Raw genomic sequence first — 136,954 nt, 5'->3', positions numbered from 1 at the left:
GACTCTTCCTTGGCCCTTGGGAAGCAGGAAGTGACTCTGGAGAAGAACCCTTTGGGGCCCTGCCCCCAGAGCAGGCCACGCCCCCAGACCCAGGCCACGCCTCCCCAGGTCGCGCCCCGCCTCCCCCCAGCCCCAGACTGCATACGAGGTTTTCAGGCCTTGGGGTGTGGGTTTGGGAGTTAGTTCCCAGGGACTCTTGGAGGTCGGGCGCCCCTGTCCCGGGACTGGACACCTCCGGGCCCGGGTAGAGGCCTGAGTGGGCGGTTCAGAAGGCAGGTGAAGCCCAGCGGCCACTTGTCCGAAGTGCATCCCCTGAGCTTCCCGTATCAGACAAAACATGGCACTGGTTTGTTGGTAAACTGCAAACTGTGATGTTTATACAAACCGTTTATTTGGGGGGGGGTAGTTTTAGATACACAGGATATTGCAAAGGTGTTTTAGAGGGTTCCCTGGATCCCCCTACACCCCACACCTGCGAAGGTTGCATGTAAAGATAAATGTATTTGTTCACACTCTGGAAGTTTGGCTTCCCTGCAGGGAGGAGATGGGTCAAGATGGGAGGTGACCCTGAGGGGTCCCGCTGCCCTGAGGCCTCAGGGAGCAAGGGTCCTGCTTGTCACAGGAGCCGGCTGGTGGCTCAAGGTAGGGGAGGGGTGGGAACTGCCTTCGGCAGAGATGGCTGCAGGCCTGGTCTGGTTGTCCCTGGAGGCACCCAGGTGTGGGGCAGGACTTCACGGGTGTGGCTGTGAGAAGAGGATGGTAGAGTTGGCTGCTCAGGCTCAGGCCTCAGCCTAGTGAGGTCCCATCCTCACCCGCCATCTTGCTCCCCTTCCCCTGGGCAGGGCGACCACAGACAGGCACAGGGGACGCTGTCCTTGCTGGCCAGGTCCCTCGCCCAGGAGCACATCCAGGCTGTGTGGCCCTGCACGGGGCGGCCCCCGGGACCAGCTGTGCAGGCAGTACTGGGTGGGGTCCGGGCCCCAGACCTAGAGCCCACCAGAATTCCGCAGGGAGGACCTCTGCTCCCGGCCCAGGAGATGGCCGCCTGTTGTCAGCTCAGAGAACGAGGGCGCCCCCAGGCCAGCCGGAATCCCTGCCTGCCCTGCCCCTGCCCACTTTCCTGCTCTCCTCCCTGCAGCCTCTGAACCCCGGGCCAAGCTACCCCTGCTCCTTCTCTCCCTGAGCTGGGCAGGGGGCGGGGGGCTTCTGAGGTGCCCTGCAGAGCGGAACCCTCTCCCCGGGCCTGGTGCCTGCCATGGTGTCCACACACAAGCCTCGGTCCCCTCCTGCAGGAGCGTCGTCTCCCACCTCCTGTCCTCCCCGGGCCTTGCTACTTCCTCTCCCTCTGCTTCAGCCGAGCGTCACAAGACACCGTTTCAGGTCACTGGGAGGCCTCTTGGGCATGGTTTCCCCTCCACACACACCACGCAGCCTCGTGCGCACAGAGACCTACACCACAGATACACTCAGAGCCTCCCGCACACCTGCAGCTCCCAGAGCCCGAGGACCCTGCAGTGCAGGGTAGGAGCTCTCAGCCTGATGGCCTCCATACAGGACTCCCAGGAGGTGCCTCTCAGAATGTGGCCCTCGGGTCGGTGGCAGCCTCTACCTTGTGAGGGGTCCCAGGCACCGGACCAGGAGGGGCTTCTAAATCTGGGACCATGAATGCAGAGGCATTACCTGGCCACGGGCCTCCGTGGGTGAACCTCAGGCTGACCAGATGAAGGCGCGGGACTGCCGTGGCCAGGCCGAGTGCTGACCGTCACCCTTGCCCCCCACGGGGGCTTGCCCCCCTCAGCTGGGACTGTGGTTCTCAGGTTCCCGGCTCCCCCACCTCCGTGGCAGCACCCCTGGGAAGCAGGACCACCCCTGCCTCACATGCCAGGCCCACACCCAGAACCAGGGGCTCCCCTTTCCCCTACAGCCCTCACAGTACCTCCTGGGCCCTGTCATGGGCACAGCCTGCCCCATGTCCCCTTCCCAGCGAGGTCTCCCCGGACCACCAGCCCTGGTGGCCACACCCGTCCTTCCCAGCCCTTAAGACCACTAGTACAATGATGCCTCTCCTTTTCCCCACCTCCCTACCACAGGGGCCATTCCTGTGCTCGGCGGGAGTCCTATCAATGGATCTGGAAAGTGCTCCGTGAACATCTGTTGGTGAACGAATTTGTTGAATTTGTTGTAGGCCGAGGGCACCCAGAGCAGGCTGGGCTTGGGGTGCGGGCTCCCTGTCCAGACCCTGGGAAGCCACGGGGTAGAGGATGCAGGTGCCTGTCCCCAGGGACACCCCCACCCCAGCCTCTCTTGGAGGTGGTGTGATGGGGAGCTGCCCGGGCACTGCCTCCTGTTGGGGGAGAGAAACGTTCCTCTACCCTTCTAGGTTCTTCTGGCTGGTCTAATAATCAAATAGGCATAAGGCAGATAAACAGGAGAAAAACAAACAAATTAGATTTTGTACATGCGAGGTTCCATGTGGACCTAAGTCTGTGATCAAAACAGACTGTTTATATGTCGTTTTAGACAAAGAATCAATTCTTTGTGAAGATTTGACAAAACAAAGGGATTTTTGCTTGGGGTGGCAAATGAATGAAGAAATAACAAAGTTTGATTATACAGCAACTTGGCCTTGAGTTCCCTGTCTCCAGCCCAGAGGATGCCCTCCATCCCCCTGCCTGTGGGGATGCTTCTCCTGGGAGTTTGTTTCCTGCTTTCAGGGAGACAAAGGAGGGTCAGAATGTCCTTTGCGTACTGACTGTTTCTCAAGTAACTTTAACTCAAAATAGTCAATATGCCACCTTGGCGTATTTTGGGGTGGCCTGCTCCGAGCCCCTTCACACCCCGTGCCCCTCCCAGCCCGCTGTGGTGGTCACTGGGCTGGTGGGCGGTTGGCAGCTGTCTCCGTGGTGCTCATGGGCACGGTGGGGGCCACCCCTCTTCTGCCTTCCCTCGGGGGCCACATGGCAGCTGCCTGGCCACCCCTGGCTGCTTCTCACTGCGCTGCTGCTGCCTGACCCGCCCCATGAGGCCCTTCCTTCCACGAAGTCTCCCTTCCCCCAGGTTAGGGCCGGGCAGCAGTGGGGGGGCTGCTTTGTGACCAGGCCTGGCCTGCTCCCACCAGGCCCAGGGTCTGGAGTGCAGCAGACCATCACTGAGGCCTCCTGACCTCAGACGAGGAGGGCTCAGGGGCTCCTGGGGTCCTGGGTCAGGGCCCTCCCCCGCTGGGGCCTCTGCTGGCAGTGGCCCCTGGAAGGGCTGGGCTGGGGGCTCTGTGGTGCCTTGCCCAGGCCCTGAGACCTTCCCTGCTCAGAGACTGGACGTGCCGTTTTAGGGGAGCCTCCCAGGCTCCAGAGCCTTCTGGGAGGGGCTGTAGGTGCAGTGATGCCTGTCTAGCAGAGCCTGCCTGGGGGTGGGGGCATCACCCAACGCCTGGTGGTCACTCCAGTGCTACCAGATGTCCCCGTAGACGCAGCCTCAACTGGCCCACGTGGACAGCCCTGTAATGTCCACGTTCGCTCAAGTGAGAGTCAATGTACTGCACGTCTATTTAAAATGTCTGTGGCAATAGCCTGTTACATGAATAATGTTACAAAGGCCGCGAGGCTTGCAATGCTGAGTGCCTACAGCACAGCGTGGCTGGACTCTCGGAGTCCACCCCAGGCTTGGGGTCAGCCCTGTCTGTGCACAGACACGCGCCCCTGCAAATCCTGCTCCCATCGGAAGGCCACACACCCTGCTGCCGGGGGCTGCAGCCTGTATCACGCTGGTCCTCCGGCTCTGGGCTGCCCAGGGGCCATCGCGCTCAGTCCCTTTCTCGCCGGGACGGCGGGCACACGGCTGGGGAGTCTCAGTCTTGCTGCAGGTCAGGAGTCGGGGGTCTCGCCCTCTTCTGGGGACACTGAGCTGTGGGGACACGGCCGGCCAGCCGAACCAGAGGGGGGATAGGGCCCAGCTTCCCCAGACTTCAGAGTCGCCCCAACCTTAAGAGTGAGGTACATGATGGGGGTCAGACCAGACATGGGCTGAGGTGCAAGGCAGTGGCCTGGTGTGGTGGAACTCTGCAGGGTGGTTGAGAAGTTGAGGAGGCTGTCCCTGGGAGGGTTTTCCCTGGGGGTGCTGTCCCTGAGGGGGGCGGGCTGTACCTGGTGGGGGCTGTCCCTGGGGAGTGCTGTCCCTGAGGGGGGCGGGCTGTACCTGGTGGGGGCTGTCCCTGGGTAGTGTTGACCCTGGGGGGGGCTGTCCCTGGAGGGGCTGTCCCTGGGGTGTGCTGTCCGTGGAGTGTGCTGTCCCTGGGGTGTGCTGTCCCTGAGGGGGGGCTGTCCCTGGGTAGTGTTGACCCTGGGGGGTGCTGTCACTGGGGGGGGCTGTCCCTGAGGGGGGCTGTCCCTAGGGGTGCTGTCCCTGGGGGGGGCTGTCCCTGGGGGGGGCTGTCCCTGGGGGTGGCTGTCTCGGGGAAGGGGGTGCTGCCCCAGGCTGAGTTCAGCTGCGTAGGAAGTGGATGTGTCCCCTGTGGGTGGCGTTGGGGAAGGGCAGGACCACCACAGGGCAGTGGACACTGGGCCTCACAGAGGGCACTGACCGGCTGGGCTCTCAGTCTGTCTGCAGTGGACACCTCCGTGTAACTGCTCTGCCCTAGAGGAGCTGCGGCCCCCAGCAGCTCGGTCCAGACAGGGCTACCGAGGCCTTAGCCCTTTGTCTTTGTCTTTTCTAAAATCGCATTCAGACTCCACCTTGACCTGTGGTGTTCCTGCCCTGTCACCCGCCTGAGGTGCCAAAGGACCTCAGCACACTGACTTGGTAGAAAGCTGACACCGTGAGGACTGGCCACTGGCTGCCCGACAGGAAATGCCAGATGGGTGAGGGGTTAGGCCAGCGTCCTGCTGTGGCCTTGAAAACAGAGAGGAAGTGAGTGCCTGGCTGCCCACCTGCCCGCAGAGAGGGCTCTCAGGGTCTGGAACGTGGGAGGTAGATCTCCTCCTGAGGGGGCAGCCTGCTGTGCAGAGTTGGGGGCCTTCCCTGCCTCTGAGGTCTGGGAGGGGCCCGGCCTGCGCTCCAGGCACAGCTCAGCAGGGAGCCGGGCCCCCAGCACCATCTCCGACCCTGGTCAGGGGCCCCTCTCCACCTGCCCTCACCTGGCGTGGGCTTCGCAGGGCCCAGGGCTCTCCTGCCGTCCCACCTCGAGGCCTTTGAAGCCCAGAACCCCTTCTGGGGTCGTGGGGCAGGCCCTGGCCGGGGGAGATCCCTAAGCCAGGAGCCCACCTGGGGGTGGGCGTGGTCCCGGTGTGGACACAGCTGACCCACGGCAGAGGGGCCCGTCATGTGTGGAGTGACATGTGTGGAGCTCGGTTCTCCCTCCCTCCCTCCCTTCCCAAATATGTCTGCTGCCTGGCAGCCCGGACACAGAGATGCCCGCCGTGTCCACCTCATGGAGCCCTGCCAGGCGGGGCCAGTGAGCCCAGACACAGCGCCTGTGATGGGGGCTGCTGGGGAGGGGTGCGACTCCGTGGGCACCTGACTCAGAGGCGCCACCTGAGGTCTGGAAGGAAAGAGGGAAAGCGTGACTGGCAGAGGGGCTGGAGGCTTGGTGTGGCCGGACCGCTGGGACTGAGGGGCTTGGAGGGAGCTCGGGGAGAGCAGATCTGGGGACCCCGCAGGACTCCCCCCAGGCAGCACCCGTGGCTGTCCAGACACCGTTCAGAGGCTCAGACAGCAGCGGACCGAGGTCATCCAGTCCAGCCTTCATGCAAGGGAAGATGGGGGCAGCCCTCCTGCGTCCCAGGAGAGCAAAGACCAGCCTCAGGGGGTGTGGTCAAGCAGGGCGCGAGGACAGGATAGAGCAGGAGCGGGGAGGGGGGTGTCGGCTCACTCCCTGTTTGTCCACATCGAGGGGTTGGGGTAAGAGCAGAAAACGACCCCAGCCCGGTTGAGGCGGGAGCCCTCTGGGCTCTGCTGTAAGGAAACACGCCAAGCCCCACAGGCACCAGCGCGCTGGGCTCCGGCAGGAAGCAGTCCCTCCCTGCAAGGTCAGCATCTTGTTGTCACAGCCGTGGTCACGTGAAACTGCCACTGGGGCCGTCCAAGCGAGTCCAGAGCTTGCAGGCCCCGTTCCTGTGTTCTGAGGGCTCTGGTTACTGGTGAGCTTCCTTTAACTCTATCTTGCCCATACGCCATCTTGGTTTTTTAAATGGAGATATAATACACATACCACAAAATCTTCCATTTTAAAGTATACACTTTAGTGGTTTTCATTGTATTCACAGAGTTATGCAGCCATTACAATGATCTAATTCTGGAACAGTGGTTAAGAATCCATCTGCCAATGCAGGGGACACGGGTTCGAGCCCTGGTCTGGGAAAATCCCACATGCCGCAGAGCAACTAAGTCTGTGTGCCACAACTACTGAGCCTGCGCTCTACAGCCTGCGAGCCACAACTACTGAGCCCGTGTGCCACAACTACTGAAGCCCGCGCACCCAGAGCCCGTGCTCTGCGACAAGAGAAACCACAGCAATGAGAAGCCCATGCACCACAACAGAGTAACCCCTGCTCGCCACAACTAGAGAAAGCCTGAGCACAGCAATGAAGACTCAATGCACCCAAAAATAAATAAATTAAATAAATCAATTTAAAAAAATAGAAATAATTTAAAAAAAAAAGAAATCCAGGCAAGGCTGTATTGGGGCCCCTGCTGCAGCAGGGGGGAGTGAGAACAAACAACAGGCTCCCTTGCTTGCTTGCTTGCTCCCTGGAGGGGGCGGGGAAGAGAGGTGGGGGGGCGAGCTGGTTCCTTATATGGGGTGAGGGTAGGGGCGTGTCCAGGGGTGGGGCCGGAGGTGTGGCTTAGGTGGTTTGCCCACCCCTAGGTGGTGGTGTGTGCAGGGGGCATGTGCAGTACTCAGCTTTTGCTCCTGGCCCCCTGCTTTTGCTCCAGGCTCTTCAAAAATGGCAGTTGTGTTTTTGTGGTCTCTGTATCTTTTGTCCAGAATTTGTCCCAACTGCCATGCACGCAGTTCTTTTTAGTCCCACACAGTTTCTTTGTATTTTGTTGCTCCAGGAGATGTGTGTCCAGGTGCAAGCACTGCAGCACTGCTGCAAACGGTCCCAGGTCCCAGCTTGTCTCACCTGCAGCCCTGGGCCTTGCTGAGAAGCAGTCCACAGCTGGGCACTGGGCCTGTCCACCTGCCCGGCTGGGAGAGGCTGTGGCCCCAAAGGGATGGCACAGGGGTCAGGGTGCACAAAGCTGGTGGCCCTGGGAGTCCTCTTGGGAGGCCCAGAGCCAGGCCTGGCTGGGAGGGCAAGAGGCCCTGAACTGCCTGCCCCTGTGCCGCCTGGGAAGAGAGGGGCCTTCCAGGGAGCAGTGCTTGCTAATGCCCTGCAGTGGGAGTGGGCTGGCAGGCAGATGCAGCTGTCAGGAGGGGGGCTGACTTGGACAGGGCTGGCGCATGTCCCCCCCCTTCCCCGTGTCCCACCAGCCCCCACCCAGCCCTGGACCCTCGCCTTCATTCAGAGCAGATGGGCCCCCTGGGCCACTTCCTTTCTCTTCCTCTGAAGCGTCTTTCTGCTCTTCTCAGGGAAAAAGAGCCTGAGGCGGCCGTCCAGACCTAAGTCCAGCCAGCAAGTAAGCTCAGTGGGCAGCTCTGGGTCCTGGAGGCCTTTTCTCCTGTGACCAAGCCTGGTGCTGGTTTTGGCTGTGAGTACACGATGAATTTTGCCTTACTTCCACTCCAGGCACCTCCCAGGCCTGTGGGTTTCCGCCCTCCCTGGAACCTTCCACTGCACTGTTGGGGAGGGGGTCTTCTCTCCAAGGCCATTAGCAGTTGGACGTGTCTCCGGTGGGACATGGGCCCTGAGACCCACATGCAGCTGTTTTTTAAAAGAAAACAAAATTTTTATTCATGGCACTGAAGCTATTGAGAGGCAGGTTTTCAACAAACACAGTTAAAGATGAGCCATGGGGGTGGGGGCACCTGAGCTGAGGAGAGCCTGGGGGCCCCGGGAACTCCAGCCCCACCCCCTGCATCATGGGGCCCAGAGGTGATGCCCCTCCTGGGCCCCTGAGGGAACCCACCAAAGGCCAGAGGCAAAGCAGGCGCTGGGGGAGCACAGTCCCCACTAGAAAGCTGCTAAGGACCACCGGACACTTCCTGGGTGGCCGCGGGAGGCCTGTCGGGCTGGGGGCCGCTGTGAGTGGGCTGAGGGCACTGGGCTTAGGATGCTGCTCCGAGTTCCAGGCGAGCCCCCAGGAATCCAGAGCCAGTCCCAGGTGGACAAGGACGACAGGCACAAGTGGCCTGGCTCCCAAGCTCCCAAACCCTGGGGCCGCCCACAGAGTGACCTCGTTGTTACAGGCCTTAACTGTTGCGTGGATGTTTCTTTTCAGGTTACACCGTACTCTGACCATGCCCCCCACCCAGCCCCAAACTGGAAGTCAGAGGTCAGTGACCTGCCAAGCAGAGTTAAGACGAGGGGGGGGCAGCGGTCAGCTTCCGGACTCGCTCTGCTCACCCCATCCCCACTCCCCATCCCTCACTCCATCCTTCACCCCTCCCCCCACCCCCGTGGACCTGGTGAGTGTGAAAGCCGGACAGAGGCGTGGGAGGTTTGGGGAGGTGGGGAGGTATACGGGGGTGGGGGGATGGAGGAAGCTGGGGTTCCCACGTGCTTCAGCCCAGAGCCTGGTGGGGCTGTGCAGCCAGGAGGGCTCTGGTTGGCAGATTGACCCACCCAGACCCCGGGGCTTGGGTGCCCCCAAAGCTGTGGGTGTTGGGGCATCAGGGGGCTCCCACACAACCTTTCCTGGAGGACTGCCCCGGCCAATAACATTGCCCCTGCCCCGGCGCCTGGGAGTTCTGCCCCGGGGACCCCACCCTCTGCACAGGTAATGGAGCAGCTCAGTACCCACCCCTGCCCTCTCCTTCTGGCCTGCTAGCCAGCTGACGAGGAAACTGACCCCTCCCTGCCGTGGGCGCAGGCGCCTCAGGTGGCCCGTCCCCCTGGCTTTGGAAGAGTCCACCTGAGTCAGGGGACGGAGCAGGACCCCCAGGGAGGGACGAGTAGTGAAAGTCGTTTTCATCCTTCCAAAGGTGGCGACGCTGGAAACGCAGGTCCCTCGAGATCCCATAGTCCAGGCACAGCCAAGTCAGCCACAGTTACAGCTCCTGCGGGATTTGGTCCTCAAAGGGCAGAGCCCTCTTTCCAGGCCTCCTGCAACACAGTACCAGTTTGGTTCCAAATCAGAGGGGACAAGTCTGGCCACCGCAGCCGACCGGCACTGGGTTACTTCCTCAGTTCTGGGTTTGGTGCTTTTATGGGAATAAAAGAGTAAGCACCACACTGATTTAACGTGTGTTTCTTCGTCAGGTATGAGGTTGAATAGCTAGTTTTTAAGTGATCACCTGGGCCTGATGGGACCCTTTGAGGGCCACCTTCCCCAGGTGGGAGGGAGTCATCGAGGGGCAGGGCCCCGAGGGACAGCAATGGCCACTCCCCGGGTTACTTAGCAGAACTGCTGAAGGGGCCAGGTGGGCTTCCGGAAGCCACAGGAGGGTGCGGCTGCCCCCTGCCCTGGGGCCCAGGGGCCGGGGAAGTTACTGGAGGAGAGTGTGGCTGTTTGGGGAGGGTCACCCAGCAGCTGGGATCTTCCCTTGGAGGGGCAGTCAGCCCCAGGGCACCGAGGGTGCACTCCCACTCCTGAACCCCACCAGGCCTGCCCCCCTGAAACCGGTCACCCCAGCCCTTCATGTCACTGCTTCCAGCCGGAGGGCCTGGCCCAGCCCCGGGAAAGCACGGGGCTCTGCCAGGGCGCCCTGATCACCTGACACCACCATCAGACGGATTTCGAGAGCACCCTGGCCATCCTGCCTCCCAGACGTCCGGGGTCCAGCCTGTGCCTTTTCCCAGCACCACAACCCCTCCTTCCTCAATCTGCTTCCTTCTTTCATTTTCTTGCTGTTTGTTAGTTTTAGCAGAGATGCCTTCAGAAAGTGTTGGCTGAAGACTTCCTTCTGTCTGGGGGAGCATCCCCGGCTGCCCCCACGCCTCCTCGGAGGACTGGGGTGAGGAAGTGGGCAGCATGAGTGCAATATTCAGACCGCTGGTGCCCAGGACAGCACAGCGGTGGCCTCCGCCTCCTGGACGCCTGGACGCTGTGGAGGGAGCTCCCTTCCCCACTTGGAAGTACAAGTGAGAGGACCCGGGGGGCGGGCGGGGGACACGACCCTGAGTGCCAGGCTCTCCCACCGTGTCCCTCAGAGCCTCCTGCCCTGACGCTCAGCTGCCACCTCCAGGAGCGGACGGCCGTGGCACAAGCGCTTGCTAGCCAGGAAGGTGTGGTGCCTTCCTGCCGCAGGGCAGGCGGTGTCAGGGGTCCCTGTAGAAGGGGAGAGTGGGGAGACAGTTTCCCGGAGCTGCTGGCTAGACCGCACGGGCCTTGCAGGGCTGGCCCAGCCCTCATGACCCCACCCTGCCCACCCAAGTTGGGAGGGGTCTCAGCTGGGGGCCCCCGGCTGCAGGGAGGTCACAACTCACCTCGCGCCTGTGGGTTTGCAAGGCTCCAGCGGGAGGGCCGCTTGCTCGGGCCACCACGGCTGGCCGTGGGCACGTGAGAAAGCTCCCACGATTGAGTCCTGAGGAGGTGGCGCTCTTAGAGACAAGCAGACAGACCCAAGTAAAGGCAGTTCCAGCTCAGCCCTCCGCTCACTGAACTGGAGCAGCGGCATCTCGATGGGAGAGTGTGTGCAGAGCAGAGAAGGTCCCGTGCCCTGGACAGCGTGGCTGCCTGTCCTGGGCACGCTGTGGGGTGGGACCCGGCCCTGCGCTCGGACCCCACCCTCTGCAGCAGGGAGACCCTGCTGACCCTGGACTGCGTCAACAGGGGCAACCTGCCCTCGTGGAAGGTGGGCACCTTCAGCACCCTGGGTGTCCCGGACCCCTTGAAGGAGGTGCTGGAGGACCCCAAGGTGTACAAGCATGCCATGGGCATCATGAACGGCACTCGGTCGCCCGGGCCCTGCCTGCGGTACCGGGGCTGCAGGATCACACTTGGCATCATCCTGACTCTTCTCTCCCTGGCATCACTGTTCCTCCCCTTGCTTTTAGGGCTTGGGGAACACGCCATCCAGCTCAGCGGTTCCTCTGATCACCGCCAATGCATTTTCCTGCCCCTTCCTTATGGTCTTAAGTGCTAACACCCTGTGCTGGTTCCGAAGGTTTTCTAAGAGGAAGATGCGGGAGCTGGTCCGCAGAGCTGGGGAGGCCAAACTGCTGCTGGCGCCGCTCTCGGCGCCGATGGGCTGTGAGACCAGGAACAGACTCTGCTTCGTGTATGTGCTGCTGGGGGACTGCAGGCGGGCCCTCCTGGGCGCCCCCGAGGGCGAGGCCCTGTTCCAGGATGCCCTACTGCAGTTCTCGTCCAGCTACACCTGCTGCCTGGCCCATGCGCACCGCCCCACTGCGAGGACGTTGCGGGGGCCCCGGGCAACGTGGAGCTGGGCCTGTGCTTCTGCCGGTTCGTCTCTCTGCAGCTGAAGAGACTTGGGGGGCTCGGGGTTAAACCCGTGTGACGGCTGGAGGGCAGGGGCCGGGCCTCTTGCTGCATGTCTGGTCGCCCCTGGGTGGGCCCTGAGGACTGGGCTGCACTGAGCCCTGGCTGGTGCGCACAGGCCGCTCCCCTTGGTCCCCTGTGCTGAGCATGGAGGCCCTCAGGCCCCTGCATCCTGCCAGGCCAGAGCAGGACCGACTGCAGACCGGGTGCCCTTTCTGCTCGTGGCCTCCCCTCCAACTCCGCCCCAGCTCCTGAACTGCAGACCTGGTGGTTTCTCCTTCCCCTTCGGGCAGAGGGCGTGCCTGGGGCTGCAGCGACTCCCCCTGGAGTAGGTGGGGTCCATCCACCGGCGCTGCCCCTGAAGGCTGGCTCCGCTTCTGCTGACACCATTCATCCCCGAGAGAGCAGCCTTGGAGCGTGAACTGGTTCTGGGTGTGGGGATAGCCGGGCAACCTGAGAGTCCTGGCTGAGCGGCGTGGCTCCCATCGCTCTGTGCCCCCAGGGGAGCAGGACTCTGGCCGGGGTCCCCAGAGGTCCCTAAGCACCAGGGCAGGACGTCGGAGGTGCATAGTGGCCCTGGGGCTCTGTCCTGGGCCTCAGTTTACCGATCTGTAGATGAGCACCTGGCAGAAGTTCCTGGCCCTCCTCGGCCCGCGGCCAGGTGCTGTGCTGGCGAGAGCTTAGCTAAGCCCCTGCATGGTATTGTGGCCCCGCAGCAACTTCGTTTGGCCGGCAGCCTTGCAGTCAGCAAGTGTAGGCCGCGGACAGCAGCCCCAGAGTCACAGGCCAGTGCAGACTCCCGAGGGGCCTTCCCAGCAGCCCTGGGAGCCACAGCGCCCTCTCTCCCTGGCCTGCCTTCCCCTGCCTTCCCCTTAGATGAGACCCCCAGGGTGGACCAAAACCCCACTCTTTGGGTTTGAATTGATCAATCCGGCCCAGCCCAGGAACCCCAAAGCACTGCCCCCGTGGACCCTGATGCAAGCCCGTGCTGCCTGCCTGCCTGACCTCCCCTGCGAGTAATAAACTCACCTGTTTCATTGTCTCTTGTGGTCTGTTGTTGAACCTGGCTCACCATCCAGCACCCTGTGCTCCACTTAACAAGGGTTAATTGAACGAAATCATAACACGAGTGTCTTGCTGGAGGCTGGCACAGAGGCTGTACTGGTCACCTCCACCCTGGGGCCAGGATCGCACAGAGAGGCTCCCCCTCCAGAGGAGACTGACCAGCAGAGTGAGAGACAGAGAAAAGGAGGCTCTGGGTAAGGGGGCAGCGTGAGCAAAGGCACCAGGCAGGAACTGGACCTCGGGGGCCTCAGAGATGGGCCCTGACACAGCCTCTCCGTGGCCCGTGGGGCCTGGCCCCCCTGCAAATTTAAGGGTTGGGGGCTGATGGGGAAGCAGCATGGCCAGGACGTGGTGACGGGCACAGCCAAAGCGGGGAGTGTCCTGTGAGCCCCAGAGCCTGCTGGGTGGCTTGGGTGCCGGAACGTTCTAGGTGACAGTGCTTAGCAGCAAGACCCACCCCGAGGGTCCCAGCACCTGGCATCTGAGATGCCCAAGGAAGGGCACCATTTGGGCCTCACATGGAGAAGGAGCCCCGGAACGGTGAGGGCTCCCGCTGCCTTCCAGCAACCCCCCTCCCAGACCCCACTGGGTCCTCCATCCCCAGCAGAGTCTCAGCATGGGTCCATCCACCGCTGCTCCAGGCCAAAACTGCCTCTCGGACCACACAGGTGGCACCCACAGTTACAGAGAGGCTGGCCATGCCTGTTCAGGTCGAGGGTCCACTCAGTGCCCAGAATGCATCTGTGCCAGAGAGTACAGGAGCCCTGGGCACAGAGCTGGGCAGCTGGTCAGCCTTTAGGGATCAGACTCCTGGGGGCAGCACAGGGAGCCCTGGGAGGCAGTGCCTGGGTCCGGGGGTGGAGGCCTACCTCTGCGCACGCACCCACATGTATCCGCACACGCCCACATGTATACCCACACACCCACAGGTATGCCCACACACCCACACGTATGCACACACCCACATGTATCCACAGGCGCCCACATGTATACCCACACACCCACATGTATACCCACACACCCACAGGTATGCCCACACACCCACATGTATGCACACACACCCACATGTATCCGAACACACCCACATGTATACCCACACACCCACAGGTATGCCCACACACCCACATGTATCCGAACACGCCCACATGTATGCACACACACCCACATGTATCCGAACACGCCCACATGTATGCACACACACCCACATGTATGCACACGCGCCCACACATACGCACACGCACGGCTCCTTGGCTCCTCGGGCACACCGCTGACAACACTGGCATTCCTGCCCAGCAGCACTGAGCTGTGCAGCCGAGACATGGGGAGACGGACAAAAAGAAGGGCAGTCTGTCACTTCAAAAGGCCGGACTTTTTTCATGAAATAGCACATTTGTGCAGCAAGAAAGAGGAAACGTTTGAACGAGCCTTTCTATGGGCCCGTTATCTGTGACGCAGGCTGTGGGACATCCAAGGCTCTTTTGGATTGTGCCCGCGGCAGGCAGGCCCTGCCTCAGCCAGCCCTGCTCCAGTTCTCGGGGCCTGGCCACCCCGCAGTACGGCAGATACCCCCACTGGGGCCGGGTGGCTCCAGGCAGTGGCGGTGCTAGACCTGGAGAAGTGGTCCCCCCAGAGTGCCCACCGGGGACCAGGGTCTGGGGGGCCCCAGGCTGGCCAGCCCCCAGCACCCACTCCAGGGCCGTGGGACCCAGGCCTGCCACTCCAGAATGCCAGGACGCCTGCCCACCTCCCCGCAGCCTGGACTCAGGGCTGCCCAGGGTCATACTGCTTGCTCTGACCCCTCGGCCTTGCCACCTGCTCCAGTGGTCGGTGGTTGGGGGACACCCAGGAGCAGGGTTTTCACGGTGGAGGAAGAAGGAGAGGGCCCTGAGTGCCCAACCTCCGCTGTCTGCCCCAGGACAGAACCCCCAACTCACCACCCTGGGCAGGTGAGGATGCAGGTGCAGGCTCCGTGGACCTGGGAGCTCCACGCCCTGCAGACGCCCCAGGAAGCTCCTCTGCTGGGTCCTGGACTGGTTCTCAGTGGGGTGACCTCAAGCGGGCTGGGGCCTGTGAACCCCAGGGAGGGGCTGAGGCTCTAACCAGTGCTGGGAGCCCCCTCACGAGGCTGCTGGTCACCAGGTGCTCCGGCAGCTGTCCGAGGCCGGCCCTGTGTCCTGGCACGCCACCCGCTGGTAGCCACCCCACGGGGCCTCTGCAGCAGCCTCCACTTCAGCCCCGCAGTTTCCCATGAGACAGGAGAGGAAGGCCTCCAGGATGAGGCTGTCACACCCTGGTGACCTCCGTCCCAGCTCAGGCCTGGATTCAGCAGGGGTGACCTGAAGCTCTGAATGGACTGTCCCCAGGGCCCCATACGATCCTCCAGGGCCTTTTAGGACCCCCTGACATCCCCAAGACTTCCTAGGTCCCTCCACTGACCCTCCACCTGGCTGGGCTCTGCCCTGTGGGTCAGGTGAGCCTTACCATGGACGGTGGGGGTGGGCCATAGCTGCCCTCGCCAGGACCTCCCCCAAGGGGACAGGGTGGGGGTGCAGGGCCCAGGTCAGCAGAGGGCTGTCCTGTACCTGCGCTGGGCGTCCTGAGCCCTGGGTCGAGGCCATGAGCCAGGCGCTCTCCCCAGAGGTCCTCCCTAGAGGGGAGACCTGGGCGGGGCCGGGGGGCACCAGGCCCAGCTGGGATGGAGTGTGAGGGCAGGTCCCAACCGCCTTGCTGAGAAGCGTCTCCAGAGGTCTTGGGGTCCAGGGTAGTTGAGAGGCTCTTTGGCCAAGGAGACGGCGGAGCTGCGTGTTGCTGCAAGGGGTCCACGCAGGTGACAGGGTTGGCCATGAGGGTGGCAGCAGTGGGGGGAGGGGTCCCTCAGCAGGATGCCCTTGGTGGGGCGGTTGCAGAAGATACCCTGGTTGCGGGTTGATGTGCGGCGAGGTGGGCCGCGGGGCCCCGCAGACGGCGCGGGGAGGGTGGAGCCCTGTTCTTGGCTTAGGTTCGCCCAGAAGTTGTGCGAGCAGCATCAGTTCCTGCTGTTCGCTACTGAAAACCCGGGAAAGTCTTAAGAGGATGTAGCACAGGCAACTCATTTTAATTTGAAATGGCTTAAATTTCATCTCAGCAATCCTGGGTTTTAGTTCCAGGAGGTGAGAAAACTTCAGTTTAAGATCCGACTCCGGCCTCGCGGTGTCAAGCGGGTGGGGTCCGCGCTGTTAGATGCTCAGAGGGCTCCCGGGGTGTGAGAGCCATAGGGAATCTAATTAATGAAGTTTGTCACTTCTGGGAAATGTCTTTAAAAGTTTAAAGAGATTAAATGTATTAAATGTATAAATTAATGGCGTATTAATGAAAGAATAAGTGAAGACATATACAAAGGTTACTAGGTTAATAAATGCTTTTAAATTGAGCTTTAAAGCTTGAGAAAAGCTGGGCAACGGGGGACAGAATTCGGGCCCTCGCCCGAATGGGGTTGGGGGGTCAGGAAAAAGGCCAGAGAACCGAGGATGCTCAGGAGAAGCGCGAGATCCAGGTGGAGGTGAATCTTTACTCAGAGAAAAGCGACAGAGCTAGAGGCTCACGGGGCGGGGGGCGTCAGCGAGGGGGCCTGGGAACAGAGGCACGACCACGGCGACAACAGCGACCACAGAGCGGGGAGCGTCGGGCGAGTTCGGTCACAGGTGCCGGCGTGGGACGCTGCGAAGACAGAGGGGAGGACAGGTGAGGCCGGGCAAGTTGGGGCGGGCGCACGACCACACCGCCCACCTGCGTGAGAAGAACGGAGGCTGAACTCCGCCCTCCCGCCTCCAGTTCACCTGACCCCGCCCCCCACTGACCCCGCCGCGCCCACACTCCGGTCCCCGACCCCCGCGCCTTGCCCACGCCCCCCATCCCCCATCCTGCCCTGCCCACGCCCTCGTGCCTGCTCCCTGCCCGAGACCCTCACGCGGTCACAGGGGTCGCCAGGGCGGACAGCACCCCTGAGTAAGCTTCCGGCAGACCGGGCCGCCGCCCCGCCCCTCCCCGGGGTGGTGGGGCGGATAGGGAGGAGAGTCCCACCTACCCGGACGGGCTGCGACCCCGGAGGCCAGAGGCCATCACTGGGGGGCTGGGGGTGGCGCGCTCCCCTCCACCTTCTGCGCTGCCTCCTTCTCTCCCGGCGCCGAGGCCTCCCCGGAGGGCTTCCCCGAGGGCTTCCCCAAGGGCTTCCTCGAGGGCTCGGTGACCGCCGCCATGGCCGCGCGGGCAGGCGCCTTGTGCGCCTTGGGCGCCTCCTTGAAGGCGTGGTAGCTCGCGGACAACCACGGGGTCTCCGTGCCATGCTTGCGGCCCACTGGGTAGGCCCCGATGGCCGCCAGGAGGCTGCGGTGGTGCTCGGGGTCCAGCTCGGTGTAGTACATCTCCAGGGTCAGCGGGGTGCAGATCTTGTGCTGTGGAAGGGGGCCGGTCAGGGGCGTGGGGGGGGGTGTGGCGGCCGCGCCCCTGGGCTCGGGTGTGCAAAGCGGGGTGCGTTTTTTCTCAGTGGCATCAGCCGCGATGCGGGAGCCGCATCCGTGGGCCACCCGCGGGTGGGCGGTCACCTCTGGGCCTTTCCGTCCCTTCTGCTTTTGAGCAGTTCGGTCATACTGTAGACAGTGCCCCTAAATACACTGATTTCTACCGTAATTTCAAGCCATCAGGGGTCGGCCTCTAATTCAGAACTGGAGGCTCCCCAGAGAGCCAGCCCTTCTCGGAACGCACCGGTGGCCAGTGGCCGTGGCCTCCTCCTGAGTGAAGGGGAGGGGGCTCGGCGATTGCCCCGCGGCCCACCCCCACCCCGCGGGCCCCCGAGGGAATCCCAGTGAGTGAGGGGCGTTAGCAGCCCGGTGCACCCCTGGAAGTACAGTGAGGGCTTGTGGCCTCTGTGGGGGGAGCGCTTCCCTCTGGGAAGTAACGGGGAAGGGGGAGGACTTATCTACTGAAAACTTAGAGTCTTGAAAAAATACACTGAAAATGGTAAAAGTCACCATAAGCAAAGCTGAGAGAAAAGAAACAAGGATGGGGAAACCCTTTCCAAGCATACAGAAAACGTCAACATCCTGTGACATAGAAACACGCCACATGCAAGTGAGGGAGGCTTCCCTCCACCTGGACCTCCTTCCTTACACTTTACTTTTTAAATTACAGGAAGAGAAAACCTCTCGCTAAAACACATTTTCTTTTAATTTTTCTAAAGATAGGACTTGAATATACCTGGGAGGTGACGGGGCTTGAGGGCCTTTGCAGGTCACGTTCCCATAGAGCTGGGAACACGCCAGACCAACCCTCCTGGGGGTAGCTTGGGGGAGAGGAGGGGAGGCATAGGACACCCCCCTGGGACCCTCCCTGGACTCTGCCTGCAGGGCGCGACAGCCCTTCCCAGCCCCGGTGCCCAGTCCACCGGCCTTACCCGAAGCAGGAAGCCGTCGGGGCAGCTGAATTGGTCGTACCAGATGGCCTTGTACATGATCAGGAGGCAGCCCATGAGCGCCATGGTGAAGGCGATCATCCGCCCTGTGGGCATCTGGGGGGTGGGCAAGTTTGGAGAGGAGAGGTGGGGTGGTGAGGCTGCGCAGGGCCCGGGCCGCGAACCTCAGCGCCGGCTCCCGTCGCACACACAGCCCAGGGCTCACCGGCCTCTCAGAAAGGATGGGGAAAGGGGGAAGGAGCAGAGTTACTACTGAGAACTGAAAGGCTTTAGAGATGGTACACTAAGAGTTAAAAAAAAAAAGCCACCATCAGTAAGCTGAAGAGCTAGAGAAGGAAGGGAAAACACATTTGCCAGAGACACAGCAGGAAACGTGAGTCTCCACCGTATAGGGGGAACCCGCGAGTCACCGAGGAAGAGACAAACGACCCACTTGGGAAAGGGGGCAGGGCACGAGCAGGCACTGCGTCTCCTGCCAGGAGCTCCTCTGAGGGCGGCGGCTGCTCTCACCCCATGTTACAGCAGCGGCGGGGAGGCTGGCAGGAGCCTGGTGCTGCCCAGGCCCGACCCCTACCTCTGATGGGGTGATTCCCTGTCCAGCTCTACTGAGAGCAGGACCCTGACCAAGGGCCCCCAGCCCACCCAGCCCAGAGCCTGGCTTCCCATAGCTTGCAGCTGCCTCTCCACCTCCCCTGCCCTGACTCCCCATGGAATAGGCGGGGAGGGTTGGGTTACCCTGCTACGTGCATCCTCCGGGTGGCCGCCGCCCAGCTTCTGGGCCTCCAGGTCGGAGAACTTTGTCAGCTGGTCCCCGGAGGACAGCTGGTATTCCGTCTGTGTCTTAATGACAACCTGTGGGAAGAAATGATGCAGGAGGACCCTGAACTAGGAGGGCTGGAGGGAAAGGGGGCAGGGGTCAGCTGCCCGCAGTGGTGTGGGTGCTAGGGGCAGGGCTCTAATGACTACAAGCTGACACCAAGGGAAGGGGACACTGGAAGTCGGCCAGGGCCGTGGCAGCCCAGGGCCGTCTGCTGGCCGCCTGTGGCTCTCAGGACGCTAGCTGTCCCTGCCAGAAGCTTCCTCTTCGATGGCACCACAGCTTGGCCCCCTCCTCCAGGAAGCCCACCACTGAGCCTTCCCTTTGGGAACCAGGTCCAGAATGGTAGCAGGCATGGTCGAAGCCCCCACAGATCACTGGAGAACTGCCCTTGACTCATGGGAGCAATGCTGGGAAGTGTCCCCTGCCCTCGTCAATGGCTGACTGACAGGGGCCTCAGGCTGGGACAACTCTGTGTGCCATTCACTCTCCAGAGCTCCGGTGGGGTCAGGCAGGGCTGTGCCTGAGCTGAGCTCTGCTTCTTACAGGTTTCTTCTGAGAGCTCCCCCTCCACCCACCCCTTGCCCAAGGACCTCATCTCAGGCCGCAATCCAAGAAAGAGCACGCCCAGCAGAGGAAGGGGGGTAGTTTTTGCTGCTGAGCCCCTGCTGGACAGCAGGCAAGCTGGGCACTGTGAGAGCATATGAATCCTCACCACCACCCGTGGCCAGTTTACCCTGGTTTTCGGATGAGGAAAGGGCAGTTCTGGGTGGCGGGGGGAGCCAACCGGGGCACACAGCAGGCTCAGCCTGACCCTTCCTCCGCTTGCTCAGCTGCCCCTTAGAGGAGGCCACACCTAAAGCCGCCTTGCTAATGCCCATGTGTTTCCAGGGCAGGATGAGACAGGCCTCCACGCTGGCCCAGGCCCCTCACCTGGTCGGAGAACGCAGGCTGTAGCTGGCTGACATCCAGGGGGCTGATCAGAGGGACGCTGTCCATGGTAGCCCCGTCCCCGGAGCCTGTCTTCCCCGAGAAGCTGCAGTTCAGCTTCACCATGGTGGATGGCAGTCCTTGTCCTGTCCAGAGGCAGACACAGGGTCACTGGCCACCTAACAGATGTCCATACCAGCTGGCCCTGGAGTGAGAGGGCCCCAGGCAGACCCTGATGTTCCTCACGCCAGAGGTGGGTCGGGCCGTTGGCGGCCAGGCCAACCTCCCCAGGACAAATCGGGTGAGTCCAGCCACAGGATTCTAGTCCCTTCCTGCCCACCTGACTCCCTTTGGCCCCCACAGCCGTGCAGGTGATAGTGCCTCTGACTGGTGACTGCCTGGCAGAGTCTTCCACTGGCCCACCTGCTCCAGGAGATATTCTGAGGGCAGCAGCCAACAGAAAACAATCCCAGATAGAAGCCTGGAGAGTAGGGTGGCTAGACTTAGCAAATAAAAGTACAGTACGCCAGGTTAAATCTGAATTTCAGATAAGCAATGGATGCTTTTGCTTTTTATGATATATCCATGTAATATGCAGTACAGGGACATACTTATACTAAAAAGTATTGTCTATCTGAAATTCAAATTTAACTGGGTGTCCTGTGTCTTATCTGGCAACCCTACTGGAGATGCAGGAAGTAACAGAGCTACAGAAAGGATGCTGGTGAATGAATCCAAGAGCTAACTGCACAGAGCATGGCAGTAATGGTGTACCTGGACTGGACCATCTGGGGAGCTGGAACGCCCTGACAAGAACAGGAGTGGGGGGCAGGGAGGAAGGGGAAGGGACCTGCATGGCTTGGAGGAACACAAAGTTTCCTGGGGGAGGTCAAGATGGTTTCACTTCTACGCTGACCGATAAGAGAAAAGGAACACAGCAAATGACTTGAAACTGAAAAAACAGAAACACAAAATATACTCAGTCGATCAAAAGGAGAAAGAAATGGTTCCATGTCCACTAAGAAATTAAATCTGTTGTTAAAATCTTCCAACAAAGAACTCCAGGCCTAGGCAGCATCACCCCTAGATTCTACCAATCACTTAAGGATGAAATAATGCAAATTTCATACAAAACTCATCCAGAGGAAAGAACAAGGGAGAACAGCCCAGCTTGTGAAGCCAGCACGACCTCCATCTCAGAACTCGGCAAGGACAACGAGACAGAAGACCTCGCAGGCCATGCTACCCACCAGCACCAGTGCCAAGGTCCCAGATAAAATGCAAGCATGTGGAATCCAGCAAGATATTAAAAGGCTGGGTGTATTCTGGAAATTTCACATCTGAAAAGCAATCATTATTTTCACCATATGAACAGAATAAAGAAGAAAAATGATCTGATCAATTTTAATAGTAGCTGAAAAAGTATCTGGTAAGATTCAACATTTGTTTACTATTTTAAAAAATCTATTGGAATTCCCTGGTGGTCCAGTGGTTAGGACTTCACGCTTTCACTGTCGAGGGCCCAGTTCAATCCCTGGTCTGGGAACTAAGATCCCACAAGCTGCGCGGCGCAGCAAAAAAAAAAAAAAAAAAAAAAAAAATTTGAGAGGGAGATAAAAGGCCCTTTATTATCAGTTCTATAAATGATGGTGATTTATAGAGGTCCTAGCCAAGCCATATGGCAGGAAAAAGAAATAAGAGGTACAAAGCCTGGATGAGATTAGATAAGACTCTCATTATTCACAGAGAAAGCATCTTTTGTGTGTAGAAAATCTAAAAGAATCTGCATATAAACTATATGGATTGGAAAGTGAGTTCAGCAGAGTTGATGGGTTTAAGGTATTCAGAAATCAATTCTGTTTCTATGTATCAGTGACAAAAGATTAAAACATAATTTGTTGAAAGATTCCACTTAAACAGTATCAGAAATATCGAATGCTCAGGAGCAGGTCTTAACAAGAGATTAGAAGGACCTCCCTGTGGAAAAACAGAAGAAACCTCTGTCAAGACATTATTGACTAGGACTTCCCTGGTGGTCCCGTGGATAAGACTTCACGCTCCCAATGCAGGGGGCCCAGTTTCGATCCCTGGTTAGGGAACTAGATCCTGCATGCCTGCCACAACAAAGAAGCCTGCATGCCACAACTAAGATCCTGTGCAGCCTAAATAAATAAATATTTTGTTAAAAAAGACATTATTGACTGAGACCAAATAACTCCTAAATTCCTTAAATAAATGGGGAAAGATATGGTCATGGATTTTGTAAGTTTCCATGTTTAAAAACGTCATTTCCCCTCAAAGTGTAGCTATAGAATCAATAAATCCCAATCAAAATTCCAAGGTGAATTTTTTGTGTGAATTTAAAAAAAATGTATCAATAGTTATGTATTTTTAAAATAAATATATTTATTTTATTTTATTTATTTTTGGCTGCGTTGGGTCTTTGTTGCTGCACGCAGGCTTTCTCTAGTTGCGGCGAGTGGGGGCTACTCTCATTGCAGTGCATGGGCTTCCCGTTGCGGTGGCTCCTCTTGTTGTGGAATACAGGCTCTAGGCACGTGGGCTCCAGTAGTTGTGGCACATGGGCTCAGTAGTTGCGGCACATGGGCTTAGTTGCTCCACGGCATGTGCGATCTTCCCGGACCAGGGCTCGAACCCATGTCCCCTGAATTGGCAGGCGGATTCCCAACCACTGCGCCACCAGGGAAGTCCCTTTTGTGTGAATTTGACAAGCTTTGTAATTTTATACGGAAGGCAGAGGGACAAGGACACTCATAACATCTTGGAAGAGACCGAGGGGGGGACTTGTCTGCCAGGCGTCTAGCTTGTCACATAGCCGTGTGGTATCACTGCATGGTGTACAAAGACCCATGTGACACACCCTACACACACGGACCATGGAGATGTCACTGCAAAGCCTGGGCGTGGCCACCCAATGTCCACGTGGCAAACAGTGGACCCAATCCCCACCTCACACCCCACACAAAAATCTACTCCAGGTGGATAAGCCAAGATGGAAAAGCGTCGTAGAGATAATACAGGAGAGTATTTTCCTGGTCTCAGGGAGGGAAAGAGTTTTTCAGTATCACAAATAAGCGCTAACCACAAAAGAAAATATTGATAAAAGAACTACATTAAAATTAACAGCTTCTTATAACAAACGTATGGTTACCAAAGGGGATAGCAGGGGTAGGGGGAGATAATTAGGAGTTTGGGATTAACATATACACACTACTATATATAAAATAGGTAAACAACAAGAACCTACTGTGTACCACAGGGAACTATAATCAATATCTTGTAATAACCTATAATGGAAAAGAATCCAAAAAAGAATAGCTATATATGTATAACTGAATCACTTTGCTGTACACCTGAAACTAACACAACACTGTAAATTAACTACAGTTCAATTTAAAAAATTAAGAGCTTCTGCCCATCAAAACATAGCCTCCAAAGAATGGAAACAAAAACCAAGACTGGGAGAAAATATTTGCAGCCTGCAAATGAGAAAGGACTTGCTGTGGGTTCAACAACAAGAAGAGCCCAAGCCCTAACCCGGGCACCTGTGAACGTGATCTTATGTGGAAATAGGGTCTCTTCAGATCTAATCAAGTTAAGATGAGCTCATATGGATTAGGGTGGACCCTGATCCAATGACTGGTGTCCTTATAAGAAGGGAGAAATTTGGACACAGACACACACAGGAAGGAAGCCATGTTGAAGATGGAGGTGGATACTAGAGGGAGGTGGCCACAAGCCAAGGGACTCCTGGGGCCACTGAAGCTGGAAGAGGCAGGAAGGAGCCTCCCCTGGGGCCTCAGAAGGAGCTCGGCCCTTGCAGCACCTTGATGCCCCACTTCTTGCCTCCAGAGCTGTGAAAGAATCAACGTCTGTTGTTTGGAGCCACCCAGTATGGTGGAAGCCAATATGGGTCAGGCATCTACCATATAAACAAGTTGGTCAAGAAAGACAGACAGATAACCAAAGAGAAAAATGGACAGAAGAGGATTTCAAATGGCCATGAATACTGAAGTGGTGCTCACTCCATTATCCTTGAAGACACAAATTGAGGGGGCGGGGGGGGGGAGCGGGGCGGGGGGGGAACCTGCCACCAGAACCCAGGAGAGCAGGAACAGACGCCGCCACAGGGTGGGGTGGAGCCGCTTTATCTAGGGTGTTGAACCTGTGACGGGCCTCACTCACTCCTGGGCAGACACCCCGCAGGAAGGCGGGTGTGCACCCACGTGCACAGCAGCACTGCCCACAGACGGGCGCACCACGGGGCATCTCCACAGTGGAACAAGCACATGAATAGAGGCGTTTCTGAGAGTTCGTCAGAGCAGGGAAGGGAAGGGACCACGCTACCTGCAAGAACAGCCCTGAATCACAAAACCAGCGTTGGCCAAAAGAAGCCAGGCACAGATGAAGGTTCGAGAATAAAGAAACACAACAGCCTTGTTTAGGTACCCATCCCGCGCTCAGGAGCTCGGAGGTGCGGCCAATGCTCCTGCGTCGGCAGGGTCCCGGGTGGTGCCCTTGGGGGAGGGGAGCGGCTTCGGGGCGGGGCGGGCGTTTCCGGTCTTCACTTGGATGCTGGAAGCCTGGGGTTCACTTATGACGAATCATTAGGCTGCACGTTTGCTTCGTGTCCTCTTCTGAGTTCGTTATATTTCACAACAAAAAAGGTTAAAAACAAACAAAACCGAACGACAGCGGGCAGGTAGCAGAGGCACAGCCAGGCCACGCCCTCTCCCAGGACTGAGCAGCCTTTTGACAACTGTGCCCTGGCTGTCCCCTTCCTCACGAGGACCTCGGGCTGAGCTTCCGCCCTGGCCTCCGAATGTGGCCCCTCCCTCGCCACTGCCTGCACCCACCCTGCAACCCCCAAACTTCTGTCCTGAGCGACACTTCTGGGCATCAGCTCCACCACCGCCGGTGCCTGCCAGGCCCTCACTCAAACCCCGGCAGCCAGGCCCTGCTGTGGGTGCCGGTGCGGGCAGGCCAGGTGGGAACGCAGAGGGGGAGCCCCTGCCAGCGGCAGAGTCAGACAGACCTGCAGGACGTGTGGGAGGCGCTGGGCAGGGAGGCTCGGGGCGGCCACTGTGGGGAGGGCAGGAAGCCCCCGGCCCAGGCTGGGAGAGGGGCCGCCCCATCGTGGACTCGCTCCCCAGGCGCCCGCGGAGGAGGGTTCTCTTAGCATCTTGAGCCGGCCCCCTTCCCTGGTTGTGCGCGCCATGCCCGGCCGTACAGACCGGCAAAGCGTCCCCACTCCCCACACACCCCAGGCTGGGGCGGTGTGCTCTTCCTGAGGTGGGTCGAGGCCTGGCCGGGGCTCGGGCCTGTGGATGACGTCCGGGCACCTGGGCACCTGCCCCAGGAGGGCGGGACATCTGTCATTCTTCGCTCGTACAGCGCTTATATGACGTCCACGCTCCACGAGGCAGAGATGGACAAGGAGCCATCAACATATAAATAAAAAAAGGTCGGGCGATCCAGTGCGAAGAAGAAAATAGAGATGAAAACCGCCGAAAGGGGGCCGCGGAAGGGGACGGGGGGGAACGACCGGGGACTGCATGGGAGGGCTGTGCGAGGTGGCGACAGCAAGCGCCCCGGCCTTGAGGGGAGCTTGGCGAGGGGCTGGGGGCCTTCACGCAGCAGACGCCCCGCGAGTCTCAAACCCAACCTGCGGTTTACAGACAGAAGCCGGGAGGGGCAGAGGGGGCGCAGCCCCCACCCCCGCAAACCTGTCAATCTCAGCTTGGTGGCCACGCCCCCTGCAAGGCGGAAGGCCGAGGTCTCCCCCTCCTCTCCCGCAGGAGGCGCCTACCCATACGAGCTCCGCCTCTGGGTTCCCTTTAAGCCAAACGTAAGCTCCAACTCCTCTGCCTCTGCATGACGTCCACGTTACATCATCTTGGGTTTCCATGGCAACAGAGACAGGCAGGCAATGACACGTCTTCTTGAAGAAAAGAAGACTTGGGGGCCCGACGGACCCTCTGCGTCTGGCTCCAGGCGCCTTGTTCCAGGCAGAATGCTGGGGTAGGGGCTGGGCTGCATCTGGGAAGCCCCCCGCGCAAAATTCCTTTCTCTGCCTGAGTCAAGCAGACCCTCTCGGCAGGCTGGCTGGGCTCATTCACACGACAGACACATAGCTCCGTGGAATGGGAGGGGTCTTCCCTACTCCGCCCACCGGCCCCCTCCCTCCACCCTGCGCTGTAATTGTGCCTTCGACAGCGGATCAGCTGCTCCCCGCTCGCCGTAGGCTGCTGGGCTGGGATGTGGGGCGGTGTACGTCTCCTCTACGAGGCTTGGGGAGGGGGCACAGGTTGAGCAGTGAGGCTGTGCTGAGGCTGCGATGGGTGGCTGGACGGGAGGGCATGGACCCTCAGCTGAAAGCCCTCAGGAAGCTCGGCTGCAGGTCACGTCAGACTCGCTTTCACACATACGCCACCCTGTGATGCTGCGTCACTCGGAGGTATGCACCGGCGCCTGCATGTGCGGGCGGGCACGAGCATCCTGTGCGCATTGGGCGTGCGTGTGACAACGGAGCGCTGGGGGCCTGCGCGCTTTGCCTAAACCGGCAAGGCCCCCGACCCCGCGCCGCCCCTTCCAGGCCCAGCCGCAACGCCCACCCAGGTGCGCTCCCACACGTTGCCCTGCAGGCCGATGGTGGGTTTGACTGCCGGTTCAAGGGCAGGTGGACTGCAGGCGCCAGCCCAGCCCTGAGAGGCCCAGGCGAGCGGGGCAGGTGGGGGGAGGTGCAGGTCTGCCCCCGGCTTCAGCGTCTCAAGTACCAGCCACCTGTGGCTCCGCACCGAGAGCCCGCGGCAGGCGGTTCTGGACAAATGCCCTCTCTCCGCTTCTTGGCCACGTCCCGTCTGCCACGCAGCCTCCCTCACCTCCGCCACCACCGTGCCGTTGCCGGCAGCGCTTCGTGATCTGGTCCGTCGGAAGCCCCTTCTGCCTCCCCCACCCCCTCAGGTAGAGCTGAACTAGTCCTGGACCTGGCACCCCTTCCCCACCTCGGGACGCCCATCTCCCACTGGCTCTCTCAGACCTGCAGAGGTGGAGCTGGCTCGCGGGGAGGGGGCTGCAGTCACCACGGGACGGGGGAGCTGATGTCCAGCAGTCCTACCCCCACCCGAGCTGCCCCGCTCTACCGCGGACGGGAATCCGGGCGGCACGTCGGGTCTGCACAAGGCTGGACACCCACGGCCCTTCTGGAACATCCAGGCAGGGACTCGTCCCGCGGAGGCCCCGGATCCTCGGGGGGGGGGGGGCCTGAGGACAACCTCCTGCGCTCGGGTCAGCAAAGACCCCAGGGGAGGACCCCTGCCCGGCCGGCTGCCAATGGGTCAGCTGCAGTTCCCCACCACCGCCACTCTCCCAGCCCTGCACACGCCCCTCGCAATCCGTGCACACACACCAGTATACCTGCGACCCCTGCACACCCACCATGCACACCCGCTCAACGCACACTCACACTCCTGCGGACACTCGGCCCCCCACCCACCCCCCAGCTCCGCTCCACAAGGACAAATGTGCAAATGGCTCACAGGCGTCTCCAACGGGCAGCTGCAGCAGGATGCGGTCGCAGGACAAGGATGCGGAGGAAGGATGCGGTTCCAGACGCTTCTCAGCTGGGGCGCGGCGGGGGAGGGGCCGAGCCCCAGACCGAGGCTGCCCTTGTTGCCAGGGAGATGCAGGCTGGGGGAGGGGAGCACTGCGTCTGCCGCTGCTGCCCCCCTCCCACGCATGCCCGTAGGAGCTGCGCTGCCCCCCCAACCTGTCACTGGCTTAGACACGCACACCACATCCAACCACGGCACAGGTCTCACACACACACACACACACCATTCACACGCTGCACACACATATACAAACACCTCACACACTCACACCACCGCACTGCAGGCGGGGCGGGGGGGTGGGAGGGAAGCAGGGAGGGGACAGACACCCTGGCCAGCATCCTCCCCTGGGGATGTCCAGGCTCACAGGCACCACCTTGTCGGGCGCGCAGACTTGCCCTCTTGCCCCCTCTGGGCCGCTTGGTTCAGGCACAGCTGGGTTGGGCCCCCACCCGCCCAGAGGGCCTCCTCCTCACGTCTCGGCGTCCAAAGCCCCGACTGTCGGCTTTTGGAGGGCAAACCTGTGGCTCCTGGTAGCCGCTGTGGCCCAGAGCCTGCACAGCGCCGGGCATAGAGCAGCCGCCGCGCAGTCGCGTTGTCCGAGTAAGCAGGTGAGCGGGGTCCGTGGTCTCAGGACCCTGGGGCTCAGCCCAGCAGGGTCGGGGCTCCACACCTGGGCTCACAGCTGGCCGAGGAGCGATGGCGCGGCTGTCACACCTTTTTGCTGTTGACTAGTGCCCCGGAGTGTGGATGTGTCCCGTTTTATCTATCCAGTCGCCAGGCTCTGGACTGTTTGTCCCACGTGTGTCTGCTGTTGACAGCGTTGCTGCCAGCGTTCTTGGACTAGTGTTTGTGGGGACACAGGGCTTTCATTTCTCTTGGACAGGTATCTAGGAGTGGAATTGCTGGGTCGTATGGTAGTTTACATGTAGTTTTTAAAGAAAATGTTTTAACTTTTTTCCAAAGTGGCTGCAGCATTTCATATTCCCATCAGCGGTGCAGAGAGGCTTGGCTTCACCCCCGCCCCGGACGCGTGTTATTATCTCTCCTTTTTGCTGCAGCCGTCTGTATTCGCTCGCAAGGGCTGCCATAACTAAGTACCACAGATCGGGTGGCTTAAACAACAGGAATTATTTCCTTATGATTCTGGAGATTGGAAGTCAGACATCAAGGTGTTGGCAGGGTTGGTTTCCTCTGGGCCTCTCTCCTTGCCTTATAGAGGCCGGCTTCTCCCTGTGTCTTCAGATGGCCTTTCCTCTGTGTGTATCTGTGTCCTACTCTCCTTTTCCTTTTTTTTTAAGCCTTTAAAAATTAATTAATTAATTAATTATTGGTGCATTGGGTCTTTGTTCCTGCGCACCGGCTTTCTCTAGTTGCAGCGAGCGGGGGCTACTCTTCGCTGCGGAGCACGGGCTCTAGGCACGTGGGCTTCAGTAGTTGTGGCTCGCGGGCTCTAGAGCACAGGCTCAGTAGTTGTGGAGCACAGGGTTAGCTGCTCTGCAGCATGTGAGATCTTCCCGGACCAGGGCTCGAACCCGGGTCCCCTGCATTGGCAGGCGGATTCTTAACCACTGCTCCACCAGGGAAGTCCCTAAACCTCCTTTTCTTATAAGGACACTAGTCAGAATGGATTAAGGCCACCCATATGACTTCATTTTAACTTAATTATCTCTTTAAAGACCATATTTCCACATACTGTCACATGCTGAGGTCCTGAGGGTTAGGGCTTCTATGTATGAATTTTGGGAGGAAACAATTCTGCTCATGACGCTGACCTCATACCCACTAGTAGGATGAGTGATATCTCACTGTGGTTTGCATCTGCATCCCTAATAACTTATGATGCTAATGTCAACAAAAATTAATCAGTAGCCCATCTAAAGAAGAAATAGAGAATTTTATTCAAGGCAACCTGAGAATTATAACTCAGAAAACTGAGGACTGTTCAGCTTGCTAGAAGTTGAAGGCACAGCTCTATACATTTTCAAGACAAAGGATTGTTCATCAAAATGACCCTGACATTTTATGTAAAGTTCACCAAAAATACACACTCCAGCTCTACACGTATGAATCGAGTGCAGGTTACCACGACCCTAACAGAACTAGGAAAAGAAGGAAGGAGGAAAAAAAAAAAGATCTTTTTGGTGAGGCAGACATTCTTGCTCTTGAGGAGGGCCCAGGGCAGGGAGTAGGTCTGCTTAAATTTTCTCGTCTTGTCTTAAAAACATACAGTTTATTCCATCATTAACTATACATCTCTTCGTGGGTTTCTTAGCTACCTGTATATCTTTGGTGAAATGTTTGTTTAAACGTTCTGAACATTTTTCAATTGGGTTGTTTGTCTTGTTGTTACTGAGTTGTTAAAACTCTTCATATATTCTGGATACAAGTCCTTCAGCAGGTAGAAGATTTGCAGTCTCCCCCAGTCTGTGACTTGTCTTTTTTTTTTTTTTTTTTTTTGCGGTACGCGGGCCTCTCACTGTTGTGGCCTCTCCCATTGCGGAGCACAGGCTCCAGACGTGCAGGCTCAGTGGCCATGGCTCATGGGCCCAGCCGCTCCGCGGCATGTGGGATCTTCCTGGACCAGGGCACGAACCCATGTCCCCTGCATCGGCAGGCGGACTCTCAACCACTGTGCCACCAGGGAAGCCCCTGATAGTCTGTTTTGGAGTGCAAAAGTTTGTAGTTTTGATAAAGTCCAAGGAATCAATTTTCTCTTTTATGTGTCGTGATTTTGGTGTCGTGTTAAGAACTGACCCAAGGCCTTGAATATTTTCTCATTTTTTCTTCCAGTGGTTTTATAATTTTAACTTTTACATTTAAGCCTATGATGCGTTTTGAGGTAGCTTGTGTGTATGATGTAAGTTATAGGTCTAAGTTATTATTAGTTTTTGCATATGGATATCAAGTTGTCTCAGCACCTTTTGTTAAAATCACTAATCTTTTCATGTTAAGTTGTCTTGACATCTTTGTCAAAAATCAGTTGTCCATACCTATGTGGGTTTATTTCTGGACACTTAATTCTGTTTCACTGATGTGTGTCTCAATCCTTATGCCTACAGTATGTCTTTTGCCACTGGGGCTTTGTAGCAAGTTTCGAAGTGGCCTAGTGTCTCTGTTCTAATTTGTTCTTTTAGACATTCTTTTGGCTCTTCTGAGTCCTTCGCATTTTCATATAAACTTTAGGATCAACTTGTCTATTTCTACAGAGTTCTGCTAGAAATTTGATAGGAATTGCATCAAATCTATAGATTAATTCTGGGAGAATAACCATCTTGACGAAGACTTGAGTCTTCTAATCCATGAAGAAAGAATATCTCTCCATTTATTTAGATCTGTGATTTTCCTCAGCTCAAGTCTTGTGCTTCTTTTGTTAAATTTATTCCTAAGTATTTTATTACTTTCAATGCTATTATGAATGAAAAATTCTCCCTAATTTCATTTCAAATTGTTCATTTCTAGTATATAAAAACAATTAATTTTTGTATATTGATCTTATATACTGAGATCTTACTAAACTCTTTCTAAGTATGGGATCATATCATCTGTAAATAAAGACAGCTATTTTTCCATTCCAATTCAAGCATGATTTTCTTTGTCCTGCCTTGTTGTGCAGGCTGGACTCTCTAGCACAATGTTGAACAGCAGGGTGAGCGTGGACGGTGAAGTCTCCTCCCCATATGAGGGTGAGAGGTACTGGTCTTTCACTACCGAATATGATCACCACTGTAAATTTTTCTGTGCATGCCCTTTTACCAGGTTTAGAAAGTTCCCTTCTACTTCTACTTTTTTTAAAGTTTTTAAAAAAATCATTAATGGGTATTGGCTTCCTGAAAAAGAATTTCAGATTCTTTTTGTGTCTATTAAAATGAACATTTCTTTGTCTTTCATGTTATCTATATAGTATAGTACATTAGCTAACTTTTTGAATATTAAAACAACATTGCATTCCTGGGATAAATTCTTTATTATGTTTTGCTGGATTTCACTGGTATTTTTTAAAATCTCATTAATAGCTTTTTAATATGATTTTTTAAAATTAATTAATTAATTTTATTTATTTATTTTTGGCCGCGCTGGGTCTTCCTTGCTGCGTGCGTGCTTTCTCTAGTTGCAGCGAGCGGGGGCTACTCTTCGTTGCAGTGCGTGGGCTTCTCATTGCAGTGGCTTTTCTTGTTGTGGAACACGGGCTCCAGGCACACAGGCCTCCGTAACTGTGGCCCGCGGGCTCCAGAGCTCAGGCTCAGTAGTTGTGGCACAAGGGCTTAGTTGCTCAGCGGCATGCGGGAACCTCCCGAACCAGGGCTTGAACCCTTGTCCCCTGCATTGGCAGGCGGACTCCCAACCACTGTGCCACCAGGGAAGCCCTCGCTGGTATTTTTTTTTTTTTTTTTTTTTTTTGCTGTACGCGGGCCTCTCACTGCTGTGGCCTCTCCCGTTGCGGAGCACAGGCTCCGGACGCACAGGCTCCGCGGCCATGGCTCGCGGGCCCAGCCGCTCCGCGGCATGTGGGATCTTCCGGGATCGGGGCACGAACCCGTGTCCCCTGCATCGGCAGGCGGACTCTCAACCACTGCGCCACCAGGGAAGCCCTGGTATTTTTTATTAAGGATTTTTGTGTCAATGTTCAGGAGGAATGTTGGTCTGTGTATAGCTTTCTTTCCCCTGTAATGTCTTTGTCTACCTTTGGAGTCAGGAGGTGCTCTCACCTCCTCTACAGGTTGTGAAAGGTTATTTTTGCTGTTATTCCTTCTCAAGCATTGTCTGCAGGTCTCCGGTGTTTCTGATAAGAAGTCAGCTTTAATCCTGTTGCTGGTTCTCTGCGCAGAAGTAGTAGTTTTTCTCTTGCTACTTTCAAGATTTCCTCTTTGTCTTTGGGTTTTAAAGTTTAACTGTGGGCTTCCCTGGTGGCACAGTGGTTAAGAATCCGCCTGCCAATACAGGGGACGCGGTTTCGAGCCCTGGTCTGGGAAGATCCCACATGCCACGGAGCAGCTAAGCCCACGCGCCACAACTACTGAGCCAGTGCTCTAGAGCCCTCGAGCCACAACTACTGAGCCCACGTGCCACAACTACTGAAGTCCACGCGCCTAGAGCCTGTGCTCAGCAGCAAAGAGAAGCCACCGCAATGAGAAGCTCGTGCACAGCATCGAAGAGTAGCCCCCGCTGGCCGCAACTAGAGAAAGCTGGCACGCAACAACGAAGACCCAACGCAGCCAAAAGTAAATAAATTAATTTAAAAAAATAAAGTTTAACTGTGATACATCTTTGTTTTTATCCTATTTGGGGCTCATTGAGCTTATTGGGGTCTGTAGATAAATGCTTTTCATCAAATTTAGAATGTTTTTTGCCATTAGTTATTGAAATATTTTTTCTGTCCCTCTCTTTCCTCTACTTCTGGGACTCCATGTATGTGTGTATATGATGTGTGCCTGTGTGTGTGCACGTGTGTGGTGTGTGTGTGTGTGGTGTGCATGCATGTGTGTGTTGTTGTCTCACAGGCCTCTGGGCCACCAGGGAAGTCCTTGGGATGCTTTTCATTTTTCTTTTTTTTCTCCTCCTTCAGGTTGGATAATTTCTATTTATGTCTTTATGTGTTGATCTAACTTAAAGGTATATACTTAAATATGTCTTTTATTAAGCCCTCTAGTAAATTTTTTATTTTAGTTATTGTTTTTCAATTCCAGAATTTCCATTTGGTTCTTTTTAAAATGTCGTTTATTGAGATTTATTTATTTAAATCACTTTCATCATATTTTCCTTTAACTCTACACATGGCTTCCATTAATTTTTTGTTCTCTAAGTCCAATACCTAGGTCCACTAAGAACAGTTTCTATTACCTGTTTTTCTCCTGAATATTGGTCACACTTTTCCTGTTTCTTTGCCTGTCTTGTAATTTTTGGTTGAAAAATACATGTTTTAATTGGCTCATCATTTGTAACAAATATACTAGCCAATGTCAGCTAATAGGAAGGGAAATGGGAATGGGGAGAAGGTATTATGGGAACTCTGATTTTCTGCTTAATTTTTCTCTAACCCTGAAATTTCTTAAAAATAAAGTCTATCACGGGACTTCCCTGGTGGCCCAGTGGTTAAGAATCTGCCTTCCAAGGCAGGTGACATGGGCTCGATCCCTGATTGGAGAACTAAGATCCCACATGCCGTGGGGCAACTAAGTCCTGGTGCTCTAGAGCCCACGCGCCACAACGGCAGATCCCACGTGCTGCAACAAATATCCCACGTGCCGCAACTAAGACCCGACACAGCCAAATAGATAAATAAATATTTTTTTAAAAAAGTCTATTAACCAAAAAAAACTAGATGTCTTAGATTATATTTTGAAATATCTATGGATTATGATATTCTCCCCTGAGGGTAGTGGTTAGCTGTTTAGCAATTTCCTGGACTAAATCTGTGGACTGTCTCCTTGTGATGTGTGGCACTGATCTCTCTCTGCCAGGGTAATAGATAAACGACAAAGACCCTTCCTCTTAGGACGTTATTTTCAATGATACGTGTTAGCGGTACAAGGACCAGAATTAGAAAAAAATACAGACTAGATCCTATGTGTCCAGTGACAATAAATGGGTGATCAAAGGGTTGTCCTCTGTTTGATATTAGTGTCAGTAGGTCCCCTACAAGTACTCAGAATAAACATTGGTTAAGGGGTCGGAATGTTATACATTGTTGTTTTGTTGTATGAAGTATTGGGACAATTGATAAAATTAGGATTGAGAAGATTCAGGAGAGTATGCTCCCTGTTTGTTGTGAATGGATCATACAATTGTGTTTGCAAATAAGAAGTATCATTATGGCTTGATGTGGGGGGCTGTGTTGAGGGGGTTAGGAGGAGTATAATGGTCTGGGACCCCTAGAAGTTCAGATGAGACTAGTACCAGTATTAGTGAGATTAGAAATAGGAACAGGCATACCAGATATCTTTAATTGTGCAGTGTGGATGAAACGGGATTTTGTTCATATCGGATTAGATCCTTGTTGGACTATTAGAGCCTGTTTCATGAGGAGTAATGGGTGAAGAACTACTAAAGCTGCAGTAATCAATGAATGGGAGGATAAAGTGGAAGGTGAAGAACAGGGGAAAGGGTGGCTTTATCCACTGAGAATCCTCCTCAGCTGCATTTGACTAGGTTAATGCCAATGTAAGGAATTGCTGGAAGGAGATTTGTAATGTAATGTAACTCGCCGCAACTAGAGAAAGCCCGTGACAGCAACGAAGACCCAACACAACCAAAAATAAATAAATTAATTAATTAATTTAAAAAAAAGCTATTTAGCCTCATGATAAGATGTAACCTGTAAATGCTGTGGCTATTAAATAGGAGGATGATTCCAATGTTTCATGTTTCTAGGAAGGTGTAAGATCCATAATACAGACCTCTCCCAACATGGGTAAATAAGCAAACAAAGAATATGGAAGCTCCATTTCCATTAAGTATCGGATAATTCATCCATAGTCTCCATCTTGGTAGATATGGGTTAGGGACAAGAAGGCAGTTATTGATACATGATACGTGATAATGTATTGCTAGGAATAACCCTGGAAAGATATGTAAAATTAAACAAATACCAAGCAGGGAACCAAATTTCATCATGATGAGATATTTGATGGAGCTGGTAGATCAATAAATGAATCGTTAACAGTTTTGATTAATGGGTAGGTTTTTCTAATGTTGGTCATTAGTGGGGTTTTAAAAATAAATAAATTTATTTATTTATTTTTGGCTTCATTGGGTCTTTGTTGCTGTGTGTGGGCTTTAGCTGCAGCGAGCGGGGGCTACTCTTCATTGCGGTGTGCAGGCTTCTCATTGCGGTGGCTTCTCTTGCTGCGGAGTGCAGGCTCTAGGCACACGGGCTTCCGTAGTTGTAGCACGCAGGCTCAGTAGTTGTGGCTCACTGGCTGTAGAGTGCAGGCTCAGTAGTTGTGGTGCGCAGGCTTAGTTGCTCCACGGCATGTGGGATCTTCCTGGAGCAGGGCTCGAACCCATGTCCCCTGCACTGGCAGGCAGATTCTTACCCACTGTGCCACCAGAGAAACCCTGGTCATTAGTGTTTATATAGTTGAAAGACGATGATTTTCAACTGGCCATTAACCACTGACCATGGTTACATTCCACATAAGAATAATCATGACATACGTTGTATTTATTTTAAGGACATTTTGGTAGTTAGTTTTGAAGGTTTTCCTTCAAAAGCTTCTCTTACTTATGGTGGCTTGGGTTGATTGTGAATGGTTGAATTGGTTGTGGTATTGTAATAAGTTTTGGTGGGTCATCTTTGAGCTTAATGGTTTTTAGTGTATTTAGGGGGACTGTTGTTAGTTTTTGGTTATACAACAGCTATGCCTACGGAGCAGTAGCCTGAGGTTTGTGTTTCTAACAAAATTGTCTTAGGGCTATTTCTTTTGGGGTTGATAATGGGGCTTGCAGTGATCCTTTTGCTTAAAAAGATGAGGAGCAGGGATTGTGTTTAAGTTTATTGGGATGGGAATTGAATAATTTATGCTACAGGAGATTCCGACTTTTTAGTGAGGAAGCTACAGGAACGGCTGTGTGGTATAGTTACGGTACTTGACTGGTGATTGTTACGGGTTGGTCACTGCTTATTGGTGTTCTGGTTATGATGGAGATTACCCGTGTACATTAGATAGGGTTGTACTGAGGTGTAACGAGGAAGGAGAGCAAACGTAACTTAACTGGGCTGATACGTGTTTGCTGTAGGCTGTGAATAAGAGCTTTGGAGCATATACAGAGCATGGCTTTGAAGAACGCACGTGTGAAGGCATGGAGGCGTGCTAGGCAGGGGTTTGCTGTCGGCAGTTACTACTACGAGGCCCAGTTGACCTGAGAGGAGTATGTACGCTGAGGCAGTGATGAATGTACTGAGCCCTATTAGGATGATGGTGATGCTGGATCCTGAGAAAGATGACGTTACTGCACCCAAGCAAGGGCGCTTGTCCCCTCGGAGCAGAAAGCACCTCCTGACAGCAGGTGTTTGCAGCAAAGGAAGTGTTTATTTGCAGGCTTTAAACAAGGACATGAGAGACAAGCCTCAGATCCACTCAGACCAACTCAGATAAGCTTCTGACCAACTTGGTCTTTGAGTTAGAGGATTTTTTAAAAAGGGGAACAAAGAAAGAGGCTGGGATTCATCATCGTTTTGTGACATTTCTGAATCTAGTTTCAGGAGTCAGGCTGTCTCTGGTTTACATTCTCAGGCCAGGCGGTCCATGGCTGGGGGGTCTGTGAGATCATCTTGCCCTGGAGAAACAATCTGAGTGTGTACGATAACGATGATGTCTACCAGGCAATTTTAGTACATTAGCCATGTTATCAACAGCAGCCATCTTAGTCACCTGACTCTGGTTGATTAGTGCTCAGTTAGCACAGGACTGAGGTCAGAGGGGACAAGAAAGGGAATAAAGTTTTGGGTGGAGAGATGAATCATGAACTCAGTAAGGGAACTCGGTTTTACGGGGACTTGGTGTCACTACTACAAATAATTCTCTAATTAAGCTGATTGTTGGGGGCAGGGCTACGTTTGTAAGCCTTGCTAATAGTCATCATTGCCATTAGTGGAAGAAATGTTTAGGCCACGGGCTAAAATTATGGTACGGCCGTGAATATGTTCGTGACTTGAATGTGCCAAGCAAAATAGTATAGATGACGTGAGGCCATGAGCAGTTCTAAGCCCCTGCAACATCAAGATGTCGGGTAAGAACAGCCACGCTGCCAGTGTGGCCCGTGGAGGAGCAGTGGTGAGTGACTTTCCGTCTGTTTGGTGCACGCAGGTTGAGCTGTTATAATTATTCCTCACTAGGATGATGTAAGGGTTGGATCTGCTCTGTGGCTTTAAGGGCTTTGGGAGTTTGAGTGCTGCGGCTGCAGGAACCGTAGATCCTGCCGTCGGGGCTCCTACACCAGCCGTGCAGTCAGAGGTGTAACGCGTAGAGGGGTGTTTTTACTGTAAAAGCTATTATGTATGTTAATTGTATGAAAATATTGAATCAAGAGTCAGATGTTGCTTGGGTTCGGTACTGGATCATTAAAAAGTTTGGGGAGGGCTTCCCTGGTGGCGCAGTGGTTAAGAATTCGCCTGCCAATGCAAGGGACATGGGTTCGAGCCCTGGCCCGGGAAGATCCCACATTCCGCGGAGCAACTAAGCCTGTGTGCCACAACTCCTGAGCCTGAGCTCTAGAGCCCACGAGCCACAACTACTGAGCCCGCATGCCACAACTACTGAAGCCCGCGTGCCTAGAGCCCATGCTCTGCAACAAGAGAAGCCACGACAATGAGAAGCGCACGCACCGCAACGAAGAGTAGCCCCCGCTCACCACAACTAGAGAAAGCCCTCACGCAGCAACGAAGACCCAGTGCAGCCAAAAAAAAAAAAAAAAAAAAAAAAATTGGGGGAACCTGTGATATTTCTGAGGAGTCCAGCAGCTGCGGCTGAAGACCCAGCAGGCAGGGTAGCAAAGGAAGTGTTTATTTGCAGGCTTTAAACAAGGACATGAGAGACAAGCCTCCGGCTTCCATCCAAGCAGTCAGCCCCACTTGGGGTCCCATGCCCCTGGGTGACAGAGCCCAGGGCCTGGGTGGGGCGGAGGCTGTGCGAGTTCCAGCGTGTGGAGAGGTGGGGGGAGGTAGGGCTGTGTCAGGTGGCTGGAGCGGGCAGGAGGTGGGTGCTGGGGAGGGTCATGCGTGTGACACACAGGTGGACTCAGTCACCTCGGCAGCCCAGTCAGGATCCCCGCCCCGACCTCTGTCCAGACACGCCCACACGGGGGCCATAAGACCTCGAGAGGTGAGGGCGGGGAGGAAGAGGACCAGACATCTGGATCCCTGGGCTGCTGGCTAGCTGGGTCTGCAGCTGCAGGTCCCCCAGAGCGCCGTCTACACTGAGGAGGGGACCCCAGCATGAGGAGGTAATGCCCAGCGCCTGCAAACCCGGGTCCCCACCCAAACACCCTACCCACAGCTTTGCTGTGTGGTCACTTGGGTCCGGGAGCCCTGGACTCAGGGAACAGCCCCTGGGGCACCTGGGTCCCCAGCCCAGCCCGGTTTCAGATGGGGGTCGGGGCTCTGTCTGCAAACCAGGGTCTGGCTGCTCCCCAGGACGCCAGCTCCTCCCGGGTGTCAAGGGCTTGGGGACAGGGCTTTCCCTCCCGAGTCCTCCAGAATGATTGTAGCCCCTGGGCTCCAGCTCCAAAGGCTACCCCTGTGGCTTCTGAGAGAGACCACTGTCCCTTGGGGTCCCTTGACCCTGTGGAGAGTCACCCGGGAGCCCTTGGCAGCGGGTGGGAAGCACCAGGGCCAAAGAAGGCAGGTCTGTGACTGATGAAATGAAAGTGGGGGTCAAGACGCTGAGACGGGGCTGGAGGCTGGGGGCGATGCGGGTGGGGCAGCTGGAGCCCAAGGGGTCGTCACCCTGGGAGCTGGGGTGTGAGGCAGGGGAAGCACTGGGGCTCCTCCAGGACCCTGATGTCAGAGGCCATTTCCCCTGAGGGGGTCTCCCTCCGCCTCCTCCACCTGTGGCAGGGGTGGGGGGGCCCCTCCCCCTCTAAGCCAGAGCTCTCCCCGGCCCTCCTGTCCTGGGGGGTTCTCCTAGGGACCCCAGCGTGGACCAGAGGCGGGCTGATCAGTGACATGGGGACCTCTTGGTGTCCAGAGCCTCTGTCTAGGGTCGGTGCCCAGGAGAGGCAGGGTAGCTGACCAGACTGGGCCAGCGCCCTGCAGTTCAGGGCAGGCCCCTGCCCTTTGCCCCCTGGGAGTGCAGGGGAACCTCCACCCCAAAGTGCTGAGTCACCCAGAGGAGCGAAGGTCTTTGTGGGGCTGGAATAGGGGCATCAGGCAGGAAGCCTGATGGGCCGCCCCTGCCCCCTTCCCCCAGCCACGTGCTCCCAGCCTGGCCCAGCTGCGGAGCAGAAACCTTCCTGCCCACGGACTGCCACTGCCGAGAGATAGATGCCCTGAGGCGTGTCAAACATTCTGAGTTTATTTAAGCAAAACTCGATTCAAATAGGGGCGGCATCCAATCTAGCAGATAGAAAGGAGCTCCAGTGAGCTGTACAGAGTGAAAGACTTCTACAGGCCGGGGGTGGGGAGGTGGGGTGAACAAGGAAGTTCCTGTAAGCGAAGGGCGCTGGCTGTGGTCGGGTCACCTTCTTTCAGGGAAAGGCAGGGCCGCGAGTGCCGCCTGGCAGTTCCGGATTGTCTGGCTCAGGATTCCATCCCGGGGAGGGCCCGGCCCACCCCACCCCACCCACCCCACCCACCCCACCCTGTACTGAGGTCTCAGTTTGGTGCCTCGAGGCACCAAAGGCGCTGAAGGCTCAGCTCAGCAACTCCACTGGGGGCCTGTGGTCTTGTATTTTAATAACGCAAAAGACACGGGGCACATGCACACCACACACGCGCACGCTACGCACACCCACACCACGCACGCGGCCATGCGCACGCACAGGCACGCGTGGGCACCCTAACCCCACGCCACGCGTCCCCGCCGCAGTCAGCCCCGGCCGTCCCCTGCTCTCCCGACCCGGCCTGTCTTGGGTGAGGCCTCCTCGCTGCTGAGTCCCTTGGTCGCCTTCTGTCCTGTGCGTCCCTCCACACCTCCTGCCTTCGGCCATCGCTCCTCGGAGCCCCTGCTTGGGCTGGGTCCTCGAGCTCCTTGAGGTCAGGCTAGACGTGTCCCGGCGGAGCACCCCATCTTCCCCGCCCCTCCTGGGCTTCCCGCCCAGGTAACGGCCCCGGCGTCCACCCACGGCTCTGGGACAGAGCGGAGTGCCACCTGCCTCTGAGGAGCCGCGGGCACAGCCTCAGGGGTGCTGCGGGCTTGAGCGCCTGCCAGCTGAGCCCCAAGCCCGTGCCCAATCGGTGCCACAGCCCGACTGCGCCAGGCCCCAACGGTGCGGCTGGCACACGCTGCGGAGCCAGAGGCAAAGCTGGGACCACCAGATCCACGCGGTAGCCCGGGCCTGCAGGGTGGGGTCCGAGGGTCCGGGAGCAGGTGTGGGCCTGTGGAGGCCCCATCTCTGTGCCTGCGTGGCCTGCTCTGTGACGTGGGGGACAGTAAACCACCTGTGGACCTGATCAGGACCCGGCCCTTGGCCCCCCTGGCTGGACCATCGCCGGCCATGCCAGGCGTCGTGTCTGGAGGTCGCGGGGCAGAGGTAGAGCCTTGCCCGTCTCTCACGCTCCTCCCTTGTCCCCCAGGCTTCTCCTGATCACCAGCCTGGGGGCTGTGTTTCTGCTGGAGGCGAGCTCAGCATGGACCCCCCAGGTATGTGCGGGCTCCTCACCCGGCCGCCCCGTGGCTTCCACCCTCAGCCCCATCAGCAGGGGGTGGAGAAAGGCACAAGCCGGCCTAGGGCAGGGAAGGCGTGACACCCACGGGACTGCAGGTCCTCTGCACCGGGCGGGCCCGTGGGCACTGGGGGGACCCTCGGGATGAGGGGCGCGGCCCCTCTGCGGGGGTCTGATGGACAAGGCTCGACGACCCCAGGTGAGCCAGGTGGAGGAGGGGGCCTGATGACGCTCACCTGTGCTGTGAAGCCCAGGGCACCTCCACATGCAGGGCTGCCCAGGGGCCAGGACTGTGCGGGGGCCGTGTTCTTCACCAGCCCTGGGTCCGGGCCACTCAGCCCTATACCCTGGGAGTGCCAGGTGAAGAGGGAGACACAGGAGGACCGGCACAGCTGTCCCACAGCTGCCGGGCACTGGTCACTGGGCTGAGTCACCCGTTTCATTTGCTCCCCTGCCCCACTGGCCCCGCAAGGAAGTACGGACAGAGGAACTGGCCCCCCTTCCTCAGGCCACCAGGGGACAGGTGGTGCAAGTATAGACGCCATGCTGTCCCCAAGTCTCCCCAGAAACCACACGGCCTCCAGCCAGTCCCCAGAGGAGGACCCTTGGAGGACCGCACTGAGCCTCACCTGTGACCTCTCTCTCCCAGGTCCTCGTCCAGAACAAAGGCAAAGTCGGGGCTGAGCAGGACACAGAGGAGTGAGTGTCCCTGGCAGCCTCTCGCGCCTTCCCCTGCTGTGCCCCCTTGGGGCCTTCCCTGAGCTGGGGGTCTTCATGGATGGAGGGGGGATCCTGTCCAGCAGCTTTGGGGAGGGGAGGCACAGGAGCCCCTGAGATCTGAGAAGAGCGCAGGGCCTGGAGGATCCAGTCCCCCACTCCTGCACTGCCCGGGTCCGCTGCTCCCCTGTAGCCTCCAGGGTGGCTCCCGCCTGGGGTGGCCAAGGCAGCAGACTGGGCCAGCCGTGCCCCCTTCCCGTACCCACGTGAGACGGCCGGCCAGGCGGGAGGACGCAGCACCGCCTGTAGACTGGGCTCCGCTGACCTCGGCACAGGAGGGAGCCCCGGCCAAGCACATGGAGCCTTCTCAAGGCCTCACCCTCAGGGACCTTCCCGGGCCCCACACACATGAGGGACGTTGTGGGGATGCCTGGCGCGAGGGTCTGGGTTGGGGGCGGGGCAGGGGTGCTGTCCTGGGGTCTCCCGCTGCGCACGGTGACCTGACCCAGACGCTCTTGCTCACAGGGCCTGGGGCGCCCGAGCGGTGGAGCCTCCGGAGAAGGACAGCCAGCTCATGTGGCTGTTCATGGCACCAAAGCTCTTGGCCGCCACCGGGGAGAAGCGGCAAGGTCAGGGCAGGCGCTGCCCCCTGGGGAGGGGGGAGCAAGGTCATGGCAGGGGGCTCGCAAGGGGCCGACTTGGACGAATGAAGCCTCAGGAGGGAAACTGAGGCCACACTTCCCTCTGTCTGTCCCTAGGTGCCAAGGCCCTGGCAGAGACTGAGGACACCCTGGGCCGTGTCCCAAGCCCCAGGCGGGGCCCTGAGCCTGACCAGGACAGCCTGTACCACAACTGGCCTGAGGAGGCCAAGGAGGAGGCAAGGCCCTGGGCTCAGGTGCTGCCACCTCAGCAGGTGCTTCAAGGGCCAGAGGAGGACCGAGACCACATCTACCACCCCAAGGAGGACCCCTGGGAGCCTTGACCCCCCACCCCCAGCTGCAAAAATAAACTCTGCAGAGGCAGCAGCCACACGTGTCCTCAAGAACAGTGATGTGGGCCCCACCTGCTCTGTCTGGGAGAAGGGGGGCCCCAGGCTTGCCCCTGGGCAGCCCCCGGCTGATGCTCGGCTCCTGCATCCAGCGCCCATGCTCTGGGAGCCATCTGCTTCCCCCAGGCCTCCTCATGTGCTGGGGTGCGGACGGAGCTTCTCTGGGCTCCCCACGGACAGGACCGGAGAATGGAAAGGACTTGGGAGCAGGGAGCCCAGTCACTGACTGCTCAGGGGGATGGGGGCAAGTGGACAGGTGCTTGGGGGGACGGGGGGGCAAGTGGACAGGTGCTCAGCGGGACACAGGGGGACAAGTGGACAGGTGCTCAGGGGGACAGGGGCAAGTGGACAGGTGCTCAGGGGGATGGGGGCAAGTGGACAGGTGCTCAGCAGGACACTGGGGGACAAGTGGACAGGTGCTCAGGGTGATGGGGGACAAGTGGACAGGTGCTCAGGGGGACTGGGGGCAAGTGGACAGGTGCTCAGGGGGATGAGGGGGCTAGTGGACAGGTGCTCAGGGGGACGGGGGGCAAGTGGACAGGTGCTCAGGAGGATGGGGGGGCAAGTGGACAGGCGCTCAGGGGGATGGCAGGCGGGTGCACAGGTGAGTGGGGGTAGACTTGGCCCCAGCCTTTCTGTCCTCATTTTCTGGGCAGTTGCCGGCGCTCTCTGAGGTGACCAGTCCTCTGACATGGCCTGGCTCAGCAGGCCTGATGTCGCAGATGCAGGTATAGGGTCACTGGAATTTTCCACAAGTTGTACATGTGCTGGGGTGTGTGCAAGTGCAGGCGGGGTTTCTGTGTGGCAATCGCGATCCAGCATCGAGAGGGAAGCACTTGGTGCCTGAAACTTCCCCACCGCCCAGACTGAGGCTGCTGGGGGCTAAGACAGAAAGAGGCGCCCGGCTGCTCCAGAGACCGTGGGTCTGTCCTGGGGACCCCATGTGCCCTAAAGCTCCTGTGTCACCCCACGAGTCCCAAGCCCCTGGAGGCCTCAAATGGCAGCCTCACCCCAAGATGCGCTGCTCAGAGGCATACATGCCTCCCGGCTTCGAGGCCCCACAGACAGAAGCTCTGTTGCCCCCAGTACCAACGAGGAGACCGAGGCCCCGGCGGTGACCTGCTCAGACCCGAGGTCGATGGTGGCCACGGCCCTGGGCAGCCCAGGGTGGTGTTTGTGGCCAAGTCTCTCTCCAGCCCTGCTGGAGCCAGGTCCCCAGTGGGCACTGTCTGCCCCGAGGGCACAGCCAGAGACCCACAGGAGCTGGGGACTTGGGGGTGAGCAGGAGACACTGGCAGAGGCCACAGGCCGGCTCAGCCCCCTGTGACCCCCGCCCCCAAACTCCCAGGTGCACTGCCACTGCTCACCCCTTCTACAGAGGGTGCTGAGCTTGGATCCCCTGCCTCTGCTCCCTGGTGTCACTAGGCAGTACTGCTTCTGCAGAGTGACTGCTGGTGGGTGAGGCATCCCGGCAGGGAATGAGACAACTGAGGTCCTTCCTGGGAGCCGCAGCCCTGGCTTCCCTGATGCAGTGGTCCTGCCGGGGACCCTGGACGCTGCACCTGTGTCTGGGGGCACAGGCTCTTGGCCAGGCGGTGCGCAGCGACCCTCATCCCCACACGCCTGAGCTGCCCTGAGCCACAGGGCAGCTGTGATCCACTGCACCTGTGGGACGTTCTTCCTCAGTGGACGGCTGGCAAGGGTGGTCTGTGCTCTTCTCTGAGTCTGAGCATTTGGTTGAACCCAAGACCCTTCTGGTGGGCACTGGGGCTCCCCAGCAAGAGCCTGGACTAAGTGAAAAGTACTGTCATACTGTGACTTATAATCAGAAATGTGCGTGCTCTTCATCCCTGATGCTGGCACAGAGCCCCTAAAGCCCTTAGAATTTCCTGAGTGATGGGCGTGTTAAAGTTGTCCTTTGCTGTGTGACTGAGGTGACTCTGGGAAGGTCCCTAAGGATGGGGCCGGTTGCAGGAAAGTGACCAGGAATAGAGATTTGGAACCTCCAGCCCCACGCCCAGACCTCAGGGAGGGGAGAGGGGCTGGGGGTCGGATCAATCGCCAGTGGCCAGTGACTGAATTAAATAGCCTGTGTATTAAAGGCTCCACAGAAACCCAGAAGGATGGGTCTGGAGAGCTTTGGGTTGGTGAGCACGTGTAGGTGCGGGGAGAGGGGTGCTGGAGAGGGCACGGAAGCCCCTCCCCATACCTCATCCGCCTGCTGGTCCTGAGTCCTATCCTTTTAGGATAAGCAGTTATCTAGGGAGTGAATGTTTCCCTGAGTTCTGTGAGCCGCCCTAGAAAACTGAGTCTGAGGAGGGGTCAAGGGAACCCTCCATCTACAGCCGGTCTGTCAGAAGCCTGGGTGCCCCCCTGGACTTGGGACTGGCATCTGGAGTGGGGGCATCATGGGGGGCAGTCCTGTGGGACTGAGCCCTGAAACTGCGGGATCTGACGTGTCCCCAGGCAGGGGGTGTCAGAACCAAGCGGACTGCAGGACGCCGGCTGGTGCCGAGGGGCTGCCTGGCGGTGGGGGAAGCCCCCTGCCCCTCCCCCCCCACACACAGTGGAATTGGTGACCAGAATCATTAAACGCCCTAGTGCCAAAATGGGCAAGAGATTGACCATTCATGTCACCGAAGAAAACAGAAGGCACATACACCCATGAGAAGATGTTCAATGCCATTAATGATCAGAGAACTCACCGCTACAGTCCCCTTAGAGCGGCTCACAGGAAAGACCGGCAGCCAGGATGAGGGCCAGGGGCTGGAATGCACATTCCCAGGGCTGGGGATGTAAACCAGCTCAGCTGCTTTGGAAACGGTTTGGGAGTTCCTTACAAAGTCACACATACACACGCCCTACGGCCGAGCCTTGACCAGAGGGTGTTTACTCCAGAAATGAAGGCTCGTGTCCACGCAGACTTGTGCGGCACGTTCACAGCAAGCTTATCTGCAATAGCCAAGAGCTGAAAGCAACCCGGTGCCCCCCAAGAGCTGCCTGGATGGAACACAGCAGCGCGTGCACAGCAGAATCCCGCTCTGCAGCAAAGTGGAATCATCGACACACACAGCACAGGCAAACACACACACCCCACCCCACCGTGAGCACGCAGAGGGCATGCACAGCCTTCCACTTACACAGAGTTCTGCAAAGTGCACACTGACCAGCAGGGAGGGGGGCAGACCAGCAGGGCAGAAGCGGGGGATGGAGGTGCTGGTCCAACACCCAAACGAATTTAACTGAATGCTTTAAACGTGAACAGCTTACTTACTGCGTGTCAATTCAACCTCAATAAAGCTGTTTCAAGAGAGGCCCGTGTGTGGCTGGAAGCGGCTGGCCGTGGGGTCAGGGGTCTGAGATTAGCCCCGGCAGTGGCGGGCCCAGAATGTGGTCCCTTCCCCAGGCTGAGCCCCAGACCTCCGCCCAGTGGACCTGTCTGCCTTCCAGGCCCACCAGCCTCTGGTCGTAACCATGGGAGCCTCCCCCGAGCCCTGGGGATCCCTGGTCATCCCAGCTCCCACGCCCACGTGCTGTGAGAAGGTCTGGAAGAGCAGGGAGAGCGCCCTCAGGGAGGGACAATGGCCGGTGGGAACCCCGCCCACCCAGGGAGACCCAGTTTGAGAATGTGCCGGGAAGCCGTCGCAACTTTGCAGGCCCCCTTTGCCTGGGCGCCTCGCGTCCTCCTGTCCTCTACCTGCCGCCCCGGCCCTCCCCAGACCCACTCGCGCTCATGTGTATTCAGCAGGTGCTCAACCACCAGAGCGAGGGAACACAGGCACGGGGCCCAGCGCCCCCCACCCCAGCTGACGGTGTGGTCAGCTCCAGACCAACCTCTGCCACCTGCCCTCCTGCCTCTGGGGCTGAAGGAACAGCCCCGGCCCCCTCTTCAAGGGCCACCTTAGTGACTGCAGCCAACTCAGAGCTGCCTGGGTATCTGATGTATCCACCTCCAGGCCCCCTGCCGTGTGCTGCATCACCCAGGCCCCCCACCCAGGCCCCCAGGCCCCTGCCCAGGCCCTCTGTGCGATCTCCCCACGCGAGGGTCTCGACCTGTGTGAACTCTCGTCCCAAACCCAAGGACTTGCCAAGTCAGGTGACCCAAACCCATCGGGAGGAGGGAGGCCTTACTTCCCACCTGAGGGTTCACGGAGAGTGGGTGGGGCCTGCCCTCCGGGGAGCCCACAGCCGCTGTTGTACTCAGCACCAAACAGGCCTTTGTGAGTGAAGATGGAGCTCCTGTTTAAACCTTTGGACTATTTGCTGGCAAGTCACTGCACTTTTCCATCATTTTCCTGAACTGGGATAACGCCAGCCCTGGTCAGCAGAGGCCCACCCAGGACACGCTGGGCCCCCGGAGCCCCTGGCTGGGTGAGCTTTGAGCGCTGCCGAGCAGGGCCAGGCCAGTTCATCTGCCGCTGGACACGCCTGCTGGTGGCGGCGTCGGGCTCAGGGTTCCAGATCCCTCTCTGGGCGGGTGGTCTTCAACAGGCCTGGAACAGGGCGTCGGGGGCCAGCACCCCTTCTCGAGGATGAGGCTTCCGTAGAGGGCCGCCCCCCTGCATAAGGAGCAGGCTGAGTGCCGAGCTGGGATGGAGAGGACTGGGGTGCCCAGAGCCCTGCGCTGCCACCCACCCTGTGCACTTGCAGCAAAGCCCTCGGCTCTGCCATTCCCCGTGGGGCATCTAGTACCCCCCAGGGGCAGGGGCTGAGCAGAGGGTGGGGAGGGCTCTGCAGCGGGAAGGGGTAGGGCCCCAGGCTTGGCCCAGACCCAGCAGGACCCAGTGGACCCAGTGGACCCAGCGGGTCCAGCCAGAGCTCACCCAGTTGTCACAACAGCAAAAGCCTTTCTGGGGCTTCCCTGGTGGCGCAGTGGTTGAGAGTCCGCCTGCCGATGCAGGGGACACGGGTTCGTGCCCCAGTCCGGGAAGATCCCACATGCCGCAGAGCAGCTGGGCCCGTGAGCCATGGCCGCTGAGCCTGCGCGTCCGGAGCCTGTGCTCCACAACGGGAGAGGCCACAACAGTGAGAGGCCCGTGTACCGCAAACAAAACAAAACAAAACAAAACAAAAGCTTTTCTGGTCCGCTCATAAAACTCAAATCTCTCTATTGTGGCCAGGGGCCTCTGGAAGGCAAGGGGGGACGGTTGAGGGCCCCAGGCCCAGTGGGGCATCAGCAGATTCTCCAGGCTGGGGTCCCCAGGACGCTGGGCTCCTGACCTGCGAGGGCTGGGCGGACAGGTGCACAGGGGGCTGTGGTGGCCACCTGCCTGGGGCCCTTGAATCGTCTGAGCTGCCCTGGGGGTTGGGGTGGGGCTGCTGTCCAGGACAAGAGCCCCAGGTCCTCTCTTCAGGAAGGTCCTGCCCAAGACCTGCTGGTGGGTGGTCCTGGGAGGACAGGCCCGGCCCCTTGAAGGGTGGGGGGGTGGTGACAGGCAGCATCAGGCCAGGCCTCTGACCACAGACAGGGGCCAGGGGGTCCCCGCTTTCCCCTGGCTCTGCTCAGACAGGCTGGGGTGGGTGAGGACCCCCAGGGAGAGATAGGTCAGGGTCCTGGAAGGGAGCGGGGAGGCCGGGGCAAGGGGTGGCCATACCCCCGGGTAGAAGCTCGCACAACCATGGTGCAGGGTTCGGGGGGGGCCTGTCTTTCACTTCTCTCGGGACTCCAAGGAGGCACAGAGGATCCCTGACCCCTTTCCTGGTGGGGATCTCAGGCTCACCGCACAGCCGGCCCTGGAGAGGATGGACTGGTAGCTTGTCTACACTGGGGTCTGCAGGCCCCTCTCCCTATTGCTGGGCACCAGCTCCATGACCACAGCCTGGAGACAGAGGGGGTCAGCTCTGTGGCCCACTGCTCCTGCCCTGGGTGCCTCCAGGACCCTTTGTTGGGTGACAGTTCAGGGCTCCTCTGATCAGGCTCAGGGGTCTTTGGGGACACGGGTCCTCCCCCCTACCCAAGGCAAGTGGCCCCCCGAGTTCTGGCAAAGGGTAAACTGAGGCGCAGAGCAGCCTTACCGGGCTCTCCACGTAGCTGTCCAGTGGTAGTAGCTGCAGCACAGCCTCCAGGTGCTGAGGGATGCCCAGGCCTGAGGGCAGAGTGCCGGCCTCAGACGCAGCCCTCTCCTGCCTGGCCACCTGCTGCCCGTGGGGTGACACTTATTGAGGTCACATTGGTGTCTCCCCGCCCTGGCCACGGTACCTGCCACTGTCTTGGCCCTGCCCATCCCCCTTCACTCTACCACACGGGTTGTTGGTGGTGACCCCCAAACACTCGTCCACCAGGAGGGGCACCTGGGCCACCTCCTTGAACCCAGAAGGCCCTGGAGATGACCTCCTTGTGACGAGGACAGTGGGGTCTGGAAGAAGGCCCCTCTGGCCCCAGGCTGCCCCCAGACCTGCCCCACTTGGCTCCAAGGGCCCCTGCTCTCCCGAAAGTTGGTTTCTGATTGTTAAACTAATGCGTGCTCATTGTACAAAACCAGGAAATGCAGAAGCCCACGAAGAAAAAGAACCGGCTGTAATCTTACCACGTAAAGGAAACCCTGCTACTGTGGGAGTGCATTTCCTTCTGCCTTTTTTCCCTCGTTTCAACAAGGTTAGACTTTTCTGCATATTGGACGCTGAATGCTAACTGCTTGTTTGCCAGGGTGTGTGTGTCACTTCTGGGGGCTGCACCGTGACTTACTTAGGCCTCCTTCTCTTCCACCATGTGGGCCTTTCCGTGGCCCACCCTGCGGAAAGGGAGGAGAGCACCTCGGGTTACGTGGCCCAAGGTGTAAACTGAGGCACAGCGGGCTCAGCTCCCTGAGCAGGGGCGGAAGCCTGGGCTGCCAGGTCGGGAGCGCCCTGTCCAGGGGGCTGCGTTTACCCCACATTTCACACCTCTGTGCCTTTAGTGGCCTGAACTCTGCAGGGAGAGTCGTGGTCCTGCCTCACAGCATTGCTGGGGGTGGAGGCATCCAGGCTCAGCCCAAGCCCAGCGCATGCCCCCCGTTACCCTCAGGACTGCTAACCCCTCTCTTACTGGTACCTCCTGGACCTGGCTCCAGGGCGCTCCCAGCCTCACCTCCCACTGGCCCCTGGGGGGATGAAAGGGTCTTAAGAGACGGAGTGTGCGGACACCTGGAACCTTTGAGGCCAGGTCACGAGTGGTGGGATTCTAGAGCAGAGTAAAGGCTGAACACCTGACCTGGGCCGGGAACCGCTGCTCAGCCAGCCGAGACGGTGCCAGGCCTTAGTTTCCCCATTTGTAAGAAGACACCAAGTGGTGTGTGAGATGGGGCAGGAGGCCCAGGCTCACTTCTGGGGGCTGGGGGCTGCAGGGAGAATCTTGAGGGTCCTGGCACTGAGATTTCCTGGGTCACTGGTGGGTTACTGAGGAATTGGTGGGGGTAGAAGCACAGCTGCAGCACCTGGACAGCCCAGGGGCCGGATGACAGTCCACCCTCCCCACCCCGGCCTGCAGAAGGTGGGGCTCACCGTAGGCAGGGATCTCCTCTGGGCCACACCTGCAGATGGAGGTGGTGGGGAAGTTCACGTCCTCAAGAACTGAACAGACAGCAGGGTTAGATATCCGCGGTGGGTCCGCGCAGCGAACCCTCCCACCGCGGGCTTGGCCGCAGACCCAGGGTCGCCGGTCAGATGCGTTAGGACGCGCCCACTGCCCCTCCCTTCCCGTCCGAGAGAAGGGAGGAGAGGGAGCATCAGGCGTCGGAGGAACTGCAGGTGTCGCCCGAACGCTGCCCGGAGTCCCGCCCAGCGTCCGGCCACGCAGCCCGGTCCAGGCTCACAGCCTCAATAAAAGAGAAACCGCTGCAAACGTCAAGGACAGCCCAGGCGCAGGCGGTGGTGGCCCCTTGGGGGCCGTGTGGGGTGAAGGCTGGAGTAGGAGCGGCACACAGGGCCTGAGGCGGGGCGTGGACTTGGCCGCCCGGGGCCCCGCACACCCGGGCTGGGGGAGGAACCGGATCTGCCGGACACAGCCCCTCTCGGACCAAGGGCCATCGTCCTCGTGACCGCCCAGTCAGGCCTCAGTTTCCTTGAGGGCGCGAGGGCGGTCAAAGCAGTGCTCCCACCCAGGACCAGGGGCCCCGCCCGACTTCTGTCCCCGGGGGGTGGATCTCCCAGAAGTTCTGCCCCCGCCGCCCTCACCGATCTCATCTCCGTGCCCCATCCGCGCCAGGGCGTAGAGCAGCTCGGGCGCGGCAGCGCGGGGACGCCCTTCAGCACCGCCCTGCTGGCTGGGCCTGAGAGGGCGGGGCGGCCACGAGGGACGGGGCCGGGGAGGGCGGGGCCGCGTGTGGGGCGGATCCTGGAGGGGAGAGGGGCCGGAGGGGGCGGGGGGCATATAGGGGCGGGGCCCGGCGGGAGATGGGCGTGGCTTGAAGGGAGGGTTCCCCCGGAGTGCGGAGGACTTGGTGTTGCGTGGGCCGCCTCGGGGCGGGGTCGACCCCAGCCCAGCCCAGCCCCGCCGGCGCCGTCTTTCGAGGCCTCCCTTTCCCGGCCGGGTCCAGGACCTCTCCAGCGCCCTCCGTGCAAGAAGGCCTCCTCTCCAGCCCCCATTCCACCCCCAGGCCTTGGGGACTCGTCCCCCAGCCCCTCCAGCCCGCAGGGTCCGTGGTGCCCTGGGGTGGGGAGGGCTGGGTGGCGGCACAGGGAGGACTTACTCCTTCACCCAACGCTGTTCACACTGGAAGGACCCTGAGGGCAGGTGGGTGCGACTTCTGGGCCAAGCGGGTGTGCTGCGAGCACCCCTGCGCTGTCTTCCAGCCTGCTGAGACCCCTCAGGTACCTGGCTAGGGTGCCGCACCCCTGCCCAGGGAAGCAGTGCTCTGACTCCCCGTAGGGGCCCCAGCGACCTGAGTTTCACAGGACCCCCCCATCCCCACCCCCACGCCCCCCAACACTAGGTGTATTAATTTTGGGGGGGAGGGATCACCTTCAGCTGGCCAGCTGAGGTGCATATAAAAGGAATGATTTCAAGGACCCCCATACATCTTGCATCTTCCCATACATAGGAAAGCACTAAATTCATTAACTTGAGATGTCTGGTTTTCTTTAATTAGCAGTAATATTTTGCTGTTCGGACTACCTGGTTTTTTGTTTTGTTTTGCTTGCAAAAACTCCTGTACATACTGGCTCCTCCCGTTACCCGAAAACTGGGTTCACCTCTCGGTGGGTGTCGAGCCGAAAGACACAGCCAAGCCAGCAAAGATCGGGAGAAGGAAGAATTTATCACAGCAAGTAAGGAGAACACCGAGGATCTTTCCCAAAGCAGTGTCTCCCCACCAGCAAAACTGGGGAATTTTTTTTTAAATTTTATTTTTATTTATTTTTGGCTGCGTTGGGTCTTCGTTGCTGCAGATGGGCTCTCTCCAGTTGCAGCGAGCGGGGGCCACTCCTCATTGCGGTGGCTTCTCGTTGCGGAGCACGGGCTCCAGAGCGCAGGCTCAGTAGTTGTGGCGCACAGGCTCAGTTGCTCCGCGGCATGTGGGACCTTCCCGGACCGGGGCACGAACCCCTGTCCCCTGCACCAGCAGGCAGACTCAGCCGCTGCGCCACCAGGGAAGCCCAAAACTGGGTTAGTTTTAAGCTAAGGGCATATGCATATTCAGGAAGGGGCTTGAGCAGAGAATTTAGCATAAAATTGGGGCAAAGGTCAGGTCGACAGCGTCAAGTCTTTGTTGATTTAAGTCAGGACGGTCAACATCACCATTCCACCCTCCACCTGGGTAGGGACCTTAGTTCCTGCACAACTCAAGGTATATTATTATGTTTATCCCTTGAGGAGGAACTAGGACTGTGCTTTTATCACTGCCTTTTCTCTGTCCCTGTGTTCCTGTTTAACATCACTGATTACTGAGACCTGTTCAAGGGCAAGCACCGGGGCCAGGCTTAGATCACAAAATGGCGTAGGCCAAAACGGGTTCTCATATGTTCAGAAAGCCATTCCTGGTTCTCTTTCTCCGGGGACCCCCCTGCCCTATCTGCTTACACTCCCTTACCTCTTCGGAACAGTCCCTGAGAGCTGAGAGGCTGTATCCTGAGCTTAAGTCCTCAGCAAGTCTGCCGAATAAAGCATAATTCTCCACTTTTAGGTTGTGCATTTATTTCAGTCGACAGGTATGATTGTGTTTTCCCAAAATGGCAGCACCGCCGCCATGTTGTATCTGACACACCACAGTGAGTGACGCGCCTCCTCTGAGGCGGGTTTGTCCCCTTCCTTGAACCAGGTGGACCTTTGTAACTGCCTCCAATAGAATGCTGCACATGCTGCTGCCTGGCTTCTGGGGGCAGGTCATAAAAGCCAGTATGGTGGGACTTCCCTGGTGGCACAGTGGTTAAGAATCCACCTGCCAATGCAGGGGACACGGGTTCGAGCCCCGGTCCAGGAAGATCCCACATGCCACGGAGCAACTAAGCCTGTGCGCCACAACTACTGAAGCCCGCACGCCTAGAGCCTGTGCTCCGCAACAAGAGAAGCCGCTGCAATGAGAAGCCCAGGCACCGCAATGAAGAGTAGCCCCCGCTCACCGCAACTAGAGAAAGCCCACGCACAGCAACGAAGACCCAACACAGCCACAAAAAAAAAAAAAAAAAAGGGCAGTATGGCTTCCTTTTGATTCTCTCTTCAGAACACTTGCCCTGGTGTTATAATCAAATGCAACCGATTTTCTCCCGAGGAGACAAAACCAGTTAGACAAGCACAATTTAATTTATTTTGCAGGACAAGAAAGGTCAACTTGACCTGGGACAGTTCTTGCTTATGCCTCTGAAAATCATAAGCAAAACTTAAACAGTTCCCCCAACTGGCATGAGGTAACCACTAGACAACTCTCTTTAAGAAAATTCAAATCTGTAACCAATCACTATAAAGAATCATTGCCCTCACACTATATACGCCACTTTGTAACAACATCCTCTGAGCCTCATCCCATGTTTTGGTTTGAGTACTCCTGGTTTGCAAACTGTCTTTCTGGTGTGCGCACAATACACTTTTACTAATCTCTACCTAAGTAACTTGTTGGTTTTATTTGTTTTTTGTGAACTTCTGCCACTGGGAATGCACACACGGTACTGGCAGGAAGCCGAGGGAATGAACGTGGTGAGCCCTCCTGTGGGCATTCAGCCCACAGCCCCAGCTCAGCCCAGTGATGCCGCATCAGCCACCAGGCCAGGGAGCGATTGCTCAGGCGGGGCTCCAGCTGAGGCCCCAGACTTTGTGGAGCAGAGACAAGCTGACCCATGGTGGCCTGTCTGGATTCCTGACCCATACAAACTGAGAAAGGAGAACTGATGATTGCTCCGGTATGCCACCGAGTTTAGGGATAATTTAATATGCAGCAGTAGCTGACTAATGCAGGTGGCTCCTGTGCCCTGCCGAGATGTCACCAAAAGCCCTGCTGACACTGCCCTTGGCCTTCAACCCTGTGTCTGCTCTCTCTCTACCCTGCTCCACACGTGCAGGCTTGAGTGCAGACCCCAGTGCAGATGCCCGTGCCTGCACCGGCCGGATCATACCTCCGCTTAAGAACCCCAAATCTAACTTCGCTGCCCAGCCTGCAGACGGGCTCTCACTCAGGCCAGCTGGTTCTCAGCCCTCCAGGCTCTGGCCCTCCTTACAGGGCTGCCCGGTATGCCTGCTGGCCACCCGAGTACTTACTGCTGTCTGTGCCACAGGAAACAGCCCAAGCCAGAGCCGGGACAGGCCAGGCTCTCTCCCCTCGGAGCCCGCCCCCTTCCACCTCATTCCCAAATGGACCCTCAGCCCTGCAGTGACACGCCCGGAGGCCTGGCAGCTCCTGCGGAAGTTCTGTACGTGGAAGATGGCAGAGAACCTGAAGTCAACAGACAACCCACGTCCACTGCCCGGCCCTGGGGAGCCTCGCTGGTCAAGGAAGCTGCCCGGGGAGGTGGTCAGCAGGGCCCACACTCAGGCCGCCCACAGTGGCCAATTCCACCCAGTGTGAGCAGTTTCTACTCCAAAACCTGAGTGGAGAGACTTGAAGTTAACATTCCCTGAAGCTTATCTTTTTAGTAGGAATATAAGAGGGAAAAGCCAATTTTATACGGATAGATGAGAATGAAAGGTCTCAGCTTCAGAAACAAATCAAAACCCCAAAACAATAGGGGGCCAGAGGTCAATTAACTCAAGAGGGAGTGGAGGGCTCTCTGGGGCTTGTGGTCCTTGAAGTTCTGCTGGGGTCTGTCTTTAACCCCGTCACCCACAGCAAAGCACACAGTCACACCACTGGACGGTCCCCAGTCTCCCCCAAGCCCGGGGCCACCACACAGCCTGAGAAGATCCTGTTCCCTGGGCCTGGGGGTGGGGCCCCGTCCCTGCCACGGTCTGGAACCCAAACGACCCTATGCGTGCAGACCTTTGAGACACACACACTCTCATGTGCGCGTTCCACGTCGGGCCCTTTCTCTGCTTCCGGCTGAGACACTGAGACAAGGGTACCTGCGAGTCTCAGACGGGCCCTCACAACTGGCCCGCCAGCACTCGGGTCTCCGTTGCTCGGAATCGGTTATGAAGGTCACCGCCCAACGCATGTGAAAGATTACACTAATGCACGGACTTGATCCCAACTTGAAGGTTTCCTCCTGCACATACCTCTACTTGTTCATTCTAGATGGTATGTCACTAGTACAAACCCCGGTTACACAGCTTTAATAAATGGGGTTCCCACCTCTACTGCCATGAAGACTGCCTGGCTGGGCCCGGCCTTCCTGACCCCAGGGGAGAGCCTGATCTCATGGTCCCCTTGTACCTACTCCCTTGCCCACCGTTCATGGGCGACTCCATCAGAACTCAGTGTCTGCTGTCTGGGGAGGGTCTTGTCCCGTAACAGAACCACTGCGCCCTTCTCAAACTCCCAACCACGGTACACACTGCAGAATGACAGGGCCTGGGAGGAGACTGCAGAGCTAATCCCCCCGGGCAGACGGTCAGCAGAGCAATTCTTTTTGGGCCCCCGCCCCCAGATGTGCAAATATGACCAGAGCACAAGGGCGAGTCATCGAAGGCGCTGGGCGGCCAGAGCTCCACCGGCCATCTCAGCTCTTCCTCAGATGCAGGTGGGTCTCTCTTGGGTGTTCAGCGTGGGTCCTGGGTGGGGGGAGGGTACACACTCTGGGCCCAGCCCTGCCCAAGGCCATGACTGCAATCCCACATGCAGAAACCTCTGCTGGGCAGGCTGGTCAACAGGCTGCCTGCCCACGACTGGCTGCAGGACAAGGTGGAGGAAACGCCTGTACCAGGTGCTCAGGTCTTCGCTGGGTGGCGGCTCCTGGAAGAGGGCTCTGAGGCCCGATTCCCAGGACAGGCAGGTGCACGTCTCACCATGGAGCACTTGCTTAGGCAGAGCTCTGCCCTGGGCTCTGAGTGGCACCCATCATGCCGACAGCTGAGCCTCTCTCTGCAGAGCAAGACTGATGGGGTGGGGGTGGGGGCACAACGAAGTCAGCAGAGCTCACCGCTCACCTGGCCGTCTGTTCACCTGCAGCTGCGTTGCCATGGGCACCACACCAGGAGCCAGGGGGATGCTCACGGTGCCAGCGTCTGCTCCCAGAGGTGCAGCTGTTCTGGCCTCACCTTGGAGGGTCTGAGGACATTCTGAGGCTGGGGGGCCCTGACCCAGGCCAGCAACTGCCCTCTTCACCTGTGCAGCCCTCCCAGGCAGCAGGAGGACAAGGGCCTTCATCCCGTGCTCCAGGACTCATACGACTCTCCCCCTGGACACCTGCTCGAGAATCTAGTGTAAAATGGAGGGTTTCGAGTTCCAAGCTGGCCTGTGACCTGAGGATTAAACAGCAGACGTTTGGTCGGGGCAGAGGTGTTTCCCAGTACCTCGGTCACTCATTCACCCAGGGTCCTGCAAGGTGCCTGACACTGCACGGTGACCCGGGGGACGCAGCTGGCCCTCCCGGGGACGAGGCCACCAGAGGAACCTTGGTGTGTAAACTCTACGTCCTCCCACAGCAAAGGGCACTAATCCTGTGCCAGGTCTGGGAACACGCATTTTAAACCGACGCCCCAGGGATTCCGACACAAGCAGTCCTCACACCAATCTGGGAGCCTCGGCCCCCAGCAGCCCAGCCCCACAGTGCAGCCCTTCCCTTCCAGACGCACTTGAGCTGAAATGCAAGGATTTGTGCAGCGAACGTTCGCTGCACCGTCGCCACGACGGCTCTGAAACAAGAACCTGGACATGATCTAAACATCCAACACCACGTGAATAAACAGATTACAACGTACACACGTCATGAAGTATTTCAGGGCCGCTGAAAAGAACACTCGTAGGAACAGTATTCAGCCATGAAACGAAACGAAATGAAACTGTTAGTGCCACAACCTGATGGACCTTGGAAATAGTATATTAAATCCAGTGACAGAAAGAAAGTGGAACAGAGGTCCCCAGGGCCGGGGGCTGGAGTAGGGAGCTAGTGTTGAAGGCGTAAGGCTTCTGTCTGGGGAGATGAAACAGTCTGGAGATGAAGAACACTGTGAATACACTGAAGGCTGCTAAAATGTGCATTTAAAAATGGGTAAAATGGGGCCTCCCTGGTGGCGCAGTGGTTGAGAGTCCGCCTGCCGATGCAGGGGATACGGGTTCGTGCCCCGGTCTGGGAGGATCCCATATGCCGCGGAGCGGCTGGGCCCGTGAGCCATGGCCGCTGGGCCTGCGCATCCGGAGCCTGTGCTCCGCAACGGGAGAGGCCACAACAGTGAGAGGCCCGCATACCGCAAAAAAAGAAAAAAAAAAAAAAAAAAAAGGGTAAAATGAAAAAAAATGCTAGTCACACAAAATAGGGTGCATTTGTGTGACAGAAGCAGAAGGTGATCAGTGCACCTTGCAGAAACGTGTACATGGAGAACCATTTTTGTGCAAAGAAAATGGAATTTCACACCAGAGCGTGTGTTCACGCACGTGGGCACAGAAAGACATCCTGAAAGCCACAAACCTGTGAACAGTGCTTACCCTCGGGGTGGGATGTGGGTGCCTTATTTTAAGAACCTTGTTCTGTTTGAATGTTGTTACTGAGAATGACAAACAAAAGTTTTAAAAAAGTGACAGAACATTCAAATCTAGCGATAACTAAAAGAAAGGCATAATGTGACCTGAAGTTTGTCATTTAGTCAAGAGCAAGTCTCTTCAAAGGCCCAGCAGTGAGGCCATCCCTCTGAGCGGCCACGTCCACCAGCTGCAAACGACACCGCGACCAAGCTGGGGGTCCTCACGAGAGCCGGGTGAAGGCCACCTGCTGCTCGGTGGGGCGAGAGCCCACACAGCCCCCAGGGCCCCTCACAGCTGGAGAGAAGCTGGCGTGTCACTGACACTGCGTTTGATAGAGAAGGATTTATTTGCTTCTGAAGCTGACAGGCCGTGTCTCTCCTCCTCAGCTCGAGGGGCTGAGGCAGCCACAGCTCCTACTGGTCTCTGAACTTGGCCTTTCTCTTCTCCACAAACGCGGACATCCCTTCTTTCCGGTCTTCCTGGTGAGAGAAGGGGAAAGGCAGAGGTGCACGGGCACTCTGCATGGAGTCCAGGTGCGCGGCGCTGCCTGTGTCAGGGCTGCTCGCTGCCTTCGGCCGTCCACTCACCGGGTTCTGTGGCGCGATCGCCTCAAAAACTGGGAATGATCCCAATTCCCAGGGGTGGCCTGGGAATGGGTATTTTTCCCTTAAACGCCCCCGCCCCACCTTTGTGATGGTCATTCAGGAACCACTAACCTATGAGTCGAATAAACTCCCATCTACAGAGAACCTCAGATGCATGTACTGGGGTCATTCACCAAATCATGACCTGGATTCAGTTGTGCTCTAGGTCAGGTGGTGTCCTGAGGGTCAGGAAGCAGGACACGAAAATCCAAGCTCTACCTCTGCATACCTTCCTCTGTGTGCACACATGCACACATACATGCAATCACACACATGTGCACACACGCACCTGCACTTCCTCAAGAGCTAAAGCCATTTTTAATCTTTCTTTTATAAAATACCTAGATGTGACTTTCTGATAATAAAAGATCAGTTTTAATAACTATTAAGAGAATGATTTCCTTTGAGTTACTGGCAGATATCCTAGAAAATAATGCTCCAAGGCTTCCGATTACAGTATTATAATACATTCGAGCCCCATTCCAAGTAACTGGAACAATCTAGGAAAATCATGAGTAAATGGATTGCATTTTAAATACAGGAGTTGCTGTTTAAGGGTGCAATTTGTAAGATCTTTTGTAATAGGAAATAACCCTGTGTAAGTTTCTATACTTTTGAACTTCCACAAACTGTACTTATTTGAAAAAAATCAATGCTCAGTGATAGAACACATGTGATCCAGCTACAGGGGAAGCTAAGAGTTCTGACCAAAGAGAAATGGTATTTAGTGATAAAGCCTATAAGGAAATGCCAGGAACGTCTATGGCTGGACCGTGTGTGATTCTCCACGTGAACGAGGCTTACTTACGGTAGCAAAAGTTGAATAGAAGAGTTTCTTCTCCAACTTAATGCCCTCTGTTAATGTCATTTCAAAAGCTGAAAAAGAAAACCCTGAAGTTAGGAACTGAGATGCCAGATGTGGGAACGCAGAACGTTTTTGTGGAGGCAGGAAACACCCTCGGGGACTGATGTGGACTTTGACTTCACCAACGACGTTTCAAGTACAGCCTCCCTGCTCAAATGCACCACCCCAGCTGAGACGTCCAGTGAATACTGCTCCCGGCCTCCCAGTGTCCTGCACGGGGACCTGGATCGAAGGTGGGACGGCAAACTGTCCAGTCACGAGAGGGCTGAGGAAGCCCATGACACTGAACTCAAAAAGCACGACAAGTAATTAAGGACAACACCCAGAAAACAGAACTCTGTGCAGAACAGAGTGAGTTCCAGGCCATCTTTGCAGTGGAGGTGATGCAGGTGCGAGGCTCGCAGAAGCATTTCCTTGGCGGCACCTGTAGCTGGGTCCCCGCGGCCAGCGCCCAGCCAAGGTGACAGGTGCCTTGGGCCTTGTGGCATGTCCCCTCCTTTGCTGCATGCTCCACACGCTCGTGCCTGTGTGAACGCTCTGGCCGGGGGCCAGGGAGGCCGGTGAGCAGAGACGGGGGGCAGAGCGGCTCGCCGCGGGCACACACGGCTGTCCCAGCTCACCGTCCTCTTGACAGGCGACATGGAGCAAAGGGACAGCCTCACTCCAACGGTGAGAACAAATCGCCATGTTAACACTCAAGCAATTCCGAGGAGGGGCGGTCAGAGCTGCTCTGCCAGCAGAGAGAGGACGCCCAGTCCACAGCGGCAGCCGGGAGCATGCTCTCTGCCCCCAGCTCATCCCCGACAGATGGGCGGAGCTGCCGGCCGAGAGGAGCCTCTTCCTCCCAGGTTCCCCAGGTGACCCTTCCGGGGCTTCCCCTGCACGCCAGCGCCAGCCCCCTGCCGCCTGTCCCCTAGGCTGGCCCTGTTCTCGGGTCCCGCTTCCAAGGGGAGCTCAGGCCATTTCAACAGAATTTGTGAGCGAGCAACTAGAAACCAGAACTCTACGAAGAGCCAAAATCGAAATACCAAGAACCCTAACAGTTTTTGTCCAGACCGGTTAAGATGCATAATTCTGACCCCAAATTGTCAAGCCTCACAACTACTGTGCGGCCTTCTCCACTCTCCTCCCTACCTGCATTCACTGATTCTTTGGCCATCGCTGTTACAATTTTAGAGTTGCTGGCAATTTTTTCTGCACACTTTATGGCTTCTTCCACCAGTGTCTCAACAGGAAAAATTTTGCTTACAAGACCTAAAACACAAAAAGGTAAACAACACGTGGAAGCAGCTGGTTCTCTTTCTCTAAGCCACAGCACAGGCCTCTGGGTGCCGACAAGGCAGCAGGGACACAGGAAAGGGTCCACGGTGTCCCCTGGTGGGGCTGCCACCCTTGGCTGCTGCAGTCACTGGGCTCTTACAGTCACAAGTCACTGAGGGTCCAGGAGAGGGCATGCCTGAGGAGGGTCTCGGAGACCCTGTTGCTGATGTTGGCCCTGGGAAGCGGGGCGGTTTCACTATTGCTCTTTAGCCTGCATGCATGTCTCAGTTACTCCTTTGAGCATGTGGTATTTCAAATAAAAAAACAAAGGCAGTGAGTCTCCCGGGCTCCCAGGACACGGGAAAGCTCTGTGCTGATCACCGGTGGGAGCCCCTGGACGCAGCCCTCCCCCTCCACCCAGCTTCCTGAGGGGGCAGCTCCACGGGAGGCTGTGGCCCATACCTGCTTGCTTGGCATCCTGGGCCGAGATCCGGTCACCAGTGAGGACCATCTCCATGGCCAGTGACTTTCCGACGGCACGGGTTAGTCTCTGGGTGCCCCCTGCACCTGCAGGGCAGAGGGCTGCTAGGCACGGATGGCTCTGCCGCCAGGATGCACAGACGTGCTGTCCCCAAGTGCCCCAGGGCTGAAGATGGGCCCCTTGGGTGGGGTGGGTGGGCAGAACCCAGGCGTCCAGCAGGTGGGAAAGCCGGGGGAGGCTCCTTTCCACACTCGGGTCCCCCCGCCTGGTGCCCTGGGTTCCCTGCACCAGTACCTCTCAAGCAGAAGTCAGACGACGGACAGACACAAGGAGCTCGCAGCCCAGGGCCCCAGACCCTGACCCGACCCAACCCGGAGGGCAGCTGCGGGGCAGCCTCTGAGCGCGGCTCGCTCTACTCCAGGTGCGGGACGACGCGAGGGCGCCCGCCTCCCAGGGCTCCCAACATGCTCCTCTCTTCCGGGTTCCGCCTCCCCGGGTCCCGCTCCCCGCCCCCTCCTGCTCACTCCACGGCCTCTAGCCGCAAAGAGAGTGGTCTGCCCAGTCATCCGCCCACGGTGAACCCCAGGGCTGCCAGACCGAGCCAAGGGGCCACCTGAGGGGGGCACCCACAGTCCAGCAGGCTTGGACACTGCCTCAACGCAGTGGAGCCCTCAGGCACTGGGATGGGAAGGCCCTGGTGGTCACCTCAGCTGACCCCAGACACCCTCTCCTGACCCCACGGCTGCTCCCTGCCCAGCCCAGCTGGCTCGGGAGAGGCCCTGGGCTCCACGCTCTACACTCAGGGCAGAGACCCTGTGGAGACACAGCCCGGAGTCCTCGTCAGGTGGACCGAGGGGCAGAGGTGTCACTGTTGGCCCACTGTTCCTGTCGCCCTGCCCACAGGGGATCTGATTCCCTGCTCTGAACCTGGGTGAGGCCATGGGACTCGCTCTGGCCACCGAAACATGAGCTCACAGTGTTGGCCCGTGGTCACCGTGTTCTTTTCTCTGAGCTGCTGACCAATAAAGATCCAGCGCAGATGTGGCTCATGAGCAAGACTCACTGCGGTGAGAATCCACCGTGTGGCCAGCCTTTCCTATTCGTGTCGGACAAGGGACCCGGCCACTCCAGAGGAGCCGGCACAGCTCCGAGGCCCCCAAGCCACTCGCAGCGCTGCTGTGCCCACGTGACCTTAGTGTGCAGACAGGCAGCCACCGTCCAGGCTCACGTGACAGCCCCACGTACTTTTGTCTGACACTGGAACAGCCCAGATGCCCCCGAGACGTGGGCAGATTGCGGACGATGCCAAAGCTACCATCAGTCCTTACCTGGGATGGTTCCTATTAGGATCTCTGGCTGCCCAAACTGGGCTTTCTCTCCAGCATAAATGATGTCACACATCATAGCAAGTTCACAGCCACCACCAAGCTGCAAAACAACACGAGGTACCACGGAGGAACCCAGTCAAAAATCACTCTGTTTGCTTACTTGAATTTTCTATTGAAGTGAAACACAGTCTAGGGTACAGCAAAGATTAACAGAGATGCAAAGTTAGTTAACTGTTCCCACAAATTACCTACACAGTTGATGCCAGCAAACTTTCTGTAAAGGGCCAGACAGCAAATGCCTGTGGCTTTGCAGGTCCTACAGTGTCTCTCGTGGCCACTCCACTCTCTGCCGTGGGGGCTCGAAGGCAGCCAGGAGGGGGAGAACCGACGGCCATAACCTCTGCCCGCTGACCCGCTGACCCTAAGGGAGCTTTACTAAGGAATCGTGAGTTCAAACACCCTCCTGGCTTCTCTACAGGCCACAACCAGTCCCAGAGCCTCTGAGCTGTCCAGGAGCCTATAGGAGACCCCGATGGACCAAACAGGGCAGGCAGAACTTTCAACAGTAGTGAAAGAGGTTAGTTTACAGGGCAGTGTAGGTTGGAAAGTCATCAAAACTGCACAGAGAGCCAACACGTGTGCCCTTAACCTTGCAGTGGGGGAAGAGCACCCCCGGGGAACCTCAGGACTGGGGGGACGTTACTAACAAAGGAATCTGAAGCCCAACAGCTGAATCTCCACTAACACAGCAGATGCTGAAGCACCTCCTCCCTTTGCAGTTCTTGGCTCTTCAGGATCACTGCTCAGAAAAGGCCTGCGAGCCTAGGACCGAGACTCAAGTCTCCCCCAAATAAAAACCAGTTCTACTGCACACACACAAGTACAATTCCTTCAGGTGTTCTGAGCGCAAGGAGGTGGCATGGGCGGGCACTCACGGCGTAGCCATTGACAGCAGCTATGACCGGCTTCTTGACCCGAGAGAGTAGGTCCCAGTGGCTCAGGAACTTGTTGGAGTAGCAGCCCTGGAACGTTAGATTCTGCATTTCCTTGATGTCGGCTCCAGCTGTGGTGGAAATGAGGTCCCGGTTACCAGAGCAGAGACCCCACACCAACAGGTAGCTACTGAGTGTGCCCCGCCAGCAGGCACCGAGGGTTGCAGGGGATGGCCACGTGGACACACAGCTGGGCAGGGGGAGACAGTGCAATACGCTGTGATACGAGCTGATGGAGGTGATGCAGAGGGATGTGGACGGGAAACAGAGCGGAGGGGGACTCGGAAGAGGCGGGGCTCACTCACTAGTCACTCGCACCCGAGACGTGACTGCCCCTGAACACACTGGTTGTGCTGGCGGAGCACACTCAACGTTAAACGTCAGAGGGGCCCCTCCAAGCAGCCTGGGGTTTGGTCCGCTTTACGTAAATAAACCCCCGAGTCGCAGAACCTTCCTGATGCATTCACGGAGGTGTAAGGCTGCCTGCCTCATGCCACGGGTGCGACCGCACACCAGGGCAGCCTGCCACCACACTGCCCGCCTCACCTGCAAATGCCTTCTCCCCGCCCGTGAGGACGATGGCCCCCACAGCCGGGTCCTCCTCGAAGGCCTGCAGCGCCTGGTTGAGCTCCATGATCAGGCCATCGCAGAGCGCGTTGAGTGCCTTGGGGCGGTTCAGCTGGACCAACCCCACGTTGCTGTTCTTCCCCTTCTTGGCTGTGATGATGTATTCAGAGGCTGCGCCTGGGGGGAGAGGGGAAAAGGGGATGTCCACTCACGGAGACACCAAACTGGGGGGATGCACCCGTCAGTGGACAGAGTGACCCTGACAGGACCCCTGAGGGCCCCTGCTCAGTCCCTGGTGGCTGCATCATGCAGCTTGCGGCAGCATGGGTGGCTTTTACAGTGCTCTCTGCTTTCACGGATGTTGGAACACTTCCTTAAGTTAAAAAAACCCCAGCAATGAAGAGCAGCCTTCCTTCTCCTGAATGCCTTGGTCGGCGCTTCCCAGGACACGCACTAGAGACAGCCTGGGATCCTGTAGAAACAAGGAATGAGGAGACGCCTTCTTTAAACAAATGCCAACTAGGTGAGGGCAATTAAGCTGCAAACAGAACAGAGTTCCAGCCCTGCTGGGTGGACAGTCTGGTGGGAGGCACACAGGCAAAGGGCAAGTGCCAGGGCATGGGCGGGGGCAGCCCGCTCAGAGCTGGGGCCAGCAATGACCTGGAGAAGAAGGTTAGCCAAGGTGGTGGCTTCCTTGAATGGGGAATCAGGGATCGCGGTACCTATCCCATGCGCTTGTGGGACGTGACTGAAATCACACGTGTAAAGGCAGCATGCCTGTCACATACAAGACCAGGAATGGTAGCTGGGTACAGGCCAGGATGTAGAAGCGGGTGGTCAAAGAGAACTCAGGTAAAACCCACACGACTTGGTAGCTAGGTCAAGTGGACACACAGGTGAAGGCAGAGGCCGCAGAGATTCTTTTCCAGCGACATCAACATGGCCAAGAGTTCCTGCGAAATGCGGGTGGGGGGGTGGGGGGGTGGCGAGTGCGCTCAGGAGAGAGGAGGAGGGGCGCCCGGCTGGCGGGGGTGGGGCAGAACCTGAAGGACACACCCGGGGAGAAGCAGTGGACATGGGGAGGCCTGGGCAGGAGGCACTGCAGGACAGCACGTGCGACCCTTTCCAATTGCAGAGGCGCTAACCGCACGTTCTCTTAAAGTCTGAGGACTTTCACACCGAACGCTGAAATGGCCAGAGGTCTTGGCACTCCGTCCCGAGTCCTCGGAGTTGAGACGCTAGTGACCCCAGGGCTCCGCGAGCTCAGGCAGCAGGTACTGGGAGGGGTCCGGCCCTGCGATGAGGGCCCGGAGGACTCCCACCGCGGGCCCGCACCCCTCGGCCCCGCACTCACTCGAGGCGAAGGAGCGCGGCGCGGGGCAGCCGGGCCAAGTGCACAGCAGGGCGCGGACGCTGGACTGCAGGGCCCGCAAGGCGGCCATAGCTCTTGCGTGACGACAGGTCGCTCCGGCCGCCCGCCCCGCGGAGCCGCCCCCCGGCCGCGCCAGTCAGGGCCCGCCCCGCCCACGGGCCAGCATCGCGAGATCTCGCAGGTCTCGCGAGATCAGCCGGGCGGCGGAAGTGGCCGGGGCGATGGGCCTGAGGTTTAGGAGAAGGTCAGGGGGCGGGGACAGGGGGCGCGGGGAGGGGCACCGGCGTCCAGGAGGAGGGGCCGGGGCGGGGACGAAGGGTGGAGGTTCAGATTCAGGTCCGTCCCCCGGTCCGCGCCGCCTTTGGCGGACCCCAAGCCGTAGGAAGTATCCCTGAAGACCTGAGAGCAGACCCTCCGGGCCGGCCGAGCCGTGGGGGTGGAAACACGCGTGGACCGTGCGCCGCAGCCCGAGCCCGGGGTGTGACCGCTCGGGGCCGGCCGGGACGCCCTCGTGGTCGGGAGGGACCGCCGGGAGGCCTCTCGAGTAAGCAGGCCCGGGGTGCTGGCCCGCGGGGCTCCTGGCGGAACTGTCCGCCGGCCTGCGCCGCCTTTGTTCTTCAGGCCCCGGCAATGCCCTGAGCCTTTGGCCCTTCCCGCCGTTTCCGGGAAACGGCGTGTGTCTGGGTGCGGGGCAAGCGGGTCGTCCCCGCACCCGGGTGACTGCGCCTCGAGCCACAGCTGGGTCCCGGACTCGCAGCTGGAGGCAGTGGCTGTGGGGCATGGAAAGCCAAACTTGCTGAGGACGGGTAGACTGGAGCTCGCTAGAGCTGGGCGGATACACCTGTGACCTGAAGTCAGCCGTCAGGGCAACGTGCAGTTGTAACCCGCGCAGAAAGCCAGACTCTGACAGCAGGTGTTTATAGAACACCAAGCAAAGGAGTGGGAGACAAGCCTCAGATCCACTCAGACCAGCTCAGATAAGCCTCCGACCAACTTGATCTTTGAGTTAGGGGATTTTTTAAAAAGGGGAACAAAGAAAGAGGCTGAGATTCATCATCGTTTTGTGACATTTCTGAATCTAGTTTCAGGTCTCAGGCTGTCTCTGGTTTACATTCTCAGGCCAGGCGGTCCATGGCTGGGGGGGGGGGGTCTGTGAGCTCATCTTGCCCTGGAGAAACAACCAGAGTTTGTACATTAACGATGATGTCTACAAGGCAATTTTAGTACATTAGCGATGTTATCAACAGCAGCCATCTTAGTCACCTGACTCTGGTTGATTAGTGCTCAGTTAGCACAGGATTGAGGTCAGAGGGAACAAGAAAGGGAATAAAGTTTTGGGTGGAGAGATGAATCATGAACTCAGTAAGGGAACTCGGTTTTAGGGGGACTTGGTTTCAATAGCACGGAGAAATCAGAGATAATACTGTGGGAAGGAGTTGTGGGAAGGAGTTGAGAGGCAGAAGTGCTTAGACAAGGAAAAGATAAATTATTAACAAAATGCTTCCTTTTAGAGGCATCATGTAACTGATTTTTTCATTGCCAAGCACTGTGGCAAACATCTACCTTCTTATTTCTCTTCCTGTCCCATTTCGTGGTCCAGGTGCTCATGAAGTGTGTGCAGTATCATAGCAGCTGCACAAGGTGGCTGAGGGACATTTTGCAACATTAAACAATTCATATCACTCTGAAATGTATGTATTTATAGGTCTAGATATAACAGGAGTGCAGCATAACACTGACTCTTTACATTGGTAACTTGGTATCTATTGAACGTTAGATTGTGAATAGTTTTATTTGTATAAAATAAGATGTAATTAAACTTTAACAATGAAATCATTAAAGTACTTTGATTTATAAATTTCAAATGTTTAGACACATATTATTGGCATCCGTTTGTATTCGTGCCCAAGTTCTGCAAATTCAAGGGTGGAGATAAAAAGATCACCTACATGGGAATTCCCTGGCAGTCCAGTGGTTAGGATGCTTTCACTGCTGGGGCCCGGGTTCCATCCTTGATCAGGGAACTAAGATCCCACAAGCTGCGTAGGGCGGCCAAGAAAAAAAAAAGAAAAAGAAAAAGGTCATCTACCAATGAAGAGCAAAACGGATATTTTCAGGTAAATAATAAAATCCAAATCAGAATTGGATACTCAGCAAACTTTATTTCAGGGCTGAGGATAGACTAAAGACATTTTCATGCAAAGAGAAACATTACCAAAACTCTTTACCAAAGGAGCCTCTGTCTTAGTATGGGCTGCAGTACTGTGACAGGTACCCAAAGGGAAATGGCTCCAACATAAAGGAAATTTCTTCCTAACCCCCCAGGGCTGGTGTTGAGGTCAGGTGGCTGCTATCCTTCATGAAGTAATTTAGGGACAAAAGCACAAGTGACAAAAGAAAAAAATATATAAATTGGACTTCACCAAAATTAAAAACTTTTGTGTTTCAGAGGATACAATGAAGAAAGTGAAAAGCCACCCCACAGAATGAGAGAAAAAATCTTGCAAGTCATAGATCTGATAAGGGTCTTGTGTCTAGAATATATAAAGAATACTTTCAACTTGCTAACCTAAAAAATAAAACAGCCAGTTATTTTACCATTTTTCTCTATTTTATAGAGAAAAGGGAGGAAGTTAGGAGGGGTTGTTTTGAAGAAAAGTCAATTGGAGGAAAATGAGAGTTCAGGGTGATGACAGGTTCTCGTTGGCCTGGCAGCTGGGGCCATCACTTTCCTGTAAGAAATGCAGTGAATCTCTTTCCTGTTGGTGATCCTTCTCCTTAGGTCTGTAATTGACAGTCGAGAGGTACCTGCCTGGGCTTCCCTGGTGGCGCAGTGGTTAAGAATCAGCTTGCCAATGCAGAGGACACGGGTTTGAGCCCTGGTCCGGGAAGATCGCACCTACTGCGGAGCAACTATGCCCATGCGCCACAACTACTGAAGCCCGTGCTCCACAACAAGAGAAGCCACTGCAATAAGAAGCCCGTGCACCGTAACGAAGAGTAGCCCCTGCTTACCGCGACTAGAGAAAACCCACACACAGCATAGAGAAAACCCACACACAGCAGCGAAGACCCAACGCAGCCAAAAATAAATAAAAATAAAAATAAAAAAGGGTACCTGCCTGGGAGCTCCCTCTGCTGGCCTCCCAACTCCATTTTATTTTTTTTAATTAATTAATTAATCAATTAATTTTTGGCTGTGTTGGGTCTTCATTTCTGTGCGAGGGCTTTCTCTAGTTGCAGCGAGCGGGGGCCACTCTTCATCGCGGTGCGCGGGCCTGTCACTGTCCCGGCCTCTCGTTGCGGAGTGCAGGCTCCAGACGCACAGGCTCAGTAGTTGTGGCTCACGGGCCTAGTTGCTCCGCGGCATGTGGGATCTTCCCAGACCGGGGCTCGAACCCGTGTCCCCTGCATCGGCAGGCAGATTCCCAACCACTGCGCCACCAGGGAAGCCCCCAACTCCATTTTAAATGAGGTTTCCCTGTATTAATTTTCACAAACTCAGTAATAAAAAGACAATTAGAGGGCTTCCCTGGTGGCACAGTGGTTGAGAGTCCGCCTGCCGATGCAGGGGACACGGGTTCGTGCCCCGGTCTGGGAAGATCCCACATGCCGTGGAGCGGCTAGGCCCGTAAGCCATGGCCACTGAGCCTGCGCATCCAGAGCCTGTGCTCCGCAACGGGAGAGGCCACGACAGTGAGAGGCCCGCGTACTGCAAAAAAAAAAAAAGACAATTAGAAAATGAGCAGAGGATGAACAGACACTTCTACAATAAAGATATACAAATGGCTGATAAGCACACAAAAAGATGCTCAACATTGTTAGTCACTAGGGAAATGCAAATCAGTGGTATCATGAGATACCACCTCACACCTACTAGGATGGCCATAGTCAAAAAAGATAGGTAACTGTTGTGAGGGCGTGGAGAAATTGGAGCCCTCATACAGTGCTGGTGGGAATGTAAAATGATGCAGTAACTTTGGAAAGTCTGGCAGTTCTTCAAAAGGTTAAACATAGAGTAACCATATGACCCAGCAATTCCACCCCTAGGTATATGCCCAAGAGAAGTGAAAACGTGTCTACACAAAAACGTGTATGTGATTGTTTATAGCAGCATTATTCTTTTTTTTTTTTTTTTTTTTTTTTGCAGTACGCGGGCCTCTCACTGTTGTGGCCTCTCCCGTTGCGGAGCGCAGGCTCCGGATGCGCAGGCTCAGCGGCCATGGCTCACGGGCCCAGCCGCTCCGCGGCATGTGGGATCTTCCCAGACCGGGGCACGAACCCGTGTCCCCTGCATCGGCAGGCGGACTCTCAACCACTGCGCCACCAGGGAAGCCCTAGCATTATTCTTAATAGCCAAGAAGTGAGAAAACATCCAAATGCCCACCAACTCATGAATGGATAAACAAAATGTGATATCTCAATACAGTGGATACATTAGAATTTATGAGAATATACAATGGAATATTATTCGGCAATAAAAAGCATTGAAGTGTACTGATATGTGCTACAATCCGTATGAACCTTGAAAACATGATGCTGGAAGAAGCCAGACCCAAAAGATCACACAGTGCATGATTCTATTTATATGAAATGTCCAGAATAGGCAAATCCATAGAGGCAGAAAGTAGATTAGTGGTTGCCAGGGCCTGCAGAAGGGGGTAGTGGGTACTGCTAAAGGGTAGGGGGTTTCTTTATGGGGTGATGAAAATGTTCTAAACTTGATGTGGTGTTGGTTGCACAACTCTGAAAATATATTGTAAACCAATGAATTGTACGTTTTAAATGGTTGAAGTGTATGGCATGTGAATTCTAATCAATAAAGCTGTTTATAGAAATGAACTGCCTGATGTGGTTAAACCACAGGTGATGTCACTGGGTAGTTGCAGCTTCTATTGCCATAGGTGGCCCTTGGGCATCAGGAGAAGCCCAAGACTTTGTAGCAGTCCGATTGGAATGAGGTGTGTATGTGTTGGAGCTGCTGCTGGTGGCCTGAGACCCAGCAAGAGAGTCCAGGACCTGCCCACAGCCGCATGAGCATGTGGGATGGTGATGATGGACCAGCTGCAGGTCAGGGTGCCGGCTGCCCCCGCTGTTGGATTCAAGCGGTAGTGCTACACTGAGGGGACAAAAAGCAGAATGCCTGGACCCCCCGCCCCCCACAACTCCTGGGGTCTAAGGTGCTCCCTCCCCCGGAGTCAGAGCACTGCCCTCTATCCCTGGCCATAAAGTCAGTGCGTCACATTTCTGTGACTTTGCCTTTCCTCCGATCACCCAGGCCTTCCATCCAGGTGAGGTCAGGTGTGAGTGGGATCAGGGCATTTTTACACCTTGGCCTGTGAGGGCCACCACGAGGGCACTCAGCCACGTGGTCCCTGCCTTCGTGGTGTAGAGTCCTGCCAATCACCAAGAGGCTCCAGGGGGCTGAGCCAGAATTAAGTTTAAGCCCCCAGACCCCGTTTTGGCCATTCCCACTCAGGGATGGTCAGAGCAGAATCTTGAACTTTCTAAATAGGCCTACATAATCCCTTATCATCCTGACCTTTACTAGGGAAAGGTTGGCTGGCAGAGAGGAGGGAGGAGGTGAGTAGGGCAGAGTGGAAATCTTTGAGGCCTTCCCACCTCCTGGCCATACCATGGTGCAGTGGGTTAAGAATCCGCCTGCCAATGCAGGGGACATGGGTTCGAGCCCTGGTCTGGGAAGATCCCACATGCCGTGGAGCAACTAAGCCCGTGCACCACAACTACTGAGCCTGCGTGCCACAACTACTGAAGCCCACGCGCCTAGGGCCCGTGCTCCTCAACGAGATAAGCCACTGCAATGAGAAACCTGCACACCGCAACGAAGAGTAGCCCCTGCTCGCCCTTGACTAGGGCCCTTGCTACATGGCCAGTGGCAACTGTGAAGGGATGGGAAAGCCAAACACAGGACACAGGGTAGTTTCAAAGGTGACAGAGTCAGCTGATGGGACGAGGACAGTGGGGCTACAGCCTGAGAATGTGGCGGCAGCCATTGGGCCCCGCTGGCAGCCCAGAGAGAGGCCCCAGTGTGCCCGGAGTGGCCCGGGCCCAGCAAGGAGGCCTCCTGCACTGCGGGATGAGCACACAGATGTGCTTCTCACAGCCCCACGAGGCTGCACCGGTAGCTTGATTTCGGGGGCTACACCGGGGACCTCACTGTGGGCGTACCTGAGAGGGATCCAGAGACCAGTGGTGTGTTTGTCTGTGGAGCTGGGACCAAAGACTGCAGGCTGAAGAGCCCCCGGGGTAGACTAGACCACTGGGACGTTGACAGCAGCCCAGTGACCCCGCTGGGCTTCAGCTGAGCTGACCCTTGGGGGAAGCTCACAGGAGGGAGCTACACTGAGCTGGGGACTTTGCTTCAGGCGGCAGAATGGGGGGTAAAGTTTCCCCCTGCAAACAGGGACACCAGGGTCAGGGTGGCTGCACGCAGATGGGCTGCTTCATTAGAGTTGCCAGGTCGCCTGGCGTTTCCTCATTAGTCGCGGGATGTCAGCCTGAGTGACAAGGCCAGTGTCTGGCTCAGCGTATGGCTGGTCCTAGGCCCAGCGCTTTAGCCAGGAGTGGGCGCTGCTGACCCCGCGCCGCCTCTGGGTCCAGAGGTCACCGCCATCGCCGAAGGCGCGACTCTCGGGCTCCCTGCCGGGCTTCGTGCCTCTCCTGCCCTGCGGGGACCGGACGAGGTGAGCCCCCGCCCGGGACGGGCACGCATGGCGTCCTCTCCCGCTGCGAGCGGGGCGCTTCATCCTGGCTCTTTCCCTGCGCGGAGGACCGAGACCAGCGTGAAGCGCGCGGGGCGGGGTGCGGGGGTGGTCACCAGCCATCTCTCGCGGGCTGCGGTGGGGGAGGAGCTTGGGGAGGCGGGACTCAGAGACGGGGGAAGGGCAGGGGGTGCTCCGCGGGTTGGGGAGTGCGGGGGTGGGGAGTGGAGAGTGAAGAGCCCAGGGCCACGGGCCCAGCAAGGAGCAAACATGCAGCAAACATGCAGCAAGCAGCACGCAAGCCACCCTCGGCCGCTGCCGGCCCCCGGGGGGCGGGCCATTGCGAGCAGTCATGCCGCGGGCGCCTTGACCTGCTTGGCGGCCTGTAAGACCAGCCACCGAAACTGCTCAGGATCAGGAGCCGGTCAGCCTGCAGTCTGGGCACAGTGGGAGAGTTTTCAGAGACTGCTTCGGGTCCACGGCAACACCTCTCCCCAGGCCTTTCTTTTAAAGGGCAGGCATCCCTTGCATGCACATTTCATTGGAGAAACGATAACATATTTATAAGACTATTTTCTGTCTCCACTCACTGAGCTCCATGAAGGCTGGGATTCTGTCCCTGTTACTCAGGGGTGAGTCTTCACAGCTTGATTATTTGCATAGGTCCTGTCTTATTGCTTAAGAAGCAATTAGATTCCTAAATCCCTTTTCACATTCCAGGAAGTGGCACTGGGTGACTGGCAGCATCCTGGGAGGCTATTCTCTGCAAACAGGGACCCAGGAAGGGGACAGCAGGCACAGCTGGAGGTGGGTCTACTGCATCCAGTAAGCTGACCCTCCCCACTCCTGTCCACTCTTTGGCTCCCAAAATATTGGCAACCAGGTCTATATGCTCCAGGCAGGAGACTGGAAGACTCTTCCTAGGGAGCATGACCAACCCAAGAGGAAAGACCTAGGGATAAGGATGGAGGTTCCCCAAATAACAGCCTCCCCAGAACCAAGCTCAAACTTGACGAGCCCCACTCACAAACAGCCATCTGGTCTACCATTCCTCGTCACCAGCAGACAGACAAACATAACCTGACATCTCAGAGAGCTTCTTCCTGGAAGACAGAGCCAAAAGAAACAGGAAGAAGAACCCAGAGCACAGCGACTGAGCAGGAGCATAGCACTTCACGTCTCCAGATCAGCGAGGACAATCTCCCTGGAAGATGAAGCAAGAAGAGACCCTCCCCTTTCTAAAAAGAAACATTTGTACAAGAAGAAAGGGCTCCTGGAAATGAACACTATGACAGCAGAAACGAAAGCCTCAATGGAAGAAATCACACAGAAAGTGTCACCGGGTTGACGTGCGTTATAACAAAAGGAGGTCAACGGAAGACCCAGGCTAGCAATCTTGGTTCCGTGATAGTAAGCAAAGAATAGCAAACTACTGCTTTAAGCTTAAGCATAAAGCAAAGTCTATTTGCTTTATGAGAGAGAGAGAAAGAGAGAGGGAGAGAGAAAGCGGGCTGTTTCTGAGAGCAGGCTGTTTCAGTGAAGTGAAGCAAGACCAAAGCAAAGTTTATCAAAGCAAAGGTACACTCTCCGAGAGAGAGAGAGAGAGAGAGAGAGAGAGAGAGAGAGAGAGAGAGAGAGAGAGAGAGAGAGAGAGGGCTGTTTCTGTGAATTGAAAGCAGCACTCCCGTACAGGCGGAGGCTCCGGACGTGCAGGCTCAGCGGTCATGGCTCACAGGCCCAGCCGCTCCACGGCATGTGAGATCTTCCCGGACCGGGGCACGAACCCGCGTCCCCTGCATCGGCAGGTGGACTCTCAACCACTGTGCCACCAGGGGAGCCCCGGGGAGCCCCGGGGAGCCCCCCCCGCCCCCGGCTTAAGGGTGCTTTTAAGGAGCATTTTGCAGGGAGGCGGGGGCGAGTGACAGGGGATCATTACTTGATCGACAGTCCCGAGCTATGTAACAAGTTTACTGCTGCGCGTGCTCTCATCCTTCAATCACTAAGAAACGCCCACGGGGGCGGGGGGCAAAAGCATACATAGATTTTATTATAATGATGGTATAATGAGTTTGGGTTTACTATAGGTTATACACCTGTCTGGTCGGGGCATGCGCAGCCCAGGGAAGTTCCCTTGTGTTACTGTGCCCCTCTTTAACAGGATAAGCTGCCCACCATATGACCATAGTTTCAACTGTTCTGGGTGGGGTCAGGAGAGAGTCCCCAGATGGTTGGGTGTGACTTGATTGCTCCTTCTGGTCTTTCTCACCACTGTCACCTTCTTGCTGCTAATGTCAGGAGGGTCCCCAGATGGTTGGGTGTGACTCGATTGCTTCTTCTTGTCTTTCTCGCCGCTGTCACGTCCTTGCTGCTAATGTCTGACTAACTACCTAACGAAAGGAGAGCAGAACGTAAAGATGGGAAACAGGAGAGAACACATGTGAGCATTCAAGGGCCAGGCTCAAAGCCTGACAGCCTAAATTAAGGACTTTAGGAAGAGGTAAGAGTAAACCCTCAAGAGTTTGCTTAGGGATGAGTCATCAGTACAAACAATTGATTAGTGAAATAATCAATGACATCATTTGCCAGGATTGAAGGACAGGAGTTTCCAGACTGAGGGCCCTTTGAGTGGCCAACACAGTAAGGAACAACCGAGGCACATGGAAGCACCACGTTGTGAAACTTCAGGAGAAGATCTTAAGAACTTCCAGGGAGGAAAATGTCCCCACTGCTTGTAAAGGATTAGAAATTAGAATGGCTGTGGATTTCTTCACAACACCCCTAGGAGGAAGGAGAAAGGGAGCAATGCCTTCAGAGTTTGAAGGAAGAGGATTCTGACCTAGAATTCTATGTCCAGGCAAACTACAAATCAAGTATGAGGGCAAAATGAAGACATTTTCAGCTTTGCAATATCTTAAAAAAAAAATAATCTCCCAGACACCTCTTTTCAGCTTCACCAAAACAGGAAAGTGAATCCAAGGACAAGAATATATGGCTGAGGAGGGCAACACAGGGAGAGAGAAGGGCTCCTTCTGGAGAAGGAGGAACACCCCAAACAGAAAGACTACCTGCCCAGCCTGGAGCTAACTCCCCTCCCTGACTACCCTCACCCCACAGGGAACAGGTGGCCACGGAAAGTCCACGGAGGCACGGGTGCGCCGTGGTTTGGAGCAGCAGTACCCAAGTGTGGCTGAGGAGGAATGATGTGCCCTAACTGGGTTTACAGGGAAGCCTGAGGACCCTTTTAGCAGAAGGCAGGAGCTTTCTAATCCCTGCAAGGCAGTAGGGGAGACCTGCCGGAACTAGAGGAGTTCTCCAGAAATGCCTGCAGGCTTGAATATGTCTTCCTTTCCTGGGGCCGGAGGGGGAGGGAGGGACGTAAGACTTGTTTCTCCATTTACCGTTTATCTTGAACTTTGTACTTTATGTGTGCTGCATCCTGTGTTTGTAGACTTGTGACTGTGTACACACACACACACACACACACACACACACACACACACACAAAAGTGTCGTCGCTTGGAGGCTTTCTCCCCGTCCCGCCCTGACATCTCAGCACCCACCGTCCACGCGCTCCACCGGGTCGGGAGGTGACGGCGCTCGCCTCCGCGTCTGAAGCTAGGAGGCGCCTCCTCCGCCTTCTGGTCGCCGTCCCCACGTCTCCTTAGGAAGGGGACACAACCCGACTGGCCAGCCGGCCGCCCCGATTCTCCCTCGGTGGGGACGCTTGTCCACACCGGCCGGCACCGGGGTATACTCACGGACCCTTCCGCACTCGCCCTCGCCCTCCCATCCTAGGGCGTGGGCCAGACCCATAGGGACAGCCCCAGGCCCAACCCAGAGGGGCGCGCGGAGCCAAGGGGGACCGACGCGGAGGACGGCCTTGCCCCACGCCCCCTGCTCCACCTCCGGTCCCGCCCCGAGTGCCCCGCCCCGCCCAGCATCCTCGCCCCGCACCCCGAGCCCCTGTCCACCTCTGGCCCCGCCTTCTGCCCCGCCCCGCGCCCCGAGCCCCCTTCAAACTCCGGCCCCGCCCCGCGTCCCGGGCCAACTTCATGTCTCTTTCCGGCTCTCCGAGCCTCCGAGCGGCGGGGACGCGCGGGAACTGCGCGGGACGGAGCGATGCAGTCGAGTGGCCGTCAGGCGGAGGCCCCGGGCCGCGGCCCGCGAGTGCTGGTGGTGGGCGGCGGCATCGCGGGGCTGGGCGCGGCGCAGAGGCTCTGCTGCCACCCGGCCTTCCCGCACCTGCGGGTTCTGGAGGCCACGGCCCGCGCCGGTGGCCGCATCCGCTCAGAGCACAGCTTCGGTAACAGCCCTCCCGGAACTCCTTACCGGAACTCCTTCCCGGAACCCCTTCCCAGAGCCCAGTCCGTGCCGCCAGAGCTCTGCCGTCTCCTGGCTCGGCCTGCGTCCGGGGTTAAGCGACCCGGAACCCTTATCTGGCCCCTTGAGTGAATCCTCGCACTGCTTCAGTTAATTAACCGAAGTTCAGTGGTCCCCGAAACTCAGCTGCCCGCATGAGCAGGGCCGGCCCCTGCCGTGCGTGGGGAACCCGTGGCTCTGCACAGTTGCCCCCGGTTCTGGCCCCGCAGGTAGCTCCCCCTCCAGCCTCCAGGTCGCCCCTCGCGGGTGTTCCCCTTAAACTAGGTCTGATGGGCCCTGCCGGGAGAGTCTGTGGTCCTCAGGGACCCTGTGGGCCTCCGGCTGATTTTCAGAGCATATTTGGGAAGGGCAGGGCTCCGTGTACAGAAGAAGGGCTCAGGGGAAGGAGCCTCACAGTGGCCTCCCCTGCTCCCTCCCAGGTGGTGTGGTGGAGGTGGGCGCTCACTGGATCCATGGGCCCTCGCAGGGCAACCCCGTCTTCCAGCTGGCTGCCAAGTACGGGCTGCTGGGGGAGAAGGCATTGTCGGAGGAGAACCAGCTGATCGAGACCGGGGGTCACGTGGGCCTGCCCTCTGTGTCCTATGCCAGCTCCGGGGAAAGTGTGAGCCTTGAGCTGGTGGTGGAGATGGCCAGACTGTTCTACAGTCTCACAGACCAGGCCAGGGAGTTCCTGCACGCGGCTGAGACCCCCGCCCCCAGTGTCGGGGAGTACCTCAAGAAGGAGATCCGCCAGCACATGGCCAGCTGGACAGAGGAGGAGGAGACCAAGAGGCTCAAGCTGGCCATCCTGAACAACTTGTTCAACGTGGAGTGCTGTGTGAGCGGTACCCACAGCATGGACCTGGTGGCCCTCGCACCTTTCGGGGAGTACACTGTGCTGCCAGGGTTGGACTGCACCCTTCCTGGGTATGTGCGTGCCCCACCCACCCAGACAGTCCTCCATGTACCCAGACCCCTCCGTGCCTCCCAGGGGTCCCCCATGCACCCCAAGTACCCCCATGCACCCCAGGGGTCCCTACCTGTACCTCAGGCCAAGCTTTGGCAGAAAGGGGATGGGTGGGAGAGACGGGGCTGTTTGTCTTCCCTGTTTTAGGGAGATTGGTCATTTTCTTCCCTAGTTTTTGCACACTTATGAAAAAGAAAAGAATTGTTCTCAGAAACAAGTGATTAAAAGAAGGAAATGCGGGCTTCCCTGGTGGCGCAGTGGTTGAGAGTCCGCCTGCCGATGCAAGGGACACGGGTTCTTTCCCCGGTCCGGGAAGATCCCACATGCCGTGGAGCGGCTGGGCCCGTGAGCCATGGCCGCTGAGCCTGCGCATCCGGAGCCTGTGCTCCGCAACGGGAGAGGCCACAACAGTGAGAGGCCCGCATACCGGAAAAAAAAAAAAAAGAAGAAGGAAAATGCATCTTGTAATGCTTTGCTTCTCCCACGTTTAGGAGGCCTCCTGCTTGTAAGCACTGTGCAGGGGCTTCGACCTCAGAGATAGGCAGACAGGCCCTCCTCTGTGTCGGTGTGGCTGTTCCCCCATGGGGCACTCACAAGACTCTCCAGAACTGCCCTGCACAGGGAGGGCACTGTGACCAGGCAGATGCCCAGAACAAGAGCCCTGGGCTTGGTGAGGAGGGACCTGCTTTCCACAGATTACCTGGGGAGCTTTGCATCCCTTTGCTCATTTAATCCTGCCATGAGACGCCCCTCCCTCCCTGCTCTCCTCCCTGGCTGAGCCAGGCCTCCAGGCCAAGACCACAGCCCCTTGCAGCTCCTTGATCTGGTGTGAGCTTGGAGGGCTTGTTTCAGAGACTCACCTCCAGGGCCTGGTCCTAACCACGGGACACCTCTGTCTCTCCCAGGGGCTACCAAGGACTCACAGACCGCATCATGGCCTCCTTGCCCAAGGACGTGATGGTTTTTAACAAGCCAGTGAAGACCATTCACTGGAATGGGTCCTTCGAGGAAGCTTCTGCTCCTGGGGAGACGTTTCCGGTGCTGGTGGAATGTGAGGATGGAGGCTGCTTCCCAGCGCATCACGTGGTTGTCACCGTGCCGTTAGGTAAAGCCCCTCCAGTTCCCATCCCAGGGGCCCCTGGCCTCTGGCTTTCTTCAGCCTCATTGGCTCTGGGGCGTTTGTTGGCTGCTAAGCCCACATTTTCTTTCTGAGTTTGGGATAGAGTTATTTGGTTGTGCTTTGTAGCAGTCGAGTGCTTTGGAATAAAGTTTCACAGGAAGAGAAAACGCAGGACAGCAAGTGTCTTGCTCCTTTTGGAGGTAATTTATGGAAAGGTTGGGAGGTTCACCAAACTGCTTCCTTAGCGGTGCAGAGGGCGTGAAAGCCAGGTCTCGAGTTTAGGTCCCAGTGGTCATCGAGGAAGGAGTCGTGCGTATAATCCTATTTAATTCCAGATCTGATGCTTCAGACGCAAGTCTTGGAGTAAGAGCGGGCAATTGGGTAAAAGGTAGAGATGGTTGAAAGCAAGTCTGTGCCTACTTCTCTCATTTACTCCTGGGGCAGCCGGGGACACATCTGCCCCATGCCCATTTGACAAATGCGAACAGAGCTAAGTCACTTAATTGCCCAAGTTCACAAAGCTAGCAGGTGCCAGAATGGATGGAAAATGAAGGGCAAGAGTCTCCCCCCACCCCCATCCCCACCCCGAGGGCGGTGGCCGCATGTCCTGCCTGTCCCCTCACAGAGCGTTGGGTATGGAGAAGCTTGCTCAGTGCCCGGCTCCTTTTTCCCACGATGGAATCACACCAGACATCTTAGCACGGTGTTCTGCTGCTCCTTCGTTTCCGAATCAGCACAGGCAGGTCTATCATGGTGTTTTTTCTTTTACATGGATGGCCTTGTTCATGCACAACTGTGGTGCGTGGTCACTGAAACTGCTGCAGTCAGTAGGTGCATCGCTACGGCTGTGTGGTCGCTGTTCACAGGGGGCCAGGCACCTGTCCTGTTGTTCTTTACAGCCACACTGTGTTTTCTCGTATGTAGGTGTCTTTACTTGATACTGATGCAAATTTAGATGGCTTTCACTTGTTCTGTTGCACACAGTGTTGTACACATGTGTGTTTAAAAACACTCGTGGGGGCCTCCCTGGTGGCGCAAGTGGTTGAGAGTCCGCCTGCCGATGCAGGGGATACGGGTTCGTGCCCCGGTCTGGGAGGATCCCATATGCCGCGGAGCGGCTGGGCCCGTGAGCCATGGCCGCTGAGCCTGCGCGTCCGGAGCCTGCGCGTCCGGAGCCTGTGCTCCGCAACGGGGGAGGCCACAACAGTGAGAGGCCCGCATACCACAAAAAAAAAAAAATAAAATAAAATAAAATAAAAACACTCGTGGGCACATATGTGTAGGATCAATTCCAGTCGCAGGAACTGCTGAGCTGAAGCTCTGGCGCCGAGAGGGCGGCCGTGGAGGGACGGTCCCCTCTGTGGATGCTCACGGCTGGTGCCTTGTTCCCTGGGGGGTTGTTCGTCCTCTTCTTGCAGACCTGCGAGGTTGGCTTGTGCTGCGAATGTTTCATCTCCTCGCGTTTGGCTTTGGGCTGAACCTGCTTACTTTTCAGGGGCTTCTGGGTAAAGCCAGTGTGTCTCGCTGCCCCTCCAGGCTAACCCTGGGCAGACTGAGAGGCAGAGGCTCAGGAGGGAGAACTGTCCCCACAGAGGAGTCTGGGGGCCCTGCGACCTGTTCCTGCCCGGCCAGGTGTTCATGGGGCCTGCTGTGTCCCTGCACTGAGGTGCTGGCCAGGATTCCCGATGGCCAGGCTGTGTGGGTCCCAGACGCCTCTTTCTCTGACTCCTGTGACGGGGTCAGGGTGCCTTCCCGTGGCTGTCAGTTCTGGTTTAAGCGATTGACGTGGTGTCTACTTATGAATTCCAGGTTTTCTTAAAGAACGTCTGGACACCTTCTTTGAGCCGCCACTGCCCACCGAGAAGGCGGAAGCGATCAGGAAAATAGGCTTTGGGACCAACAATAAAATCTTCCTGGAGTTTGAGGAGCCTTTCTGGCAGCCAGACTGCCAGCACATCCAGGTGGTGTGGAGGGACACGTCGCCCCTGGAGGACGCCGCCCCCAAGTTGCAGGATACCTGGTTCAAGAAGCTTATTGGCTTTTGGGTCCTGCCTTCCTTCGGGTATGTGCTCTTCCCAGGTTTCTCCGAGGAAGCCTAGTGTGAGCTCTGCGTGGGATCCAGTGCTACGTCGATTCTTTGTGAGGTGTTTCTGGAGAGTTTGAATGGGTAGGGATTCCAAGGGCACCTTAAATGGTAAGACAGACACCCTGGGCCCACCCCTTGCAGGGACAGATGGAGACCCACTGTGTGCAGCTTGTCAGCATCTCTTGGGACCTGGAACATGCAGTAAATGCTTGCAGTTGTTTTCTTTGTAAGAGACACACTTTGCTCATTTACGAGAAAGTGTCTGCCAGATACCCAGGCCCGAATGCCCCTGGCAGCCGAGCCAGGGTCCGCATGGTGTGCCCCGTCCCCTCCGGCCTGTCACACGGGGTATTAGAAAGACACGCACCCGAGGGTCAGGACTTGACACAGTTGGTGACTCGCTGCCTCACGGGACACTGCAGTGCTGGGGCGTTTCCCAGTGTGTGTGGGCGGCAGGGAAGCCACCGGCGCTGCTCATAGGTTCTGTTGAGTCCCCGACTGTGCAGGGGGTGGCCGTCCCCACCGGCGCTCAGTGGTGGAGACAGAGGGAATCGTCTTGGTGCCCCGAGAGTTCTGACCTTGCAGACCCCATGTCGAGGGGCCCTGGGAGTTTGCGGCAACATTGGTGGGGCCACTGGCCCTGGTGGGGGCCGGCCGGGCGTCGCGGGTCCAGTCCCAGCGCAGCTTCTCTCCAGCAGGGCCAGCTGGGTACTCTGCGGCTTCATTGCGGGGCTCGAGTCCGAGTTCATGGAGACGCTGTCGGACGAGGACGTGCTCCTGTCTCTGACACAGGTGCTCCGCAGGGTGACAGGTACTGACTGCAGGGGCCATGCCGCCTCCTGCCCTGGTGGCTGGTCTCTGACGGGAACCAGACCTCTCACCAGAGAGGAACTGGGTTCAGCCCTGAGTGTCCGGGGACTCTCCTTCCCATGAGTGCATCACTAGAGTTCTTGTCTCTGAGGGACACTTCCCACTTCTCTTTTCTAAATTCTGCCACCAAGATGAATGCAGGTGTCCCTAATCAGAGCTTCACAGACAAGACGCTGAGGCTTGGGAAAGGCGGCGGTGCCTTTCGGGGGCTCTGCTTCCAGGGCCTCCTGAGGGGAGCCCCTTACTAACACCCTCTGGGCCTTGGTTTTATCCTGGGCAGTGTCTCTTATTTTTAGCTGCCAAGTCCTTACGGTGAGAGGCTCCTTGGTGTTGTTGTTGTTGTTGTTTTAAAAATTAATTAATTAACTTACTTTTGGCTGTGTTGGGTCTTTGTCGCTGCGCGAGGGCTTTCTCTAGTTGCGGCGAGCAGGGGCTACTCTTTGTTGCAGTGCGTGGGCTTCTCATTGCGGTGGCTTCTCCTGTTGCAGAGCACGGGCTCTAGGTGCACGGGCTTCAGTAGTTGTGGCACGCGGGCTCAGTAGTTGTGGCGCATGGGCTTAGTTGCTCACGGCATGTGGGATCTTCCCGGACCAGGGCTTGAACCCGTGTCCCCTTCAATGGCAGGCGGATTCTTAACCATTGCGCCACCAGGGAAGCCCCAGAGGCTCCTTGTTAATGCGAGTGTCTCTTGGTCTAGGGAACCCCCGGCTCCCCGCGCCCAGGAGTGTGCTGAGGTCCCGCTGGCACAGTGCCCCATACACCCAGGGCTCCTACAGCTACGTGGCCGTGGGCAGCTCCGGGGACGACCTGGACCTGCTGGCCCAGCCCCTCCCTGCGGACGGCAGGGGTGCCCAGGTAGGACACAGCTGCCTGGCGAGGGCACTGGGGTCCCGCTGAAGGCCCAGGGCCCGGGATAGGTCCCACGGAGGCCAGGGCTGCTGGGCGCGATCCAGTGGGGGGCTGGGACCCCGAGACTCAGAGTCCATTTTCTTTTTGAAACTAACAGTAATTTTAAAATGTGTTATTTTTATCAGAATTATACATACATGTGGCTTAAAGCGTCAGAGGATTCTATGGTGCTGGCTAACAAAATAAAATAAAACAAAATACAGCACTCTGGTGGGGGGCACGCCGTTGCCCCTTCCCAGACTGTTCTTCAGGCTGATTCTGATCTCTAAATAACAGGCTTATGCTACCACTGTTTTAAAGCTTTTTTATAAAATCGAAGTATAGTTGATTTACAATGTTGTGTTAGTTTCAGGTGTACAGCAAAGTGAGTCAGATACATACACACACACACACACGTATTTTTTCTCAGGTTCTTTTCCATTATAGTGCTACCACTTTTTACAAAACATCTAATTGTGTAAAACTTTAAATGTTACAAAGGTTGGCAGAACCTTTGGGTTCCTGTCTCCAGCTTCACAGCTGTCTGTTCCTGGTATCTCACTGCCCCGGCCTCACCCATACCTGTTACTAGGCATGTCCCACAGGTGATGTCATTTCATTTGCAGATATTTCAGTGTGCATCTCTAAAAGATCAAGGACACAGCACTGTTATCACACTTTAAAATTCACAATAATTGCTCCACATCATCCAACATTCTGTGTTCAGTTTTCTAAGTGCCTTTTTTTTTTTTTGGCCGTGCCTCGAGGCACGTGGGATCTTAGTTCCCCAACCAGGGATCGAACCCGCGCCCCCTGCACTGGAAGCGCAGGGTCTTAACCACTGGACCGCCAGGGAAGTCCCTCTAAGTGCTCTTTGATTTTTCAGTTTTAAGAATTACTGATTGAATTCTCACCATGGCACATAAAGTTTTAGCTTTCTTGCACTCATCTGCCCACCCAGCCCTCAGACCTCTCCCCACCCTCCTAGGTGTGATGCAGAAATTTTGCTAAGACTGCTACTCAGTGTTCACACATCCTGTTTGCCGTGGGCACTCTCCACACCTGCGCTGGCGAGGGTGCCTTGGTTTCTTTTCCAGCAGTGGAAACAACCACTTCTCTGGGCTGATGGATTCTGTAGGTGGCCACCGTGGGACGGTTGTTTCTGCCCCACGACATCTGGGGTCTCAGCTGGGAAGTTGATGGGCTTGGGGTGACTCAGGGCTGGGGCTGGGGTCATCTGAGGCTGCTGCTCTCACATCTGCCCTGAGCATGGCTGGGACGCTGGCTGGAGCACCTGCCCCAGGCCTCTCCGTGTGGCTTGGGCTTCCTCACAGAGTGTTGGCTGTCACGCTGCCCTGTGGCCGCCTGGGCCTCCAGCGCAGGCCTTCTGGGGAGGGGCAGCTGCATTGCTCCAGCGACGGAGCTGGGAAGTCAGGAAGCACCACTCCTGCCACACCGGCTGGACAGAGTGGTCGGGAGCCCGCCCAGATTCAAGGGGCCGGACACAGACCGCACTTCCATGGGAGGAGTGTCCAAGGATTTACAGCCGTGTAAAAGCCCCACGTTGGGTGTAAATGCTAGTTGGAGAGCCATGTCCCTTAGGGTTTTTTTTGTTTTGTTTTGTTTTGTTTTGCGGTACGTGGGCCTCTCACTGTTGTGGCCTCTCCCGTTGCGAAGCACAGGCTCCAGACGCGCAGGCTCAGCGGCCATGGCTCACGGGCCCAGCCGCTCCGCGGCATGTGGGATCTTCCCGGACCGGGGCACGAACCCGTGTCCCCTGCATTGGCAGGCGGACTCTCAACCACTGTGCCACCAGGGAAGCCCTCCCTTAGGGTTTTGAAGATGTTCTCCAGTGTTGCTGCTGGAAGCCGGAGGCCATTCTGATGCCTTTCTTCCCTGTGTCCCCTGGTTTTCAAATCTCTGCGGAAGCTTGAACGAGCAAGAAGCCCCACACTCACGGGCTCACCCCGAGCCCAGCGGTGCTGCCCTCTGGCACATATTCACTCATCTGGGATGCTCTTGAATTATCTCATCATGTTTTTTTTTTTCCTTTTTCTTTTTCTGGATTTCTGGTTGGATGGTGGGCTTCTGAGTTGGCCCTTGAATTTTCTTATCTTTTTCCTGCTGACTTCCATCCTTTTGGTTTTTCACTCTGGGTTTGGGGAGGAGCGTGTGAGGCTTGTGGCCGACCCTTTGCACCCACCCTAAGCCCACCCTTCTTTGCAGCTCCAGGTCCTGTTTGCAGGGGAAGCCACACACCGGACGTTTTACTCCACCACGCACGGGGCTCTGCTGTCCGGCTGGAGGGAGGCTGACCGGCTCATCGCTCTGTGGGATTCGCAGGCGCAGCGGCCGGAGCCCGGCTCTGAGCTCAGCTCTGCTCCCCGGGTTCCTGGGTCCCGGGGAGGCTGGCCCCACGCTTTCCTTTGATGGACAAGGTTCAGTCGGGCTTGGGATTTGGACTGTTAATGTCACTGGGGTCAGCTCCCTCCTTTCCCACGTTGCTGGAGTCCGGCCAGGGCTGAGCTTGAGCTGAGCGCGACGTCTTCCTGGAGAAGGGAGATGCGGGATGCTGCTGCTGGTGCAGTTGGAAGAACATAAAGTGTGTAAAAGCGTCCTTTGTCCAGAGTCGTCCTTGGAGCTGCAGCATGGGCTGCTCTGTCCGCGTCGTGCCCCAGGCTCCGGTCACTGCAGGGCCCTGTGCCCCCAGCACGTCGCCCGCCTACGCCGGCCACCCTGGACCCTGGGTGTGTTCACAGGTGTCTGAATTCTTGTTGCTGGTGGCAGCAGAGCCAGTGGACCTCCCCGTTGTTCAGGCACTGGCTGCCCTATGGTCTGGGCGAGGGCCAGCGAGTGTGAGACAGGAGTGCGCGGGGGAGGGGGCGCCCTGTTCTGACCCGAGGGCCCAGGGCTTTCTGGAGGAGGTGAACAGTGAGGCCTGAAGGGTGCAGAGGAGTGGGTGCCCTGGGCGGCGCTGGGGTGAGCGTGTGAGGGTGCCCTGGGTGGTGCTGGGGTGAGCGTGTGAGGGTATCCTGGGCGGTGCTGGGGTGAGCGTGTGAGGGTATCCTGGGCAGTGATGGGATAAATGTGGGGAGCGTGTCGGGGGCCTGGGTGCTGTGCTCAGCTTCTCCCATCTTCCCTCGCTGCATCCTCAGAGCCCCAGGGAATGGGCTGCACGGCCCCCATCTCACAGCTGAGAAAAGGACAGAAGCCTCAGGTGAGGGTGGCAATGGCCAGTCTCACGGCTGCCACGGCAGAGCTTGGGCATCTTTCCAGGACCGTCCCGGGGAGGCGGTGCAGCTGGAGGCTAGCCTGTGCAGGGAGGTGCAGGAGCTGCAGAGGCCGGGACTCCATGTGGCAGGCACAGGGCCCACCGGCCTGGCGCCCACCTCGAGGTCAGTGACTGCTGACCCTCCTCAGACCTTGGGCTGCAGGGTGTGTCCTGCTTCGGGTTGGGGCCCTGGCTCCCTGGAGGAGCATATGCATGCCTGGAGAACTGCCTCTGGGCTTCTCTTCAGCCCCAAGTGGCCAGGCTCTGGGCTGTGGTGCCAGACACGCCCTCCGCCCTCCAGCCTGGCACCTTCTTATCGACTTCTCATCTTGGGTCAAATCGCCCTCCCAGGGACCTTCCCTCTGCCCCCAGAGCTCTGTCTGTGTGTCCACTGCTTTGTGTCTCTGGAGTTGTCTCACTTGGGGCACCTGCCTGTCAGACAGCTGTGAGAGAAATCTGGGCTTCAGGAGGGTTTTTATTTTTGTTCTTTGGTCCTAGGGCCATGGAAGAACACAGCGTGCATCAGGCACAGAGTTCTGTGTTGTTGACGTCTCAGGTTTCATGAGTCTGGGTGCAGGAGTCAGGCTGTCTGGGCTGGCTCAGGAGGGGTGCTGGGAGGCCTGGCAGGAGGCCCAGGTGGTCTCAGTCAGCCACCTGGAGGGCTTCTCTCAGCCCCAGGAACCATCAGCCCTGAGTGTTAGGAGGTTTAAGGCCATCAAGATGACAGTACTGATATCTTTGTGCTGAGAATCTGAGCATCTTTGGAGTTTTAGGAGCTTGTTTAAAAAATTCCATTAGGGCTTCCCTGGTGGCGCAGTGATTAAGAATCTGCCTGCCAATGCCGGGGACGCGGGTTCGAGCCCTGGTCCGGGAAGATCCCACATGCCACAGAGCAACTAAGTCTGTGTGCCACAACTATTGAGCCTGTGCTCTAGAGCCTGCGAGCCACAACTACTGAGCCCATGTGCCACAACTACTGAAGCCCACATGCCTAGAGCCTGTGCTCCACAACAAGAGAAGCCACCGCAATGAGAGGCCCGTGCACCGCAATGAAGCGTAGCCCCCACTCGCCGCAACTAGAGAAAGCCCACGTGCAGCAACGAAGACCCAACGCAGACAAAAAAAAAAAAAAAATTCCATTATTGTCATACTCTTGTAACTCGAAGTGCAGTGAGTAGTTGCTCAGACTTGAGATATAAAGTTAAAATCTGGTGGCCTAGTGGTTAGGACTCTGGGCTTCCACTGCCATGACCCAGGTTCAACCCCTGGTTGCACAACTCAGATCCTGCAAGCCATGTGGTGTGGCCAAAAAAAAAAATGTTAAAATCTGACTACATTTATACAGAGTATTGGAACAGTGAAGGGAATTTTGAGGCTGTTTGTACTAATAGGTTTAATTTAGCAGAACTGCAGTTAGTTTTTGCAAAGGGTTTGTTTGTTACATTAAAATCCAGAGTACTTAGAAAAGGATGTTACACTTGTAAGTTAAATTTTAAATATCTGAAAAATTTTGACCAAGTTTGTAAAAAGGGACCAAACTGACAGCGGACTGCTAAATGTTGTTACTTATGCTCAGGATACGCTTAGGAAGAACCAGGATTTTTTAATTTAATGAATTACTAAACTCTGGACCCCGATAACCCCCGGGACTGCGTGGGTCCGCCCCTGGCTCGGAGCCCCGCCCCTGGCTCATAGCCCCGCCCACCGCCCCGCCCTCGAGCCCCCGCCCCCTCTCGGGGTCCGCCGCTAGAGGCAGAGCCGTGCGCGCACGCGCCGGCCGCGCTGCGGAAGCTTGGAGCGTCGGAACCCTTGTGCGGGTTGCGGGCCCGGCGGAGAAGTCCGTTGATGGAGCGGTCCGCGGCGCTGCGCAGGGCTCGGGACGCGGCGCCATGAGGTTCGCCACGCGCGCGCTGTGCGGCGCCGCCCGGGCCGCCTGGCGGGAGAGCTTCCCCCTAGACGGTCGCGACGTGGCGCGCTGGTTCCCGGGCCACATGGCCAAGGGTGAGGTCCGGCGGGACGCGGCGGGGCCCGCGCTGTTTACCCGGCTCTTCGCGGGTCGTCCGCGAGCGGGGAGGGCGGGGGTCGCAAGGCCCTTCTGCCACTCGGCTCCCGAAGCCTCAGTTTACGTATCTGCTTTGGAAAAGATAAATTCCTGACGTTACTTTGGAGACTAGATGAAGTAGGGGTAGGAAAGCACTTTACAAGTTGTATTCAGCTATTCAGTCACCTCAAAACCTTTGAGACGTAGATCGAGTTTGTTGTCTTCTGCCTAAACCTCTCTGGGAGTTTCTTACTGTTTATTTGTCAAATTTTGGCCCCAAGAAGACACGTAGGACGGGTCCAGCCCTTCCCCGTGTGACGGATTGCCACGCTCCCCCTGCTCCCGCCCCCTTTGGCGCCTGCTCTGCCGGGCTCGGTGACGGGTGCTTCGCGCGTCGGTGCTCAGGAGGGACGGGACGCCCGCTGGGGGCGGCATGTGGGGTGAGGTGAGATGTCTGAGGATGTGCGTGAATGACAGGGCTTGGCTGTGGGAGGGGAGGCTGAGGGGCGGTGTCACTGCTGAGCCGCAGGAAGAGGAGCATTGTTGTGTGTGGTGTTCCTAGTTCGGGGTGAGTTCAGTGCCTTGTGTGTGCGTCGTCCAGGGGGAGTGGCTGAGGTTGGTACCTACACCATTGTCATCTCCACACAGTATTGAGGGCCCCATGAGTCAGTTAGTCAGTGTTTCTCTGCTTTATAGATCAAGACCCATAGAGGTTAAATATTCCACCTAGAGTCGCCCACTTGTGGAAGTGGTGTAGACGGATGGGCTCTGACATCAGGTGTCCCTCAGGCAGGGACCTGAACTTTTCTCTCCTCAGCCACCAGGGTTGAATTTGAAGGAGACACAGTTATTGTTTAATAGAGCACTGCACTCAGATGTATTCATTTTGGGTTGTTTATGATGGTGTGTCATTCTTGACAGTCCAACTTAAATCTTCTACCTCTCTTAAAAGGCCATGGACCCCTTTCTTCCCTTAAGCGTCCTTCTTCTGTTTCCCAGGGCTGAAGAAGATGCAGAGCAGCCTAAAGCTGGTGGACTGTATCATCGAGGTCCATGATGCCCGGATATCCTTTGGTGGTTGTGACATTGTGACTTATAATAAGCAATACATATTTGGTCTTTGTCCTGGTTCTGGCACAGAGCTCCTGAAAGTCTTGGAATTTCCTAAGTGAGCAGCTTGTTAAGGTGTCTTTTGTTATGTTAATGAGGTGATTTTGGAAAAGATCCTAAGTCACCTAAGGTGGGGAGCTGGTTGCTGGGGGAACCAACCTTGACATGGGAGCCTTAGAACTTTCAGTCCTACCCTCTGACCTTACGGAAAGGAGAGGGGCTGGAGACTGAGTTCAGTCACCCAAGGCCAATGATTCATTCTGTCCTGCCTGTGTAATGAAGCCACTGTAAAAACCCAAAAGGTTGAGGGGTGGGCTGGGGACAGCTTCTGGGTTGGTGAGTGTGGAGATGCAGGCATAGTGGCATACAGAGGGAATGGAAGCTCCGGGTCCCTTCCCCATGCCTCGCCCTGTACATGTCTTCCATCTGGCTATTCCAGAGTTATGTCTTCTTATAATAAGTCTGATCTAGTAAGTAAAATGTTTCTCTTAATTCCTTGAGCCAGTCTAGCAGACTAATATTGCTAGAACCCAAGGAGGGGGTCGTGGGAACCCTCCTTCCATAGCCCGTTGGTCAGACAGCCTGTTGGTTGTCTGTCCACCTCGACGTGCAATTGGTGTCTGAAGTGGGGGCTGGTAGCAGTCCTGAGCCCTTAACCTGTGGGGTCTGATGTCATCTCCAGGTAGGTAGCGGCAGAATTGAGTTGGATACTAGGACACCCAGCTGGTGGTGGTGGAAGATTGCTTGGTGGTGAGGGACGCCCCCCAACCCCATTGGCATTGGGTGCAGAACTATAGTGCAGGGGAGACCCTCCTGAGTCAGGCAGTGCTCAGGACAGCAGGAAGCATTCCTGGCTTGTTACCTTGTTTCCGTCTGCCTCCTCTGGTCCCTGCTCTGGTCCAGTCAGCACCGCAGTGGTCAGCAGCGTCACCTGTCATAATTATTGGCATTTGAAGCAGTGGTTCTCAATCCTCTTTACGCACGAGAATTCCCCCAGGAGGCTTTTGAAAATACCGATATCTGGGCCCCTTTACAGGCCAGTGAATCAGAATCTCTGGTGTGGGGCCCAGAAAGCTCCCCTTTGATACGCAGGTGGCATCGTTTCTCTCAGACCTCTGCCTGGCACACCCAGGCCTTCCAGCCCAGTCCAGGTGGGATATGAAACCTCCATTAAAACGTTCCTGCCAACCAGACTTTTCTTGCTATACTTGAGGCGTGGATTGGCAAGATGTAACCATCTCGCTCAGTGATGAGTATACTTTTCAGAGCCTGCTTTTGTTGTACTTATTTGAGCTGTGTTTAGATTCTCCTTGTACGGCGAAGGTGTTGGCTTGAGAGTCATTGCCATCTCTAGGGTGGAGGGCAAGGGACTGTTTTCTCTGTTTCAAAGGCCTGTGGGAATTTCTCTACTGTAGGCTAAATGTATCAGTTCGTACAATACCTCATGCCAGTCAAAAGGGCTTATGCCAGTCAAAAGGGCTTACTGGCAGTTATATGTCTGATTATTGAAAAACACTGAAACCTGCCCTTACTGCTCCGTGTGCTGGGATTAGAGGCCACCTCTGCTCCTTTAGTCTCTAGACGTCCTGATTTCTCCTCCAGGTCGGCGCCGTGAGGGAGTCTGGAGGCTTTCAGCGTTATGAATTAGCACAGCCTTGTGAGGGAAGACAGCTGTTTACGGAAAGTCCCTTTGTTGTGTGGGTGAGGACACGGCACTTGACTGGGTGCCTAGACCCAGGGCACGTTGACACCTTGGCCTCATAGTAGACAAGCACCAGGTAGGGGCCGAGTGCTCACGAGATGAAGACACAGACAGACCTCCCTCCTGCCTGGGCCCGTGTCACAGGAGGGGGCACTTGGCAGTGAGCGCCAAAGGCCCCAGGCTGAGGGAAGAAGGGCCTGCCCATGGCAGTACGGAGGCAGGTTCACTGGAGGTCTCCGTGGGAACTCCAGAGGGTGGCGGCGGTGGTCTGACATGTACTAGTTAGGACTCTGTGGGAGGTACTTTTTTGAGCCATCAGATCATTTTGGCAACTGAACAACGGTCTAGTCGTAAAAGCTTCCAGTGAGCTTTGTGTTTTGTTTTTGCCACCCTCGTTCCTGTTTGAGAGGCCGCGTGAGAGCCTCTGCCCTGTGCTGTGCCTCTTGTCCACAGGAAGTGGCGAGGGGCCTGCAGGGGCTCCGTGGCACTGGCGGGGCAGGCAGGGTGGGGGCTGGTCTCGGCGGGAGGCTGGGAGGCCGGGCTGGCCCCAGCGCGCTCGCTCCCAGACCGGGCTTGCTCCGCTCTGTCCCTTCTGAAGGTTTCCTTTCGAAGGTGGGTCCAGTCTGCGTAACAAGACAAGGCAAAGTGCATTAATTGGCTGGTAAAGCTTTGAAGGAATTTTGCCTTAATTTTGCCACATCCCACTTTCAGGCCGAAACCCTCTGTTTCAGGAGACCCTTGGGCTTAAGCCTCACTTGCTCGTCCTCAACAAGATGGACCTGGCGGATCTGAAGGAGCAGCAGGTAATGCCTTGCAGGGCCTTCAGCGTGAGTGCCCCTAAGTCGGACCGGATCACTGGGCGGACGTGGTGTCGGTCTGCCCGGCCCCGCCGGCTTTAGCAAACTACACTTTGTTTAATTAATGATCCAAGTGATCGAAGCGTGTGCCTCCTATAGCAGGTGGCCGGGAGGTACGGCCGGAGCCGAGCGCCCCACGTGGTAGCCGCTGGACCCGCGAGGCTGTGAGCACGTGGGTCATGGTTGCTGCTGTGAGGCCGATGTCCACGTTTTATTTCACTTTCATTCACTAACGTTTCTGTTGCCTCATGAGGTGCGTGGCCGTCCCCTGGACAGCGCTGGCCTGGAGGCCTCTTGGTGGCTGCGTTTGCCCCTGGTGTCCTCGCTGGCCAGCCCCACGGCCTCCCAGACCCCTGGCTGACCTGTGGGCTGCCTGCTGCCCACCGAGTGATCTGGAGGCTGGAAGGCGGGAGGCCCAAAGCAGCTAGGGGATTTCCCTGAGCCCTGCGGGACGGGGATACAGTGACCGGGCCGGGGGTATGTTTCCCCTTGTCCCTGAGTAAGAGAAACGTGAAGATTCAGGAAATGTTACTTGTGAAGTGTTCTTCTCTGCTTTTCTTGCTGTTATCAAATCCTTTGTAAAGAGTAGGTGTCAGAATCTTGAAATCAAGCCAGTTTTTTTCTTTTGTGGAACTTTTCCTTTCGCAGCAGCAAGAACATGTTCCCGGTTTCTTAGTTGGCTGTGGTACATTGAGTTACTTAAACCCCTGCCACAGGCCCGTAGCACCTGGTTTCCAGGGAAATAAATGCAAGTGCTGAAGCCACAGGGTTCTTCATTCATTGAGAGCCCGAGCGGAAGACATCGCCCATCAGGGCCCTGCCCCTGCCGTGCAGGCTGCACGTCTGCTCGCTGAAATCCCTCCTGCCGAGCACGCTCCACTCTGAGAACAGAACCCCACGGGTTTCACTGCAGGGCAGTTGTAGTTAGTGGTGATCACGAGTTTTCAGCTGCTTTGCTTCGCTGAGACTTGGGTCGTATCGCCCGTCAGTTGTTCCTGCTCCAAAATGCTGATTTTTGTGGAGTGACGGGCACACTAGGTGGCCTGACAAGGGGACACGGGGGTGAGGGTGACTCACCTGCGGGAGGCGGCTGGGGTGTTTGCCCCTCCTCTCAGGTGCTGCGGCCAAGGGCTTGGGGAGGAGAGGAGAGGAGAAGCCCCCAGGGTGGCCCCTCCGTGTCTGCCTGTGTGGAGTGGGTGGCAGCGTCCCGTGCAGATTTGTACACTTGAAGCACAGCTTCACACGTGTCTTTGTGATGGCCTGACCTTCATCTGCGTCCTCATAACAAATAACATAAATGAGTAAAACTAACTGAATTAATGAATGATTTTTTTGTTCCTTTAAGTAAATCAGTAGCTGATCAAACAGTGCAATACTGGTTTTAAAAATATGAGTCAGGGGGCTTCCCTGGTGGCGCAGTGGTTAGGAGTCCGCCTGCCGATGCAGGGGACGCGGGTTCGTGCCCCGGTCCGGGAAGATCCCACATGCCGTGGAGCGGCTGGGCCCGTGAGCCATGGCCGCTGAGCCTGTGCGTCCGGAGCCTGTGCTCCGCAACGGGAGAGGCCACAGCAGTGAGAGGCCCGCGTACCGCAAAAAATATATATATATATATATGAGTCATACGCTGATTTTGCTTCATGTTACGGCCAGTAAGTTCATATTAACCTTAGTTAACTTTGGGGCTTTTAAAGTATTCCTTGTGCTTTGTAATCGGATTGGGTTCAAACCTTAGTTTCAGTGGAACTCGTTGTGTGGAAGCTCGTTAGGAGGAGTGGGAGTGATGGTGCGACCAGACGGGGACCAGCGCTGAGCAGTTCCAGTGCTGGCAGTGACTCAGAATGACCTGGCGTGGCCTCCTCTCCCTGTGTCCTCACATGGAGCCAGCCGCCCAGGGCCACCCTGGGGCCAGGCTGCCCTCCTTGGACGTCTCCTCAGGCAGCCTGTCCCTGGTGCTGCGTTGCCCCTTGCGCTGCCCGGTGGGCCCAGCCTCCTCCCTGAGTCCCCGGCCGCCATGGCTCTGGGCTGGTGAGCAGATCTTGGACTTCAGCGTATGACACCGCCCATGTCTTCATTTAGTGTTTAAAATGGAAACGTCTTGTCTCTTTCAGAAAATTGTACAACACTTAGAAGGAGAAGGCCTAAAAAATGTCATTTTTACCAACTGTGTGAAGGATGAAAATATCAAGCAGGTGGGTTTTTTTTTCTGTTTTGTGCTCTAATGCTTCTGCTTAAGTACGTTGAAGAAATGCCACGAATTATGTCGTGCTTCCGTAAGAAGCAGGGTGTTGGAGACGACCCGTAATTGCTCAGGTTCTGGGCGCGCTCATCTCCCGGTGCCGAGGGCAGCGCGGGCCTGACGGCTGATGGCGGGAGGGAGCAGGGTCGGGCTGCGAGCCACGTTCCGGGGTCATAAGGTGGAGGGCCTGTGGAGGGTCTGTGGAGTTGGGCCTGTGGAGGGCCTGTGGAGGGTCTGTGGAGGAGGGCCTGTGGAGGGCCTGTGGAGGGTCCATGGAGGGTCTGTGGAGCGTCTGCGGAGGGTCTGTGGAGGGTCTGTGGAGGAGGGCCTGTGGAGGGCCTGTGAAGGGTCTGCGGAGGGTCTGTGGAGGGTCCGTGGAGGGCCTGTGGAGTTGGGCCTGTGGAGGGTCTGTGGAGGGTCTGGAGGAGGGCCTGCGGAGGCCTGTGGAGGGTCTGGTGCCTGTTTTCCCAGTTGTATTTGAGAATTTCACCGGCTGACGTACATCTTGTCAGCAGGTGCTGGCAGTCACAGCCATCGCCCCACGGGGTCTGTCCTGCTGGTTCCTGGTGGAGGGACGAGGTGGGGCACAGGCGACTCCCAGCCCCGCCCACCGTAGCGCAGCCTGAATCTTGACGTGTTCAGACCCGAGCTGTCCGGTACTGGGCGCTGGGGTGTCCACCTCCAGAAGCTAAGGGTGGCCAGCTCCCCCAGCGAAGCACCTGTGGTCTCTTCCTTGCAGGTAATCCCGAAGGTCACGGAGTTGGTTGGGAGCAGCTACCGCTACCACCGACGAGAGGTTGGTGGTGGGCCAGTGCCGGCTGTGGGCTGTCCCTCCTGCTGGGGAGCCCCCTGTCCTCCGGTGTAGCGACTGTCCTTCCTGTGCAGTTGGCCTAGGCGTGTGTGGCTCCGGGGGTCTGGCTGGGCCTGGGCGTGTGTGTCTCCGGGGGTCTGGCTGGGCCTGGGCGTGTGTGTCTCCGGGGGTCTGGCTGGGCCCGGGCGTGTGTGTCTCCGGGGGTCTGGCTGGGCCTGGGCGTGTGTGTCTCCGGGGGTCTGGCTGGCCTGGGCTTGTGTGGCTCCGGGGGTCTGGCTGGCCCTGGCGTGTGTGGCTCCGGGGCTCTGGCTGGGCTGCTGATCCCTGTGCTCTTGTGCCGGCAGAACCTGGAGTGCTGCATCATGGTGACTGGGGTCCCCAACGTGGGCAAGTCGTCGCTCATCAACTCCCTGCGGAGGCAGCACCTCAGGAAAGGTAGTTCCCCGGGGCGGGTGCTGGTGCTCGTGCCGGACGGCACCTCAGAGCCCGAGACCCCAGCTCGTCACGGGGTCTTTTTCCACCAGGAGGACCCAGCTGACAGCCTTCCCTTATACATTTTATACTTCATTCGCTTTCTATCTTCAAAGTTAAATGCTTAATTATAGTGTTTAATATATGCGATGACTTTTCTAAACGTTGGTAATCTTGTCCTTTCATTTATCTGTCTCTGACCTGCTGTGCTCAAGGTGGGTAGGATACGTGGGGTGAGACGTCGGGCCGGGACCTGGGGAGGGGGCACCCCAGGCCTGTGTCCTTGTCCCGCGCCTCTCAGCTTCTGAGACCAAGTCTGCACGAGCGTGTCCTTCGGGAACCACCCCAAAGCCCGAACGGTGCCAGACTGTCATCTCAGGCTGTTTCGCTGCCAACTGGAGAGCTGTTATAGTCAGCTGCTGTTTTGTTTACTTGTCTTTAGTTGTGGCTTTAAAAAACATCATTGGCATTAAGTACGTTAAGTGCTGTGCAACCATCACACCATCTATTTCCAGATTTTTCCATCATCTCAAGCGGAAGCTCTAGACATAAATGGTAACCGCCCTCCTGAGCTCCTGGGAACCCCTGGTCTTTCTGTCGTATGGATTTGACAGCTCCGGTGCCACATAACCGGAATCACAGGATTTGACCTGTGTCGGGCTTCTTTCACGGAGCCTGACTCTACAGGGTCCATCCATGTTGTAGCGTGATTCATAATTTCCTTCCTTTTTCGGGCTGAATGATACTCTCTGGTGTGGACGGACCACATTTCGTTTATCCAGCCGTGTGCCGACGGATGCGTGTGTCCCTTTGCTCTTGTGTTGATTCAGCAGAGGGTGCAGAGTCTGCCTGGGACACACCCTGAGCTGGGCCCCAGGGCAGCCAGTGTTCAGAGCACAGGCGGCCTCTTGGTCAGGAGTGGCCCCACCGACAGGCTGTTCTGGGCGGTGCGGGGGCAGATGCTTGGGACCCGGTCTTGCAGGGAGGAAGGTGATGGTGGCGGGCCGCTCCGGTCCAGACGTCACGGCCGTCGCTCAGCAGGTGCTGGGCCACTCCCAGGGCCGGGAGGCAGTTCTCTCCGGTGTCAGGGGCCCTCCAGGTCTCCACGTGTGTCGTTGCTCATTCTGTAGCTTACCTGCCTGTGTGTTTAACAGACACTGACACCCTCTTTTATCCTGCAGGAAAAGCCACCAGGGTGGGCGGCGAGCCTGGGATCACCAGAGCTGTGATGTCCAGGATTCAGGTAGGGGCCTCCACCGCCCCTTCCCTCTGCTCTGTCTGCCAGGCACTGCCCCGGTCCCCACACCAAGCCTGGGGGAGGGCACAGGTGCCACCGCACCTCACAGAGGAGGAAACCTGCCCGAGGGCACACAGGGTCGGGGCAGAGCCCGTCCTCCTGGGAGGAAGGCGGCTGCTGGGCTCCTGCTGTTGTTCGTTCTCCACATCACGCGGGAGTGGCCTCCTGGGGGGCAGCTGAGAGCTGGTGGCCGTGACGACACGGGCGGGCAGGTTCTGGGGCCTCCTCAAGCCTCTGGGACCCAGCAGAGGGCCCGGCGGGAGGGGCTGCTTGAGGCTTCTCGAGCGGCTGGCCGACTGCCCTCTGTGCCCACAGGTGTGTGAGCGGCCGCTGATGTTCCTGCTGGACACCCCCGGGGTGCTGGCTCCTCGGATCCAAAGCGTGGAGACGGGCCTGAAGCTGGCCCTGTGTGGTGAGCCAGCCCCCCGCAACAGACCCCCAGGCCCCCAGGCTGGGCGCCTTGTGCCAGCCTTGGCCTGGCTGCCCCAGAGATGTCCAGAGCTGTGGTGCAGGACGTCTCGGGCAGCGTGTGTGGTCCTGGCTCACAGGTGACACACTCGGCACCCTCTGACCCCACCCGTCCCCCTGGCCTGCCCTGGAGGGGGCGCCCTCCTCCCGTTTAACAGTTGGGGCGGGGCTGGTGGGGGCAGGTCAGGCCACGGCTTGGCCTCCTCAGCGGCACGTGGGCGCGCTCACCCTGGCTGCCTGTTCCCAGGAACCGTGCTGGACCACCTGGTGGGCGAGGAGACCCTGGCTGACTACCTTCTCTACACCCTCAACAGGCACCAGCTCTTGGGGTGAGTGTGGGAAGGCGGGCCCTTCCTCTCCCATCCCAGCCAAACGTGACTGAAAAACAGCACCGTTAAAGTACTGTAGACAGACAGTCTGCAGTCATTTAAAGTGTACAGTTTAATACCCGTGTGAAAGCGTTCCACAGTCCAGAAAACCCCCCCAATTCTTAGGCTGCTTTGTAGCCCCTCCTCCCCGCCCCTGCCTGCCCCATCTGCTTCCCATCACCTTCTAGAATCTCACGAGTGGAGCCACATGGTGCGGACTCCCTGCTCAGCCCCGTTGTCTCGGGATTCATCCGTGTTCTAACACTGGTCACCACCGGGAGGTTTCATTGTGCAGACATCTGGTCGGTTTGTTCTCACCGCTGAGGACGGTGTGACCACTGGTGTCCCGTGGGGCCCCAGAGCTGTCCTTTATCACAGGGGTCCCCAACCCCCAGGGGACCCAGTACCGGTCTGTGGCCTGTTAGGAACCGGGCCGCACAGCGGGAGGTGAGCGGCGCGTGAGCGAGTGAAGCTTCATCGGCCGCTCCCCATCGCTCGCGTTACCGCCTGAGCCATCCCGTCTCCCCGCAACCCTGTCCGTGGAAAAACTGTCTTCCACAAAACTGGTCCCTGGTGCCAAAAAGTTTGGGGACTGCTGCTTTATCACCTTGAGGCCGTCAGTCACAGGTTATTGACTGTCCCCAAAGAACCAGCTTTTGGTTTCATTGACTTTCTCTGTTCTCTTTCTGTCTTGATTGCTGTTGGTTGATTGCTGTTCAGTCCCTGTTCCTTCCTTGTTTCCATGTTCCTGACTCTCTTCCTGTTTGTGCTGCCCGTGGGGAGACGGGCTCTCCCACCACCGCCTGGGCTGCTCTCTTCCCCGCTGTCCTGGCAGCAGCTGCTTCATGAGTTTCCAGGCTCCGTTGTCGGGGGCGGAAACCTTCAGGAGGTCATTGGGTTCTCCTGGTGATTTGAGGACGTGACCCCCTTTATCCTTCAAGAGGGTCTCTGTGTGCTCATCTTTCCTGGCGCTTTACTTTGAGCTTGTGTGTCTTTACTTTTAAAATGTGTTTATCGGCTGCTTATAGTTGGGCCTTGCTTTTTACCCAGTCTGACCGTTTCTGCTTTTATTTTAGGTATTTAGACCATTTACATCTGATGTGATCACTGATGTTAGGTTTACATCTGTCATCTTGCCATTTGTCCCAACTATTCTTTGTTCTTTTTTTCCTCTGTCTCTCTGGCTTTTTTTATGGTTCCCCTTTGTCAGCTTGTTACCTGTAACTTTGGAGGAGGTAGCTTTAGGGTTTTTGGAACATTTTTCGGGGGTGTTAATGCCGAGTGTGGTGTGAGGGCCTTTCCACTCTCCTCATCCTCACCTCTGGGCCGGTCTTGTCACACGTTTTGCTTTTATGTAGCAGACATGCTGCCGAGCTTTGTTTATACACAGATGTAAAGTGAAGGCTCAATCTTGGCAGGTTACTCTGAGCCTGGCCAGTCATGGCTCCTTGTCTGTGTGCGGACCTGCCCTCCCTCTGGGGCCATCTTCCTGTCCGAGGATTTCCTGGGACGCTCATGGTGATGCAGGTTGCTGTCTTTCCGAAGATGTGTTCATTTCACCTTAGTTTTTGAAGGGCGTTTGCCCTGCGTGTAGAATTCAACTTTGTAACCACAGGGAATGCAGTTCTAATGACCGATTCAGTGTCTTGTGAGTTCTGACATCTGGGTCCGTTTCAGGTAATTGGTTTTCTCCTTGTAATGGCTCTGTTTTCCTGCTGTGTGTGCCTGACAGCTTTTGATGGGGGGCGGGCCCGTGACTCTGGCCTTTCTGGTGACAGGTGTCTGTATGTTCCTGTTCTGGGACCGTTGTTTGGAAGCACTGTGGTCCTTTCGGGTCCTCCTTTTCCGGCTTCTCGGGGGGGCCTGGGACAGCTCCCGGGTGCTCCGTGCCCTCCCCGGGCCCTGTGGATCCTGGGGTTTCTGTCTGTTCCTGGCTCTGAGGAGGCTGGCTGCTCCGCTCCTGCCCTCCTGGGTGGTTCTTCCTGGCCTCTGGCCTTGGGAAACTTTCTCTGCTGACCATCTGAGGGTGGCTCTCTGCCAGTTTCCCAAGTCCTCTCCCTGGGCAGCTCTGTCCTGTCTGACTCGCCTACAGCCGGCAGCTGCCCTGGTCTCCAGCGCGGTCTCTCCGCTCCGGGCTCTCCGGGGCCCCTCCCTGCACTCCTCCTTCCCATAGCTGCACTCCTCGTGGCCTGATGTCTGGGGCCTTGAAAACCATTGTTTTGTGACGTTTTGGTTGTTTCTTCCTTTTTTGTTATTTCAGATGGCGAGTAGACCCGGTCCCTGTTACCCCATTTGCATGGAAGTGGAATCTGACATATGTGTTTTTTTTTTTGGTTCTTGGTTTTTGGGTTTTTTTGGGCTGCACATGGCTAAGCATGTGGGATCTTGGTTCCCCAGTCAGGGATCGAACCCGTGCCCCCTGCACTGGAAGCATGGAGTCTTAACCACTGGACCGCCAGGGAAGTCCTGGAAGTAGAATTTGAAATGTCATGTTTTGCTTGATATTCGAGGCATTCAGTTTGGACCTCCGCTGTCCTCGGTGTTTCTGGGAAGCGTGACAGCCGACTTCCTATGGGTGGCAGGTCTTGGGCGTGTGTGGGTGGGAGTCTTCCTTGCCTTCGGTCTCTTGGGGACAGAGGGGCCCATGCAGCCGCTGCTCTGGGAAGTTTGATTTTGGACGCACATTCCTCAGGATTGTCGTCCCCAAGACCGGCTCCGATGCTCACGTGGGGTCCCGGTGCGAGGCCTGAGGCCCGTCCGGCCTCCCCCACTCTGCCTGCCCGGCGGGCGGTAAGGGGGAGGGGCCAGCGCAGGTGCTGGTCCAGGGGTCCTGGCCCCGGGGCTCAGGGAGGCACGTGTCCGTGGAAGCCACTGGTCTCCTTTGGCCGCTCAGCCTCTGATGTGCTGCGCCCGTCCCGTGTTGGCTCTTCCCCCCAGGCCCAGAGCACGAGTCAGTGGGGAAAACCGCCGTCCGTCTCCAGCCAGCTGCCTGGAGACACCAGTGCAGCCTCAGCAGCAAACTGAGTGTGTGCCAGTGGCTGCTGCTATCATGGGACCCAGGCCAGCCCAGGGCCAGGGGATGACACCGCTGGGAGCAGCAGCCTTTCTGGCCGCCGCGCCCAGGGCCCCGGTGGGGGGTGGGTCTCGGGCAGCTGGGCGTGGCCACGCGGGAGGCAGGTGTCGGTGAGGCCCCCAGGTCCGCGTGGCGGTCACCCACACCCACGAGGGGTCATTGGTGGAGCTGCTGACCGTCGCCTTGTGTGCAGGTACGTGCAGCACTATGACCTGGGTGAGGCCTGCGACGACATCGCCAGCGTGCTAAAGCGTGTGGCCGTGAAGCTGAGAAAGACCCACAAGGTGAAGGTGCTGACAGGCACGGGTGAGACCTGGTGGCCCCAGGCTGGGCTCGGGGGGAGGGGCCCAGGGCGGAGCTTATGGGGGAGGGGCTCTCGGTCCCGGCTCTGGCTCGGGGCAGGGTGTGCGGGGCGGCCCACCCCTCTTCCCGTGGCTTCTGGAGGCTCCAGCTTCCCAAATGTGCAGCGCAGGCGCCCACCTGAATGGGCCTGAGGTGGGTGGGCTAGAGCTCCCGAGGGGGGCTCCATCCTTACTGGGCCCTCCTGCTTTCCCCAGGTGACGTCAACGTTGTCCAGCCCAACTATCCTGCGGCCGCCCGAGACTTCCTGCGGGCCTTCCGCAGCGGGGTGCTGGGCCCCGTGATGCTGGACCGGGACCTCCTGCAGGGCCCCCCTGCGGCGGAGCCCTGAGCTAGTCCAGCGGGAGGGCCTCACGCCCCTGCCCTTGACTCCACGGCCAGGGAGTGGGTGCCCAGGAGTCCCCTGTCCACAGGCTCCTTGCTGGTCACTGTATACTCCCCGGTCTCTGCTCTAGGAAGGAGGCCGTGCCCTCCTGCTGCTCCACAGCCCAGCCCCTGGTTACAGGGGACTGAGCCTGGGTGTGGACATCAGGGCAGTGGACGTCCCTGGGGGCCTGGCCTGGGGAGGAAACTCACTCATGTTCAGTATCTCCTAAATATTCTCTTGAGGAGGATCTGGTGTTTTCTCAGAAGGAGTTGAAACTGTAATCTGTGGTTTTAAAATGAAAAGGCCTGTCTGTGTGGTTGGCCCTTTTGTTGTGCAGTTGTGCAGCCCCTTGGGCCCTCACCAAGGAAAAACGGACGTGAACTGCTTAGCACCCAAGTCTCTTGTGTAAGAATCCCGACATGGAGTCCAGGTCCCGCAATAAGAAACAGTCTCATTGGCAGCAGAGTGTTTATTTCACTACTAAAACGTGCACACACACGGACGAGAGGTCCCAAGTCGCTGTGGCAGAACCCAAGGACCCCCTGTCCCCTCGGTGGCCGGGGCCGCTCTGCTCACAGCCCAGCCGCACACAGGCTGGTGTGGTCAGCGGAGACCCCGGGCCTCCCCCCAGCCTCCGAGCGCCTTCCAGCGAGTGAGGCAGCGGGACCTCTTCCCAGAGGCGGTGCCCAGCAGTGCTGTGACGGCAGCTGGAGGGGTGCAGGGACGCGACCACCAGCGTGCAGTCTGCAGAGGCCGGAGCGGGCAAGGGCGGTGGGGCTGGGGTAGGCTGCACCCGGTCAGCAGCCCCGGCCCTTCTGTGTCCGGGGGTGGCGCGACCCCCTTCCTGGAGGCGCCCCTCTGGGTCCTGCCGCCCCGTGTGGCTGCCCCACACCCAGCACACCTGCCGAGTCTCCTGCGACACCCACCGGCCTCCTGCTGGAACCCTGACCCGTAGGGGTGGGAAGCATTCAGGGAGTCGCAGCTGTGCCAGACGCCAGATGCCCCTGGAGCCAGGCTGGTGTGTGGAACAGCGTGATGAGAGGTGTTTCCATCACGTCCCCGGTGTGCTGGCGGCTCCCGCTGCAGAGGCAAGTGAAGGCATGGGCCAGCCACGGTCCAGGTCCGGGTGGATCTCTGAGGCTGAGCACAGCCTGGCCGGGCCCATAGGGAGAACTGAGTCAACAAAGGGGCCGCCCTGATGGGTCCCCCTGTTCAAGATTTTCAAACGGTCACGCTGCCTCTGAGGCCCCGGCCAGGGCTTGGCCATGACCTGTTGGTCTTTGGGAGCATCGAGCTTGGTTTGGGAGGACAGAGGGCATCTGGGCGCCGCACCCAAGAATGCTGGCAGTGTGGACACAGGAGGCTGCAGGGAGCTGCGTCCTGCAGTGGAGCGCCTGGGTCTTTGGAGGAAAGTGCTTGGTCCAGGTCCCGCGGATAATCTGGAGACCTTCACTGTAACCAGAGCCGAGTGCCACCTGTGGGAGAGCAGAGGTGGCACGACTCCTGGGAGATGCTGGTCTTGGCACTGGCGTCCATCAGCTGAGTCCAAAGGCCCTGCAGCCCAGGGGCGGGCGAGGGCAGATTCTGGAGGCATCCCTGCCGGGGAGGCTCCTGCTGAGCACAGGAGAGCCTGAGCCGGAAGCCAGACCCCGGAGCTGTCCTTTTGAGGGACAAGAGGCTATTCAAGCCAGAGGCCATGTGAAAGAGCTGGGGCCCCAGGCTGAGCTCATGGCCAGTGGACAGGCTGGTGGCTTGAGGGAAAGGCACCTGAGAGGTGAAAGGCTGGCCTTCCGCGCGGGTGTTGGGTGCCAGCGGCAAACCCTTCTCAGGACGTGCCCTGTGGTTTCTTCAGAGGCCGCTCTGGCCTCGTTCTGACAGCCCTTGGGGTGTGGAGGAAGCTCAGCTTCTCCTGGGCTTGCTTCTGCTGGACAGGTGCCCTCACATCTGGTGGTACTTGCCGGGCGCCGGGCCCTGCCTTGGGGCCGTGGGTCTGGCTGCAGCGCCGGCCCCTCCGGTCCACCTCACCCTCAGCTTCCGAGGGGCCGCCTGCCCCAGCTGCCATCCCGGAGTGCAGGCGGGGCTCTTATCCCGGAACGTGGACCTGGAGCTCAGAGTGAATGGAAAACTCCTGAAGTTTAAACAGATTTTTTTTCTTCCAAAACAGGTCCAAGAAGAGTTATGTGATTTGTTTCAAGTCAGAGCAAAGTGGCTTTAAGGGTTTAAGGGAGCCCCTGGCGGTGGGTGTCACACAGCGTCTGCCCACAGGGGGACACGGGGCCTGGGCCCGAGGGCAGGGGCAAGGCGTGGGCAGTTCCTGTGGGCGAGGGTATCCTGGGAGCCATCTGGAGAACCACGGGGCCACCTCTGGGCTCACTAATCCACAGATATGGCCCCTTTCCTTTCTGGACAGGCAGGCAGCACACTACAGCCTGCGAGGGAAACCTCTCCTCTTCCCCAAATCCTCAAGTCCTTTGGTCCACTGGGGCTGTTTCTTGGGGGGAGGCCACCACGTCCTCAGGGCTGTGGCAGAACCAGCCCAGCCTGAGGGCCCACCTCTCTGCCTGGTGGCCAGCACTGTCCACACCTCTCAAGTGTCCAGGTGGGGTCAGGGGAGCTGGAGTGGCCTGAACAGCTTGTAGAGTGGTGGGCAGCTGGCCAGGATGGTGCAGGAACCTCAGGACACCTGCCTTTCTGGCTGGGGAGTACCCTAACCTCCAAGTGGCAGGCAGGGCACCCTGGAGTTGATGGGCCACTGGCCCCCTGGTAGGGTGGGAGGTGCGGAGGCTGGGGAGGGGATCGGGCAGGAGGGGGAACAGGAGGTGCCTCTGGGTCACAGGAGGAGAGGCTGCTGGACTGTCGGGAGTTGGCCACGCAGCTCCTCTGGGCTCAAAGGCCTTGGGCAGTGGAGGCAAGGGGCTCTCAGTGCTGGGCAGCCTCTGTGGTGGCCGCCCGCGGGGCGGGCGCGGGCTGGGGGCAGATCTGACCCCCGAGCCCAGCCCGGCCTAGGGCCGCAGCAGCCCCAGGGCGCCCAGGGCACCGCCCAGCAGCAGGCAGAGGTGAGGGTCGCCCGTGGGCCCCGCGCCCGAAGTCCACGCCCGGTAGCTGTAGACGCTTCGGTTCGTTCCGTTGCCGCCGGGTGCGCCGTCCTCGTCGTCCTCTGGGCCATGCTCCCCGGGCCCCGCGGCCCCCCTCCAGCTTGAGCCCGCTGCCAGGCCCGCGGCTGCCCCCGCCGCTGCCCCCGCCGCCGCTCCCGCGGCCACGCGCAGCGAGGAGCCGGCGTAGCGGGGCGCAGGCCTCACGCGCACCCTCGAGGCCCCGCGCGCGCCCCCGCGCAGCCCGCCCCGGGCGCTGCCGCGAGCCCCGCCACGGCCGCCCTTGGCCGCGCCGCTGTCGCAGAGGAAGGTGGCCGCTAGCAGCAGAGCCCAGCACGCGGCGGCAGTCCAGTTCATCTTCGTGGAGCAAAACCTGCGGGAGGACGGAGGAAGGGACCTCAGCTTCTGCGAGGCCCAGGGCACCCGGGGCCTGCGGACAGGGGCTCAGCATTTGGTGGCACATGGGCCCCCGCACCTTGGAGCACTACCCGCCCAGGCTGGCGTGGGCTGAGAGGAGGAGGTTTTAATGCCTGAGCGTTAGGGACTCAGGCCTGGGGAGGGCGTGGGTTCTTGTTCAGTAACTGGGAAGGGGCGGCAGGGGCTGAGAGGGTTATTCTGTGCTTGGCGGGGGGGTGGGGGGGTGGAGTAGGGGCAAAGAATGGGCGGTGGCGAGCACCTCCGGGGCACGGGGGGCGCTCAGGCCTGGGGAGGGGGCTCCGTATTCTGGGCTGCTTTGGAAGGACCGACTCCGGCCTCCAGGGCTCGGCAGGACCAGAGGCCACCCTGGGGTCTCAGGGACCGAGGGCCCCCAAGGAACCAGATCGGGGTCTGGAGAAGGGACCAACGGTGAGACTCGGCCCGGCGCTCCCAGCCCCTTCCAGGGCTGCGCGGGGCCAGAGCCGGTTCGGGCCTCGCGGGCTGGTCACACTGTGCGGACCCCGCCCCACCGCCGCAGGCCCGGACCCAGCTTAGGGTCGCCTCCCGCCCGCTTCTGCCTCGCGCTCCCCACCTCCCCCTGCCGCCTGGCTCAGCTGCTGGGCCGGGGGACAGGGACGCGACCACCTGCCGGCGGCTCCACCCTCTGCCCGGGCCCTGTCGGCCCCTCGCTGCGTCTTCATTTGTAGCCCGGCGGGCGTCAGCCCCAGCCTCCCGGTGCGTGCCCACATTCCGCCGCCCGGCCTTACCAGCCACGGGCCTCGCTCGGAACCGCGGCGGCCGCTCCAGGGACCGCTGCCGAGCGGGAAGGAAGGCGCTGCGGCGGAGACTGCACGGGGCCCCGAGCGCCAAGCGCCGACCGCGGATCCTGGCTTTTGCGTGAGGCCTCCGCCCTAGGCTTGGGGGTGGGCAGACGCGGAGGCGCATCCCCCGGGAGACGGAAGGGAGGAGATAAAGGCAGGCGCTCGGAGGCGCAGCCCCTCTCGCTACCCAGCACGCCGTCCTAGCGGCCCCCGTACCACCCCCCCCCCGCCCCCGCAACCCGGTCGTCTGCCCCGCTGTCTTCAGCACCCGGTGCGCACACCGCCACCTTCCCACACTCCATCCCACTCCACCCGCCCCAAACCCTAACCTCTCTCACCCCACCCTCTCCCGTTCCTCATTTCCATCCTTCCTGGGGTGGGTGTGTCCCAGACACAGGGACCACAGAATGCGACGTTGGACCCTGAGCTCCTGACCATGGTGCACAGAGAGGGGAGGACGGCTCTCCAGGGCCCCATGGTGTCTGAGTCCCAGAGCAGCACCCCGTCGTGGGCCCCCCTCCTCCCGCCCTTCAGTGCCCACTGTTCAGGCTCATCCAGGGTAGCCCCACCACCGGTAACCCGACTGCTCAAGCCAGCGGGCCTCCCCAGTCCCGGCCGGATTGGACTCAGGGACCACGTCTGAAATGGTGCTGTCCTGCTTTCCAAGGTTGGTTTGTCCTCTGGAATCTCTTCCCCTCCACCCACTGACTCCAGGCCTTCACCCCAGACACTCCACCCGGGGACACCAGGCTCTCTTGATGGTGTCGGAGGTGAGCTTCAGAGGGTTGTTATGTGATTCGATCTCTCAGCTTCCATCAGACCCTCCGTGGTCCCTGGAGGCTCGGTACCGCTGCTCCACCCGTTCTCCTGGGCAATCTCAGGGCCTGTCGGTTTCAAATGCCACCTGGGCCAGAGGGGCAGCGGCCAAGGAGAGAGCCTCCCGCCCAGCCTCAGGGATTGGGCTGCTGTGGTGATGGATGGCGGGAGGGGTGGGGACAGAAATGGGGGTTCGTCCAAGGTTTGCATTCTCTGGTTGAGCCCCACCCCGGTCCCACGCACAGAACGGCCCCCAGCGTGTTGCTCACCCCAAGGAAACAAGGGCGTTTCTCTGACGGCATCAGGAAGCGCCCGGAAGCCCCGGCGCGGCGTGGGGCCTGCTGGGGACAGCTGCCGCTTTGGCCTCTCAGCGTCCTTTCCCTGTTCCGGTCAAAGAATCCATGTGTGTGCCCTGGGGAGCCAGCCCTCTCTTATGTTCGGCCCATGGGGGTCTGACTGTGACTGCCCCCTCCCCTGGTCTTCTGAGGGGATGTGGCATGCCCTGTGGCTCTTCCTGGCCACGTGGACCTGCTTCCCAGTGTAGGGCCTCTGGCCGTGGTCTGAGCTGCTGAGAGGGCCGCTCTCCTTCCGCGGGAGGCTGCGCCTGGAGCCGTTGCATGCGAGGACCCGTCACCCTCGTGGAGCCTTCGCATGGAGCCCGAGGGCAAGTGAGGCGGGCCCTGTGCCCCCTCGACCTCCCGGGTCAGGCAGCGCCACAGCTGACGCCGTGGACCTTCTCTGGATGAGTGCTGTCCGTCACCTGCACGTAGAGGGTCCCCAGCCCGATGGCCCGTCCCTGGCCCCTCATTCTCAAGGGTTCTGCCGAGCACAGGGAGCTTCCCGGCAGCCTTCCCACTGCTTCGCTTTAAAGTATGAACAGCAAACAGCGTTTATCAGGCATTCGAAGACAGAAAGTCTGCAACACAACAGAGAAAGACCAAGGTAAAGAAATGGGGGGAGGGAAAGGCTCAAGAAGTTTGAGGAATTAGAAGAAAACCTAAGAAACAAACAAAAAATACTCCAATTCATAGGCTCAGAAAAGCTGGGGGGGGTACTATTTATATAAGAACAGGATGTTGTGACAAAGGTCGAGGCTAAGAAAGAACCTCTGAAAAACAACCAGGAGAATTGAATTATAAAGTTAAGGAAATTTCTCTGGATGGCAAACAGATGGCAAATATGAGAGAAAGGGCACAGTTTTGGGCTCTGAGTCTGACAGATAGTTGTTTGGAGGAGAGAGAAGGATCAAGGGCACCACGTAGGAAGAGCCATGGGCTGAGGCTTAGTTAACCCTTTTTGAGACCCTAAACCTTTTCTCTTAAAATATATAAGGGAAGCACAGAAAAAAATTTAGAATATATTATGTTTAAATATCGACATGAAAAATCTAAATAAAATATTAGCCACTGAGCCCAAGAGTACATCAAAAGCAGGTCAGCACCACTCAGGTCCAGGTGGTTTCAACATTGTCAAGTATGTGGACGTACTTTACTCACTGCTGCACCAAGGGAGAAGAACGCTCACGATTTTCTCAGGAGAAGACAAAGCATTTCATTTCTTAATTTTTTTTGTTTTGTTTTTTGGGGTGTTTTTTGCATGTGAAAATGTATTACTATCGTGCCGTCACCATCAAAACTTAGGATCTTGGTCCTTTCTTCTAACCTTTGCGTTAAGGCCAAAAGAGAGACATTGGCTACTTTGACGACCTACAAGACGACTCCAGGAATGTCACCAACAGCATGACCTTTGGGACCAAATCCAGCAACCAGAACTTCATCATTTTCCTCAATAAAGTTCAAAAAACCATCACTGGGTGCAAAGGCTGTGATTATTTGGCCATTCTTCACTAACTGAACCCTGACACACTTCCCTATGGCACAATTTGGCTGTTTGGCTTCAACCCCTACTTTTTCGAGCACAGTTCCCTTTGCATGAGAAGCGCCTCCATAAGGGCTGGCCCTCTGGGCTGTGCTTTCTTGTACTGTTTATCAGGCCACTTCTGGTCTTGTCAGTGGCTACGGAGCTTCCTGGCAGGATGAAGACATGCCATGGGCCTGAGCAAAAGAGAGCCATTTCTGAATTTTTAAATGTTTTTTTTTTTAGTTTTTTTAAATTGAAATATATATGACATGTAACATGTTGTAAATCTAAGGTGTCCAACATGTTGATTTGGTACATTTACATATTGTAATATGATTGCCATTGTCAAGTGTTTGATTTCCATCAACACTCATTGGTGGGGAAAAATGCCAAGAAAACTAGTCGTTGAAATGAATTTTTTAACTCGATTAAGGCTGTATTTCAAAAAAACCCTCAGCAGACATCATACTTAATGGAGAGCCTTTAAATGTGTTCCCTTAAAAAATATGAACAAGAAAAGCTTCCTACTCTCACCACTTCTGTTGATCAGAGGAAAGTCCGGCCTGAGACCAGGAGACAGCCATGCACTGGAGAAGCCACAGGCTCTGCAGTTCGACTGCTTACCACCCCCCGCAGCTGGGGAGCCAACGACTAGGCAGAGCCGACGAAGCCTGCAACACGGTGTGCTCTGAGGGTGCCCGGGGGGTTTTGCTCCCCCCAAAGAGGGCATACTCTCCCCCTCCCCTTCCTCCAGCCTGGATTGTGGACCTGGTGCTGGGAGTTGCTGCTGCCATCTGAAGACTGCAGGCTGGACACCAAGGCTAGTGTGTGGGAAGGTGGGAAGGAGCGTCCTGGGTCCTGGACACTCAGCGATGCTGCTCTGTTGGCCCTGTACTGCCCATGGCCTCACTGCTTGTCCCTGTTGGTTCAAGCGATTGCTACCTGGATATTCTGTGACTGCAGCCATATGTGTGTCTTAGGGTTGATAAAATAGAATTTCTCTACCAGAACAAGAAATAGCTAGAAAATATAAAATAGGGAATTCCCTGGTGGTCCAGTGGTTAGGACTGCATGCTTACACTGCCGAAGGAAGGACTGGGTCCCATCGTCCCTGGTCGGGGAACTAAGATCCCACAAGCCGCACGGCTCAGCCAAAAAAAAAAGTGAAGAAGAAGAAAAAATTAACAGTGGTTCTCTAAAAAAAGAAAGAAAGAAAGAAAAAAAACCCTGAAAATATAAAATAAAATGCCATGCACAGTAACAACCAACTCCATAAATAACCTCCCACAATGCAAAGGATCTCTGTGGCAAAAAAAGAGAAAAAAGTCATTAAGGAACATAAAAGAAGACCTGCATAAACGGGGGAGAAACAAGGACAGCACAAGTTGATACCTTGAGTGACCCTGCTCCACAGTTAACCCATAAACTTGGTGAAATTCCAATAAGAATCTCCACAGAGTTTTTAAAGGAACCTGTTATTGACTGAATTGTGTCCCCACCATGCATTCCTGTCCCCAGCACCTGAGGATGTGACTGTATTTGGAGATGGGTCTTTGCAGAGGTGATTAAGGTAAAATGAGGTCATCAGGGTGGTCCTGACCCAATATGACTGGTGCCCTTATAAGAAGAGATCAGGTCACAGACATACACCCAGGGATGGCCAGATGAGGATGCAGGGGGCAGATGGCTGATTGCAAGCCAAGGACAGTGGCCTCCATGAAACCAACCCTGGTGACACCTTATCTCAGACTTCCAGCCTCCAGAATTGTGAGAAAATGAATTTCTGGTATGTAAGCCGTCCAGTCTGTGGTACTTAGTTACCGCAGCCCAAGCAAACTAATACAGAACCCAGGGGTTTCTAAAGTCCATACAGAAAAATAAAGGTCAAATATAACTAATTTTGAAAAAGCAGATCAAAGAAGAGGGATTCACTGTGCCAGATATTAAGATGCTGCAGAAGCCATGGTGATAAAACAATCCAGTCTTGGCAGAACAGAGAGAGAGACCAATACGAGAGAAGAAGGGCATCGCTGACAGACCAGGTAGGAGCTTGAACACGTGCACAGGAATCAAACAAGGTTGAGAATGTGATAGAGAATGGGAAAACTGTGAGAGGAGCCAGATGGAAATTCTAGAACTGAAAAAACACATTAGAAAACAGATTAGATAGATAGAACGCATTAGTAACCTGGAAGGTCTTCTTCTGAAGACCAGAGGGAAAAAAGAGCATGCAGAACAGGCTGCAGGGGGTCACGGGGGACCCTACAAAAGGTCCAACATATGCGCACTTTTTTTTTTTCAAGTTAAATTTATTACCATTCCAGCCTTCATGTGAGTCCAGAACACGGGGCTGGTCCCCGGGGATTAACTTGTCAGGAGAGGACAGGACAGTGAACAAACCCAGGCACCTGACATGAGTCCACCTCTCTGTGCTGGACCCCTGCTCCAGAGTGGCTGCTGGCGGGCCCAGCCCTTCAGCCTCTGCCCCACTCACCCTGACAGTGCTCCAGGGCCAGGGCAGGCAGCCTCGTGACCCCCGAGCTCTCAGCTCTGAGGCCGCCTCTACTCCCCAAGCACTGGAGGAGCCTTCTAGGGTCAGGCACTATGGATTGGCCCAGTGGAGGGAGAAACAGTGTTGGAGGAGTTGTCTCAAGGTTAAAAGGACAAGGCATGCATGTTCTTATATCCCAGGCCACCAACTGGCCACCCATGAGCCACCCAGATTTCCCCAGTGACAAGTCTGTTTGGCCCCTTCTGCCTGCTCAGTATTTTAAAAAATTAATTGGTTGCCGATATTTAAAAATTGACTTCATATAAGAGTCTGGATTTCTGGCTTCTCGAGGGGAAAAAAATTGAGAATATTTGGTAACGCTGGACCCACATTCTCCTGTGGTACTTACTGGCTAGGGCTAGACAGCAGCTGTCCCTACGGACCGGATGTGCCCTTTCCAACTCACTCCAGTCCCCTCATCCCTGATTATACCCCCAGCTCGAGACTGGGCAGCAGCTGCCTCGGATCAGTTATATTATACGAAGGAAAAAATGGAAGATGTGCCCGGAAACAACATGATGTTCCTCGTGGTCCTCATCATTTACTGATGTCTTGTGCTTTGCCCTGCAGGCACCTGAGTTCGCAGACTATCTTAAACACATAGAGCATTCTCAGATATCTCTCCCATCACATGCCCTGCCTCTCCAGGATACACTGTGCCCCACTGTTAGCTGGGCAAGTCTAGAAAAGAGCACTAAATCATAGAAGTTAATGGAGGAATAGACTGAGATGGACTCCTTCAGACCCTTCATTGTAAGCAGGGGTGGGAGTAAAATGAAAACTGTTAGTACTCTCACTCTGCTTTTAGGTCAGTGACACACACACAAAACCAATGAGAAAAATCATAAAGATACTTCAGGAGACCAAGACTGGGTCAGTCTGAACGGGGGGGTCACAAAACATGTTAGCCCCCTTCCTTGACTGTTTAGAAAATGAGTTGAGTTCTTAGAGAGAAAGCCATGGGGGTGAGGAGGAAAATGCAGTGGCCAGCCCAGTAGATGTCCTGGGCTGTCAAAAACCACCAAGCTCATCCTCGCTTAGGTTAGAGCTGCTGGCCCACGCCTAAAAATTTTGTAGGTGGCATAAAATGACTTTCAGCGGGGGAGTGTCATCATTGTAGAAAGGGGCTCGAGAAGGGACAGAGAGTAGAATCTGGCCTTGGCCAACGTAACACAGAAGAAGAGGATGCCTTTCTCACACCTTCTTCATCCTGCTGTGGCAAGTGCCGCCTTATTTGCCCTTTAGGGAGGCAGAGATTTTGGCACAGCCCAGACGCTTCCCGTTGCTACTTAGGATGATCTCCGACTGGTACTTCCCACTGCTGAGCCAGCTGGGCAACTCCACGTCAGGCAGGAAGAAGTCAGACTTGGGTAGTGAGTAGGTGCCTTCTTTGAAGGGACAGTGACAGGGAAGCCCACAGGTGTGCAGGGGTTCTTGGCAGGGATTCTCAAGGGGAATTAACATTTCAAGCACATTACAGAAGTTCTCGTAGGTGCAGCTACCAAGTTGCTCCACACATGGGACTTTGACCCAAAAGCCAGCCACTTCATTCTCCAGAGTTAATACCACCTTCAGAGGATCTTTGAGGTCCACAGTGGTCCTGACCTCAGCACTGATGGTCATGTTCCTGGGAACGACAATGGGGTCAGGTTCCACAGTCAGGCTGTTGATCACCGCAGGGTCCTTCCCCTCATCGCAGTTATCCCAGGAAACGCTACCAAGCAAGCCTGGAGAGCCTTCGAGAGGATGCGTGCAGGAGCTGCTGGGCCGGCGAGAAGCAAGCCCAGGGAGATGAGGAATGGAGCCTGCATCAGGGGGTTCATCACAAAGGGTGGGTCCTCACCGGGTTAACTACAAGTTTTGTGGAGGTGACGACGCCTTTAAATGCCTGCCCGTAGTGGTTATGCAAAGCTGTGCATTCCAACATACATGCACTTTTGAAACCAAAAGGAGAGGAAGGAAGAATGAGGCAGATGCAGTGTTTAAGGAGATAATGGCTGATAACTTTCCAAAACTGATGAGAGAAAGCAAGTCTCGAATTCTAGAAGCATGACAAACTCCAAGCATGATAACTACAAAAAAAAAAAAAAAAGCATACCCTGGACACCAAACACAACAAAGAGACCTTGAAAGCTTCCAGGAGTGGGGGAAAGCCAGAGATTGACCAGGTTACAGGTGGTCGGGGGAGTGATGGTGGAGGGGGACCTTCCTGGGAGCTCAGAGTGAGCTCGTCCTGGGCTGAGGAGCTGTCCCCTGATCGGGTGCTGAAGCTCCCAGTGAGAGGCAGCTGGAGCCTTTGGAGTTTCGGCTGCTCCCACTGTGCTCCCGTCTCAGGGTGAGGGGGGAAGAGAGGAGCTTGCTGGCTGCACTAGTGGGAGAGAGCCACCACCTGCCTGGTGTGGGCTGGTGGCTGTGAGCAGATGACGGGGGACGGATTTGAAGTTCCTCCCCCTGCAGCTGGTGCTAGGAGGGGCCAGGGGCCTGATGGAGTTTGGCCAGGGCCTCCCTGATGTCGTGGTTCTGCATGCAATAGATGTTGGGGTTGAGCTGTGGGGTCACAACAAAGTAGACCATGGACACCAGCTTGTTGAAGTCGAAGGAGCTGATGGCGTGTGGCCAGGCGTACATGAAGATGGTGGTGGTGTAGAAGATGGCCACCAGCGCCAGGTGGGAAGCACAGGTGGAGAAGGCCTTCTGGCAGCCGGACCCTCCTGGAATGCTCAGCACCGTGGCCACGATGTGAGCATAGGAGACCACGGTCACTGGCAGGAAGGTCGCGAGCACAGCCAGGGCTGCCACGAAGTCCAGCACTTCGATGGTGATGGTGCCGGAGCAGCAGAGCTGCAGCAGGGGTGAGATGTCACAGAAGAAGTGGTTGAAGATGTTGGGGCTGCAGAGCCTGAGGCAGGAGGTGAGAGCCATGGACACAAAGGAGACCAGGAAGCCACCCAGCCAGGCGCTGAGGGCTAGACTGAGCAGAGCCTCCAGTCCATGATGGCCGGCTAGTGCAGCAGGTGACAGATGGCCAGGAACTGGTCACAGGCCATGGTGGCCAGGAGGAAGCACTCAGGCGAGCCAAGGGAGAGGAAGAGGAACAGCTGCGTGAGGCAGCCTGAGAAGGAGATGGTCCTCGCCGAGACCAGGCGGCCAGCCCGCAGCTTGGGGATGGTGACCGAAGTGTAGAGGGTCTCCAGCACCGACAGGTTGGCCAGGAAGTAGTACATGGGTGTGTGCAGTGGACGGCTGGCTCTGATGGTCACCACGATGGCCAGGTTCTCCAGGACAGTCACCATGTAGATCGTGAAGAATGACCCGAGCAGCGACCCCTGAAGGTGGCACAGCTCAGGGAAGCCCAGCAGGATGACATCTGTCACCAAGGTCTCAGTGGAGTTGGTGGAGTTTCTCATAGCCCTCCCTGGCAGGGGGGTCACTTCTGAGTATCCTGGACAGCAGAGAGAAGCAGGTGTGATGTGTGCTGGGCAGGGGGCCAGGTCGTGAGAGCTGCATGTGGGCACTGTAACCCTTCTCAAAGCTGCTGCAGCACTGACCCCCTCTCAGCCCAGCACGCACCTCACCCCGAGCTAACACCTGGCAAGGGGGCCTCGGTGCCTGCACACCAGTGCGCGCCGATACACCTCTTACCTCCACACTCGTGGATGCTCTCAGGTGCGTACTGTTCCCTATCCCAGCACCAGGTACATGGACAGGCGTGGGAGTGCCTGTGCTTGTGCACGTGTGCGCACACACACACACACAGGTGCACTCCTGCACACACCCCCAGGTACATGCACACACACTCGCACACAGGTGTATGTGTGCACATAGCAGGAGAGAAGACCCATTCTGCCTGCCTGGTGTGCCATCTTAGGCTGTGTGTCTGGGCACTTCCCTGGCCTCCTCCACGTGGGCCCCCAGGGACTGCTGCTCCATGCTGCTCTCTGGCCAGGGTCCGTCATGCCTCAGGAAGGACACCACTTCCATCAGATGGCCAGCTGGCTCTCCAGGGGTGAGGAAAGCCTGGGCCAGGGATTTGCAGGGCTGGAGGTGTGGCGGGGGAGGGGGTGGGAGGGTTCATCCCCACTTTTCGTGTCCCCACATGGCTCTCCTTGAACCGGCCTGAGGTCTTTATCCTGTGTGTTCTGAGCATCAAAGTGGCCTTTGAGGGATGGTGGAATCGGTCCACTCAGAGCCTTTCAAGGGCCACGCAGTTTGGGACTTTCGTGCCAGGACGCCCAGGAGTTGGGTGTCTGATGGATGGGCGAGCGGCAGGGAGGTGTGGCGGGCTGGGGCGGAGCCGGGCAGTGCTCCCCACTGGTGAGTGAGGGGCTCCTGGGGCCTCAGCTCCTCTTCAGCCCCTCCCCTACTCTGCGAGGTCGGGGCCTGTCCAGCAGGACCGGGGCGCGCTGGAGGTGGAGGGTGATTCCCACCGGCAAGTGTACTTCTTGGGCGACCCTCAGCAGGTTCCTCCTACGTTTACCTTCCCTGTGCCGGGGCTGAGCTGGTGGCTGCTCCTGGCTCACCTCGAAGGGGCTCGGAGACCCCCACCGATAGCGCCCGGTGCCCAGCCCCGTGGGGAGGGGCTGCAGGAGGGCTCAGAGCTGGTGGGGGGTGCAGGACTGAGGACTGTGCCCCAGTCCCTGGCGATGTGAGACCCGTCAGTGATGCGGCAGAAGAGGCTGAGAAGGGGCTGCAGAACCGGGGTTGGTGGGCCAGCTTGGACACGGGGCATTCGGGCTGGGGGCTCCAGAAGCCCGTGCCCTGCTGTCTATGCCATGCCACTTGGTGGCAGGTGTTGGGGGCACCCGGCAGGTGCTGCCCTTGTAGCACCCCCAGGCCCTTTGCCTCAAGACCAAGGTCACTGCCAACCCACTCTACCCCTCCCCCTCGCAGAAGGTCTCCGGGGAGGGTCTAGGGGAAGTGCCGCATCCCACTGGGTCCTGCTGCCTCGGGGCCCAGGTGGCTCTTATGGGGCTCATTAGAGGCTTTGCCCCCCAGCCCTGTCCTCTGGAGGACACAGCGGGACTCAGAGCAATTTGCAGGGTCCATGGAGGGACTGTGAGGGGGGAATATGATGTAAGGGGTGGGGGGCTTCCCGCCTTCCCCACGGGACAAATAGAGCCCGGCCTGTTACCTGCCCTCCAGGTGCCCTGGCCCTGGTGACGCCTGAGACTGGCTCCCAGTCTCAAGGCCCTTCCCTGAGGTCCAAAAGGGAGGGGCTGCTACCTGATAGCGTTCGTTTTATTTCCTCTCCACGCAGAGCATTTATTTATTCGTTTGTATAAAATAAGGTAAAGGGCTCTTGTAAACCTGCTCTCCACTCAAGACCTACACAGTGGCTAATAAGTGACCTTAGTTCCTCCCCTCTGCCACCCCTGCTTCCCTCTCAGAGGGACCACTCACGGGGGTTCCCCTGCTGCCTAAAGCATTTTAATTATAGATAACACATTGCTTAGTTTTGCTCGTATTCAAACGTCATAACAAAGGGTATCATGCTACATGCTGTCTTCTGGGTCTTGCTTTTTCTGTTGCTAAGATTCTTACTCTTTTTGGTAGCTGTACTGCATTCATTCTGACACCTGTGCAGTAACATTCTGTCGTGTCTGCCTCATGATTCGTGAATTTGCTCTTTGTGCACAGCTCCTGAGTGCTGGGTGCCAGTGTTTCTCTTGCAGCTACCCCTACGAATGGGAGTGCTGGGCTGCACTTCACATGCAACTGCAAGAAAATGCCAAGTTCTTTCCTCAGAGTGGCTGAAGTGATCACACCCCGACCACTGAACTACATCCTCTCCAACAGAGGGTGTGGCGGATTTCCTAATATTTGCCAATTTAGAGGGTAAAAATAGCATCTCACTGTGAATTGTCTTTCCCTGCTTCTCTTGATATGGTTAGTGTCAGTGAGTGTTTCTGCTTCTGTGAGATGCCTCTGTGTGTGTGTGTGTGTGTGTGTGTGTGTGTGTGTGTCTTTTGCCCATTTCTCTCCATGGTGCCACCTTTTACTTATTGATTTGCAGGAGTTGTCTTTATATCCTTTTCGAAATTCCTTTATTGAGGTGTAATTTACACAGCGAAGTGCACAGACCTTAAGTGTTAAGTTTGATGAGTTTTGACGAATGCACACATGCATGGAACCTGCACCTCATCAAGATACAAACTTCCTTCACCCCAGAAGCATGCTCCTTCCCAGTCAACCCTTAATCCCCCACTTCGAGGCAACCACTGTTCTGATTCTTTTCTTCATAGATTAATTCTGGTTCTTTCTAGAATGTAAGAGAAACGGAACCACCCAATATCCCCTCTTTTGTCTCTGGCTTCTGTCAGCATGTTTTTGAGGCATGTCCAGGGTGTCTGTGCCCGTTCCATTATATAGATAGACCATGGTTGTCTGGAAGAGTGTTCTTTAATTTCCAAGTATTTGGAGATTTTCTGGAGATATTTCTCCAGATATTTTAATTTCATTGTAATCAGAGAGCATACTTTGCATAACTTTGAATCCTTTAGAGTTTGAGATTTATTTAATGCTCTAGAATATGGACCTGTATTGGTAAGTGATCTGTGTTCATGGGTCTATTTCTGGATTCTGTTCTGTTCCATTTGTCTCTAAGTTTGTCCTCTCTCTGATACCACACTGCCTTGATTAGGACAGCTTTCTAGGCTTGAAACCGGCTGGTGTGAGTGCTCTGACTGTTCTTGTTCTTCAAAGTAGCTTTGGATCTTTTAGTTCCTTAGCTTTTCCATAAATTTTAGATTCAGCTACTTGATTCCTATGAAAAAAATTCTGTTGTAATTTTTTATTGGAATTGCATTGAATCTAGATCAGTTTGGGGAGAATTAACATCTTTACAATATTGTATCTTCCAATACATGAACATGGTCTATCTCTTCATTTTTTGGTTCATCTTTGATTCACTTCATTAGTGTTTTTTAATTTTTACCATGTTTTGCAAATATCTTTCCCCAGTTTATAGCTTTTCTCAGTTCCTTTAAGATGTCTTTTGATGAACAGAAGTTCTTAATTTTTCAGTTATTTTAGAACAGTTTTAGATTTACAGAAAAGTTGCAAATTTAGTACAGACAGTTCCCATACACCCCATACCCAATTTCCCCTAATGATAATATCTTACATTAGTGTGGGGTACATTTGTTACAATTCATGAACCAATATTGATACATTATTATCAACTAAAGTCCATACTTTAGTTGGATTTCCTTAGTTTTTACCCAATGTTCTTTTCCTGTCCCAGAATACCATCCAGAACACCACGTTACATTTAGTTGTCATGCTTCGTTAGGTTCCTCTTGGCTGTGAGTTTCTCATACTTTTCTTTTTTTTTTAGACAGTTTTGAGGAGTTTGGGTAATCTCTTTTTTTTTTTTTTTTTTTTTTGCGGTATGCGGGCCTCTCACTGTTGTGGCCTCCCCCGTCGCGGAGCACAGGCTCCGGACGCGCAGGCTCCGGACGCGCAGGCTCAGCGGCCATGGCTCACGGGCCCAGCCGCTCCGCGGCATATGGGATCCTCCCAGACCGGGGCACGAACCCGTATCCCCTGCATCGGCAGGCGGACTCTCAACCACTTGCGCCACCAGGGAGGCCCTGGGTAATCTCTTTTATAGGATGTCCCCAAATTAGGGTTTGTCTCATGTTTTTCTCATGATTAGACTGGGATTATGGGTCTTTGGGGGGAAGACCACAGAGGTAAAGTGCCCTTCTCGTCATGTCATATCAGAGGTCCATACTGTCAACAAGAATCAAGTGTTGACCTTGATCACCTGGCTGAGGCCGTGTGTCATCTCTCCTGTCAGGTTACCCACCAGCCTTCCACACTGTCCTCTCTGGAAGGAGGTGATTACATCAGCCCACACTTAAGGAGTGGGGGGGGGGCGGTCACGCTCTCCCTCCTTGAGAAAGGAATATAGACCTAAATCACTTGCAGTTCTTTTGCATGGAAGATTTGTCTTTTCTCCTCATTTCTTTATTTATCCAATCAGTCCTTTATATCAGTACAGACTCATGGATTTTATTTCATACTTTGGGTTATAACCTGATGCTATTCTAATTATTTTGTTGCTCGAACCATCCCAGCTTCTGTCACTGGGAGCTCTCAGATGATTCCTGGGCCCCTTGGACAGGCCCCATCATTTTGGCTTTTCTTTTGAGTACTTACTTTCTGGTGCTGAGATGCCCCAGGCTCATCCTGCACATTTCCTGCCATACCTGGAATCAGCCATTTCCCCAAGGAGCCCTGGTGCCTTTTATTAGACGATGATATTAGAAACCAACCTCTGGGGACTTCCCTGGTGGTCCGGTGGTTAGGACTCTGAGCTTCCACTGCAGGGGGCACAGGTTCGATCCCTGGTCAGGGAATTAAGATCTCTCGTGCCACGAGGCATGGCCAAAAAAAAAAAAAAAAAAAGAAAAGAAAACCTCTGGGCGCCAGCAGTGTTTGTCGCTACCAGGGTATGGTTATCTCTAGGCCCCCTTGCCTGACAGAGCAAGGAGGCCTATGTGTACAGTAACCTGTGTGCACACACTTCCACACGGATTTCTGTATGTAACATCTGTGTCTGTGCTAAGCCAAACACGAGACCTTACTGACGTCTCCGCCTCTGATCCGTCACCACGTGGACCTTTCCGTCCGCCTTGCTGCGCTTATCTGTGAAAGTCCACGCCGACATGAAACCCCTGCCTCCCACTGCCCACCATGCATTAACTTAATTGTCCAGTTCCAGTGTACATGCAAAGTGGCGGTAGAATTGTTAACCTGTACTCAGCTAGGAAAAAGCTTTGTCAACTAGAGCACAGCGCTGGGTAGTTTCTCCTGCCATTGGTCTTACAGACTCCACTCATTCCCAAGGTTACTTAGATTAGCACCTTTACACCCCACGCCCTGCAGTGAGGTTTTTCTTGCATTCCTTATACAGTTCAATTGTTTGCCACCTTCTGCATTCCATCTAGAGTCCCCGAGCCTCCTAAATGATTTTTTTTAAGTTTATATACATTGAAGTTCACTTTTTGTACAGTAGAATTCTATGGGTTTTAACAAGTATCAATATCATGTATCCACCATTACACTATCACAGAATAGTTTCGCTGCCTTGAAAATCCTCTGAACTTCACCTGTTAAACCCTCTCTCCTCCCCCTGACCCTTTGGCAGTTACTGACCTTTACAGTCTCCACTGCTTTGCCTTTTCCAGAATGTTATAAAATTGGAATCACACGGTGTGTAGCCTCTTCAGACTAGTGTTCTTCAGTTAGCAATGTGCCTTTAAGATTCAGCCATGTCTTTTCGTGGCTTCATAGCTCATTTCTTTTTAGTGCTAAATGACATTCCACTGTATGGAATTAGCACTAAGTGGACCACAGTTTATTTATTTGCTCACCTATTGAAGGACATCTTGGTTGCTCCCAGTTTTGGGTGGTTATGGATAAAGCTGCTGTAAACACTAGCATGCAGTTTTTCTTTGTGGGCATAAATTTTCAGATTAGTTGGGCAAATACCTAGGAGTGTGACTGCTAGATCATATGGCAAGACTACATTTAGCTGTTAGGAAGCTGCCTAACTATCTTCCAAAGTGGCTTTGTCATTTGCTTTCCCACCAGCAATGAAGCAGAATCCTTTTGCTCCACATCCTTGCCAGCATTGTGCATTGTCAGGCTTTTGGATTCTAGCTGTTCTTATAGGTGTGTAGTGGAATCTCCTTTTTAAAAAATTTATTTATTTATTTATTTGGCTGCACTGTGGGGCATATGGGATCTTAGTTTCCTGACCAGGGATCAAACCCGTGTCCCCTGCAGTGGAAGTGCAGAGTCTTAACCACTGGACCACCAGGGAAATCCCTGCTTATTTTGATTTGCAATTTTTCTAGTAAATTTTGTTGACCATCTTATCATAGGCTTCTTTTTCATCTGTATATCTTCTCTGGTGAGGTGTTAAAGGTCATAATTTTAACACAGTCAAAATTTTCAATATTTATTTATTTATTTATTTTTGAGAGAAAATAGATTTTAATGAAGTCTCTATAATACAGATGTTGATTTCTATATGACATATATTTGTCATTGATTGTTTTTTTAAAATCTTTATTGGAGTATAATTGCTTTACAGTGGTGTGTTAGTTTCTGCTTTATAACAAAGTGAATCAGTTATACATATACATATGTTCCCATATCTCTTCCCTCTTGCGTCTCCCTCCCTCCCACCCTCCCTATCCCACCCCTCTAGGCGGTCACAAAGCACTGAGCTGATCTCCCTGTGCTATGCGGCTGCTTCCCACTAGCTATCTACCTTACGTTTGGTAGTGTATATATGTCCATGCCTCTCTCTCGCTTTGTCACAGCTTACCCTTCTCCCTCCCCATATCCTCAAGTCCATTCTCAAGTAGGTCTGTGTCTTTATTCCTGTTTTACCCCTAGGTTCTTCATGACATTTTTTCCCCCTAAATTCCATATATATGTGTTAGCATACGGTGTTTGTCTTTCTCTTTCTGACTTACTTCACTCTGTATGACAGGTCTATGCACCTCATTACAAATAGCTCAATTTTGTTTCTTTTTATGGCTGAGTAATATTCCATTGTATATATGTGCCACATCTTCTTTATCCATTCATCCGATGATGGACACTTAGGTTGTTTCCATCTCCGGGCTATTGTAAATAGAGCTGCAGTGAACATTTTGGTACATGACTCTTTTTGAATTATGGTTTTCTCAGGATATATGCCCAGTAGTGGGATTGCTGGGTCATATGGTAGTTCTATTTGTAGTTTTTAAAGGAACCTCCATACTGTTCGCCATAGTGGCTGTACCAGTTCACATTCCCACCAGCAGTGCAAGAGTGTTCCCTTTTCTCCACACCCTCTCCAGCATTTATTGTTTCTAGATTTTTTGATGATGGCCATTCTGACTGGTGTGAGATGATATCTCATTGTAGTTTTGATTTGCATTTCTCTAATGATTAATGATGTTGAGCATTCTTTCATGTGTTTGTTGGCAGTCTGTATATCTTCTTTGGAGAAATGTCTATTTAGGTCTTCTGCCCATTTTTGGATTGGGTTGTTTGTTTTTTTCTATTGAGCTGCATGAGCTGCTTATAAATTTTGGAGATTAATCCTTTGTCAGTTGCTTCATTTGCAAATATTTTCTCCCATTCTGAGGGTCGTCTTTTGGTCTTGTTTATGGTTTCCTTTGCTGTGCAAGAGCTTTGAAGTTTCATTAGGTCCCATTTATTTATTTTTGTTTTTATTTCCATTTCTCTAGGCGGTGGGTCAGAAAGGATCTTGATGTGATTTATGTCATAGAGTGTTCTGCCTATGTTTTCCTCTAAGAGTTTGATAGTTTCTGGCCTTACATTTAGGTCTTTAATCCATTTTGAGCTTATTTTTGTGTATGGTGTTAGGGAGTGATCTAATCTCATACTTTTACATATACCTGTCCAGTTTTCCCAGCACCACTTATTTTTTTTTTCAAGGCACATTTAATTTAATATCAAGAGTACAATACAAAAGGCCCAAATACAATGAAGGAACACATTCCCCCATTAACACCAACGACAATGCTCTTTCAACATGTGCCTGTTGATGGAATGGGGATTTAATCAATTTTACTACGGAAAAAAATAACGCAGTGAATCTCATCACAGCTAATATCCTTATACAATCTAGTTGTGAAATGAATGTTTATAATGCTTCAAACAGTTTAGACCTGAAGTTTGATACCACACCTTCATTATTTGTACAGTCCTCAATAAGATTATCTACAGTATTAGCAACCATTCAAAGGACAAACCATTGAGTAAAACCACATTGATTTAAGGCTCAGTCAGGTAATATGGAGCCCCAAACTAAATGGTTAAATATATGAACTACTTGTACTACCATCTATTATTTGATTCTCTCATGACTATTAAGTTGGTTCTTAGCAAATAAACCCTTTAAAGGCAAAATTCACCTCATTTGAGTTTGACCCAGAAGTTCAGCAACAATCACGAAGTCCACAGTCTTATTGGCAAAACTGATATACAGTGTCTCTAAGTCACTATGCTCAAGGTTAAGAGTGATGCATATTCCATCTTTACATTTACTGCAATTTTACATGTTCAATTCATGATTTTGAATCTCTAGGTTTTCATTCCTCCAAACTGTCTGAAGACACAGTGTGCCACAGACTTAAGACTTCTGTTTCTCCCTCTATTTTCTTCAAACAGAAACATTTGTCAAGTGCCTACACGTTCTAGAAGGGGAATTTTTCGGAGGTGGCCACTTCTTTGGAGTAGCCTGACGCCATCAGGCCTCTGAAGCAAGGGGAGGGGGAAGAGAAAAAAGCTGAAACACAAGGTTCATCTGGTAAGTTTTACATTAACCATTACAAGCTGGATAGTATAAGAATGTGGCTTTTTGGCTCAGAAAGTCTGAGTCTTGGTGTGGAAATGAGTACTTGGCTGTCCCACCACTGCTTTCTCGTAGTGGGACTGTCAGGGAAGTCTTGACTGGGGAGTATGATTTGTTTACCTATCAGGCGTAAACTTCCAGGCACTCAGTTCATTTTGGGATTGTTCCAGTTTGTCTTTAGTCTGTTCCAGTTCACCTTTCATTTTCAGGAAAAACAAGTTGATCGCTGGGTCTACCATTGTTGAACTCAGTTGGGCAACACTAGACTGCTGGACTTGTTTGAGGTACTGGATTTGAGTAATACACTCTTGCATCTCTTGCTCCTTGGTTGCTAGTCGCATTATAAGAATGTTTTCCCTGCGTGCAGACTCTTGCTGTTGTTGCTTTAGTTTTTCTTCAGATTCCCTTAAGCCCGTTACATCATTACAGTTAAGATCTGTGTACTTGCCCTCCAAAGCTTGCACATATGCTTCATATTGTTTCCACCTGAGAATTAATTCATCTTGTGCCATAACTTTGAAGTCTGTTTCACTCAGTCGAAGCTTTTTAGGAAGAGGTTCCTCATTGGTCATCTTGAATCCTCTCCTGATGGAGGCCGTGCTGGCGCCGCCCAGTCACATAGGCTGATCCCGCGCTACCCGCTCGCTGCCCAGGCCACCCGACCCTGCTGCCACTGGCCCCTGCGCTCCTCCTCCCGCCACTGCCCCGGCTCTCCCCTTTATCTGCAGGTCTTGCTGCCACAAAATGAGCACCACTTATTGAAGAGGCTCTCCTTTCTCCACTGTACATTCCTGCCTCCTTTATCAAAGATAAGGTGACCATATGTGCGTGGGTTTATCTCTGGGCTTTCTATCCTGTTCCATTGATCTATCTTTCTGTTTTTGTGCCAGTACCATACAGTCTTGATTACTTTGTTGTAGTTTTGTAGTATAGTCTGAAGTCAGGGAGGCTGATTCCTCCAGCTCCGTTTTTCGTTCTCAGGATTGCTTTGGCTATTCGGGGTCTTTTGTGTTTCCGTACAAATTGTGAAACTTTTTGTTCTAGTTCTGTGAAAAATGCCAGTGGTAATTTGATAGGGATTGCATTGAATCTGTAGATTGCTTTGGGTAGTAGAGTCATTTTCACAATGTTGCTTCTTCCAATCCAAGAACATGGTATATCTCTCCATCTACTTGTATCATCTCGAATTTCTTTCATCAGTGTCTTATAATTTTCTGCATACAGGTCTTTTGTCTCCTTAGGTAGGTTTATTCCTAGATATTTTATTCTTTTTGTTGCAATGGTAAATGGGAGTGTTTTCTTGATTTCACTTTCAGATTTTTCATCATTAGTGTACAGGAATGCCAGAGATTTCTGTGCATTAATTTTGTATCCTGCTACTTTACCAAATTCATTGATTAGCTCTAGTAGTTTTCTGGTAGCATCTTTAGGATTCTCTATGTATAGTATCATGTCATCTGCAAACAGTGACAGCTTTACTTCTTCTTTTCTGATTTGGATTCCTTTTATTTCCTTTTCTTCTCTGATTGCTGTGGCTAAAACTTCCAAAACTATGTTGAATAAGAGTGGTGAGAGTGGGCAGCCTTGTCTTGTTCCTGATCTTAGTGGAAATGGTTTCATTTTTTCACCATTGAGGATGATGTTGGCTGTGGGTTTGTCATATATGGCCTTTATTATGTTGAGGAAAGTTCCCTCTATGCCTACTTTCTGCAGGGTTTTTATCATAAATGTGTGTTGAATTTTGTCAAAAGCTTTCTCTGCATCTATTGAGATGATCTTTGGTTTTTCTCCTTTGTGTATCTCCGACGTGTATCACGTTGATTGATTTGCATATATTGAAGAATCCTTGCATTCCTGGAATAAACCCCACTTGATCATGGTGTATGATCCTTTTAATGTGCCGTTGGATTCTGTTTGCTAGTATTTTGTTGAGGATTTTTGCATCTATGTTCATCAGTGATATTGGCCTGTAGTTTTCTTTCTTTGTGACATCCTTGTCTGGTTTGGGTATCAAGGTGATGGTGGCCTCATATAATGAGTTTGGGAGTGTTCCTCCCTCTGCTATATTTTGGAAGAGTTTGAGAAGGATAGGTGTTAGCTCTTCTCTAACTGTTTGATAGAATTCGCCTGTGAAGCCATCTGGTCCTGGGCTTTTGTTTGTTGGAAGATTTTTAATCACAGTTTCAATTTCAGTGCTTGTGGTTGGTCTGTTTATATTTTCTATTTCTTCCTGATTCAGTCTTGGCAGGTTGTGCATTTCTAAGAATTTGTCCATTTCTTCCAGGTTGTCCATTTTATTGGCATAGAGTTGCTTGTAGTAATCTCTCAGGATCCTTTGTATTTCTGCAGTGTCAGTTATTACTTCTCCTTTTTCATTTCTAATTCTATTGATTTGAGTCTTCTCCCTTTTTTTCTTGATGAGTCTGGCTAATGGTTTATCAATTGTGTTTATCTTCTCAAAGAACCAGCTTTTAGTTTTATTGATCTTTGCTATCGTTTCCTTCATTTCCTTTTCATTTATTTCTGATCTGATTTTTATGATTTCTTTCCTTCTGCTAACTTTGGGGGCTTTTTGTTCTTCTTTCTCTAATTGCTTTAGGTGCAAGGTCAGGTTGTTTACTCGAGATGTTTCCTGTTTCTTAAGGTGGGATTGTATTGCTCTAAACTTCCCTCTTAGAACTGCTTTTGCTGCATCCCATAGGTTTTCGGTCATTGTGTCTCCATTGTCATTTGTTTCTAGGTATTTTTTAATTTCCTTTTTGATTTCTTCAGTGATCACTTCATTATTAAGTAGTGTATTGTTTAGCCTCCATGTGTTTGTATTTTTTACAAATCTTTTCCTTTAATTGATATCTAGTCTCATAGTGTTGTGGTCAGAAAAGATACTTGATACAATTTCAATTTTCTTAAATTTACCAAGGCTTGATTTGTGACCCAAGATATGATCTATCCTGGAGAATGTTCCAGGAGCACTTGAGAAAAATGTGTATTCTGTTGTTTTTGGATGGAATGTCCTATAAATATCAATTAAGTCCATCTTGTTTAATGTATCATTTAAAGCTTGTGTTTCCTTTTTTATTTTCATTTTGGATGATCAGTCCATTGGTGAAAGTGGGGTGTTAAAGTCCCCTACTATGAATGTGTTACTGTTGATTTCCCCTTTTATGGCTATTAGTATTTGCCTTATGTATTGAGGTGCTCCTATGTTGGGTGAATAAATATTTACAATTGTTATATCTTCTTCTTGGATCAATCCCTTGATCATTATGTAGTGTCCTTCTTTGTCTCTTCTAATAGTCTTTATTTTAAAGTCTATTTTGTCTGATATGAGAATTGCTACTCCAGCTTTCTATTGATTTCCATTTACATGGAATATCTTTTTCCATCCCCTTACTTTCAGTCTGTATGTGTCTCTAGGTCTGAAGTGGGTCTCTTGTAGATAGCATATATATTGGTCTTGTTTTTGTACCCATTCAGCCAATCTGTGTCTTTTGGTGGGAGCATTTAGTCCATTTACATTTAAGGTAATCATTGATATGTATGTTCCTATTCCCATTTTCTTAATTGTTTCGGGTTCGTTACTGTAGGTATTTTCCTTCTGTTGTGTTTCTTGCCTAGAGGAGTTCCTTTAGCATTTGTTGCAAAGCTGGTTTGGTGGTGCTGAACTCTCTCAGCTTTTGCTTGTCTGTAAAGGTTTTAATTTCTCCATCCAATCTGAATGAGATCCTTGCTGGGTAGAGTAATCTTGGTTGTAGGTTTTTCTCCTTCATCACTTTAAATATGTCCTGCCAGTCTCTTCTGGCTTGTAGAGTTTCTGCTGAAAGATCAGCTGTTAACCTTATGGGGATTCCCTTGTGTGTTATTTGTTGTTTTTCCCTTGCTGCTTTTAATATGTTTTCTTTGTGTTTAATTTTTGGCAGGTTGATTAATATGTGTCTTGGCATATTTCTCCTTGGATTTATTTTGTATGGGCCTCCTGGACTTGATTAACTATTTCCTTTCCCATATTAGGGAAGTTTTCAACTATAATCTCTTCAAATATTTTCTCAGTCCCTTTCTTTTTCTCTTCTTCTTCTGGAACCCCTATAATTCGAATGTTGGTGCATTTAATGTTGTCCCAGAGGTCTCTGAGACTGTCCTCAGTTCTTTTCATTCTTTTTTCTTTATTCTGCTCTGCAGCAGTTATTTCCACTATTTTATCTTCCAGGTCACTTATCCGTTCTTCTGCCTCAGTTATTCTGCTATTGATCCCATCTAGAGTATTTTCAATTTCATTTATTGCATTGCTCATAGTTGCTTGATTCATCTTTAGTTCTTCTAGGTCCTTGTTAAATGTTTCTTGCATTTTCTCTATTCTATTTCCAAGATTTGGGATCATCTTTACTATCATTATTCTGAATTCTTTTTCAGGTAGACTGCCTATTTCCTCTTCATTTGTTAGGTATGGTGGGTTTTTATCTTGCTCCTTCACCTGCTGTGTGTTTTTCTGTCTTCTCATTTTGCTTATCTTACTGTGCTTGGGGTCTCCTTTTTGCGGGCTGCAGGTTCGTAGTTCCCGTTGTTTTTGGTGTCTGTCCCCAGTGGCTAAGGTTGGTTCAGTGGGTTGTGTAGGCTTCCTGGTGGAGGGGACTAGTGCCTGTGTTCTGGAGGATGAGGCTGGATCTTGTCTTTCTGGTGGGCAGGTCCACGTCTGGTGGTGTGTTTTGGGGTGTCTGTGGACTTATTATGATTTTAGGCAGCCTCTCTGCTAATGGGTGGGGTTGTGTTCCTGTCTTGCTAGTTGTTTGGCATAGGGAGTCCAGCACTGTAGCTTGCTGGTCATTGAGATAAGCTGGGTGTTGGTGTTGAGATGGAGATCTCTGGGAGATTTTCGCCGTTTGATATTACATGGAGCTCGGAGGTCTCTTTTGGACCAGTGTCCTGAAGTTGGCTCTCCCACCTCAGAGGCACAGCACTGACTCCTGGCTGCAGCACCAAGAGCCTTTCGTCCACACGGCTCAGAATAAAAGGGAGAAAAAGTAGAAAGAATTAGTAGAAGTAGAAAGAAAGAAAGAAAGAAGGAAAGAAAGAAAGAAAGGAGGGAGGGAGGGAGGAAGGAGGGAAGGTAGAAAAAAGAAAGAGAGAAGATAAAGTAAAATAGAATAAAGTATGATAAAATATAATAAAGTTATTAAAATAAAAAATAATTATTAAGGGAAAAAAATGGCTGGATAGAACCCTGGGACAAATGGTGGAAGCAAAGCTATACAGACAAAATCTCACACAGAAGCATACACATACACATTCACAAAAAGAGGAAAACAGGACAAAAAATAAATCTTGCTCTCAAAGTCCACCTCCTCAATTTGGGATGATTCGTTGTCTATTCAGGTATTCCACAGATGCAGGGTATATCAAGTTGATTGCGGAGCTTTAATCCGCTGCTTCTGAGGCTGCTGGGAGAGATTCCCCTTTCTCTTCTCTGTTCGCACAGCTCCCAGGGCTCAGCTTTGGATTCGGCCCCGCCTCGGCGTGTAGGTCGCCGGAGGACGTCTGTTCTTCGCTCAGACAGGACGGGGTTAAAGGAGCCGCTGATTCGAGGGCTCTGGCTCCCTCAGGCCGCGGGGGAGGGAGGGGCACGGAGGCGGGGCGAGCGTGCGTCGGCGGAGGCCGGCGTGACGTTGCGTCAGCACGAGGCGCGCCCGTGCGTTCTCCCGGGGATGTGGTCTGTGGAGCCCGGGACCGTGGCGGTGGCGGGCAGCACAGGCTCCCGGGAGGGGAGGTGTGGAGGGTGACCTGCGCTCGCACCCAGGATTCTTGGTGGCGGCAGCAGCAGCCCCAGCGTCCCACGCCCGACTCTGGGGTCCGCGCTTTCAGCCGCGGCTCGCGCCCCTCTCTGGAGCTCCTTTAAGCAGCGCTCTGAATCCCCTCTCCTCGCGCACCAGGAAACAAAGAGGGAAGGAGAAGTCTCTTGCCTCTTCGGCAGCTCCAGACTTTTCCCAGACTCCCTCCCGGCCAGCCGTGGCGCACTAACCCCCTTCAGGCTGTGTTCACGCCACCAACCCCAGTCCTCTGCCTGCGCTCCGACCGAAGCCGGAGCCTCAGCTCCCAGCCCCGCCCGCCCCGGCGGGTGAGGAGAACAAGCCTCTCGGGCTGGTGAGTGGCGGTCGGCACCGATCCTCTGTGCGGGAATCTCTCTGCTTTGCCCTCCGCACCCCTGTGGCTGCGGTCTCCTCCGCGGCTCCGAAGCTTTCCCCCGCCGCCACCCGCAGTCTCCACCCGCGAAGGGGCTCCTACTGTGTGGAAACCTTTCCTCCTTCACGGCTCCCTCCCACTAGTGCAGGTCCCGTCCCTATCCTGTTGTCTCTGTTTATTCTTGTTTCTTTTGCCCTACCCAGGTACGTGGGGAGTTTCTTGCCTTTTGGGAGGTCTGAGGTCTTCTGCCAGCGTTCAGTAGGTGTTCTGTAGGAGTTGTTCCACATGTAGATGAATTTCTGGTGTATCTGTGTGGAGGAAGGTGATCTCAACGTCTTACTCTTCCGCCATCTTCTCTGATTCTCAATATTTATTTTATGATTCACATTCTTTTTTTTAATAAATTCATTTTATTTTTTAAAATTTAGTTTTGGCTGTGTTTGTCGTTGCATTGTGAGGGCTTCTCATTGTGGTGGCTTCTCTTGGTTTGGAGCATGGGCTCTAGGCCCATGGGCTTCAGTAGTTGTGGCTCGTGGACTTCAGTAGTTGTGGCTCGTGGACTTCAGTAGTTGTGGCTCGCGGGCTCTAGAGCACAGGCTCAGTAGTTGTGGCGCACGGGCTTAGTTGCTCTGCTGCATGTGGGATCTTCCCGGACCAGGGATCAAATCTGTGTCCCCTGCCCTGGCAGGCGGATTCTTAACCACTGCACCACCAGGGGAGCCCCTGATTCATATTCTTTTAAAGGACATTCTTGGCTACTCTGAGGTTAGAATAATGTTCATCTATATATTCATGGAAATATTTTAAGTATTTCCTTCTTTTTTGACATTCTTTTCTTTTTAAAAATTGAAGTGAAATTCACATAACAAAATGAACCAGTCTGCTCCCAATTTGCTTTCTGTCTGTGGATTTACCTATCCTAGATATTTCATATCAATGGTATCATATGGTATGTAACATTTTGTGTCTGGCTTCTTTCATTTAGCTTAATGTTTTCAAGGTTCATCCATGTTGCAGCCTGAATCAATACTTCATTCCTTTTTATGACTGGATAATATTCCATTGTAAATATATACCACCTTTTCTTTCTTTATTAATCTCTTAGGGTTGTTTCTACCTTTTGGCAATTGTGAATAGTCCTACTGACCTTCGTGTACAAGTATTTGCTTGAGTACCAGTTTTCAGTTCTCTTCGATATATATCTAGGAGTGGAATTGCTGGGTCATATGATAATTTTATGTCTAACTTTTTGAGGAAGTGCCGAACTGTTTTCCACAGCAGCTGCACCATTTTATGTTCTCACTAGAAAGGGTTCTGATTTCTCTACATTCTCACCAACGCTTGTTATTTTCTGTTTTTAAAAAAATATATGGCCGCCTTAGTGGGTGTGAAGTGGTATCTCATTGTGGTTTTGATTTGTGTTTCCCTGATGACTGATGACACTGAGCATCTTTTCACGTTGGCCATCTGTACACCTTTGGAGAAATGTCTATTCAAGTCCTTTGCCCATTTTATTTTATTTTATTTTTTGCGGTACGCGGGCCTCCCACTGTTGTGGCCTCTCCCGTTGTGGAGCACAGGCTCCGGACGCGCAGGCTCAGCGGCCATGGCGCACGGGCCCAGCCGTTCTGCGGCATGTGGGATCTTCCCAGACCGGGGCACGAACCCGTGTCCCCCCCATCGGCAGGCGGACTCTCAACCACCGCGCCACCAGGGAAGCCCTAAGTAGGCTGTTGCAGTAATCCAATTGAGCAGTAATGGTGGACAGGGCAGGATGGTGGCAATGGAGGGAGAAGCCGCCAGGTTCTGGATATTTTCTGAAAGTAGATCCAACAAGACTGCTGCTGGACTGACTGTGGGATGTGAGAGAGAAAGAAGAGCCAAGGGTGATGTGGATTTTGGGCAACTAGAAGGATGGGCTCCATTTATAGAGAAGGAAACAGCTGGGGATAGAGCAGGTTTGGGGGTATTTCAGAAATTCCATGTTGGACACATTAAGTGCAAGAGGTCAGGAGACATCTGAGTGATCTGAGTGGAGGTGGAGAGGGAGGACCTGGACACGGCTCTGGACTTCAGGGGCACTTTAGGGGCATTTGAGAATGTCACAGTGAAAACCATGGGACTGACTGACACCCCAAAGGAGGGGTGTGGAGAGAAAAGAGACCTTGGATGACAGGCCTGGGACCTGATGCTAAGAGGTTGGGATCACGAGGCGACACCAGCCCAGGAGGCCGGGGGCAGCAGCCCCCAGGGAGGGGATGAGCAGGGCCAAGAAAAGGAGGTGCTGTGGCCGGCGCTGCCTGTCCTCAGCCTGGCCGGGGGGGCGGGGGGCAGCGGTCACACGTCACACGACAGAGACAGAGTGGCTTTGGGGAGGTGGTGGGGCCGGGGGCATATGAGAAGGTGAGTGGGGAGAGCACATTGATACCATCAAGGCGCCAGAAGTGGTGAAGCTGGAGGGGCAGTGGGGAAGCCTACGAGGACAGCATCACATCTGATGGAAACGCCCAGGAGCAAGGGCAGCCTTGGCGCTTTGGGAACTAGAGGAGCGACCTTGCATCAGGCGAGAGTGGCCCTTGGGTGGGGACTCGTGGTGTGTCCCAGACGCACTGCACCCTGGGTTGAGGGTGAGATGTTTGAGACTTTTGGACTATTGCAGTAATTCCTCTGGGGCTGGGGGCAAGGGGGGAAACATCTACCGACATGGAATTCCTGTGCTCACCCTCAGAGGGATTTGGAGTAAGCAGCTTCAAGCCCACAGGCAGGAACTCAGCTACAGCTTTCTCCCCAGGTAGTTGCTGGCCAGGACACACCTGCTGAGGACACACCTGCTGAGCTGGGACACACCTGCTGGGTCAGGAGACACCTGCTGTGGAGACACCTGCTGAGGGGACACCTGCTGGGCCAGGAGGCACCAGCCCCTTGCTGGCTGCAGGGCCCTGGCCATGGCTGGGTCTCTGCCCATGGTGGATATTCATGCCTTGCTTCCTCACCTTCTGTAGATGTGTGTCCAGAGCATCCCCACAGGCATCTCTGGGCAGCAGGATGGCAGCGGTGTCCCACTCAAGGGCTGAGAGCCGAGGGCAGGCTGTTCTGAGCCCAGCTCAGCAGCTCGTGCAGCTGTGCTCGGAACGTCTGCTCACCCATTGCCTCTTCCCTGACCTGCTCCACCTGAGGGAATGTCTTTATTCTGAATTCTGTTTCTGAGAAAAGTTTGTGTTCTCCAGGCACCTGGGGAATCCTTTGTAATCCCCTTGGTACCCAATCAGCGCACAGTTGATGAAAATTCCAGCCCATATTGACGGGAGAAGTCTTTAGAGCTGGGCGTAGAGGTGCTGCCCTCCCTGGGGCATAATTAAAAAGGAGGCAGGTGGGGCTGCTGGGGGCTGAGAGCCCGGGGTCAGCAGGTTCCGGCTCGTTAGGCCCCGGCGACGCTCTGGCATGTCACCTTGAGGATGGCGAGGGCCGTCCCAATTAAGAACGAGATCACATCCCTCCAGGGTCCAGTTTGGAGGAGGCAATTAATTTCAAACAAGCAATTGCGTACCCGGCGATGCGCCTCCTGAGAGTGGGGGTGTCTGTGGGAGGGGAAGGTTGAACAGAAACCTGGACCAGGTCTCCTCGTCCTCCTGGCCTCCCAGGCCACGGGGGCTGAGGCGTGGGGAGTGTCCCGGCCTTGGCAGCCACCTGCTCTCCTGGTTTCTGTGGAATTTTCTGGCAGAGTCTTGCTGCCTCTCCGAGTTCTGGCGGGTCTGCGGGCTGCCCCAGGGCACACCCGGGATGAAGACACAGTGACACCAGTGTGTGCAAATTACATTTCTTCCAGCTGTAACCCGAACACATCCAAGTCATTTGTAGGGTATTGACTTTCCTGCTTTCTCTCACTATTTATATTTCAAAGGGCTTAAATGCTTTTGTTTTTTTTTTTGGCGTGTAAACTTCAACAAATTTCTAGTAGGCTATTTTTTACAAGCCAATATGTCACAACACAGAACTTTGGGAGTCTTTTGCATTTTAATCAATTAGTTGATATTGAGGTATAATGAACACATAGCATTTTATTAGTTTTATGTGTACCACATAATGATTTGACATTTTTATGTGCAGTGTAATGGTCACCACAGTAAGTCTGGTTAACATCCATCACCACACAGAGTTAAAGAACTTTTTTTTCTTGTGATGAGAACTTTTAAGACCTACTCTCTTAACAACTTCCAAAAATACAATGCAGTGTTATTAACTATAGTCACCATGTTGTACATGACATCGGGTGTGTAAACTTCTTATCAAAGTATAAAATACACATAGAAAAGTGGCCAAATCTTAGGTGTATAATTTGATGAAGTCTCATAAACTGCATGCACCTGACCAAGAACCAGACGTGGCTGGAGCCCCAGATCCCAACGCCTCCTCCCCCTGGGGGTCCCCGAGGGCGGCCATGATCTTGACTACCTAGCAGATTCACTTTGCCTGTTTTTTATTTTTATATAAATGGAATCACACAGAATGTGCTCTTTTGTGCTTGGCATTTTCCCTCGATGTCATGCGTGTGAGATTCTGCCGTGGTGCCGTGTGTGGTTGTTTTCACTAATCCTCACTGCTGGTTGTCCTCCACTGCATGAATAGACCACGGTTCATCCACTCAGCCGTTGAGGGTTGTCTCCGTATTTTGGTTATTATAAATTATGCTGCTCCAATAATTCTCATACTGTCTTTGGGAAGTCCTGTTGGGTATGTATCCAGGAGTGGAATTTCTGGGTCCCAGGTTGGTGTGTGTCCATCTTTACAGACAACAGTCTTCTGTAAAGACTGTGAGTGCCAGTGAGTGCCACCCTGTCCAGTGCCTTCAGGAGTATAGGCGTGTTTGTCAGGCTCTCCAGCACTTAGTATCGTCTGTCTTCATTTTGGCCATCCCAGAGGGTATGTATCACATTGTGGTTTCAACTTGCATCTTCCTGATGACTAAGGAATTGGGCGTTTATTCTTGTTTGTTTGCCATTGAGATATAAGTCAAATCTCCCTTGATCTTGGATGCAGGAGAGCAGAATACAGCTTCTGTGGCAACCCGTTTATTCCCAGTGGCCCAAAGGATGGCCCTCGGATGGTCCTGCCGATGCTCAGCATTGCCTGGGTCTCAGTGGCACCTTGGAGATGGTGGACAAGGCGTGTCCCCAACACGCTCCCCCAGCCTTTCCATTTGAAATGCATGTGGCTGGCTAACAAGATCCTCTCAAAGCAGAAGGTATGTCGGGTGGGGCTGCAGTGCTGCTGTGAGCTGCTTGTGCCTCATGCCACTGGGCAGTGACTGCTCAGCGGGGCCCCTTGAGGCAACACCGCCTTTGCCAAAAGCTGGGGTGGGGTCTTGCTCCTCCTCCCGGTGGCTCTGAGATCCTGTGCTCAGTCCCCATCCGCACAGTGGGTGTGACCACCACGCCCACCCCGTAGCACCGTGGGGACTTGCTGTGCTCTCTTGGCAGGACAAAGCAGGGGTAGAACCCACTTTGCCGAAGAGGCTCATGGACGCGTGGCGAGCACACCACAGACCCAGAGTCTGAACCTCTGTCCAACTCCTCACACGTGAATGAAAGGACTCAGCCTGGCCGCTGTGAGGCAGCGGGCAGGATGCAAAGTCCCTGTGGTGGAGGGGGCACCACGATGGGTGGACCACCTTGTGCTTCCTTTCAGGTGAAGTAGAGTTGACTTATGTTTCAGGTGTACCACAAAGTGATTCAGTTATACATACATATACAGACATATATATATTCCTCTTCAGATTCTTTCCCATTATAGGTTATTAGAAGATATTGAATATAGTTCCCTGTGCTATACAGTAGGTCCTTGTTTATCTATTTTATGTATAGTCGTGTGTATCTGTTAATCCCAAACCCTTAATTTATCCCTCCGCCCCACTTCCCCTTTGGTAACTCTAAGTTTATTCTCTATGTCTGTGAGTCTGTTTCTGTTTTGTAAATAAGTTTGTTTGTATCATTTTTTTAGATTCCACATATAAATGATAACATATGATATTTGTCTTTCTCTTTCTGACTTACTTCACTTAGTATGATAATCTCTAGGTCCATCCATGTTGCTGCAAATGGCATTATTTCATTCTTTTTTATGGTTGAGTAATATTCCATTGTATATATGTACCACATTTTCTTTATCCATTCATCTGTCGATGGACATTTAGGTTGCTTCCATGTCTAGGCTATTGTAAATAATGCTGCTATGAACATTGGGGTGTGTGTATTTTTTAGAATTGGTGTTTTCACTTTCTTTGGCTATGTACTTAGGAGTGGAATTTCTGAATCATATGGTAGTTCTAATTTTAATTTTTTTGAGGAAACTCCATACTGTTTTCCAAAGTGGTTAATATCAGTTGCAAATATTTTTCTCCCATTCACTAGGTTGTCTTTTCATTTAGTTGATGGTTTTCTTCGCTGTGCATACAATGGAATATTATTCAGCCTTAAAAAAGAAGGAAATCCTGCTATATGTGACAATATGGATGAACCTGGAAGACATTATGCTCAGTGAAATAAGCCAGGCACAGAAGGACAAATACTGCATGACTCCACGTATATGAGGCATCAACAGGAGTCAAATTCATAGAGCAGGATGGAGGTTGCCAGGAGCTGGGGGGAGGGGAAAGGGGAATTCTGTTTCGATGGGTATAAAGTTTCTGTCATGCAAGGTAAGTTCTGGAGCTCTGCTGAACACATGGTGCTTATAGTTAACAACAGTGTGTTTGCACCTAAATTTTGAAGAATGGGACAGTGGTGTGGTGATGGGGCCTGGGGTGGCCTTGTGTTCCCATGCTGCACAATTCCTGAGAGTGGATAGGAAACTTCCCCTCCCCCCAGAGCATGGTCTTTATTGTCCAGCTAATTGACAAGTGTTTAATGAGGCCCAGCTCTGTCCTAGGTATACCATACTAGGTGTAAATACAGCAGTAGGAGACACAGTCCCTGTCCATTTGAGGCATATAACCCAAGTATTTCTCAGGAATTACTCCATGGTCAGAAATAAAATCTGGACTTAGTTGCCTGTATTGCAAGGAACATTCTTTAAAGTCAGCATTTTAAGGAAAAACGTTACACCCTGCACTTACATGGTATGCAATTTCTTCCTGGCAACATCAGCTTCATCATTATCAATAAACAAGGTTTACTTTTGTTAAAATTCACCTTACATTACCCTCCTCTGTAATTTGAATAAAGATTTTAAATTAATAAATAAATTAATTAATTTTTGGCTGCATTGGGTCTTCATTGCTGCATGTGGGCTTTCTCTAGTTGCAGTGAGCGGGGGCTACTCTTTGTTGCAGTGCACAGGCTTCTCATTGTGTTGGCTTCTCTTGTTGTAGAGCATGGGCTCTAGGTGCATGGGCTCAGTACTTGTGGCACATGGGCTTTGTTGCTCCATGGCATGTGGGATCTTCCTGGACCAGGGCTCGAACCCGTGTCCCCTGCATTGGCAGGTGGATTCTTAACCACTGTGCCACCAGGGAAGTCCCATAAAGATTTTTTGAAAGGGAATTTTATGAGGTTAAGCAGTGGAAGGAAGGGCTTAGGTATAAATTTGGCCAACAGCTGTCTGGGCAAAGTTCTAGGGTGTTGAGTGAACCCAGCTCATCTCCAGGCCATTTTTACTAATAGTTTGAGGACAACAGAAAGCACCTGAGAGTGGATGGGAGCCAGTAAACATGCAAAGGTGAGGGGCTGTCCCTCCTGTAACCACAGTACGTCATGTAAGGCGCTGTCTGAGCTTGACCCTGCTGGTCCTGAAGAAGCAAGCCGCCATTGTGAGAAGGCCTGTGGGAAGGCCCCAGGGCAGGGGACTGCAGTGGCCTCTCGGAGCTGAGAGCAGCCAAAAAGAAAATGGGACCTCAGTCCCACAACTGCAGGGAGACAAATTCTGCCTGAGGGTCCGGCCCTGGTCAAGCCTCATGAGAACTCAGCCCACCTGACTGCAGCCTGGGGGCCCTGAGCAGGACCCAGCTCAGCTGTGCTTAGGCCAGCGGCCCACAGAGACCATGAGATAACAAATGTGTGTTGTTTTGAGCCACTAAGTTTGTGGTGATTTGTTGCTCAGCGTAGAAAGACATAGGTGGTGAAGGAAAGGATGGTGGGCTGTAAGATTGAAATTATTTTTAGAATCAGCAGTTACCTGAAAGGCATTCATGTGTCTGCTTTAGCAGGTCTTTGCTGAGAGTAACCTGAGGCCAACAGCACCTCTCCAGGTCCACACAGGTACTCTTGATCAGGACCAGGGGAGAAGCACAGCAGCCAGAGCTGGCGGGGCAGAAAAGAGTCCCCTCAGGAATCTCAGGAATCTCCTTTAAGTTCT

General features: G+C 55.2%; 8 protein-coding genes and 1 pseudogene across 15 annotated transcripts; 2 read left to right on the top strand and 7 right to left on the bottom strand.

Moving 5' to 3' along the window:
* Positions 1-16,700: 16,700 nt before the first annotated feature.
* CALY (calcyon neuron specific vesicular protein) lies at positions 16,701-19,922 on the bottom strand. Its single transcript, XM_060091539.1, has 4 exons — positions 19,800-19,922; positions 18,785-18,901; positions 18,032-18,145; positions 16,701-17,033 (listed from the first exon to the last, which is right to left on the bottom strand). The coding sequence occupies exons 1-4, from the start codon at positions 19,920-19,922 to the stop codon at positions 16,701-16,703; spliced, it is 687 nt and encodes a 228-aa protein (XP_059947522.1).
* A 26,676-nt stretch (positions 19,923-46,598) lies between these two features.
* On the bottom strand, positions 46,599-51,078 carry FUOM (fucose mutarotase). Its single transcript, XM_060089654.1, has 5 exons — positions 50,941-51,078; positions 50,668-50,827; positions 49,996-50,064; positions 48,532-48,602; positions 46,599-47,075 (listed from the first exon to the last, which is right to left on the bottom strand). The coding sequence occupies exons 1-5, from the start codon at positions 51,076-51,078 to the stop codon at positions 47,001-47,003; spliced, it is 513 nt and encodes a 170-aa protein (XP_059945637.1). The 3' UTR covers positions 46,599-47,000.
* A 5,799-nt stretch (positions 51,079-56,877) lies between these two features.
* Positions 56,878-65,164, bottom strand: ECHS1 (enoyl-CoA hydratase, short chain 1). The gene is made up of 8 exons (XM_060098349.1): positions 65,028-65,164; positions 63,653-63,850; positions 63,050-63,177; positions 62,115-62,214; positions 60,768-60,872; positions 60,180-60,299; positions 58,989-59,056; positions 56,878-58,015 (listed from the first exon to the last, which is right to left on the bottom strand). Exons 1-8 carry the CDS (start codon positions 65,113-65,115, stop codon positions 57,950-57,952), a joined length of 873 nt encoding a protein of 290 aa, XP_059954332.1. The 5' UTR covers positions 65,116-65,164; the 3' UTR covers positions 56,878-57,949.
* A 10,636-nt stretch (positions 65,165-75,800) lies between these two features.
* PAOX (polyamine oxidase) lies at positions 75,801-84,689 on the top strand. 5 transcript variants are annotated; one of them, XM_060098288.1, is made up of 7 exons: positions 75,801-76,070; positions 76,736-77,053; positions 77,999-78,198; positions 80,023-80,275; positions 80,995-81,110; positions 81,867-82,024; positions 84,284-84,571. In XM_060098288.1, the coding sequence occupies exons 1-7, from the start codon at positions 75,820-75,822 to the stop codon at positions 84,485-84,487; spliced, it is 1,500 nt and encodes a 499-aa protein (XP_059954271.1). In that variant the 5' UTR covers positions 75,801-75,819; the 3' UTR covers positions 84,488-84,571. The 5 variants fall into 5 exon arrangements, with proteins under 5 accessions (XP_059954271.1, XP_059954262.1, XP_059954256.1 ...); XM_060098279.1 differs by having other exon boundaries at positions 75,802-76,070; positions 76,567-77,053; positions 80,998-81,110; XM_060098273.1 differs by having other exon boundaries at positions 75,802-76,070; positions 76,567-77,053.
* A 2,391-nt stretch (positions 84,690-87,080) lies between these two features.
* MTG1 (mitochondrial ribosome associated GTPase 1) lies at positions 87,081-100,949 on the top strand. Of its 4 annotated transcripts, none has more exons than XM_060098321.1 (11): positions 87,081-87,329; positions 88,369-88,435; positions 90,882-90,984; positions 93,147-93,227; positions 94,014-94,070; positions 94,430-94,520; positions 95,738-95,799; positions 96,169-96,265; positions 96,569-96,650; positions 99,956-100,046; positions 100,320-100,949. In XM_060098321.1, exons 1-11 carry the CDS (start codon positions 87,218-87,220, stop codon positions 100,404-100,406), a joined length of 930 nt encoding a protein of 309 aa, XP_059954304.1. In that variant the 5' UTR covers positions 87,081-87,217; the 3' UTR covers positions 100,407-100,949. The 4 variants fall into 4 exon arrangements, with proteins under 4 accessions (XP_059954304.1, XP_059954294.1, XP_059954313.1 ...); XM_060098311.1 differs by having other exon boundaries at positions 99,956-100,068; XM_060098330.1 differs by having other exon boundaries at positions 87,082-87,222; positions 99,956-100,068.
* A 2,542-nt stretch (positions 100,950-103,491) lies between these two features.
* SPRN (shadow of prion protein) lies at positions 103,492-103,938 on the bottom strand. The gene has a single exon (XM_060091474.1). The coding sequence runs from the start codon at positions 103,936-103,938 to the stop codon at positions 103,492-103,494; it is 447 nt and encodes a 148-aa protein (XP_059947457.1).
* A 7,338-nt stretch (positions 103,939-111,276) lies between these two features.
* On the bottom strand, positions 111,277-111,869 carry LOC132484589 (ganglioside GM2 activator-like). Its single transcript, XM_060091346.1, is given in 2 exon segments — positions 111,277-111,768; positions 111,771-111,869. Coding segments are annotated over 2 exon segments (591 nt in total).
* A 640-nt stretch (positions 111,870-112,509) lies between these two features.
* LOC132483775 (olfactory receptor 6B9-like) lies at positions 112,510-113,869 on the bottom strand (annotated as a pseudogene).
* An 8,404-nt stretch (positions 113,870-122,273) lies between these two features.
* Positions 122,274-123,003, bottom strand: LOC132484536 (pre-mRNA-splicing regulator WTAP-like). Its single transcript, XM_060091215.1, has 2 exons — positions 122,552-123,003; positions 122,274-122,334 (listed from the first exon to the last, which is right to left on the bottom strand). Exons 1-2 carry the CDS (start codon positions 123,001-123,003, stop codon positions 122,274-122,276), a joined length of 513 nt encoding a protein of 170 aa, XP_059947198.1.
* Between the last annotated feature and the right edge of the window lie 13,951 nt (positions 123,004-136,954).

Source organism: Mesoplodon densirostris, chromosome 1 (assembly GCF_025265405.1).
Source record: "Mesoplodon densirostris isolate mMesDen1 chromosome 1, mMesDen1 primary haplotype, whole genome shotgun sequence".
NCBI classification, from domain to species: Eukaryota; Metazoa; Chordata; class Mammalia; order Artiodactyla; family Ziphiidae; genus Mesoplodon; species Mesoplodon densirostris.
The sequence above is the reverse complement of the archived record's forward strand: the minus strand, read 5'-3'. Positions and strand labels throughout refer to the sequence as shown.

Excerpts from the sequence above, each read along its gene's own strand:
- CALY (XM_060091539.1), bottom strand. The coding sequence starts at position 19,922 with ATGGTGAAGCTGAACTGCAGCTTCTCGGGGAAGACAGGCTCCGGGGAC. Across the intron at positions 18,902-19,799 it reads AGCCTGCGTTCTCCGACCAG|GTTGTCATTAAGACACAGAC; the intron begins GTGAGGGGCCTG and ends TTCTTCCCACAG. Across the intron at positions 18,146-18,784 it reads CGGAGGATGCACGTAGCAGG|ATGCCCACAGGGCGGATGAT; the intron begins GTAACCCAACCC and ends CCCACCCCCCAG.
- FUOM (XM_060089654.1), bottom strand. The coding sequence starts at position 51,078 with ATGGGGGCTGGAGAGGAGGCCTTCTTGCACGGAGGGCGCTGGAGAGGT. Across the intron at positions 50,828-50,940 it reads CCCGCCCCGAGGCGGCCCAC|GATCCGCCCCACACGCGGCC; the intron begins GCAACACCAAGT and ends TCTCCCCTCCAG. Across the intron at positions 47,076-48,531 it reads ACAGCTACGTGGAGAGCCCG|GGGGGCGGCCCTCTACGGAA; the intron begins GTAAGGCTGCTC and ends CTCCTTATGCAG.
- ECHS1 (XM_060098349.1), bottom strand. The coding sequence starts at position 65,115 with ATGGCCGCCTTGCGGGCCCTGCAGTCCAGCGTCCGCGCCCTGCTGTGC. Across the intron at positions 63,851-65,027 it reads GCCGCGCTCCTTCGCCTCGA|GCGCAGCCTCTGAATACATC; the intron begins GTGAGTGCGGGG and ends CTCTCCCCCCAG. Across the intron at positions 60,873-62,114 it reads CCTAATAGGAACCATCCCAG|GTGCAGGGGGCACCCAGAGA; the intron begins GTAAGGACTGAT and ends TCTGCCCTGCAG.
- PAOX (XM_060098273.1), top strand. The coding sequence starts at position 75,887 with ATGCAGTCGAGTGGCCGTCAGGCGGAGGCCCCGGGCCGCGGCCCGCGA. Across the intron at positions 81,111-81,866 it reads GGTGCTCCGCAGGGTGACAG|GGAACCCCCGGCTCCCCGCG; the intron begins GTACTGACTGCA and ends CTCTTGGTCTAG. Across the intron at positions 82,025-84,283 it reads CGGACGGCAGGGGTGCCCAG|CTCCAGGTCCTGTTTGCAGG; the intron begins GTAGGACACAGC and ends CCTTCTTTGCAG.
- MTG1 (XM_060098311.1), top strand. The coding sequence starts at position 87,218 with ATGAGGTTCGCCACGCGCGCGCTGTGCGGCGCCGCCCGGGCCGCCTGG. Across the intron at positions 88,436-90,881 it reads GAGGTCCATGATGCCCGGAT|CCCACTTTCAGGCCGAAACC; the intron begins ATCCTTTGGTGG and ends ATTTTGCCACAT. Across the intron at positions 96,651-99,955 it reads AACAGGCACCAGCTCTTGGG|GTACGTGCAGCACTATGACC; the intron begins GTGAGTGTGGGA and ends CCTTGTGTGCAG.
- SPRN (XM_060091474.1), bottom strand. The coding sequence starts at position 103,938 with ATGAACTGGACTGCCGCCGCGTGCTGGGCTCTGCTGCTAGCGGCCACC.
- LOC132484536 (XM_060091215.1), bottom strand. The coding sequence starts at position 123,003 with ATGACCAATGAGGAACCTCTTCCTAAAAAGCTTCGACTGAGTGAAACA. Across the intron at positions 122,335-122,551 it reads TGGAAGTTTACGCCTGATAG|AGGCCTGATGGCGTCAGGCT; the intron begins GTAAACAAATCA and ends CCCTTGCTTCAG.